This window comes from Peromyscus leucopus, chromosome 1 (assembly GCF_004664715.2).
Source record: "Peromyscus leucopus breed LL Stock chromosome 1, UCI_PerLeu_2.1, whole genome shotgun sequence".
Taxonomy (NCBI): Eukaryota; Metazoa; Chordata; class Mammalia; order Rodentia; family Cricetidae; genus Peromyscus; species Peromyscus leucopus.
Genome location: NC_051063.1, coordinates 114,402,661 through 114,532,200, shown reverse-complemented (window position 1 = coordinate 114,532,200; position 129,540 = coordinate 114,402,661). Strand labels below are relative to the sequence as shown.

At 42.5% G+C, this 129,540-nt stretch overlaps 1 protein-coding gene across 10 annotated transcripts; it reads left to right on the top strand.

Moving 5' to 3' along the window:
- Positions 1–21,764: 21,764 nt before the first annotated feature.
- Positions 21,765–127,700, top strand: Sytl2 (synaptotagmin like 2). Of its 10 annotated transcripts, none has more exons than XM_037197463.1 (21): positions 21,766–22,166; positions 63,487–63,517; positions 65,354–65,836; positions 76,391–76,542; positions 79,304–79,355; positions 87,342–87,423; positions 88,904–89,018; positions 91,420–92,214; positions 95,555–99,277; positions 101,878–101,979; positions 104,327–104,380; positions 105,583–105,630; positions 109,018–109,112; positions 111,915–112,034; positions 113,295–113,464; positions 117,045–117,147; positions 118,955–119,125; positions 121,456–121,534; positions 124,142–124,241; positions 125,318–125,523; positions 126,699–127,700. In XM_037197463.1, exons 3-21 carry the CDS (start codon positions 65,736–65,738, stop codon positions 126,842–126,844), a joined length of 6,414 nt encoding a protein of 2,137 aa, XP_037053358.1. In that variant the 5' UTR covers positions 21,766–22,166; positions 63,487–63,517; positions 65,354–65,735; the 3' UTR covers positions 126,845–127,700. The 10 variants fall into 10 exon arrangements, with proteins under 10 accessions (XP_037053361.1, XP_037053358.1, XP_037053351.1 ...); XM_037197456.1 differs by having other exon boundaries at positions 79,223–79,355; XM_037197474.1 differs by having other exon boundaries at positions 21,776–22,166; positions 95,555–95,626.
- Positions 127,701–129,540: the final 1,840 nt, after the last annotated feature.

Below are 129,540 nucleotides of genomic sequence, written 5' to 3'. Positions count from 1 at the left end.
CGAGAATGCTGAGCCTCTAGTGAAACTAAAGGCATTCACTTTGGTGAGATAAGAGGATTCCAGAGACTGGTGAGGAGTGAGATGGGATGGCGGAGAGGCAAGCAGAGACACATCACCCCAGGTCCTGTCAGTCATGCAGAGCTCGCTGTGATGACAGAACCCTGGCTGGTGTAGAGGAGGGTGGGAAGGTCAGGATGAGGCTGGATTCCTGGACGAACTGCACTAACCACAGTTCCGATCTTCATTTGCCAAAGGGACTCTCATTTGGACCCAATTTCTGGTCCACGGAGTATGCCTCACTCAGACTCTGCTCCTTGAGAGGTTGCAGTGCCTGGCAAAACCATGACTTCATCTCTCGGGCTCCACCTGTGAGCTTGTCTCATGTCTTAAGGCTTCTGTGGCTCAGGTGAGATGCCCACCCCCACACTGGGAAGTAGTCTGTGAAACTGCTCTCATCCCACACAGCATCAGCACACATATTAAAAGAATTAGGACGTACTAATAGCGCTACCTCACATCTGGAGAATGAGGCAGGAGCAATTATAACTCTTATCTTCTAAGCACTGAATTTGTTTGCAGACAGAAACATAAAAAGGCATTTTTAGGAAGGTCTGCCAGGATTAGCAAACCCAGTGTGGTGCACTGCATTTTGAAATAAGAGGAAAAGGGGGGTTGTGGATTGCTCCTTCCAGTTTGTGTGGGTTTGAGTACATATTTTACCTTTTACCCAACATTCTAGCTGAGAAGACCACAGCCAAAGAGCCATATTATATGTGATTCCATTGAAATGGGATGCCCAGCTGGGCAGTGGTGGCGCACGCCGCCTTTAATCCCAGGACTGGGGAGGCAGAGGCAGGCAGATCTCTGTGAGTTCGAGGCCAACCTGAGCTACAGAGAGAGTTCCAGGAAAGGCGCAAAGCTACAGAGAGAAACCCTGTCCTGAAAAACCAAAAAAAAAAAAAAAAAAAAAAAAAAAAAAAAAAAAGAAAGAAAGAAAGAAAAGAAAAGAAAAGAAAAGAAAAAAAGAAAGAAAAAAGGATGCCCAGAAAAGACAACTCTATGCAGACTTCAGCTGTGGGGCCTCCAGCAGGGCAGCTACATGGAGAGAAGCCACCCAGGCAAATCCAAGAGCTGCTGAATGGTAAGGAAGAACAAATAATTTGTATCCTGGGGTTGGAAGGTCCTTCCATGGCCCAGCTCCTCTATCAGTGGGGGATGGCCTTTATCGTTAAGCAGCTGTGTTGAGGAGATCCCCCATAGTAGCATGGTCCACAGTGCAAAGAACAGTTCATCTTCATGTATAAAATGAGCTCACCCAGGGGTGGCTTACAGAGTGGTGGGTGACTATTGGCAGGCTGAGTTTCTCTGAAGCTGCTGCTCTCCCTGCCCCATCTCACCAAGTTCCTGTTTTACACAGCTCCAAGTCTTAGAAGTTGTGATGTAAACCTGAGTCTGGGTCACTACCTAGCACCAAAATAGTAACAGTAGCTACAGACAGAGATGGTGTAAGCTACAGACAAAACCAGACTCTGGGAAAGCTATGCACACTCCATCCTGGCCCTGTGCTAGGAGTCCGCTGGCCTTGCCAAACCTGAGAGGCGTGGGCTATTTTATTGCATGTGTTAAACAACAGCTAACTGGTGGCTGGCTGGAAGCTGGAGATACTCTGACTGGAATATGGAGAACAGGCCTTATTAGCGAGCCTTTGCCTTTATTGCCTCCTCCTTAGGACAGGTCCCAACCTCTGACTTGACTGACCAGAGATATGACTTCATTTCACACTTAGTTTTCTTGAATTCAGTTCTTTCTCCATGTTGCTCCAGAGACTCCATCTTTTCTTAAGATCTTACATGGCTTCTCACCGAGCCTGTAGCAAAGGGTTCCTGATGTGACTGGTCAACTCTCAGGCATCAGGCCCACTCAGGGCCATGGAAACTCACCCTGGTTGGGGCTGTGGTTACTGACTGGCTTCCCCTAGAGATGTATCTTCAAGTTGGGGTTTGTGTGCAGGTAGGTTTTCTGGGATGCACTCTCAAAAAGCCAGGAGGATAGGGAAGTGAGAAAGATAGAGACTTGAGAATTTGTGGATGAACAAGTTATCTAGAGATGGAATAAGAGGGTTGGTTTCCCTGGGACTCTGGGACACAGCTTAGTACTCAGCTCCTACTCATCATTGGCTGGAGGCTGCGCCTCAGGGCTCTAACAGTGCGATACTTAGAGCTTGCAGGGGTCAACATGCTCTTGTTACTTCGTGGGCCAGGGAGGTCTGAATCCGGGACTGTCATAAGTAGTTGCTAGAAGCAGCCCTTGGCTTTCGTAGTGAATGCTGAGAAAATACGTGTGAGGCACGAGGGAGCCCACCACAGTTCTCAGAATGTACCTCCCCTCCCCTCCCCTCTGCAGATTTCCTTGCCTAAAAAAAAAAGACATTTATGTATAAAGTTAGTTCATTTTTAGTTAGCATGTTAAAATAATGAGTTTCTTTATGACGTTTTGTACACACACACACACACACACACACACACACACACACACACTGTATATACATACACACTGTACCTTCCTCATATCTACAGCCCTCACTGTCCCTCCTTGTCCCTCCTCTTCCCAGCTCTCACTGGTCCCCTTTCTCCCTTCATTTATCTATCCATCTATCCATCCATCCATCCATCCATCCATCCATCCATCCATCCATCTATCTAAACAAGGTCTCAAGTAACACAGGCTGTCCTCGAACTTATTATGGAGCTAGGGGTGACGTTGAACTCTAGTCCTTCTGCCTCTGCCTCCCAGGTGCTGAGATTATAGGAGAACGAGTGTGCTACCGTGCCCAGCCCAGCACCGCCTATGGGTCGCACCATGTCTGGTCCCACTATCAACCCAAACCCAGCCCAGAAGTAGACTGGCAAAGACCTCCACCCAGCTGCTGAGCAGACCACTGCATCCTGAGGAGCAGTGGGCAACCCAGCTGGCCTATTACATCCCGAGATGAACCCCGAGTCATCCTAGCAGCAGCCGTTGGGTTGTGGGAGAGATCAGAGAGTCACCTGCCTGGTGGCTGAGAGAGGCGCTGAGCAGTTTGAGAGTGGCCCGGGCAGAGAGGATAGTGAGATTACAGGGCCATCACAGGTAAAGGATATAATAATATCACAATAAAGGAGAACTGATAAAAGGCTATAAGGTGCTAGAGAAGGGAACGTGAAAATTTCCACAGGTGCCTCTCAAGTCTTCCAGACACAGGGATCCTGAGAACTGAGCCAGTTCAGAGAGTAACGTCAGAGGGCGCCACTCTCCACTGCTCCCCACAGCCTGCTGCCGCTGCCGCCGCTCACTGCCGTCAAATTCTCAAGTAAACAAAAGCTTTTGGAGAAAAGCATTTGGAGTCTCCTGCCTGCAGGTGATTTCTATCAACCAAACACAACATAGCAACCCCCTCCCAGCTAGCCCTTTGCCTGTGCTACTGAGAGCAGTCAAGGAAGACCACACAAGGTTAAGTTCTTTGGGTCTAATGTAGAACAGAAGAGAGAGCCAAGGACAGCTGCCTGAATGAGCCCCAGCAGCCTGCTTAATACTTTTTTTCCCTAGTCCAAGAACAATCACCATGTTGTGCTTGAGTTAGAGACAATGAAATCTGTAACAGCGAGCAGGCTCGGCTCAGTGCCGTTAGAGATGGCTTTCAGCTGTCTCTCTGTACAGCCATGAACAGGTGGAGCGCATGTCATGGAGATGAGACCTTGTTCTGTGAGCACCAGGCGTTTCCCAGCATGCCCAAAGCAAGAGCAAAAAAGATGAATGAAGCCAGACTGGGTTGGGAGGGGTGGGTACTAGAGGCTGGGAGGCAAGATGGGAGGAGAGTCCAGAGACAATGGGGCTAACACACTTCTGACTTGGGTGGCAGTTTTGATATGGGGTCACTGGACTGGTCAGGGGGCAGGACCCACTTTGGTGAATGAATTTAAAAAAAATTAACTTTTTTTTTTTTTGAGATGGGGATCTCTCTCTGTAGCCCTGGCAGTCCTAGAAAGCCCTATGTAGGCCAGGATGGCCTCATCCTCACAAAGATTCAGCTGCCTCTGCCTCCAGAGTGCAGTTATTAAAGGTGAGCACCACCACACCCCACAAACTTATTATGTTATTAACTGTGTGTTAATGAGATGCTACATGAATGACTCCTATGTCCATCACATGGCCTTCTCTGAAGTTAGCAATGGTTTATGCTTCCTTTAAAACTACATTAAAATGCCTCCTTTCAAATATTTTATCTTTTAAAATCGCATCTTTAATTGTGTGTGTGTGTGTGTGTGTGTGTGTGTGTGTGTGTGTGTTGGCTGTGCCTGTGGAGGTCAGAGGACAACTTTTGGTCATTGGTTCTCCTGGGGATTGAATTCAGGCCACTAGGCTTGGAGGTTAGTGCATTACCTGCTGAACCATTCTTACCAGTCCACAGATATTCTAGATCTTTATTGTGGTATTTCATGGTGTTTACATGTGTCAAAACTCATATGATTATTCTATGTGTGAAGGAAACTGTTGTGGGATATTTGTACACTCTTTGAAGATGTATTGCTGTGATGGGTGCCATAAAGAGTTGAATGGCCAATAGCTGTGCAGGATTTCTGACACAGAGAGAGAGGAAGTCAAAGGGATGAATCTAGGCACTCGGGAGATAACAAAAGGACACAGAGTAAGTCGGACATATAGGACAGAAGAAAGGTAACTGACCCACATGGAAGAACATAGCTGAATAGAAACAGGTTAGTTAAGTTATAAGAGCTAGTTAGAAAAAAGCCTAAGCTAAGGTCAAGCATTCATAATTAATAAGACATTTCTTGGTTATCCGGGGGCTGGTGATCCAAAGATAGCCCGACAAGAAAGCTTGCTACAGAAAACTTTATGATATATCTTCCGGAGGAAATAGTTTTGTACACGATAGCATCTGGGTGCTCATGTCTCCCCCAAACAGTATCTTTCTTCCTAGCAGGTCTTCCAGGTCTGCCTTTCTTCACAAATTCTGTGCACTTGAGAGGAAATGCACCATCACTTTTCATCATCTGTTTTTTTTCTGCTCCAGATGGTTGTTAGAGGTTGACTGGCTTCTGTAAATGTGGGGCACGATCTCTGAAGGCTTAAATCAATGCTTCTCAATTAGGGTGACTTTTGTCCCCTTGTGCCTGTTTGGCAATATCTGCAGACATTGAAAACTGGCAGTGGTAGGTACTGCATAGAAACCAGAGATTCTGTTAAGTAATCCACAATGCACAGGGCAGTTTCCCCCAGCTGCTGCTCTAGACTTAAAGTGTGCTGAGAGGAAGAACAGACCAGTTACACAAACGCCTCAATTGTGATGAGCTAGCAGAGAATGAAGAAAAAAATGCTCCACACCATTTACCCTTCCCCCACCTGGTCATGCAAATCACCAGGGCTTTGCTCTGAGGGAGGGTTGGCCATTGGAATGTGTGTTCCACCAACGTGGGAACTTGGCTTGGAACCATTTTGGTAGCCAGAGGCCCTGGCATCACCAGAGCTTAATGTAATTGCCAGCAAGGTCAGGAATAGTTCCATCATATGATTTATCTGCTCCACCATCTTTTTTTTACATAAAGGGTTGAACTAAGGAAAATGGGAGAAGTGTATTAGTGTGTTAGTATTACCATGACAAAACGACACAGACAGGACCATTTAAACAATAGAAAGGTAAAGTTTCACAGTGCTGGAGGCTGGGGTTTGGGTGCACTCAGGCTCATGCTTGCTGAGGGCTCTCTCCCTGGAGAGAAGATGATGGGTTCACCCTGTGTCCTCACAGGGACTTCCTTCTATGCAAACAGAGAGAGAGACTACTACACATCCCGTGTGGGCAGGAGTGGGCACACAGGAGTATTGCAAATAATTATGGGACATAATAATGACTAACTTTAGTGCCTGTTTCTATAAATGGAAAGATAGAAAAATTGTTGATTGAACGCTTGAGAAGACCTAATTTCTAATTTACCATCAGTCATTTTTGTTGATAATTACAACAAAGAAAAAACAGGAAAAACCAGAGCATAAAATTTTTTTTTTACGATAGTGAATCTGTGGAATGGGTGGAGGGAAGTCAGTTCTGGGAGTTAAAGTGCCAGGAACTGTTGTGGAATATTAGTTTAAGATGTGTTACATTTGTTTATGCTGTGGAATATTTGTTTAATGATGCAAATATGTGTTGTATTCTTTCATATTGTGTCTGTTTAACTCTGTAAAGCTGTATTACTTTGCTGCCTAAAATACCTGATTGGTCCAATAAAGAGCTGAACAGCCAATAGCTAGGCAGGAGAGAGAAATAGGCAGAACTGGTAGGCAGAGAAAATAAATAGGAGGAGAAATCTACTACAGAAGAGAAGAGGAGAGAGGAAAGGAGAGGAGGATGCCAGGTTCCAGGCACCCCCCAGCCACCCAGCCACCCAGCCACCCAGCCACCCAGTCACCCAGCCAGCCACAGAATAAGAAGGAAAGATATATAGAATAAAGAAACATAAAAAGCACAGAGTCAAAACACAGTTAAAGAGAAACGGGATAATTTAAGTTAGAAAAACTTGTTAGAAACAAGCCAAGCTAAGGCCGGGCATTCATAAGTAAGAATAAGTCTCCGTGAATTTATTTGGGAGCTAGATAGGGGGCCTCTAAAGAGTTTTAAAAAAAACTACAAGAAACATCCACCATCTAAGAATATGCTATACATGCACTTCCAAAGGGGTCTAAAGTCACTCCATCACTTTGAAGACGAAAACAAAACAAATTAAAACAAAAAACTCTAAAACTGGGTTTGCCTTAAACCTAGTATGTAATGTGTACTGTATTTATTAGCTATGTGTTTTTGGTCTGAAGATTTTTTTAAATTTTATGTGTTTCACCTGTGTGTATGTGTGTGCATTTAAGCGGTGCCCTTGGATGCTAGAAGAGGGAGTCGGAGACCCTGGGAATGGAGTTAGACAGTTGAGAGCTGCTATGTGGCTCCAGGGAATCAAACCTGGTCCTCTGCAAGAGCATTGGCTGCTCGGAATCACTAAGCCCTCTCTCTCCAGCCCCTGTCAATGTTTTCCTTTTCCCTTTTAAGAAATTGCTAATATATGTTTTTATTGCTCACACAGCCCCTGCATTTTTTTAGAGCATATGTATGAAGGTCATGATGCACATGCACCCAGGGAAAATTGATGCATTAGAGACTTATTTGATTAATTTGTCATTTAAAAATATAATATTTTTATTAATTCTTTGAGAACCTTTGTGCATTCAATATATTTTGATTATATTCACCCCATCTCCTCCCTCTAACTCCTCCTAGAGCTGCCCTAGAAGCTTACTTGTAGGGGGCCTGGGGTGAAATTGGGGGTAAATAGGACAAAGCTGGCCTATTAAATTGAAATTAGATGTCAAATAAGGGCAATGCAACCAGGAAGGGTGAGGAACTGGCTTGGAATATAGAGTCTGGATGCGGTCCCTTACCTGGACACGCTGAGGAAATTAGTTTCTGTGTATTCTCAGGAGCAAGGTTGTCCTGCCTCTGCATAGTCCCTTGCAGGCTTGGGGGCACAGGTGTTGGTCTCCCTGTGCACAGTCCCTCATGGGGATGGCTGCAATGTCCAGCTTACCTTTGCAGTTCCTTTCAGTGGCATGGGTTCTGGGCTTGCCTCTGTGCCTGCCCTTGCACAGGTGGCTGGGTACCAGGTCTGTCTCTGTGATGTCTACTCCAGAGGGTGGCTCAGATCAGATTTCTACTCACAGAACACTGCGCAGTTCTGAGTCAAAGTTTCTCATCTGTGTAAAGGTATTCTGTGGGCCAGCTCTCAGAGTGGTCCAGGTGCCTCAGTCAGAGAGCCACCTAAGTGCTGACTCAGCAGGGGTCTTCTGAAAATGGTTTCTTGCCTCCTTCAAGAAGAGGGGCTATCTCCACCCACTCCCTGCAGGATAGCTACCCATGAGGTTTTCTCTCTCCCCATCTCTCTTTCTCTCTCCTTTAAATTATTTGTTGCAGTACAAATTTTCTGAGGCTCTTATTTTCACCATGGATCTGTCCCTCCACAGATGTACTTGAACAAGGAGGTGAGCATTCCTCAGCCGGGTCTGAGTCCTCAAAATGGAGTCTCCACTCATCCTTCTGTCCTGTTTCCTCAAATTTCCTTTCTTTCTTTGTAACTAAAACCAGTGTTTTTTCTGCTAATACCATCCCGCTGGTGGTTGCTGCCCAGCTGTCCTGTTTATTCCCTGGAGATTTTATCAGCCTGTGCCCGGCTGTCACCTGCCACCTCCCCCCACCTTTTTTTAAATGACGTTCTTGAAAAGATTAAGCCACCAAAAACTGTCTAGTGTGATACATGGATTATTCTTTAAACATTTATTTTCCTTAGTTGGCTTCATCGTGAGGACTGGTTTCTCAGTCCTTTTCCTCCCCCCTTGGAGTTTTGTACGGTAGTGTGACAAATGTGTGACAAATATTGATGCTGTCATTGCTGAAAACTCCACTCCTCCAATCCAAATATTTGCAGAGCTTATCTACATCTCAAAACTGACAGCTGTCTTCTATAGCAGTGCCCGGGAATACATACATACTGGAAGGTTTCGTTTTCTTTCTTTCTTTTTTCTTAAGGTGACATCCCTCATAGATCTTATATTGGTGAGCTTAGGCCTTTGTCTCGAGTGCCTAAGCACATGGTGAGTGAGTCACGTGTTCATGCATGATTCAACAGTCTGTAGCTCTGTGCTGCGAAGGCCCCAACAGTCTGCACTGTTTAGTGACTTACGGATGCTCGTCACCTGTGAATGAGACTCAGGGACACAGAACTGAAAACTGAGCAACCGGTCCCGAATCCCTGAGTTTGGAGAAGAGCTCTGAGGAAGACCATCTGCATCTTATTTCCCCTAAAAGCTGATCCAAGACTTGGTATAAAGGCAGCTTATGTGGGATGTGATCCCAGGAAGCCCGAATGATAAAGTGGACAGGAACAGGTGTGCTGGTGAGTGTGGACAGCTTCAGAAAACGAGAATTCCGTCTCATTGCTGACATTCCGAGGGGTCATTTGGACAAACTTCAGGATTGCCCCATTGTGGGATAAGGAAGTTGGAGGAGCCTCAGATTCCTGTCTTCATAGTTTTGAACGATGCTTCTGAGAAATTTGGCTTCCCCTAAAGTTTGTGGCCTGAAGAAAGTCGCTCACAGACACACAAAGAGATGCCCGCCATTGAGACACTTACATGAGGACTGCTCACTGCAGACAGAGACCAACTCAAAGTTGGACAAGGTGACCTGTCTAGGGCATCAACATCATCTACCAATAGAGTGTGAAGGATCTTTGACAAGACAGTTGGGTATTGATGATGTAGTGATACAGTAAAGTAACGGGTTACAAATTCTGAAGGAAAGATGTCCCTTTATTATTAACTCCAAATGAAATAAATCAGTGAAATGCACAACTCTCTGGTCAATTCAGTTTGATTGCTTGATATTCCATAGACAACCAGTATTCAGAGTATAGTCTTTAACTCTCAAAATCACCATCACCAGAAACTAGTTAGGAAAGCAAATTCTTGGTCTCCCACTAGTCATCACTCTGAGGGTAAGACTTAGAAATCCATGACAAGCCCTCCTGATAATCCTGATATGAGTTCAAGTTTGAGCACTGTGGATATACATAAAATATTGTACTGAGAAATATAACTTTCATGCTAATTTAGGGGCAGAAACAGACTGGGTATGGAGAGGACGTTCAAGTCTCTGTCCTAGTTGGGTATGAACATTTCAAATTATTTATCTCTAATCTGTAAAATGAGAGGCTTGAACTAATAATATAGTGATGTTTAAAATTAAAGATAAATAAATAAATAAATAAAAGCAACAGAACACTTTAAAGAAAAAACAAACACGTGCTGGACACTCAGTATGTTAAAAGACACACACTCGGTGTGTTAGTGAATGCACACCCAGCACAGGGAAACATAAAGTCCTTATCTGGAGATGGTAGCTAACCCCCCATCCTTTTACCTTGCCCACTGTAGCTTACCGTACACGCTGTGGCTCTTCATAATTTTAAGCTGTTTAGTTTGAGAAATACTGTTGCAGAGGACCAGGATCCCTCTGTGATATGATTTAAGACATCAGACAGACTTCATCATGACTTACCTGATGATGATGACCCCGAGGCTGACCTGAGGGTAGAAAATATCATCGTGTGTCCATGGCCTCTGCATCACCATTCATGAATTTACATTAACTCCAATTCTTTTTTTTTTTTTTTTTAACATTGAGGGTTTAAAAAAAGATTTATTTATTTATTTTACTTTATGAGTGTTTGCCTGTATACCATGTGCATGCCTGGTGCCCATGGAGGTCAGAAGAGGGCATTGGGCATTGGATCCACTGAAACTGGAGTTGCAGACAGTTGTGAGCTGCCATGTGGGTGCTGGGAATCAAACCCAGCCTCTCCGGAAGAGCAGCCAGTGCTCTTAAACACCAAGACATCTCTCCAGACCCAACTCTAATTCTTGTCATACTCATCTGCAGAGGTCATTTAGAGGGCCACATGAAAGTCCATAGACAAACATACAAAAATTACCAAGTCCTATTTAACTGAAAGGGATTATTGTGGGAGAAATTGTTCTTCCAGGTAGAATCCCTTTGTCAGTGGTGCCATCGATAGGTAGAGAGAAAGAATGTAGATAGTTAAATGCTTCCTGGTTTCTCCCTTTCTTAGAGGCATGAGGATGTACATTTCCTTCTTCATTAAAAGCCTGTTTACCAAGATGACTCATGTTAAATAAAATGATGCTTAAACAGAGGTGAGTTAGCTGGCTGAGTCATTCTGAACAGCCTGTAAAAGAAGTGCCTGGGTAGTTCTCTCGAAGGAGATAATTAGTTTCTCTTAACAATTTACTGCCAACAAAATAATAATGAGAGCCAATTTTGGAATATGTTGATTTAACATTTTTAACCAATTACATATTCAGAAATTTGTAGTGTAACATTAACACATGTTTATGTGTTTTTTTTCATCTCTGATGAGGCTTCTGAGAGAGATTTATCTACCACAAACTTGCTAGAGAAGTACCCAACAGAATGTTTCATGACTGCGGTTTCCTATCATGGATGTGGTGAATAACTCCTTGTGGAATGTTTGAAAGATTATCTATTGTGAATGTCGAATATGGCTACTGGAGTTAGACAGTGGTCAGATTCAACCCCTACTTATTTCCAAAGGCTGGTAGGAGGTCAGATGATGCCTGAAACCTGTCATCCTAAGGATAGATATTTGTAGATAAGTCTCAATGTCCACATTGAAGGTGGCTATCTGCAGTCTCCAACATTTCTGCCACTTGGTATTTCCTGAGAGCATTCTTCCCATTATCTGAATTCTTCAACCTGACATGATGAGGTTCCATCAGAACTCTCTTAGGAGCAATCAACAGAGACCTGACTCATATTTGAAGAAGGGGCATCAACATTTCTGAGCCCCAGGGGTTGGCAAGGCAGCTGTGGGGCAAACTCCTATAAGCATTATTCACCCATATGAGAAAGAGCTGGGTACCCACCACTTACTCCTTACCTATCACTGTGGCATGTAGTGAGCAAAGTAGGCCTCTGGGAAGCTGTGGAAGAGTCAGGCAGTCGGGAACGGGTGTGCAAAGATCAAGAGGTATGGAGGGCAGAGCTCCAAGCAGACAGACCCACACATACAATGGCTTGTTCTGAAGAATGAAGAAGCCTGCGTTAGCTGAAGAGTACAAGTCCCGCTGAGGGGTGAGACAAGCTGGTGCCAGGACTTGGAAGACATTGTCAGCATGGGCCTCCTTTTCCTCACTCGTATAAAGATGGGACCAATGTAAGCCATATTTTTCAAACAGCGTCATGGAATACCGGGTAGAGTGGAAGTGGTGGATTCCAGAGGGCTTTGGGGAGTAGAGGGTGGGAGAGAAAACTTCTGGACTTCAACTTCCACCCTGTTAGGAACAGCTTTGCTTGTATCTAGTTTAAATACTGAGGGTGTAAGTAAAATAGTGTTAGAAGATAGGGCTTTCGGCTTAGAAAATGATTGAAAACTACCAAGGTTTGGGGTAGGTGTGTCCCACCTGTCAACACTGTGAATGATATTGCCATAAAAAACGTCCACACTCGAGAACCAACTCAAGAACTGAACTGCAAAAAGTAATCATGCATACACACACACCACACACACACACCCTCCCTCATGATGTTTTATGCTGAGGCTCACTTACAGCTATACTTGGCTTCATGTGGCCGTCGGGGCTGTAGGCTGGACACCCTTCTGGGGTAACCAGAAGTTTGGGGAGATTCCTGAGGAACCACCTAGGATGGATACAGATGGCAGCTGTGTTGCCCTGACCCTTAGACTCCACAAAGTGCCTGCTTCCTTCCCAGTAAGCGGAGAGCTCACGCCCCTTCATCTCATTCACCCCTATCAATTCTCCAGGAGACAAGAGAAGGGCTGAGACAGGCGGTGGTGGCGCACGCCTTTAATCCCAGCCCTCGGGAGTCAGAGACAGGCGGATCTCTGTGAGTTCAAGGCCAGCCTGGGCTACAGAGTGAGTTCCAGGACAGTCAGAACTGTTACACAGAGAAACCCTGTCTTGAAAACAAAGACCAAAAAACCAAACCAAACAAACAAACAAAAAACAAGAGAACGGCCGAAAATCTGCTGCTTTATCCTAAGCGGAAAGATTTAGAAATAGCTAAAATGCACCATTGACAGTCCTCACCAGCTACCAAGTGGCGTTGGAGTTGTTAGTCAGTGCGAACCTTTGCAGCCCACAGCTACTAATTGTGTCAGGAAAGTTCTGTAACTGTTCTCTGTCCTCAGGGAGGCACTCTCCAGTGTCACCCTCTCTCAAAAAGATGACCAGAAAGCAGACTTTAGGCAGCCCTTTCTGGACCATGTGTCACTTTCAATGATATCTGCAACTTTTACTGGGTCTCTCTTCTCCTCTCCTCACCTCTGCTCCCTTCCTCTTCCCTCCCCCACTCCAGTTTGACCTACACGCAGAGCCTCTACCCGAGTGTCATTTTGACCCCATTCATACGATGTCCACCTGTGTTAGTGAGGTCCCAGGATGTCCTGTTCAGAGGCCACTGGAGCGATGACACTATTAGTTTTTTTTAAGCTACATTAGGAACGCCATGACTGTCAGCTCTCAGCCACTGAGACTCCGTTTGCACACACCCTCACTTAGACAACTATAAATGTGTTCTTGGTTAGCGGCACGGCAGCATGTGGTTTCCTTTCATTCGAAGTCAGAGGCCTCCTCAGGGTTTCCCATGGTTCCTTCGCAAGTTCCAGAGTTGTTTGTTTACTCTGAATGCGGCTGATGGAGCTTCCACCCGACTGACCACAGCATCCTGCAGCCACCGTGTAGATGGCTTGGGGGTTATGTAGAACTTGCCCATATCTTGAATACTTCTGAGTGTTACTTGAGTCCGTGCCCTAAGACACAGACTGGAGTAAAACCTCAAAGTTTGGCATCAGTATTTTCTTTTGGGCACTTCACTCAAGTCACAGTTATAAAACTCTACCACTTTAACAAAAGAGACAACTCCACAATTTTGGCGACTTCTAGACATTTTTTGTTGTTGTTGCAAATTAGTTTTACCCCAGTGACAAACGTTTAGTGGTACTGATATTGCCCACAAGAAAAGTAGGGAAACATAGAACAAGACCAACAATAATAAAATAAGGAGTAAAAGAGGGGAAAAAGTAAATATAATTTGTAGTTTTAAAGACCAAAGTGCACTTTTATCTTGTCTCAAGACTACGTACTATGTCTTATCTTGGGAAATTGCAGATGTTATTAATGAAGAAGATTGAAACTAACAGCAGCTACTTGATTTAGACTCTAATTCTATTGTTGAATAACATTGTGTAACATGTTTGAAGATCTCTAGTCCCTCTTCAATGGGTGTGGCTTCGGCATATATGAGACCTCAAAGCCTGCCTTCACAGTGACACGATTTCTCCAACAAGGCCACACCTCCCAGTAGTGCCACTCCCTTTGGGGGGCCTTCTCTTCCAACCCACCACAGTAGTACAGCACCATATATTGTGTATAATGAATATACACAATAAAAAATTTTAAAGTGAAACATTCCTCCTCCAAATAAAAAATAGCTCTCCTCTTTGAGTTGGAGTTTAAAAATGTAAAGGACAAAACAGTCAAACACCTGAAGCAGTGTTTTTTCTGCAAACAAGGAAGGGTGATTTCCAGGAAGCATTGAGTGTTTCACACATATAAATCCTCTAAAGCCCATGACAAAAGCATTGTTACAATAAGTATGATGTCAGCGAACTTAAATACTGATCTTCAGGGAAAGGCCACCTTAAAACCACAAATTCTCCAACTCTGGGATTTTGAGCTTTAAGAGGTCACAAGTATTTGTAGCCTTACTTCTTAATTTTGGAGATAAGGACATGGAGGCCTGAGAGGTTAAATCACTTCTCAACACCATCACCCACCACCACCCGCCACCACCTACCACCATTTTTAGCAGAGAAACCAAATTTCCCAACTCCAAGCTAGTCTCTTTTAGCAAATAAGAAACAAGCCTCCATAAATCATCATTTTCATTATCTTATTTTCACAATAGGCAAACAATGTTTTCATCCTTTCCAATTTTATAGATGAGAAAAATCTGAGATTTGGAGAAGAGACATTTTCATTTCACACAGTATCAGGACTAGATCTTTAGCATTTTAATCCTTAGTCCAGGACTTTCTCAGTATTTATGTTGCCTGAGATCATTGGTATAGAAAACAAGGCAACAAACAGATATGTTTTTGAAAGGATATCAAGAGCAGATACAAATCTTGTTTGTACTTGAAGTCTTCATAGTGATACAACATATACATAAGGTCACTCAGTCAATGTTTGTAAGGTGAAATGGCTACATGAGAACAGATGAGTAACTCTATAAACAAAGGACAGGACAGAATGGAATTGTGCTCCATCCTCAGCTGGTGACCCATTCTGGAAGTGTATGGTTACTCAAGATTGCTCTGTACTGGGGGTTGGGGAGTTGACAAAGTGCAAAGAATATCAGGGTAAGCCTGTCACTCCAGCTCTAAGGAATTCTTCTGGCCTCCACAGGCACTGTGTATGTGTGTGTGTGTGTGTGTGTGTGTGTGTGTGTGTGTGTGTGTGTGTGAGAGAGAGAGAGAGAGAGAGAGAGAGAGAGAGAGAGAGAGAGAGAGAGAGAGAATTTTAATAAAATGACAAACAGTAAATCTAGAGGCTTAAAAACATGTAATTAATGTTAGAAGGAAGTTGACATGCACAGATGAAGATCACTGGAGTCATAAATAATGATTATTGTACATACATACCTCCAGAGATAATAATTATGAAGGTGTGAAAAGTATATATGTGAATATAAACTGATACACATCTGCATATGCTCATTGCTCACAAAGATGATAAATAGTGATGCCACAATCTTCATGGATATCAGAAGCATGTCCTGAGTTGTAGGTCCCTGGGAGTTAGTGTCTTCTTTGCATTTGGCTGAGGCCAAGAGGCCTGGTCCTTTCACATCCCTCCTATCATTATCTGTCAAATGCAGAGAGCAGTATCTTACCTTAGCACTTCTCAGGGTTGATGTGAAGACCAAACATCATAAAAAAAAAAAAGTGAAAGGCCTTTGAAAAATACAAGGGCCCATAGCAATGGATGCCAGGCATTATTAGAAGCTGCAGAGAGATTATTACCACAGTGTGATTCAAGGACAAAGGTTTGTATTTCAAAAGCTTAAAAAGTCGTGCAGCATTTACACATTATTTAGAAAACAAATTCTTGCTTTGGTGACCCAGAACCATGACTAAATTGTCTTCTAAATGCTGTACATTCGATATCCCCTGCTATAAGTAATCATACCACATTCCACACCAGATGTAATTATGCAGCATTTCCGCAGCATCTAAAGTTTTTAGTGGGTAAGAAGTTATAACTCCACATAGCACAAAGGCAAAATCCCATCTCCTATAAGCAGGCTCTTTTACTTTTCCACAGTGGCAAAAGTGCTGCCTTCTGAAAGGCATCTTCTATGAGAACCCTGCCTGCCAATGCAATTTAATAAGCACTTATTGAGTGCTTATGGTATACAGTGAGGTTTGCTAGAGATGGGATAACAGAAGGGGTAGTAGTAGTGGTTAAAAAAGTAAGAGAGAGATGGTTCCTAAAGTGGTTGAGCTTAAAAAAAATCTTTGTGTATATGTGTACAATGTGCACGTGCGTGTGTGTATGTGTGTGTGTGTGTGTGTGTGTGTGTGTGTGTGTGTGTGTGTGCCACAGCATGTGAGTGAAGCTGGAGTGAACGTCAGATATCAGCCCTCATCTTCTACCTTGTTTGAAGCAGGACTTTGGTTGTTTCTCTGCTGCACGTGGTAGATTGGTTGGCCAAGAGGTTCTGGGGATTGTCTGTGTCTCTGTCTCTCCTCTCCACAGAGCACTAGGATTGCAGACAGGAGCTCTACTGTGTCTGCCTTCACAGGGTCCTGGGGATTTGAACCCAGGGACTCACACCTGTGTAGCAGATGTTTTACCCACTGAGCGATCTCTCTTCCCAGCCCAGAAGCGAGAAATCGTCAAAACTGAAGGGAAGTGGCAGGTCCTATGACAGCTACTTACACAAACAAAGGAAACCAACGCCAGGAAAATGACTGGGGAATATGCCTTGGAGCTGGAGAAGTTGCAAGAACGAAACTCATTCCACGTAAGAGAGCAAAATCTGGTGACATTTCTCCCTGGCCTTGGAGATTCCTTGTGTTGGAATTAGAGGGAAGCCTAAGTCTGAAGGAACTTAGTCCATCCCACCAATAAGTGTTTACCTACTCTAGCTGATGAAAACCCAGCAGTTCAGCAATGTGCCCGCGGATCTGCAGTCACAGCTGAGTGATGTTAGGGGCTAAATTCCAGCCTCTCGCTGTAAGCAGCACCCTGCTAGGAAGGCGGCTGTGAGAGCCGCGCAAGATCCTGAAATCAATGCTTCATTTTGCTTCAGTTCCATAGAGATACCATATTTTATCCTTGTTCAGGTAACACACACTCAGATAGAGAAATCCCCCAGACTCATGCTCTGCCTACAGTTTCTAAGTCCACTTGTACTATGCTCCTCTCCATTTCGTCGAGCAACACCAACCTTTACCCTTAGTTTTAGTTTTTTTCTAGAGTCATATGTAGCACAAATCTTAAAAGGTCTTATTAATAAAATCAAACCTGAAGCCTGGTATTGGAGTGAATGCTGGAAGATCAGAAAAGCAGAACAAGCCCCAGCTACCTCACCTTGCCAACTCCTCAGCTGATCCTGTTTCCTCAGACTGGAAGCCTCTGAGTTCTCATCCAAATGGATCTCAGCTGAGCTGCTGCTAAAAGCCTAAAAGCTTAACCAGTCTAGTTCCTGGTTTTCACGCCTTATATACCTTTCTGCTTTCTGCCATTACTTCCTGGGATTAAAGGCTCTTGCTACCATGCCTGGCTGTTTCCAGTGTGGCCTTGAACTCACAGAGATCCAAATGGATCTCTGCCTCTGGAATGCTAGGATTAAAGGTATGTGTGCTACCATTTTCTGGCCTCTATATTTAGTGGCTGTTCTGTTCTCTGACCCCAGATAAATTTATTAGGGTGCACAATAATTTGGGGAACACAATATCACCACAGTCATACTTTCTTCTTCCTATGTATTACTGTTGAATTAGGCTCCAGGAACTTCAAGAACTCCCTCTCAATCACTATCATGCTATTAATTAGTGTTGACCAAGAGTGTACTGTACTGTCTCTTTTGCACAGTACAAGTAATGTTATCATTTTCATTTTATAGAAGAGAAGACCTTGACAGAGGTTTAATGACTGGTCCAATGTCATCTGATTAGTTCCATCGAGGAACCTAAACCAAAGTCTGTACATTTAGCCCTGCTCTGTAGTACGCCTATTCTCTTGCCTTTCTCTTCTCATCTGTATTTAATTCTATAGAATTTGTGTTAATTAAATTATTTCACGTGGATGGATATTTTACTTACATGTATCTATTTGCACTGATCTTTTGCCTGGTGCCCATGGAGACCAGAAAAGGGCATCCTATCCCATGGAACTGGAGTTACAGATGGTTGTGAGTTGCCATGTTGGTGCTGGGAATCAAACCCGAGTCTTTCCTTAGAGCAGTCAGTGTTATTAATCACTGAGTCATCTTTCCAGCCCCTCTGTAAACTGTTTTGGGGCCAGTGTCCTACAGGTTAATCAGGCCATTGTTGTATAATTATGATATAATTGTGTTAATAAAGCTTATTCTACACTTGTCATATACAAGGCACTGAAATAAGCTCATGTATTTTTCCATTTTAACCCTCATAGAGAAGATAATTATTGTTTTTGCTTGTTTGTTTGTTTAGGTATTAGAGATTGAAGCCAGGGCATTGTTCATGCTGGGCAAGTGCTTTACCACCAACCTGTATTCTTAGCCTTATTTCTTTTTTAATGCTGAGAGAGAGCCTTACTAAGTTGCCTAGGATGTACCTGACTGAACTCATTCTTCAGGCAGCTGTTGAACTTGTGATCCTTCTGTCTCAGGCTCCCAGGTAGCTGGGATTGCAGGCCTATGCCACCAGGCCTGGTTTATTATCATTTTAACAAATGAGCAAACTAAGGCTCAGAGGGCTTGAGTAATTGGTGTAAAGTTTTATTAGAAACCGAGGGGATGAGTATTTGCACCTCAGTCATTTGACACTGAGTAAGGAGTCTTTTTCTGTCCTGCCAGCCAGCTCCCAAATAATGTCACAGAGACTTCTTATTAATTATGAAAGCTTGGCCTATAGCTTAGGCTTGTTCCTAACTAGCTCATATAACTTAAATTAACCCATTTATATTCATCTATGTTCTAACACATGACATTACCTTTCTTTCATCCTTGCACCTCCTGTTTCCTCTCTCCTCCAGGACTTGATTCTCTCCTCTGACTTCCTTTCTCTCCTCGGAAATCCCGCCTCTTGCCTAGCTATTGGCCAGTTAGCTTTTTATTACACCAATCACAGCAATGCACCTTCACACAGTGTACAAATATCCCACAACAACACCTGATCTCTGGCTTTAATTTCTGAACTATACAAGATGTAGAATAAGTTGGGGAAACGTAAGAAGATTTTACCTCAAAATTTCTCCCCCACCTGCCTTCCCCAGATCCTGAAATGGGGATCCTGATCCCCCTCTAGTGGTTAGGTATCCCTGTTTATTTCTAGGGTAGATGTGACATTGGGAATAGCAGGGGTCGACTTTCTTCAGTGCCCTGTGCAAGATGCTGCAAGGTTTCTACAGGTGAGCAGCACCATGTGCCTGCCCTCCAGGGCTGGAGATGGGAAGGAAGACTCTAACCAAGGCAGATGTAATCAACCACGAAAATGAGACCCTGAAAACATCCTGCCACACCCGCCACTCAAATCATCCACAGCAGCTATCACCAACAGGACAGAGCCTGCTTTCCTCGAGAGAGCAGGCATGGCTGCCCTTCCAATCTCCTCAGTTTTTTCTCTGCCCTGCTGCCACTGCGATAATATGACAAGCACTGCCATGTTCACCAGTGTTTTTCATCCCTTCTAGCTGACCTAACTGTGGGCCCTCTTTTAAGAACCACCTTGGTCACATGTGTATTTAAGCTTTTGTTATGACAATCCTCGTGTGTGGGGGTGGTACTTGTGCACACCCAGTAGTACATCGCTTATCCAAAAATGAAATTATTTGCAAAGTAGCCTCTTTAAAAGTGAAGTGAGTAGTTTAGTCAGTCCTCTTTTGTAACCTAAGTGCTCTCTCACAGGACCCATGAAACGCCTCAGTATTAAGAAAAAGCCAGAATAAGTTCCTTAAAACCTATAGTTGAAGGACTCCCAGGCCTGTTTGTGGCCTACAGCAGAACTGAGGCAGGACAGAAATACAGGGAAAGTTATGGGGACATGGAAGGGAGAGGAGACCCTACCCTTGTTTTGGTGCACAAGTCTTTCCAGCTGAGACTCAGGATTGCTTTGGGCCATTCTCCTTTCCCAACTGTGAACCTGCAGTTTTCTAGGACTCTTTCCAGAAGCCCCTTGTGAAACCCTAGTGGCTCCTGGTTTCATCAGGTTTCATTGCAAGCCCATCCCAGGTGCCTCCAGAGCCACACTATAATCTCATTTGTTTTTTTTTTTCCAGAGTTGAGGACTGAACCCAGGGCCTTGTGCTTGTTAAGCAAGCACTCTACCACTGAGCTAAATCCCCAACCCCTATAATCTCATTTATAGAAGGAGAATACAGAGAGAGCCGGAGAGGGTCCCTTGGAGACCGGTTAGGCAGTGAAATTCCAAAGGCTTCCACCATCCTGTATAGTCACCATTAAGACTTAACCACGACTCCTCTATGAGAAGCCCACACCTTGTGGTCTCTGTCAGGCGTGCTTTATTCTTGTGTGCATTTGTTTCCATTTTTTAATAAACTCGCACTGTGCTTCTCATTATGGCTCACCATGAAATTCTTTCCTGCACAGAAGCCAAGGATCTGGTTTTATCTGAGTCTGGGTCTCTAAGAGGTTAAGGGAACTTCTCAGGCTGCATGGAACTGTGCCTTTCTGACAGAACGAAGCTGTTGGAGGCAGATGGTTTTGTGAGTCCTGGAGAAGAGTTTTAAAAGAACCAGAAGCAGACTGGATCCAACCTTAGCTGGCTGGACAACGCTAATCCCGAACATGAAGAGGAAGGAGAAGGCCTCATGTGCAGGAGTTTGCTTGGGTTGGCCATGTTCTCTGATGTTCAAAACCTGGACGGGATACACTTCTGCCTTTAAAGGTGTGCCTGCGGCCGGGCGGTGGTGGCGCACGCCTTTAATCCCAGCACTCGGGAGGTAGAGGCAGAGGCAGGCGGATCTCTGTGAGTTCGAGGCCAGCCTGGACTACCAAGTGAATCCCAGGAAAGGTGCAAAGCTACACAGAGAAACCCTGTCTCGAAAAACAAAAAAACAAAACAACAACAACAACAAAAAAAGGTGTGCCTGCCTTGGCCAGAGCCTTGAGGATCACTGACCCTTAAGAGAGAGAGAGAAGAGAGAGAAGAAACTATTTCCTCTTTCAAGGAAAAAGGTGTGCCTGCCTTGGCCAGAGCCTTGAGGATCACTGACCCTTAAGAGAGAGAGAGAAGAGAGAGAAGAAACTATTTCCTCTTTCAAGGAGGGATGAGGAATCACACTCAGGGGTTTTGGATTGTCCGAAAACTGCTTTTACCAGTGAGCCATCTCACTGGCCCTGTATTAGCAGATATTTTTAATATCCTTTTTTTTTTCTTTTTTTTAAGAGTCTCATTCTCTAATAGAGGCTAGCCTCGAACTCAAGGCAATCCTCCTGACCCTGGTCTCCCAACTGCTACTTTTAAATTATCACATCATTTAATTCTAACTATCCCCATAAAGAAACTGATGCCTGATTGTGAGGTACCTCTTCTCCCCGAGCAGTGGTGATCGTCCCTACTTTTCAGATGGAGGGTCCAGGGGCTTCTTAAGCATTGGGATTTTTTTTTTTTTTTTTTTTTTTTTTTTTTTTGTCTGTGTGTTTGTTTTTTAAAGTACCGCTTTCTTTATTTGAATAAAAGCCCGATGGCTTCCCGGATAAGTAGAAAAGGAGGCTTGGGAGGAAGCTTGAAGAAGCTCAGGGACTCGCGCTCAGGAGGCGGCGCGGCGGGCGGGGTGGGTGGGGCGGGCGGGGCGGGCCCTGTGCTCCGGGAGGGTCAGGCGCTGCCCTCCCACTCCCGCCGCCCGGGACAGCAGCGGGCGACACCTGGGCGGTGCAAGCGGCTGCCAGCCCCGGTGGCAGAGAGAAGCTCCGGGGAGGTACCGCGGGCAGCCGGGCGCAGACTCCAAGCAGCGGCCGGGGAGGTTGGGGCGGAGATCCGGCGCGCGCTCTGGGTCTGGCTTTTCTGCCCACTGGCCGTGCCACCTGGACTGCTTTTTGGGTCCTGCCCTGGGTCTCAGTGTAGCGGGAGGGAATTGGTGTAGAGAGATTTTTGTTGCCCTTGCTATTCTGACCGCTAAAACGTGAACGGTGTCGGCAACCGACAAGCTTCATTCCTCAGTTTCTCCTTTAGCAAGACTCACTCCTGCTGCCCTCGCCGCGTCCGTGAAGCTGGGGAGTCCAGGTAAGCAGGACTATGCTGGACGGTCGCGATGGGCGGGGGGTGGCTTTGAAGGACTGATCCCAGACCTGGGGCTGGAGACCAGCAGAACCTGGCTGCAGAGCAGTGGCCCCCAGGGCGCTCAAATAAGGACCGGCAGAGGGTAGAGCTTTGCTCAGGTGCTTCGAAGGGAAGGGCAGCTAAGGGACCCGCGAACTCTAGTTTCAAAATGAGCAGAATTGTTTTGGGACAGTTTTCCCTACATCCAGCCAGACCTCTTTTCTTAGCGAGCTAAGTTACAGGGGTGGGATTTGCCCGCTTCAAACTGCAAAAGCTAGTGTTTCAGGGTGTAAGACTCCAGCAGCCGGTAGGAAGTGGGGTAGGAAGTGGGTCTCTGCCCTCATCGTGCCTCCTCCCTTTTCCCTTTCCCCTTTCCTCCCTTTATAAGTCGCCTTTGGCTATGAGGGGCTCCATTTCCTGCGTCATTGAAAAGTTCTTATTTTTACCAAGGACTAGTATGTGACCAGCAGCCTCCGGAACTCCAGGCTGTGGGCTCCCGATTCTGAGGGGATTCTAGACACATACTTGGAATCACAGCTCTCTGACCCTACAGCCTGGGAGCAGTGTGCAGAGGAAGCCTGATGGGATTCAGGCAGACGCTGGCGGGTAGGATGAGCTCAAACTGCTGCCCAGCCTTCTCTTTCCCTTTTGACAACCCTTCGGGGATAGTTTACTGGTCCCTGCTGTCTGCAGGATGGAGCAACCCGACAGAGCAGGCTAGCTGAAAGTAGCTGAGGTCTTGAACCAGTTTCTGTAGCTCTCCAGCACCTGTCGCCCCGAACAACTTCCTGGACCTCCGCAGCTCTGCCCTTCATCACTCCTGGAGTGGCATCCATTTGAAAGCAGATTCTAGGACCCACTAACTGTGTCCAGGAAGAAGAGAAGGCCAGGGAAAGAGGGAGGGGCGATGCCGAGTGCTCTTTACAGGACGTTTATTATGGGCCAGACACACTGTTCTCTGTATAAGGTGTTCCTAAATTCTCACAAAGTCTCTCCAGGTTGATACACTACACCTCATTTTACAATTGAGATACTGAGGCTCAAAAAGACTGTTTCTCTTATTCTACCATAGCTCATCTTTGGCCCAGCTGGGATTCCAATCTAGTTTCTACTTCAAAAACCTTTCTACTTTGTACTCTTCTGTAAAGATAAGCTGGAGCAGGTAAAAACCAAGCAAGCAAGCACCAACTAACCCAACCACCCACCCACCCACCCACCCACCCCATTATCGAGCTCTCGCTTAGTGCTGGGCACTGTTAAAGCATCTCAGAGGTCCTATTGGCATCTATGGTCAGGACCACCCATCGTTCTGGGGGAACCAGACACTGACATTGCCTCTCTCACAGCAGCCCTGTTCCAGAAGGCAGGTCACATCTACTTAGCTGCTACTGCTTGGGTGGGGCAGGAATTCTGTTTGCTTTATCCTGGAAGTGGTTCGGGGTCTAAAGAAGGATTGATTGTCTGAATCTGATCCGTTAGACCTGACCGTTGGCTTGTGAATGATCCCTCTGTCCCCTAAGAGGCTCATTCCAGGCTTTGCTCAATAAACACTTGTGGAATGAATGAATGAATGAATTAGCACCTTGTAGAGAGTGATCTGCTACCCCAAAGACAGCAAAGCAGTGTGTGGGCAGCCTGGGCCTTATCCTCCAAACCCATGATGCCAGCCAGAGGGTGTTGGGCAAGGGAGGTAGGGTAACCTGTGCCTTTGTGGACTTCCAAAATTCCTTTGCTAAAAAGTTTATACCCGTTTTTATAGAACTAAAAAAATAGCTCAAAAAGAAAAAATTGACTTTTAAAAAAACTTACCCGAGAAGTGATTTGGTATTAATGAGGTTGTCAATGCTCTCGAAAAGGGGCCTATAAGATGGTTCTGTTTGCTTTAAAGCTTACAAAATCTCTCCTAGAAGGATCCCTAATGGGGGAAGAAGAAGAAGTGCTCTTGGGAGAAGGGCACAGGTCAGCTCCAGCAAGCTTGGTTATCGCCTTGATGACATAGGATGTTTTCATGATCTATGAATCCCAGCTTAACTGCTGGGATTTTTTTTCTGGGCCAGTGAGATGACTTAGCAGGTAAAGGTGCTTGCCATCAAGTGTGACTACCTGAGCTTGAGACCTGGAACCCACATGCATGCCATGGCACACACACACACACACACACACACACACACACACACACACACACACACCTTCGTTTTGGTTGAATTCCTATCAGAGTTAAGAGCCATCTGACTGCTTTTAAAGAAGACAGAGGATGAATAATAAATACTTAAAGAATCATAAAGCTTAATTGCAGTGTGAGCCCCAGTGTGTATCACCGTACCCTGTAATTCTCCTTTATCATTCAGTCTCTAGCAGAGAGATGTCAGGTGGTTGGGCTGCCCTGAAGTTACAGGGTCATCTGCGCTCCGCCTTGCTGAATGTCTCACAGGAAGGCTTGCTCTTCTCTGTGTTGCTGTGCAAGATTAGAGCAGAAAATTCCAAAGCTCATTTGTAAAGCAAGAAGGAAGCCCCTCCCACCACCAAAGGTCCCTGCTGACCACTGCATTTTATTACCCGCGTGATCTCAGGCAAAGCTGGTAGCTTCCTTGAGTTCTCCCTTTTGTGAATGGAGATAATGAACCCCCTTATGTTCATCAGGCACTCTTACTGATCTTTTTTTTTTTTAATTAATTTAATGTGTATGTTTTGCATGAAGTATGCCCACGCACCACATGAGTGCCTGGTGCCCCTGAAGTTCACAAGAGGGTGTCACATCCCCTGGAGTTACAGATGGTTATGAACTGTCATATGAGTTCTGGGAATCTGACCTGGGTGCTCTGGAAGAGCAGCCAGTGCTCTTAACCACTGAGCCATCTTTATAATCCCCTTATCCTTCTTCTTAAAGGTTCCAGTATGTCCCAGGGGTGTCACCAAACATTTAACACCTTCAGGGGACCACTCCTCTGCTTTCCCCTGTCTGTCGCATGAGAACCAAGTGTTAGGAGTTATTATTTATTACTTGAGTTGCACACAAGTGTGCATGCTATTAACACGTTTAAATATAGAAAGTTTGGAAGCTTTGTCAGACTTAATGAAGTGGTGGGATCCAACTTTTGACTCAAAAGGACTTAATTATAATATGCTTTCTGGAACTCGAACCCAAGTTTCATTTTGTTTCTTCTTTCTCTCTCTCTCTCCCTTTTTGATTTAAAATTAAGATTCCAGAAGTATTTGGTGGCTAATAGTTCTCTATCTTAATCACAGTCCTGAGTAGAAGAGGTGAGCAGACACTTCTGTTTTACAGTGTGATGGCAGCGTTGACCTTGTGCAGACAATTCTGAGGCAGAGTTGTACAGGCCGAGTTGTGTTTGTGCAGGCAATTCTGAGAGCTATCCAAGCTAGGCAGAGGCATGCTAGGTGGAAACAGTAAGAGCAGCTTGAAAGGCAGGGGCCCATTGGTGAAGACTGGGAGCCATGAGCCATGGCTCCAACAAGGCTTCTCAGGCATGCACCGTACTCTTTGAACCCTGGGAAGACGGACAAATGGGTCCTACTGTGGGAAGTAGGTGACTTGGCTATCACCTCTGCACCCACAAAAGACAAATTGTACAAATTGGCCTTCCCCCTTCCTTCTGAACCCAGGTTTCTTTACTTACACAGTTAGGGAGCTGGATTGGATGAGATTTTTTGCAATCTTAAAAAATCTGACTCTGGATGATTTTCTACTCAGGTCTCAAATGACTCAAGTAGTCAGACAATGTTCCCACAACTCTCTGTTGCTTTGAGCTTTTGGTGACCCCGTTGGGATAGTCCTCACCTGACTGCCCTTCACACACTGTCTAGAGGGCAGTTGTCGTTAGTCATTCAATTGTAAGCTGTTAATCTAGAACCTCCTACAATGGTGGGAGGAGAAAACAGTTTGGGGGATAATTTTTGGATTGGCAGGATATGGAAATATAATAAAAACAGGTTTTAAAAAAATCATAATAAAGTCATGCGGTTCATCATGTACTTGCCACTTAAGTTACTAAGGACAGTGCTTTTCTGCAGTGCGCCCTTGGGCACTTGGCCATGTGCTAGAACTTTTCCAGAAGATGGGAGAAGCACATGACCCCACTTGACTAGCACAGCACCAGAGGCAGTGAAGTAGAGGATCCAGAAGACAGGAGAGGGAACCCAGCGGTGGCCAGAACAAGAATGTAATGAAAAGATCCACGTAGGAAAAGACTGAGACCCTGAGGGCTCGGACTGTGCTGTTCAATGCTGCACCCTGAGGCTGGCGCCCCATAGAAGTTTAGTGAGGTATTTTAAACTGTAAATGAACAAATGAAAGAATGAATGAATCAGTCTGTTGAAGTCTGCTGAGACATGGTACTATGCCGCTCTGACGGTTACAATGGCTTCTTTATGAATGTAAACCTCCAAAACCACATTCATAAGTATTATAGGGCTGGGTCCTGGAGGTGAAGTGCTTGCTTAGCATGCACAAGACCCTGGGGTTGATCCCCAGCATGTACAGAATACAAGAGTGTGGGCCCACATGCATACACAGAAAGACCTTGTAACCAATTCCACACACATCTGAGCTAGAGGAGAAAGAAAGGCATCACATGGCCTCTGGGTGAACAGCCTCTTCTTTTTTCCCCTGTGCAAGCATTGTTTTACTGTGAGGTTTTCACAGTACGGAACTGACACCGTCGGCTTCTGATCAGACAGATGTGTTTTATGCTGCCATTACTCACGGCCACAGGCGCCCAAGCTTTCCTGCCACTGGCTGAGTCACTTGGTTAAAACACAGGCCTGTGAGGCTGAGGGCATGAGCTGGAGCCCAGACCAGAAGAAGCTGTTCAGTCAGATCTGTGCTCTGACCGCTCTGCGTCTCTCTGCCAGGGATCTTCATGGGGAAGAAGGTAGATGTGGCAAGCTGGATTCTTTAAGGCAGATTCATTACCACTGTTGGTTTGAGACTAGTCATTTGAATTTTGGAAGTAAAGGGTTTGGATTTTCAGTTTGATGTTTTCCAAATGTAGGCTAAGGTTGTTTAGTTTCGTCATTGTGGAAATGTTCAGGGAATGCATCTTGAGAACTCTGTTGTCCCCAAATCCTAACTTGTTACCGTATCCTATAGTCTTTATGTGTCCCTAAGATGTCTTTGGTCCTATCTTCCTCAACATATCGCAAAGAGACTTGGACAAACTTGTATATTTAAAGAAAATCAGCCAGAGCAGACGCTATTGTCGAGTGGCTGGTCAAGAGTCATCATTTAAAGACTTGCTGCTTCTTCATACCCATCTGAGGCCATTCTGATTTAACTAGTTTCCATGTGTCATGTTTAAGGCGACTCACGAGTAGTTAAAACCACAGACATTCAATCCGTGAATGCAAGAAGTCTTTTGCATCAGTGTTGGCAAGGTTATATAGGATTCATCTTCCTCAGTCCCTTTGAAAGCATTTCACCTGAACTGGGTGTGTTCGGCTGCTAACGCAGCATAGTACATTATCTCTAATCACTTCAAAATGCCCCTTTCAACCCCATGATGCAAGCAAGTGATGACAGTGGTATCTGACATTGAGTTAGCACTTATTATGTATCAGGTATTATTCTAAACACTGTACCTAGGTACGTTTGTTAATTATCGAAAGTTTATTACTGATACTGGTTTTGGTTCCACTCATTGAAAATTGAGGCACAGTTAAGTTATAGAAGGTCACATAGCCAGCAAGAGATGTGCACTATGGCATCCTGACCTCAGAGCCTGTGGTTCAGACATAGAACATTCAAGTATGGTACTGCTGTATCATGACTGACCTCAGAGCCTGTGGCTCAGACCATCAGAAGACAATTCCAAGTACCTGGTACCTGCCTGTACCCCACTGGCATCCTGACCTCAGAGCCCGTGGCTCAGACCATCAGAAGACAATTCCAAGTACCTGGTACCTGCCTGTACCCCACTGGCATCCTGACCTCAGAGCCCGTGGCTCAGACCATCAGAAGACAATTCCAAGTACCTGGTACCTGCCTGTACCCCACTGGCATCCTGTCCTCTTGCTCATGAACGCAGGATACAAGCTGTAACTCAGGTTACAAATTGACCTCTAGGTGCAGAAGGAGGACGCATAGTTTATACAGTGTTGAGACTACACAAAAGAATATTTGAAAACGGGTGTGTTGTAAAAATTTGGGAAATTTTCCTATAGAAGATAATAATAATGGGGATTAAGTAGTTCAGGGACTATCTAGGGTGACAATAAATTACAAAGTGATGGGTCAGTGGCCTGTCAATACTGGGCCTAGTGAGATGGCTCAGCAGGTAAAGTCTGATGACCTGGGTTCAAGCCTAGGGACCCATACCATGGAAGGAGGGAACTGACCCCTGATAATTGTCCCCTGACCTCCATATTTGTTCTGCAGCACATGCCCCATCTCAAATCAAACAGGTACACGTTAAGAAAGGATCAGTACTGCTCTAGAGGAAGGTAACTAATGTGTTATCCTCAGAGCATTAAGCACTAGTGCTGCACACATTAAATGAATCATATATTTTATGGTCTTTAGAAGAGAAAACATTGTTTCTCCCCCCCATTCATTTTGGTGATGCTACAAATAATAACAAGAACATGGTGATAAGCAGAACATCCATTTAATATTTATTTATTTTTATTTTATTTATGAGTGTTTTGTTTGTATGTATGTCTGTACCACATGTGTGCCTGGTACCCGTGGTGGTCAGAAGAGGGCCTCAGATCCCCTGGCACTGGAGTTACAGATAGTTCTAACCCACCATGTGGGTGCTGGGACTAAAACTTGGGTTCTCTGCAAGAGCACAAGTACTCTTAACTGCTTACACTCTAGTCCCAAGAAGAGCTATTACCTAGTACAGTATTTTCTCATCAGTCTTTTGCTTATCTAGTTGGAAGGAGAGCTCTCAGAAATAATACACACTGCCTTCACAAAAATGTAACCATTGTGGTCTTGCTAAACTCCTGGGACACTTTGCTAACTGATGGTTAATAATGGATATTTCTTGAAGCACACCCATAGATAGTCAGAAGCTGGGACTCTCATCTAGCCACATGAAAGAAGAAGGGTTATAGTAAAGAAGGTATTTCTGGTTAGTGTTCATGGTCAAATATGGGTCTGGAAGCCCATGTTTCCCACAAAACCAACTGGCAGAAGAATAAATCTGGCTTTGGAGTCAGGTCACCTTTTGGATTCATTCACCAGTTGCTCAAATTGAGCAGTAACCTAGTCTCTCCAAGTCTGTTTCCTTCTCTGAAAAACTGCTTCATAACCTCTTAGGGTGTGATAAGATACATTAAAGTAAAGCTGTACCTCCTGTGTACAGAGTACCGAGGGTTTTACTTCCCTGTCGCCATCCCCAAAAGCCAAAGGAAGCCAAGGGAAAGGGAAGAAGACCAGACAGAACAGAAAAAAGGACCAGGAGAGGGGTGGAAAGGCAGCAGTGTTGGCGAGTGTCGGTTCCCTTCTGTGTGCTCATGTGTGCGTATGTTCATATGTGTACACACACAGATGCACGTGCAGATGTGAGGCTGGAGGCCAACCTCGTGGACCTTCCTCTGCCGTTCCCCACTTTATTTTTTGAGACAGGCTCTCTCATTGACCCTGGAGCTCATGGACGGGGGAGACTGGCTGACCAGGAAGCACCTGGACCCTCCTGCCTCCCCATCCTCAGCTGGGATTAGAGGTGTGTGTTGTCACTCCCAGCTTTTTAAGTGGGTGCCCGAATCTGAACTCAGGTCTCCATGTTTGGGTGGCACTCTACTGATTGCCATCTCCTTGTCCTTACTCCGTCCATCTCGGTCCTCTTCATTTCTCTTGGCCTCTTCTTTCGGTTCTTTTGGACAACAACAGTTAAGGAATAATCATGGTACAAGGTGGTGAGTGTTTTGGTAAAATAAATACACAGCTTACTGTGAGATCGCCGAGAAAGCAGCTACCTAGAAAAGTTGGAATGTGACAGATGACGTAGATCGGGCTGAGTGGCATTTTGCTAAGTTGGGAAGGGGACAAAGTGGAGACGACAGATACAGAGACACGCATCTTTCAAAAGCACGGACAGGAGGGACCCGAGACAGGAGCATGGAGAGACCACCGAGTTGTCACACGAGGCAGTTCAGTTATGGCTGGAGGTTCTGCCAGTGTGGTAAATTGACAGCCAGAAGTCAAATCAGGCTTAAAAACCTACCCTTTATCTTCAAGAATTCAAGACATTAACGGAAGTTTCTCAATATTGTGAATGAAATGGCTAAGTGTCTTTTTAGGACAGTCACATCCTGAAGGATAGAAAATGCACCTGAGGTTGATTGGTATAATTGGTATAATTGTAGGTACAGATGAGGCACCAGGTTTTAAAGATTTTTTTTTTTTGGTTAACATTCTTTGTAGATGTGGTACCGCTATTTAATCCAAAGTTGCTTCAAGAAGGTACATGGTATATTGAAAAATGATGATCCCTATATTTCAATTTATATGAATCACATAGAAGCCATTTTATTTGAAAAAAAAAAGGCAAATATGTCCTGCTTTGGGGCTAAGCTTATTCTCTATTTTATTTATTTATTCATCATTTGATTGGTTGAATGTGTATATGCATATGTATGAAATGTATTTATTTATTTATTTGAAATAGACATTGAACTCAGGGACACTGACATGCTAGACCAGAACTCTACCATTGAAACTGCAGCTCCAGCCCTTATTTGCTATTTCAAATAAAAAGCAAGGTGTCCTTTTGGCAAAATGATTGAGGCTAAAATCCAGAAAGAGTATCTAAGGACCCTTGCCATATCTCCAGAATAGAGTTCAAGATTCTAGGATTAGACACCCACTGTGTGCTGAATTTGGTCAATGCACTGTACCGTTTTCTTGTGCTTAGTAGGCACTATTGTGGCTAGCAACTTCTGAGCTTCCTGGCAGGAACTTCTCCACAAGCAGTTAGGACCAGACACAAGGACATACAAGTGTGTGTTTGTGTGTTCCTAGGACTCTGTTTATGTTTTCCAGAGTGCTATCTGCTTTATTCAGACCACAGGGAAAACCTGACCTATACCTGGAGTTCCTTAGGGAAAGCAACTGGGGAGTTATCCTTGGTTACTTGAGTTCAGTGTAAAGACAATCACTTGCCTCCCTCCAGGAACCAAAGTATGGCCAGGAGCCAAGGGTGTGGAGGAAGTGTAACTGCACCTGTCAGATCCTGCCAGACAGATGCCCTGCCGTGGAACGGAGCACAGCTGTTTGCTTGGGGCGTGAGGAAATAAGGAGTGGGTGGATCTGTTTGCTTTTTTCCTTTTCTTTCAGACTTTCCCCAAGATCGCTCTCTGAGCAGCCAGAAACTAAAAGCAAGCTGATATTTAGTGCAAGGGTACAAGGCATATACTTTAAGCTTCTACAGGTATTCCACATTGAACTGTTGGAATACTAAACCTTTGAACCTGACCTCTTTCTTGGGCCCATGTTCTAATGGTGTTAATCAAGCATAGGATTGGTCCTGTGATAGATTCTGCATTGATCTCTTTCCTTTAAGACCAAGGCATTATGATTGATAAAATTCCAGTATGAATGCTCAGGTCCTTGAGGGTGTGCGATAATCATGCATACAATTCTAGTTTTACATGCATTGGTAGAATTGGCTGTTCTTCATTGAAAAAAAAAGTGGCAGTTCATTGAAACTGTTATTAAGCTATAAATATTTGTTGATAAAAGGAACAATATGCCCTGGCCTAGTGGGATAAATATCAGGTTAAAGGATGTATTAGCTCATTCAACAAATACTGTTTTCTACATACCAGAAATTGTTTGAGGCTCAGAGTCCCGTGGGGAAGACAGGTGTCCATCATTATTGTGCAGTATGATGTTAATAGTCAGAAGTGAGCAGAGTTAGGCAGCCAGATGGGAGAGGAAACCAGTGGTATAGTAAGGCTTCCTGGAAGAGAAGACACCTGAGGAAGAGACTTGGATGAATAGTACACAGAGAATTCAAAACAGTAGAGAAATAACACGGTGGCTAATGGAGTCTAGCCAAAGCAAGGCTGACAGGACTTGGAAACTGGCTGAAGCCAGGGAGACTGGAGTGGGCTGATTGACCATGGACAGCCTTACACCATTGAGACCGGATGTTTATTTCAATGGAGTTGTGGAGTTGTGTAGTCTTTTGTCAAGCTCTCCCTAGCCCCATCACTCCCACATTCTGCTGTCCTTAAACCCCCAGGGCTAGGGGGTTCTTCTCCAGCTCTTCCTGGTCCACTGCTGTGGGGGTCTTGTCCTTCTCTGACTGGCCCAGGGTTTGCCTCATACCTCCTTTCCAGGGTTATCACCCACCACTGATTCACCCATTTGTACGCACTCCCTTTATCGTCCTTCTTGGTTGGACTGCCTTTAGAGGCAGGGACTCAGGGAGCTTACTAGTCCCTGGATTCCCAGCACTGGGAGACCAGCAGTGGGAAAGTACATAGAATAAATATTTTGAAGCACCGAGTCACGCTTCTTATAAGAATTTAGAGGCTAATAAACAATTCTTTTAAAAATATTTATTTTGTTTTTCATTGGGTATGTGTATGGGGGGCATTGTGCCTGCAGAGGATAGAGATGTCAGATCCCTGAAGATGACATCTTAGCTGGTTCTGAGCCATATGATATGGATACTGAGAACAGAACTTGGGTCCATCACCCAGTCTTCTGTAAGAGCAGTATGCACTCTTAACTGCCAGGCCATCTCTCCAGCCCACCAACAAACTATTCTTAACTACAAACCTACAAATTCGAGTTTTTGTTCCCATGGAAGCTGAAAGGAATTAATTTAGCAGGCCTAAAATTGCTTATCTGTGTCAGGTCTACTGGCAATGTTGGCCCTGGGCTGCCATCTGGGCATCAGGAGGGTTCCCAGCACTCTAAATGATAGGAGCAGCTCACTGTATCTAGGCTGCAAAAATAGCTTATGCTGGATACCTACTTTCCTTTGGGGAGTTCTGAAAGTGGGTACATGCCTATGTGACCATCTCCCCAGATAACCCTGCACCAAATCTCTGAGGAACTCTTAGTTGGAGACATTTCACACACATTGTCACCATTTGCTTTGTTCCCTCGGTAACTCCCTGTGAGGACCTTGGAAGCTCAGACCCGTTTGTTCCCCCAACGTTACAGCATGTGCTTTGTCTTTTGCTGACTCAGCTTGGTATCTGTTCACTGTGATAAATTCATAGCGGTGAGCGTGACTTAATCTTGAAACCCGAGACTACACTTGGCCATTCCTTCAAAATAACATGAATTGCCACAAAGTGCAGAGCCAAACTATTTATTTGTTTTCCATTTTATTGTTTATTTATTATTTATTTTCCAGTCAGGGCTTCGTGGATACAAAATCTCAGAGAGGTTACCGGTCCTTCTATAGAGATGAACCTGTTTCTTAACTCGTATGTATATAGTACTATATATGTATGTACATAGTACTTTGAAGAAGTGCTTTCAAAGCTTTCATGGGGTTTTGTCATTTCACAAGCCAAATCAGATTTCATCCTTTGAAAATAAATGTCAGGCTTTGAAATACCAAACTTTGAGAATGTTGGGGTCTCTGGTTTGTTTGTTTTTTTTTTTTTTTTGGTTTGGAAGCAGGTCGAACGAAGATGGGAATGTTCACAAACATGACACCCACACCAAACCTGAACTGGAATCAGTGTGGATAGATTATGGTATGAGGTGGGGGCCTGCACAAGTACAAAGTAGCCACCTGGGGAGAGTTACACATCAGCACAGGAGCCTTAGCTTTTGGGGGAACCAACAAAAGACTAACATCTTCTAACATAATATTTGTATGGAGATATACAGTTTTCAAAATGCTTTCACAAATTCTATCCTCTGATGCCAAAATACCTCCATTGGGTAGGTAACATTATCAGTTCAAAAGTGAGGAGACTGATTCAGAAAAAAAGAGTCTTGACTTGGTTAATTTCAGATAGAACCATCCAGCTTTTCTCATTTTAAATTTAGATCCAGAGAAGCTTCAGCTCCATGAAGTCTACTAGAATCCACATGGATTCTGGCTCTAATGTGTGTATCAGTCAAGCTTCAAAAATGAAGAGTATCAGTGAGTCAGTGAAAGCTTTGAGTCTGTCTCCACTCTTGCTGGGTGCCATCTTGGGTGCAGTTTACTTACAGGGAGAGAGTGCAGGTGGCCTTTCTGTTTTAGTACCTAGGTTGAGAATTGGACAGAAAGAGAAAGGGACAGAGGACCTGGGAGGATGTGAGCCACAGTTCTGTGCTCATGGTAAGTTGTAGGACAAGGCAGAAGCCTTACTGCTGGCCCCCTACAGGATCTAGATGAGAAGGAACTAGGGAGAAGGTTTGGTTGTCCATTTCACAGCACCTCAGATGCTATCAGAGTTAAAAAATATATCAGCAGAATTAAGGTAGTAGACAAATTAGGGCCAATAATTGTTTTCAGTTCCTTCTTCTTATTTCTGTATTTCCACAGTGAACCCGTTGAGGACAGTCATCAATTATATTGAGTTTCTACTGGGTGTCAGGTGTCTAACATAAAATATTTCTTTAATTCTCACAAAGATTCTCAAAAGTAGGAAGTTTAAGTCATCTAAGAGATAACAAGATGAGACTCAGAAAAGTTTAAATATTTGCCCGGGATCACACAGCAAATTCATGGCAGCCCAGGATTCAAACCTTGATCTCAGACCTAAGTCAGGGCTTTTTCTTTACTCTGTTGCCTGAGAACAGTAGTGTGACTTCATGAAATAAAAGCCATTCTTTCATATTGTTTACAAGTAGCTAAATCTTGTGCTGTTTTGATTTTTGGAGATAGCCTTTCTGGTATGTAGTCTAGGCTGGCCTGAAATTTTTAATTCTCTTGCCTCAGCTACTTCTCCTATTCTCCTTCATCTTCTCTTCCTTCCCCACTCAGTGTGTGTGTGTGTGTGTGTGTGTGTGTGTGTGTGTGTGTGTGTGTATGCATGTATGTGTGCAGGTGCACTCACTCATATGTGAAAAGCCTGAGGTCAATGTGGGGTGTCTCTCTTTTTTGAATAGGGTCTCTGACTCACTGAGACCTCATGGTTTTGGTTAAATGGACCAGTGAGCTTTGGGGAATCCTCCTGTCTCTGTGTGCACACACACCACCACCACCACCACCACCACCACCACCACCACCACCACCACCACCACAATATTGTGGTTACACATAGGTGCCACCATGTTTGGCTTTTTGTGGGTGCTGGGGACCCAAACTCAGGTCCCCATGCTTCTGCAATAAGCGCTTTATCCACTGAGTCATCTTCCCAGGCCTGCCTCAGCTTCTTGAGAACTGGAGTTGCAGGCAGGTACCTGGGCCTCAGTAAGTAGTAAGGTTCTTCTAGTGAGAAGGTTAAAGCTAACGGCCACTTACAGGGGAGACATTCTTAGTGAAGACAGCACATGCTTTGTGCGTGGATGTGTTTCCATTCCTGGACTCAAGGGTGGCAAACTTTCTTACTCTTCTTGGATAAAAGGGGCAGTAATAGTCTCTTCTGTTCGTTGGCTTCAGAGCCAGCTTATCTAAAGCCATCCCTTCTTGGTAAAATTTCATCACCTGGGAAAAATCTGCCTTATTAGGTAAAGATTTTTATATTATAGAACTATAAGAAAGAGGAACACAGATCATTTGAAGCATTATTTCTTTTAAATAGTCAGCACATTGCACTTAAGAGATGTTGTATCTTGAGATACAGTGGAAGAGCTGACCATGGGCAATTAATAGATTCCAGGATGATATACTGCTACACACAGACTGGGGACACTGTAGTAAATGCCTGCAACCAAGACTCCTGGGCACGAGCATCTGTCTCAAGAGCAGGGGAGCTCGGGGCCTGTGAGCGTGCTCTGGCTGCAGGTGGCAAGGTTCAGCTTTTCTAGATTAGATGGTGAACCAGGGGCCAGGTCACCACCACTTCAGGGAATGGAAATGCAAACATTCTTTTAGAGGGTGGGGCATGATTTTATTTGGGATGCTGAGAACAGAGCACTGTGAGTAGCTGTATCAGCTAATAATGACTAAGTTCTTTATACATATGAACTCATCTGATTTTCACATCATGCAAACGTTTAGGTAGGTATTTTACCAATGAAAATGCTGTCCTGAGGTTTCTGTTGCTGTGATAAAACACCATGGCCAAACCAGCTTGGGGAGGAAAGGGTTTATTTCAGCTTACAGTTCCACATCGCAACCTATCACTGAGGGAAGTAAGGGCGGGAACTCAAACAGGGCAGGAACCTGGAGGCAGGAGCTGATGTAGACAGAGGCCACGAGAGTGTGCCTTATTGGCTTGCTCATCCTGCCTCCTTATAGAACCCAGGACCCAAAGCCCAGGGCTGCTAACCCCATACACACAATGGCCTAGGCCTTCCCACACCAATCATCAATCAAGAAAATGTACCACAGGCTTGCCCATGGGCCAATCTGGGGTGGGGCATTTCTTCAAGTGAGGTTGCTTTTTCCAAAATGACTCTAGCTGGTGTCAAGCTGAACTAAAACTAGTCATCACAGATGTGAAGTAATTTACCTAGAGTCATTCAGAAAGTTCCGAGATGTACTTGTTAGGTCCACAGTGCAGCTGGTTCCCGTTTTAGCGACACTGCTAAGGAGTTAGGACCTGGACATTTAAAAACCACAGCTATTTCTTGTGCTGTTGTTACTAGAAGAAGCAGTGTGAAATGGCTCCACTTTCCATCAATTCATGGAGCAATCCTGGAAACCCAGCTTTTCTTTGATCTCCATGCAAACCAATGAGAATGTTTGAGCTGATTAATTAATGATGGATGTTCTTATACATCATCCTCAATCAACTGATACATTCCTAACCATGAAGATATCAAGCAAATAGCAGAAATCAACCCAAACAAGCAGGAAGACTTTGAAAACCATAAATCCTGTCAGTAGAGGACTAGTTCACAGAGAGACATGATGCTTATCTGGAACTTTGGATACTTCTCAGTTTTGTGTTATGGAGGCATACTCTATGATCCTGAGGAAATAGGTTTTGTCACTTCTTTTGTCCTTTATTTTATTTTGTGTATGTATGGTGTGTGTGTGTGTGTGTGTGTGTGTGTGTGTGTGTGTGTGTGTGTGTGTGTGTGATACATATGGAGGTCAGAGGACAGCGTCAAGTTGTTGTCTTCTGCTTTGTTTGAGACAGGGTCCTCCTGTTGTTTTATGGCTTCATACACTGGATAAACTGACCCCTGAACTTCTGGGATTCTCTTGGCTCCACCTCCCATCTTCCCTTTGAAGCACCGGGATTACAGGCGTTTGCACTGTGTCTGGCTTTTATACGGGTTCTGGGGATTCAAACTCACATCCTCACGCTTTCACAGCAAGCACTTCGACCTACTGAGATATCTCCATAGTCCTCTTTGGTCCTTTAAAATTCACATTTGCTCTTTTGAGTCTTTGGGAAACAGGGATGGAAGAACTGAGATTTTTTCCCCCCTCTAATGAATTGCAAAATTAATTAATGATAAAAAGCATTAGCTTCTAATTTTGTCATGTTTGCAGTTACATTGGACTTCTTTTACAAACCACATAGTTATTGCTAATGAAATGGTTTGTAAGGATCGTATTTGCATGGAGGGAGGATCCCGAGGCTAACAGCACAGACAGGCATGCTCCCCAGATTCCTGTCGCAGATCCTCTAACCTTTCCTTTGGTAATAGAGGTTGTCACTTTTGCGGAACTAAGTTGTGTGACAGCTGGGAGACCTTCATCGTGGAAAAACCAATTTCTCTGCCTGTTGAAGCAATTTCCACGACAGGAAGTGTTGGGACCGTGGCCTTGATTTCTAAGGACAGATGTATAAAAAATTGGTATGAGATCTAGCAGCTTAAATTTCATGGATGTGAGGAAAGTTTGAGATGGCTGAAATTTTTCTTTGTACATGTCTCTGAGAAATTTTGTGACTCAAAGTCCCCAAGGAAGAAGAAAACTGTTTGACTTTGTAACACAGAAATTGGCAGTAAGAACGCTTAATTCTTTTCCTTGTGGTTATTTGTGTTTTGTAATGAAGGAGGCATAATGAAATACAAAACTAGGATTCTTGGGGCAGGGGAATCATTAGTAAGTAGTTTGTTTCTGTGATTTCTCTTATGAACTCCCTTTTAGCTTTTGGTTTATTATTTCTAGAACGTTGCTTGTTTGAAGAAGGCAAAAAGATCTTCTAGGAGACTGCAAGGCCCTTAACATGACACATTCGGCAGGAGCCCCATTTAGAGACATTTTGCGTTAAACAGGCTGAAAAGGTTACAGGTTGAGAGACACATGATTGGCCCTGACATGAAATGGAGCATGGAAAGATTAGTGAGGTGTGCCTCTCATTGCCGCCACCACTTTGTCTGCTGGCCTGTCCTGAACTGCTCCTGTCACGTAGGTTTGAGGAAGCTAGATTCTTTGAGCCCAGACTTACCCCTAACTTGAAGATCCGTTGCTTCCTCCTAGAGGCTACATTGGTATCATGGCTTCCCTGGTGAGTTACATTATGTTGAATAATTCCAAGTCTAACCTTCTAGAGAGCAGCAGGCATTCTCTGGGCCAGACTATATTCATCATCTAACCTTTCTACCTGATCTCCTATGACTCATATTGGGTACACATTGTAAATTTAACACACAACAATAACCTGTCTTGCAGAACTCACCAGTTATATATGTGTTTAGTTTTAATTTTTTTCACTGTCAACATATCAAGGTTATCAATTCCTCTCTCTTCCAGCTCTTGTATCCTCAGAGCAGCTGGTAGAATCTCCAGAGAGCAGGGTTGAGAACCATGTGTGATTTTCAATTGCAAGAAGCTGAGAGGCTTGAGGGTAGTTCGGCAGCAAAGCATTTTTCTCTCTTGTGGGCCTGGGTTGGATCCCCAGCCTTTCTCCCACCCCAAAGAAAAGAGTTTGAGAAAGCAAATGGCTCTTTACTATGTGCATTCCCTTACTCATGATCTCAAAGTTTAGACATGAGTCCACAGGAATTGTTTTGGATATCTTGCTAAGCTCACGACTCTATTCAGCACTTGGATTTCGGCTAGAGCAGAGAGAGTGAGGTGGCCATGTGGAAGGGTCTCCCAGTATGTGTCTGAAGAGCTATTGTTGGCCATTGGAAAGCAGCTCTTAGCTGTGTCCACAATGGACAGAACAGCAGGGAACCACAGAAGGCAAATTCAACAGTAAAAATGCAGACATCAGAGGACTGGCCTTTCTTTTGATCAGGAAAAGGTACTGAGAGATCACCTTTCCCAAGAGGGTGAGTCCCGGTTCCCAAGGCTAGTGTTTGCATGTCTGCCTGTTGAGCTGGGGGCTTGGGGCTTGCGCTTTGGTGTTTTCTGGTATTCCTTGGTCCCAAGTCCTTAATCATCAGCCCCCAGTACATGGTAAAGTGTTCCACCAAGGAGAGTTTGAAGGCTATTTCTTTCTGGAATTTGTGTTACAAGTCTAGATAATTTTCCTACTGGGGAAGTATAAGTAAAGAAGAATATTCTGGAACTCATCACAAGAATATTTACAGAAACGTCTTTTGTTGGAAGACACACATTTGTTCTTTTGCGCATTTTCTCTGCTGGATGTTGTCTTTTCATGTGAAAGTGATTTCTAGGTACCTTGGTCCTTTTCAGCTGTAGGATTGTGAACTGATAGGGATGCCAGAATCCTTGGGTGCATCTCAAATTCCCTAAACTGGTGGGAGGGGGGTTGTCTTTAAAATTTGTTCTTTATCTTGCGGCATATGAGAGTGCAGAGATCACAGGGAGCTCCTGGGAGCAGATGGAAATAAATGCAGATGCGCTTAGCATGGCAGAGAAGGCCCAGGTTTTAGTGGGCCTGGTTCCTTAACAAAGGGTTGAAGAAATGGACCAGGGCTCCCGTGTTGTTATCGAGCTGGAAGGGAGCCTAAAGACAAATTCTACTCAACCCTTTCATTTGACGAAGTACTACGCAAGACTGAAATGCTAAGTGGCCTGCCGAAATGGCACAGTTATTCAGGAGTGGTGCTGGGTTCTGTGGCCTATAAGACTGAACCAAGGAAAATGGCCAGTTTGGTGGATAAAAGCCATTTACATTGACAACTTCTATAATGGTGCAGCCTCATTCAGCATAGTATGTTTTAAAGATCTATACTATGTATATTTTAATATTAGGAATGCCAATAATAACATTGTCTTTCTTCCATAATCAAGTAAGAGGATAGTAATGTAGGACTGATTTTGGAACACTAATTCTGAATCAGTAGCTCCTTGGTTTTTCTAAGCTGAGATTATATTGAGTAAAGACTATAATTACTAATATATGCATCACTCTTATTTTTTTCAATTTCATTGCTGTGTGTATATGTATGTCTGTATGATATGTGTGTACATGTGTGTTGGGTATGCAAATGCGATGGTGCACGTGTGAATGTCAGAGGACCACCTTCTGGAGGCCAGTTCTCCCCTTCTGCTTTCATGAGGGTTCCTGGTTCTGAGCTTCGGCTGTCAGGCCTGCATTGCTGGTGCCTCTTCCTGCTCAGGCGGCTTTTTGATCCTATAAATTTGGTCCTATAACCCTATCACTTTGAGTTTTTTTTTAATTAAGTGATATGATTCTTTGAAGGGCTTAGTATAGGTAGGGTCGGGCACACATTGAGTATTAATAATATTATTCAGTTTCTAATTGTACTAAAGAGGAAGAGAGCAAACTCATCAGGTACTACAAATTTATAAGATTTCTAAAAAGCACATTTACCTTTCTTGATATCTGGAGCACGTACCACACCTACATGGACAGCAGGGATGCGTCCTTACATGATTTCCTATGCTAATCCTACATGTAGGGAATATACTTGGAGTGGTGTTCTGAATTTCGAGTCTGTTGCTTTTATGCACATCTGTGTGCCGTGCAAGATCACGCAGCAGGAGCAAAGCAAACAAATGGGAATGTGCAGAAGAAAGCCACAAGCTCCTCAAGGGAGGGGCCTGTGTGTGGCAGTCACGGATGGCTCATTTTCCATTATGAGCAAAGGCCAGGTGCATAGCTGTGGCCCAGATGCTGTTGCTTGGCCACATGACTGACAATATGCCTTAAACACTGGACACGGGACCATGTCCCATGTTTGTCTGTTCCTGCCTATGGATCAGCTAATATCTCCACTGCTTGGGCTCAGAGATACCCTTGTGTAAAGTGTTTGTCAGAGAATCCCTCATGACCCATGACACATCAAGAGCAAATATTCTGTCAGGCAGCTTGGGGGAAGAGTTACCACCCTGGGGTAAGAATAGGTTGAGGCACTCCCAGTTCTGAGGACAAACAACTTCCCTAGCAGCGAACTTAAGAGGTTCCTTCTCCTCCCTTTCAGGACCTCCAGTCTGCCATCCTTTCTCCTTGGTAGGTGTTTTTAATTTTTTTTTATTCTCTGCTGCCAATGGCCACTGCATGAATCCGTGGAGGAGATGAGCAAGTCCCAGACAAGGTCTCTTGGGGCGTGGCTTGTGGTGAGAGGGATTTTCACAGCGTCATCCTAAATGTCCCTAGTATCTTCATGTTGAACCAGCCCCTCCCATTTATTTCATCATCTTTCTTTGACGTTCTGATTGTGAGCCTAGACTTCACTGACAGCCACCTCTCCAGCGCTTCATCATCTTTATGCCTTTAATTTATCCACATGACTTTTGCTGTTACGGATGGAAGCAAATTTTAATCTTTAGAAGAGAGTACTAGCTTGTTTTTAACTATGATGTGGACATTAGTGCCTTGGGGTATCTGTGGGAGGGTAAAAACATTCACTGAGAATGAGATGAAGTTGGCTTCAGTCACAGCCTTGCAGGAGCCCAATACCATAACCGTCACATAGCAACTTTGCGAAGTATTGCCTTCCATTTAATGGAAACTCAGAGATTCAAAGATATTAGTCAGCACATGTTCACACAGCAATGATTAGCACAGCTCTCTGACCTTTACTAAAGTGATATACACTTTTGCTACTGGACAGGCTCAGCTGAGATGGCATTCCGTTCTTCGGAGGCCTGTGAGAAAGATGGGCACAGCTATGTCAGCCTTGTGAAGTACAGAGAAGTAGCACAGAGCATTGTGACTTTATAGTTGATCAAGTTTGTGACTGCGGAGTGCATTGACCCATCCCTTCAGAACACTTGCTCTGAGTTTTGGCTCAAGGCTCAGCTGTAGTATCCTGGGAAAGAACATGGAGGAGCTTTACCCTGGATTGGGGCTTCTTATAGATTTTCCACTCATCGCCTATTTTTACCAGCAAAATTCTATGAGACCATGCATAGACAGGCTATATAAAGTAGGTACAAAATCAAACACTTACTGATAATAAATTATAAGGAAATTTGTGAGGCAATTCTTTGGTACCCATATAATCTTATTGTTTATTAAAGATGAACACAAACACATACACGTGAGATGGATATGACTGCTTATTTTTTTATAGAAGATTAAATCTTGGCTGAATATTTGATACTAAAGGCTGTAAAGCATCTTCAACACTATTCAGGATTGATTAGCATTTTAATTTTGTAAGAATTGATGTTGACAATGCTTCTTTGCATACACACATGCTAGAAAATGCAGAAGTCTGTCTTAGGACCACCTCAGAAAGAGCAGGAAATTCTGTTGTAATCCCAGACCAAAGTTCACTGAATGATATTTTGAAATAAAACTTAAGACAGTAACTGAAATATCAAATATGCTAACACTATACAATCCTGAGACATACTAATGCATACTTACATGTAGAGAAGTGATGGTATGAAAACGCTGGAAATCTTTGTGTTCTGTAAATTATGACATTAACATTAGTGCCTGGGAGCAAACCAGTATGCTTCTATAAGAGCGGGAAGTCGGATTATAGTAAAAACACTGTGGTTGCTAACATACAGTCTTGAGTCTGCGTGGTAGTGTTCCAGACTACATGTTGGCCTTTGGTGGCATGAGAAGATGAGCAATGCAAACTGTGCATATTAGGCGTCCAGCTGCGGTGACGTCATCTAGTGCTATGTAAGTAAGCACTCCCGGAAACCCATGGATTCCGGACATGTGGAATTTCTGGTTGTTGTGTGTTTAAACATCTTTACAGTAGCTGAATTTTTTGAAACCCCCACATCCACCCAGTTGCATCACCCTACATGGGTCACAACGCACAGTCTAAGAAGCTTTGTTCTGAATAAGGACAGGCGAGTCCCACAGTACTTTGTGTGTGTGTGTGTGTGTGTGTGTGTGTGTGTGTGTGTGTGGAGACAGGAGAGGTTTTGTGTGTGCTAAACACTCCTTTCTTCCCCCTCCATGAAATGAGGCCCCAGCAGTGGCATGGAATTGTTTTAGGAGGTTGTAAAGTTAAGTTTTCCATTTTGGCCAACTATAGATTTGCACAAGATTAAAGGAAACAACACAGAGAAATCCACGTACCTTTAATTAGCTGTGGTGTGAAGGGCTAGAGATTCCCAGGGCTGATCTAAACTGGTCTATAAACCTGGATAAAAGAGACACGTTTTCTTCACCAGCTCTGTGGATCTGTGGAATTATGGAAAATAAGATTCAAGGTGCTATTTAAATGTTATTGCTTCTCTGCCTCCTCTTCTTCCTTCTTTCTCTCTCTTCTCCCTCCTTTATTTTTCTGTCTCTCTTGTGACTTAGCAATTATCCAACCTAGTCTCTCTCTCTCTCCCATCTTTCTGTTAATTTTTAAAGTTACATACAAAGTGATAGATTTCACTATGGCATTTTTAACGTGTGTATCATTTATTATACTTTGTTCTAATCCTTCCTCTTCTCTTTTACTGTCCCCCTAATCCCCCCCACACTAGTCTTTCTGCCCCCAAACATTTCTAATTCTGGCTTACCTGTCACGTGTATTCTCCTCTCTCTTTCCTCTTCCCCCTCTCCTGTAAGGTATCTTCCTTCCCCTCCTGGACTGCTTTCTCTGTTAGGATGGTACACACACACACACACACACACACACACACACACACACACACACACATGCAGAGGAGGGTACCACTAGTCAAATAGAAGCTCTATTTTCAGTTGGTTGAGAAATCTCCACACTGGTTTCTAAGGTGGCTGTACCAGCATACAGTCCTCCCAGCAGCGGATAAGTCCCCTTCCCCACATCCTCGCCAGCATTTGCTGTCATCTGTTTTATTGATAATAGCTACTGTGACTGGGTGCCATGAAATCTCAAGACAGTTTTAATATGCATCTCCCATGTAGCTAAAAATATTGAACACTTTAACGTATTCACTGGCTGTCTGAGAACTGTTCACTCAGCTCACTATTTATTGATTTGATGTAGGGCTTTGTATTGATTGATTTCATGCATTTATTGATTGGATATAGGGCTTTGTTTTTGTTTTGTGGGTGTGTGTATTGTGTTAAGTATTTGGAATTTATTCCATTTCCTACACATTAATCTCCGGTCTGATGTGCAGTTGGAAGCATTTTCTCCCATCCTGCAACTTGTCTCTTCACTCTGCTGATTGCGTCCTCCTCTGTGCTGAAGGCTTTTACCTCATAACATCCCATTTATCAGCATTTGAGGTGATTTCTACCAGAGACCTTTTCAGAAAGACTCTGCCTATGTCCATATCTTGAAATATTTTCCTTAATTTTTTTTCTCTTGCAGTTCAAAAACGCTGAGGTATTTGATTTATTTTCAATGATTTTTTTGTATAGGATCAGATATACAGCCTTAGTTTCATTCTTCTACCTGTGACTGTCCAGTTTGGCCAGCAGCATCTGTTGAAGAAGCTGCCTTTTTATCCAAATGTATATTTTTGAAAACTTTGTTGAAAATTGGATGGCTGTACCTGTAGGGTATATTTCTGGGTCTTGGTCTGCATGCCTGTCTTTTGTGCTGGTTGTCACCGTCTTGGTCAGGGCTATTATTGCTGTGACGACATACCTTGATGAAAGCAACTTGGGGAGGAAAAGATTTATTAGATCATAGTTCACTGTCAAGGGAAGTCAGGACAGGAACTCAAGCAGGGCAGGAACCTGGAGGCAGGAGCTGTTGCAGAGGTCATGGAGGGGTGCCTTGTTCATCATGGCTTGCTCAGCCTGCTTTCTTCTAGAACCCAGGACCACCATCTCAGGGATGGCACTACCCACAATGGGCTGGGCCCTTCCCCATTAATCACCAATTAAGAAAATGCCCTATGGCTGGATTTATGGAGGCATTTTTTTTTCTATAGACGTTCCCTCCTCTCAAATAACTCTGGCTTGTGTCAAGTTGTCATAAAACTAGCCAGTACAGTCACTATGTAGACAGGGAACATAAATGAGACCAGACACTCTGATTCCCAGCATAGCTCTTTCTGCTTAGTGTTGATTTGACTATTTGTGGTTTTGTTGTTGTTGTTTGTTTTTGTCTGTGTATGTGTGTGTGTATTTTTTCCATATGAACCTTAGAATTTTTTTCTAGCTCTGCTGTAGCAGGAATCTTAAAAGGTCTTATTAATAAAATCAAACCCGAGGCCAGTTATTGGGGTGAACACTGGAAGATCAGAGAGACAGAACAAGCCACAGTTAACCTCACCTGGCCGACTTCTCAGCTTGGTCTTGTTTCCTCAGACTGGAAGCTTCTGTGTCCTTATATCTGAATGACTCTCAGGTGAACTGTACTCCAAAGCCTGAAAGCTTAACCAGCCAAACGCTTAACCAGGCCAAATGCTTCTTGTTCCTGGTCCTCAAGCCTTATATATCTTTCTGCCTTCTACCGTCACTCCCTGGGATTAAAGGTGTGTGTCACCATGCTTGGCTGTTTCCAATGTGGCCTTGAACTCACAGAGATCCAGAGAGATTTCTACCTCTGGAATGCTAGGATTAAAGGCGTGTGCTATCACTGCTTAACTAGTGGCTTTTCTGTTCTCTGACCCCAGATAAGTTTATTAAAGTACACAATATTTTGGGGAACACAATACCACCACATTTCCTCTCTTTTTGTCTAAAATTAAAACTAATACAAGAAAAACTATCTCCAATAAGTATATACAATATATACAGTCAAGATTACATTAACAATGTCCAGTCCATTAACATTTGACAGATTCAGATAAAAACTCCATTATATATATTAACAATGTCCAGTCCAGTAACATCTGATAAACTCAGACCAAAAAATTTTCATTACTTATCTTATTTAAAACAAGTAGTTCCTTTTTAAAAGTAGATTCCATAATCTCCCTTTTTATCTTATCATATCCATATTCTCTCTTTTTTCTTTTCATAATACATTCATTAGTCTATCTTTTGTCATTTTTATATCTTTCCCTTTTTCTTCAGTGTAGATTCAATGATCTACCTATTTATCCTATTATTTCTTTATCATTTTTCTCAGAGTAGATTCAATGATCTATCTCACTCTGCAAAGAATATTATTGAGATTTAGATGGGGTTTGCATTGAATTGGAAGACTGCTCTTAGGTAATACAGCCATTTTTACAGTATTAATTTTGGCAATCCATGCTCGTGGGAATTCTTTCCATTTTCTAGTATATGTTCCAATTTCTTTTCTCAACATCTTAAAGTTTTCATTACAGAGGTCTTTTGCCTCTTCCGTTAGGTTTGAGTACCAGATGTGTTATCTGTTTCAAAGCTCTAGTGATCGGGATTGCTTTCCTGACTTCTTTCTGAGCAAGTTATTGTATAGAGAAGCTGCTGCTCTTGACATGTCGAGTTTACATCCTGTTACGTCATCAACTTTGTCTCTCACATCACAAATCTTCTGGTAGAGTCTTTAACATTTTTGAAGTACAGTATCATTATGGGCAAATTTGGATCATTTGACTTATTTTTTCCCTATTTGTATACCTTACATTTTTCTCCTGCTTTTTTGCTCTAAGACTTGGAGTACCATATTGACCGTATAATAAGACACTTGTCCTAGCTCTGATTTTAAAGGACATATATAGGTGTGTCATGTTAAGGTATGTTCCTTTTACTCCTAGTTTTTTTTCAGGTTTTTATCATGAAGGTCTGTTGATCTTTGTCAAAGGTCTGTTCTGTATTATCAAGATGACTCTATGTGACTTCTGTTCTTGGGCTGTTCATGTGCTGAATTATATTTATTGAGTTACATATTTCTATGCTTCTAATGTATGTAATCTAATAAATAAACATACAGTATTATTTAACCCATGATGATATATTTCCCTTCTCTTTAGTGGCATTTGCCAGCCAATATTTAGAGATGATTGTAATTATGGTCCCTAAATTTGAGATGAAAAAGCAGTATAGTCTCAATAGTTTTTCTTGATTTCTTTTGGTCATCTACTTTTTATTTTCTTAAATATAAGACAAAAAAGTCAGTGGAACATAGAATTCATGTCTTTAGACAAGACTTCTCTCCAAATCTCTCTCAATTTACTTGCTCCTTTGTGTAAGATGGTCATGGGCTTTCTTTCCTCTTGGTGGCTTTGGCTCCCTAACAGGAGAATCAGGCTGGAGGAATCTGAGGCATTCCGTGGTTCAGCAGCCCTGAACACTCAAGCTCTATTTTCATACCATTGTATTGCTCCATCTCCACCATTAAACTTTTGCAAACTGCTGTCCCTATTTACGAGTTCATCAAGCACTTTCACTGGGGAAGTGTCCTCTCTTCCAGAGTTGGTCTCTGAACAAAGGTGAGAATTCTCCTGGGGTTTGTGAAGGGAATTTCCAACTTGGAGTGGTGCTGCACTCTTATAACCCCAGCATTTTGAGTTAGAGGCAGGGGGATTTTGAAATCAGAGTTAGCTTTGGCTACATAGTAACACTCTGTCTCAAAAAAAAGGGCAGTTACCTTGTGAAGGTATCTACAATTAACACATAGACCTTGTGGTTAAGCAGTGTCCATCATGTGGTTGGGGAAAGGCTCCTGGGGACTCCATTCCTTGGGATTTTTGAGAATTTCAGTTAAGTTTGGGAATAGACTCTGAGCTAGACGTTAGAAAAATGAGTCAAAGTATGGAGTTCATAAAGGTCATCAATAAGAGATGAAGAGCCAAGGACTAACAAAGATACAACCCATCCCATCTGTACACTGGGACACTTCCACTGAAGAAGGCAGGGTGGTTTGGAGGTCAAGAGTGTGCACACTGAAGCTGGACTTCCTGTTCTTTTTAAAATACTACTGTGTCACATTGTGAGCAATCCAAGTGGTAATGACGTCAAGTGCTTAAAACAATGACTGGCATATTCTAAACGCTACACAAGCCTTATTGTTATTAATTAATATTGTTATTAATATTAACGGCTTATTCATCATCAAGAACACCTAGTCTCATCTCACCACAACACAAAACAGTTTTGTGACCCTAGATTATGTGTTTGCCACATAGAAGCTGAGCAATCAATTCTCTCAGACATTATCTGGGTATGCTCTCACTCAGTGCTTTATCTACATGGAGACAGCACCGGATACCACAGCTTAAGGGGCTCGGTTCCACAAGACTGCCTTTGCTTCAGATGATACTTGTAAATAATAGGTTGTCACTTCCACTTCTGACTGACTACAAAATGGAGTTCCTGCTGTTTTCTACCACTTGGTCTTGACTGAGTACAAGACCTCACAGAACTCCAACAGGCCTGTATGTTAAGGAACAGTGATCACTCAAGATCAATTAATTTAGTGAAAAATAATCCCACTCTTTGGAAGATTAAGCACTATCAAAAGAATGACTATGTAATTTCCTACCAACTGTGGGGTAGCTTTCCTCTGGCGTTTGAAATGAAACAAGTGTTAAGCTTGTAAGTTACTGTGGTATGGTTTGTTGTATCCCAGTTCTGCTGTGGCTCGAACTGTGTTCTTTCTTCACTCCATGTCACAGTGCCTATTGCTGGAAGGTCGCTATGGGAGAGGTCATCTTTTCAATGGCTTCTTTGTGAATGAGGAGATAGAGACTTCAGGAGGTTAAAATTGACTTTGGTTTTGCATTATGCCCCAGTCTTCTGTGATCAGACCCCTCTCAGCAGGGAAATGTACCCAGTGAGTCTCACATAGTATGCCCTTAGGATGGACTCATCCATTGTCCCCCATTGACTGAAAAACTAAAAATGAGTACTTGTTTACCTTCTCAAAGTTATAGGTAACGTTGTCTTAGTGAAATCTTTTTAGTTTGCTGTTCTTGCTTGGGCTTTCATTTAAGATTTGCCTCCACTGGGGTAAAAACAGAGGTTTTTTTAGGTGTTCACTCATGTTTGGAATTTTTCAAATGAAAAATACATACATACTATACACACACAAAAATACATACACACACACACACACACACACACACACACACACACACACACTGAAATGGCCATAAGCAGGGATTATACTCTTCAGTAAAATGAGCATGGTGAAAACACTCTCCTTTTGGTGTTGACCATAGCCTGGTTGAACTATCTCTATAAGTATGGTGTATCTTCATCAAAATAACAATGACCACACATGTAATCCTGATACCACCCTCCCAATATTCATCTACCTCTTAACCCAAATAAGCCTTGTTAGAACATTCTTCTGTAGGGGAGTGGGTGCCTGATTTTTACTCCCTGGTACCAGTTTGATGATTTTATAGACACTTAGCAATCACCCTGATAGCTTTCTCTGTATTACAGGATGATTTAAAAATTGTATGCAAATGATTCAGAATTAAGGAGGGGGGAGGGGAGGGAGAGGGGAGGAGGAAGAGGAGAAGGAGAAAGACAGAATTATCCCACTCTTAGAGAAGCTTAGAGAAAGATTGGTTGAAAATTGTCACACTCTTTAGAGAAACCTAAGTACTACTGAAAGAATGCACACATAATATACACACACTATACATACACACACTACACATACATACTACACAATACAATACACACACACAATAACACACCACACACATACATACATACACACACACAGAGTATAGTTAGTACAGTATAGTACCATGTGTACATCTCACTTCTTCTCACTAAGTAGCATTATTATTAGGTTTTTACTTAGACAACTCTTCATGTCTCCACAAAGCTTGATACCTTCAGTTGAGCTCAAGATGCCGCAAACCCTGGAAAATCTGCTGAAGAGCCTCCACTCTAGCTCAAGAGCTCCCTTTGCTCATTGCATTTGCTTCCCTGTTGGCATCACAGCTGATGTGGGGGAGGAGAAATTTCATTGTCAGAGCTGCTTTCCAAGGTTAGGTTTTGACTAACACAGTCACACAGCACCTGTCCCCACACTAGTCACACTGCTTGCTAGTTGCTTAGGGATGGAAATGAATCTTTTAAAAATTTCATTGTACCCTATATTGTATGAATTACTGTGAATTTCACCTAATGACTCCTGATGAAATAGATATTATATGTGGGTTTCCACATGTAATAAAATTATTAGAATTCTGTAGGGTTGACTCAACACTCACTGGAAGTTAGACCTATAGTTCTGAGAAGAGTAAATTGTCTTCTAGGGCAGTCGGGTGGTAGTGGGCGGCACACGCCTTTAATCCCAGCACTTGGGAGGCAGAGCCAGGTGGATCTCTGTGAGTTCGAGGCCAGCCTGGTCTACAGAGTGAGATCCAGGACAGGCACCAAAACCACACAGAGAAACCCTGTCTTGAAAAACAAACAAACAAAAAAAATTGTCATCTAGGTTCCCTTCCAAACACAGTTCTGCAGGTAACCTAGATCTTGCTCTCCTTTGTGTGTGAGGCCTTTTCCTTAAGTGTCTTCTGCTATTTGCAATCTCCCCACTGGCAGTTTGGCTGATACGCAGAACACTGGCTGTTTTTCGGAGCCAGGCCTGCTAGATTAAACCTCTCTGTGATCCTGAGGCTCTATCATCGCCTTGAAATCTTTCCAGCCATTCTCCTCCTCTCCCTTCCAGCATCAGGAACAGGTCCAGGTTGCTCATTAATTACATTCTTGAGGCTTGGTAGCAGCAAATGTGGTCCGGGAAGGCGGGCTTGCTGTGCAGGCATGTGACTGGTCACATCCACAGTTGGGAGCACCTTGCCGGGCAGGGTCAGCTACCTCGGATAGTTACGCAACAGTCAGCAATGCCAAGGTCAGATGATTTCATCCTCTCTCAGTGCTGTAGACCCCATTCCCTTTGCCCTACACGAGACCCCTCACAATACCCCCATTTTCCTAACTATTCCCCTCTCCTTCGCTATCACTATACCATATGGAAGGTGCTTAGATTTTTTGCATGATACAGCAGGATGACTTTTTTTTTTTCCTTGAGTAGTTTAAATAGTCTGCCTCTGTGTTTCTTTCTTCTCTCAGCTAGCTCAGTGGGGAAGCTGGCATTTACTTTGTCATTTGATTTTATGTGTGTGGGGAAAAATAATATTGATGGGTACACCTCATTTCGCAAGAGTGGTCGGCCAGCCAAGTGAGTAAGGTCAGGGCCATTAGTAGTCGGCCAAGGATGAGAACCCAGATTTTTGTTCCTCTAGGCAGGGCATAGCAAACCCTATAGACACAGGGTTAATGATCATTTACTCTTTCCTGCCTCTTGGGCTGCTTTAAGATTTGACTAATACCATCAAGTTCTTTCCTAGACCAGTGCAAAGGGATTTTTTTTTTTTAAATAAAGATTTAGGAAAAGTGCTGATGTGGCAACATCGTAACTCCTACCTGGACCCTAGACTCGGAGGTTCTTCACAGACATTGCTACATTGGAGCCACACGCAGAATGAAACTGTTGGCCTCACATGGCAAGTTTAACAAGTGAGTGTCCTAGGCATTCAGAGGGCCTGGGAGTGAAAGTCCAGCCCTGTTTGCATCCTGCAGGGTTCTAGGGGAGTTCCTGTGCAGAGCGCCACACACCTGGTCCTTCCTGCTGTCCGTATTTCTTCTCTCCCTGACGTGTCGTATAGAACTTAGGAGCTCCAGCTATCTTGGGGCAAGTTCTGACTCAACTGCTTAGAAGTGTTATGGACGCAAGTTAAGTCCCTTATTCTCTCTAACCTTCAGTGACTTTCCTGGAATGTGAATGATAGTGACTTTGATGAGCTTATACACTATAAGACTGGGGGAAGGGAGTGGAAGAAGATAAAATGTCTGTTTCTTTTCAGACTCTTCCACCAAGTGCACATCCAGCTAATGGACTGTATTAATTAAGTTTCTTTTATCTTCTGTCGCACATACATACTTTAGTGTTATTAGTGGTTAATAAGGCACTTTGATTTTCCTGTAGAAGACTACATTCTTCCTTGCTATTTGTTATTTAAGTTTCCAGCATTTGGTTGAGAAATCTTTGGAAAAGGAAGTGTATAATTATTCCTTTGGGCTCAGCAAAAGAAAAAGAAACCACCAAGCTGGACATCATTTATAGCTTTGAGTTGCCTTTTTAAGAACCGTGGTTCAGTTGGTTTCAAACCAATGAAAGTTTCTCGGGGATAAATGTAATGTATATTTTCAATCTTGGCAAAGATTATGTCATAGTTCTGAGCAGCTATATATGTTTTTTCCTAATATGGTAAAAGCTTGGAGAAAAGTTACTGTCTCACTTTTTGAGCAGAGAAAACACTTCTAAAAAAAAAAAAAAAAAAAAAAAACCCCGAAACGAAAAAAGAAGAAAAGAAGAAAGTTCTGATCTTTTGGAATAACAAGAAATGCATGTGGTACTTTGGTGAAATTTGGTACAAGGTCACAAAACATGGAGTGGCAGACATAAATCTGGCACTGGAAAATTCTGGGGAGTCAGACAGGGTATCTCTGCTTCCAGGGGAGCTTAGGTGAGTGGAGACAGGAGAAAAACAGACAGTCACTCTATAACTCAAAGCTAATGTGATTTGTGAGATGGGCTAGCCTCATCTTTCCAAAGAAAGCAGGTATGTGGAAAGATGCGTAGGAGTTTAAGGAGGCCTGGATGGGCCTTGCAGTAGGGGGAGCTGAATATCTCAAAGGAACAGAGGTGTGAGAGGTAGGTGTGAGGCACTTCCAGGAACTGCATAAGGAAAATGGAGAGGAAGGCTGGGGAAGATGTGGGGGCCAGTGTAAAGCTGGGGGCTTGACTGCTGTTTGGAGGCAGTGAGGAGTCATTAAACGTACCTCCTAAAAAGAAGCCTTAGACTGAGCAAAGACCTTAGGTCAGAGCCCACCACTTTATTAGATAAGTGTGGAAACTCTGCCGACAGAGGAGAGGTTTCTCATGGCCACACAGGTCATGAGGGGTTGATGGTATCCACATGTCTTTACATAGGGGTGTCAGGGCTGGATGAAATGAATGCATTTCATCACAATGAAATGTAGCATTGACCTTCTGAAGGCAGATTCTCATAGGAACGTTTGGCCAAAGATTTATCACGGGGGACTGTACTGTTTGGGCTAATGACCCCAGCATGCCTTTTTGCATAGTATTGCCTTTAAAGGAAAGGCCATCACTCCCTAGAAATGCTCTTTGGTTATTTTTAAACCATGTGGTAGGGGGAATTAGTGGAATTCCTAAGGTCATCTCCAGCTGTTTTTCTCCAAAAGACCAGCTGAATATTTCATGAGATTTGCTCATTAGGACTTCTATCCTTCTGTGAGGCATTGTACCAGGTCTGAGTCAGGGAAGTCTGGGAAATAAGAGCAGGGAGGGAGTCTGAGGGAGACTGAGCTGGTGCTGCTGCTTTTGGCATTTAGTATTAACCTTAACTGCAGTTCTGCATAAAGGTGGTCATTTCTCTCACCTTCTCATAGGCAGGGGGCATCTTAGTGGCAAATGACCACTTCCTCGAAGGATGGCTGGAATTTGAAGGGTCAGGGAGGGACCAGTTCACCACGATGCCTGAGCAGAAGTCCTGACCAAATTACCTGATCGTTAACATCATGTTACAGTTCCCATAATGCAATAACACTTCTTAGTCGAGAAGGTTACTCCAGCCAGATATTCCTTAAGACTTCAAGGAGGTTTCCAAGTGGTATTTGATAGCTGTGGCTATAACACGACTTCTTTTATGTCTTAGGGACTAATTGAAGGCAGATGAAGAAGGCATTCTTCACTTCCTCTGCACGGCACTATGAACCCTTCTGTTAGCCAAACTCAAGGGTATCTGCTAGGAGCTCATGCTGTGTTAGAAGATGAATAAGTACATATAATTGTGTAGCATTTTATTTACAAAATGCCTTCGGATATGTGGTCCCACTGGCCCCCTGTAGCACGGCAGCAAGGGAGTTTGGAGGATGTCTCAACTTCAAAGTGGAACAAATGAATGCTTAACTGAATGCTTTATTCTTGGTCAGCAAGCTAGTGAGTGGCCACATTTCCAATAACATGCTGTGGATTTAAATCTCACAATTTTCCCTTGTGACACTGCCAAATAGATTTGGAAAAGGGGGTCCAGTTTCCCCTCTCACAATAGAAATGGTTTAAGGGATACCTTTACAGGAAGGAAATTCTGCTGCACGTATGCCTGAATACTGAAGGAGAAACCATATCATGGGTTTTTAGACACAACAAGTCAAAACAACTTTATCTCACCAGTTCTGGAACAATGGTTGTTGTTTGAGGTAATGCTCAATGATGTCACAATAACAATGCACAATTATGCTAATGAAAACAATACTTATTTATTACTTGTCTGGGATAAATCATGGGTTAGTAGTATCAACCAAAGACAGATTCTGCAAAGTTTCCATCTTAAAATTTCTCTTGGGGATAGGGAGTTAGCTCAGTCGGTAATGTGCTTACCACCCAAGCATGGGATCTAAGTTTGAATCCTCAGCAAAGAGCCAGGTGCAGCGGCCACACCTGTAATTCCAGGGTGGGGAGGGGGAAACGGGCAGATACCTGGAGCTCACTGGCCGGCCAGTCTAACTGAAACAGTAAAATCAGGAGCAGTGAGCACCTCTGTCTCCAAAAAGTAAGGAGGAGAGGGACTGAGGAAGACTCTTGGCATTGATGTCTGGCTTTTATACACACCACTACACATATGTATATCCCCGTACATGCATGTCTGTGCTACGTGCACGCAAAGGAATTCTAACGGTGATGCTGAAAAAAGATCCAGTGTCCTTGTCCTCTGCCTTGAAACATCTGGAGGTGAGGTCATTCTTGTCCAGGTGGGCAGGAAACTTAGAGGAATGCTGCCAACCTTTTAGTACCTTACTCAATACTTAAAAGATTTTTGTCACTACCATGGGCAAGAAGCAGTGGCTTAAAAAGATGAACTGGAGAGAAATCTTCCCTAAAAGAGTGTGTGAGTCAGAACTGCATTTAGAAGTTACAATAATGCTGATGCATTCATTAGCGAGTCACTTGTCTTTTAGACACTGTCTATTTGCTTTATTCTTCTCAGGAACTTAGTAAGACCATTATGATTTTACCCATTTTACAGACACACCTGAAGCTCAGGGAAGCTAGGTAGCTTGTGCTGTGGGAGTACACATGGTTTGTATCAGTCTACCTGACTCCAAAGACTGTGTTCTTTCTTCCTAGGAGAGATGTAGCAGCATTCCAAGGCCTCAGTGAAAGAGTTAATATGGCTGGATTGCGGTAGGGGTATTTGTGACTGGAAGTGGGCTGTAGGAGCAGTTTTATGGGGGAGGTGTCATTCCAGCTGGGGCTTGAGATACAGAGAAGGTTTGACTGTAGAAAGATACTCGAGAAAGGTGTTCTGGATGGAGGAGGAAGCAGCATAAACAACCACCAGGTGATGATGTGTATGGAATGAGGGAGGAGTGGGTTGGCTGGAATTCAAGGGATAGGAAAGAGGCCGACGGGAAGGAAAGTTGACTACCGGCCTCAGACTATGAATGACATTCATACCAGGATAAAGAATCTGGGTTTTGCATCAGGAAAGCTCTGGAAGAAGGGTTTAAGTGGTGGTATAGCATAAGCAGAGTGAATCTATTAGATTACTTAATAATCCAATACCGATGGAGAACGAGGCCGGAAGTAGAACTGGAAGGAGACTGCAGGGGTCCAGTCAGCTGCACCAGGAATGATTGGAGAGAAAAATGTCCAGGTTGCCTATGGTTACTTATAGTCAGCAGGGATGCTGGGGAGGTGACTTAGGTAGAGTGCTTGCCTAGAATGTGTGAGGCTCTGGGTTTTATCCCCACTCCTGCAAAACAAAACAGAACAACTACGAAACACTAAACACACACACACACACACAAAAGCACAGAGGCCTAGCCAGCAAACTGGGAATTCAGAGACAGATGCACATGTATTGCTATTATGCTAAATTTAGTGACATTAAACACCAGCAGATTATGAATGAAAAGAGTCATAGGAGCTAAAATCAAGGGGCCAACAGAGTTGAGTTCCTCCTGAGGATTTGTTTTGTGGAGAATGTTTCCTAGTTTTTCCAGCTTCTAGAGGTGGCATCCCTGACTTCTTCCTCCAGCTTCACAACACACCATTCCAACTGTCTTCTTCCAGGTATCACCGCCTCTCCTCTGGTTGTCCTTCACGTAAAGATCCCACGGTTATGTTGGCTCTACCTAGATAATAGAGCATAGATGTTCTCCCTATGGCAAGACCCTTGATCCTATTTGCAAAGTTCTTTTTACTATATAAGGCAACATATTTACAGTTTCTAGAAAATAGCATGTGGAGATATTTGAAAGATGGCCATTCTGCCTACTGCAGTTACCAAATACACATATGGACAGGAAAAAATTTTATATGCCTCGTGTCATCCATCTTGACGTGTGTGTGTGTGTGTGTGTGTGTGTGTGTGTGTGTGTGTGTGTGAATTGACTTGATTTTCCTCTCTATTCTCTTTTCCTTTGTCCTTCAATTATGCAATAAATGAGGTACCAGCTATGTGTCAAGCCCATGCTAGGCACTGGGGACATGGTGATGCCAAGGACTCTGCACACTACGGAAAAAAATAAAATCAGAGTAGAATCAGAGCGGAGAAGTTAATGTAGAACCAGAGACCAAGATATCACACTTTTGACTTATATTATGCTAGAATGGGGGTCAAAACCTAAACGGGAGGATTGAGAAATTTTGACATTTTAAGAATGGAATCCTCTCACCAACTTCTCTCTTACCCATACTTCAAATTTAGAAGACTTTTTAAAGTTCTCTTCAAAGACCTCAGTGGTGGGGTCTGCATGAGTACGCCCATAGAAACCAGTAATTTTCTCCCCAAAATGGGGTGGGAGGGCAGGGGAGGGGAAGAGAGTCTCTTGAGGTAAGAGGAAAAGCAGTGGCGGTCATGCTCCAGCCTCAAGGCAACATGGGAAGGTGGAGGGCTAGGAAAACGCTGGAGCCTTCTTGTGAAGGGCTGTTTAGGGGCACTCACTATGCCCATTCTGTTTGACTTACACCCAAATGTCAACATCATGATAACCCTGTCCAGCATGTTTGGCTACCCTTGAAATACAGACCAGGAAACTAACCTGGAGTCCTTAAGGGTGTCTTGAAAGACTCATAAGAGATCAGTCGTCTTCCAAGAAGAGCTGGGAATTTTTTTTAAAGTTTTTCAGGTGATGCAGTGGCAAGCTTTGGGAACCCCAAGTGAATACATCTGGAGAGAGTCGTCCCTCCCTCCTCCCCAAGCCTGGCTGGGAATGTGCGTAACTCTACCCAAATGAGGCTTTTAAAGTCTAAGCTAATGGAAGCTCCAGTTGAGTTAACTTTATGTTTCTGGGTTAATTCCAATCTAGTTAATGAATCAGCTGGCTCCTCCACTCCCCCCTTTTAACTGTGAAACCTTGAGAATAATTAAATCTAGAATTTGTCTGTAATTCCTGCTTGCTATCAGTGTGTGGGTTTCAGGAATACTGTGAAATGCAGGCCAACTCATCTAATAATTTGTATTTCCGCTGAAACGGGATATGCCCTGTAGGAGAGAAGTTTTCTTTGAGTGTCCTGGCTCTAATGCCGGGCAGCTGTGCGACCTGAAGCCCTTGCCTAACTCCTGTCTGTCTCAGTTTTCGTGTATGCACAAAGACCTAGTGAGGACTCCGCAGCTGTGACCGTGGGGGTGGGCGTGGGCATTCACTCTTGCCACAGCTGGAAAACAACTGGCTTGTAAAGGAATGTGTTCAACCTTTAGTGATTGCTGAACCAGTCATCAGCCATTTCTGACCTACTGGGGATCTTTTTTTATTTTTTGGTTTTTCGAGACAGGGTTTCTCTGTGTAGCTTTGTGCCTTTCCTGAAACTCACTTGGTAGCCCAGGCTGGCCTCAAACTCACAGAGATCTGTCTGTCTCTGCCTCCGGAGTGCTGGGATTAAAGGTGTGCGCCACCACCACCCGGCTGCTGGGGATCTTTTATAATGGTCAGACAGACACATCATGTGGGGGGACATCTTAGAAAATGCACATTTCTGGACATCGGCACTTGCTGTCGAGTCTGATGATCTGAGCTTGGTCCTTAGGATCCACCTGGTAGAGGGAGAGAAATGACTCCCCCAGGTTGTCTTCTGACCTCTACATGTGTGCCTTGGCATACTCATATCCATCTACACACATCTACACACACATACACACACACACACACACACACACATATATACACACACACACACACACACACACACACACACACGAGGTGGGGAGGTGTGAATCTTAAATGGTCTTATTAATGAAAACAAACCCGGAGCCAGATATTGGGGTGAATGCTGAAAGATCAGAGAAGCAGAACAAGCCACAGCCAACCTCACCTGGCCAACTCCTCAGTTGATCTTGATTCCTTAAACTGAAAGCTTCTGAGTCCTCATCCAAATGGATCTCAGCTGAACTGCTGCTAAAAGCCAAAAGCTTAACAAGACTCTAGTTCCTGGTCCTCATGCTTTATATACCTTTCTGCTTCCTGCCATTACTTCCTGGGATTAAAGGCATGTGTCATCATGCCTGGCTGTTTCCAGTGTGTCTTTGAACTCACAGAGATCCAAATGGATCTCTGCCTCCGGAATGGTAGGATTAAAGGTGTGTGCTATCACTGCCTAAACCTATGTTAAATATAGTGGCTGTTCTGTTCTCTGACCCCCCAGATAAGTTTATTGGGGTGGGTGCGCAATATGTCAACCATAGGGGGGAGGAAGGGAAGGAGGGAGAGTTTAAATAAATAAACCCTGTCAACTGTGTGACTGAACTGGAAGTGTTGAGAAGGGCAGCAGCCGCCGAATCCAAAGGTGAGGCTGAGGATTGAGCTCTAAAGTGTAAACTGCTCACTGGAAAGCTCTCCAGATAAAACCCAAACAAGTACCCCAACCAATGAATGCACAAATCTCAACACAGAACAGAAGAAGGATGAAAAGACAAGCCACGTGGCTCCTCTAAAAGATCATTGCTCCCTCACAACAGAATTTAAAGATACAAAAGAGGGTAAAATGCCAGATACAGAATCTAGAAGTTTATGTATGAAAATGGCCCAGAGGTTACAAACAGATGGATGAATAAGTTAAGGAAATTAATCCAGAAGAAAGAAAGCCAGAGACAGATGAGAAGAGCAGCAGTATGGATGCCAAGGGGACCATGAGATAAATGTGGCTGCAGGGGACCAGGTGAAATGGAGCCGGCGTGTAGAAGTGACCCGCTGGCTGAACCTTGGTGCAATGGTGTTAGCTTTCATGCCTGGTTGCCCGTGCCTGTGGTGGAGGATATTCAGGAGAGGCCTTTCTTCCGGTGAGGGAGACATGGAAGGATCCTGATTGTCCTTCCTCCACCCTCAGCTTCTCCTGCGGCACCCGTGGGTTATTCCATGCACCCTTCAATGCCACTGTGATTAGAAAGGCTATGAGACGTTCAGCTCTGTGTGCAATGGGGCTGGTAAGTATTACTACCAGGAACGAGAGATCACTGGCCAGAGCTTTTCTTATTTTTATTTTATTATATTTTTGGTTAAGTACCATTCTCTCCAACTCAGACATATTTGTTTTGGCTCTTTTTCTATCGTCCAGTGTATTTTCCCCTTCTTTTTAGATTTGATCCTTGATGTCATGGGACTATCAGAACAAGGATGGGTTCTGGCTCCCTTCTTGTGGCAGAGCATGCTGGGAAAGAGATTCTTTAACCTGAGTTTAGTCAGCAAGATGATTGAGGCTGAGGCTGCAAACCCAGATTTCCTCTTTGCTATCAGCAAGAGCAAGTGCTGCTATGGTCTAGTTTTCTCTCTCCGGTTTTGTTTTTAGACACTTGATGGGAGGAGCACTCCCTTTTGTAGCTGAGCCATGACAGGGGTGACACAGCAAATGTCAATCAAGCAGTGCACAGTCAAAGCTCTCCTGTTTCCCTTCTGTGTCGCTGTTCCTAGGACTTCACAGGTGCCCTAGTTTGGTTTCTGCCGCTGTGAACAAAAGCAACTTGAGGAAGAAAAGATTTATTTGGTTTAGACATCCTGATCATAATTCATCATCGAGGGAAGTCAGAGCGGGAACTGAAGCAGGGCAGAAACCTAGAGGTAGAAGTTGATGCTGAGACCATGGAGGAGGGCTGCATATTGGCTTGCTTCACATGGGTTGCCCAATCTCTCTCTCTCTCTCTCTCCATCTCTCTCTCTCTCTCTCTCTCTCTCTCTCTCTCTCTCTCTCTCTGATATGGCATGGTTCATAATGGCCTGGGCCTTCCCACATAAATAATTCATTAAGGAAATGACCCTGTAGACATGCCCACACGTCAATCTAATGGAGGCAAGTTGTCAGTTGAGGTTTCTTCAGTTTGTGTCAAGTTGACAAAACCAACCACCACACTATGTGTCATCTGTATGGTCCTATGTTCTCACCAGCACTTTTTAATAATGTCCCTAAAGAAAAGAATGCACTCACTCATCCTCATGGGATTCTTAGATTCTTCTCTAAGACAAGAGTCTAAGAGAAGCCATGTGATGGTCAAACCCGGTACAAGATCTGGAGCTAGAACCCAGTGGGTAACGTGGATTTGAGTTCTTGCTCCTGGTCCTAAAGCTGGGTTTATGGGAAGTAGATGCTCTATCCCCCCCCGCCCCGCCCCCTTCTTTAATTTCTACCAATATTTTCATTCCTATTTGAGTGGCAGTTGCTGCGGACACAAAACTCTCAGAAACCCAAACCATACCTCTAAATCAGTGGGTGGCAATGAGTGGACCTGAGTTTGAGACGGGCTGATGTCTATTGTGATAGTCTGAGTCAGCTGCTAATAGAACACGGCAGAGGGACTCCAACCTGGCCTAGAGCCATTAGAGAAGGAGACAGGTACAGTAAGTAGCATGTAAATTAGGAACCAGAAGGCAAGACTAGCCTATGCAAAGACCCAGTGACCAAAGGAACTGTAGGTGTTCAGCATGGCTGGTTCTGAAGGGAAAGAACTTGAGGAAGAAAGAGGTGTGAGTTCCCAGGCCATGTTAAGGACTTTTAGCTTCAGTTATTGGAACATGAAAAGACAGCAAAGGGTTTTCAGCTTAGCATATGTTTTGTTTGGAGCTGAGATATAGAACGATCACTTGGCAGCATGCCAAAGATGGGTGGGAGACTGAGCACACAGGAAACTTTCTACTCACCGCTGTGATACTTCTGTGACTCATGTGAATCAGTGATGCCTGTGAATACAGGAATGTTCTTTTTTTGGATTCCCCTCCTTATAGATATTATTATCCCCTTCTAGAGGGAGGGGATGGTAAGAGTGCCAGGCACTTCAGGGGATATAACATCTTCTTATAGCCATGAGGCAGCGATTCCTTTATGCTTTAAGAAGAGACTGATGGTCTACAAACAGAAGAACTTTATTTTGCCACCTCATTTTAAGGAGTCTGTGTCGAAGTGGGCACCGAATAAGATGCCAACAACAGGTTGGGCTATCATGTCAAAACAATTGGTAAATGCCAATCTCACTTGATGGCAAAAGCCTTCTTTGGGCTCAGCCTCTTTGTCAAAACACAGAACCCACCTCAGCATTTTTCTGTGGAGGAGCAGAATGAGTACCAGGCATGTTGGGGGCACTTAGGAAACATTCACTCCCTTCTCTCTTTACCTGCCTCTCCTCAACGCTGCTCCATCTCAGACTGAGAGCCAGAACCTTACAGTCCTTCCAATACCCAGTGCAGTCTGGACCCCTTCCTCTCTCACCTGCTCTTCCTGTTATCCTGGCTCACTCTGTGGTACCCAGCCCTAGACAATTTGTGGTTTTCACTCCCACCTCAGGGTACTCTGATATCAGCATGGCACATCTCTTCATCTTTCTCAAGTTTTTGTTCAAATGTCATGTCAGTGGGGCCTACCCTAACCAAATCCCCCTTCTCTCACATGGTTACTCGACTTCCTCTTCTGCTTTTTTCTTCCGTAGCGCTTGCCACCTTCCAACACGATACATAGTTTGATTATTTAGACTGTGAAGTTTAGAAAGAATTGGTTGTATTATTTAATGTGGCCAGTCTCTTGCTGGTCGCACGTGAGGTCTACACAGCAGGAAACACTTCTCCTTGCCCTTTGCTGCCCCTCTAGTGTGTGGAAGTATACAGGGCTCTCTATTGGCTGAGTGAAGGAATGAAAGAAACACTCATTTAGCTCCTAGCTAAACGCCATCTGAAGTAGTGGGAACAGGTAAGGATGTGGTTCTGAAGAGTCTCAGCCGCCCTGGGGCAGCCTCTTACAGTCTGCTGGGCAGAGACCCCTGGCTACCCACCTACGAGGAGAGGGTTCCAGCCCTGCACCACATTGGAAAATGAGAAAATTACCCTCTGCCTTGCTGACAGCCTGCCATAAGAGGAGCTTTTATTTTTGTTTTTGCTTTGACCCTTAGACATCAGTACACACAAGTACCGGTTAGCTTGCCTTATTTTCCTTGGAGGTGTGGAAGCCAACATTGTGCCTTCGGCAGCCCTTCCCATTACTACTGTGAGACGACTGGAAGTGTTTTTTCTCCTCCTGTCCCAACTCCTTGATCACAGAAGCAATCTCTTACTCAACCACACGGCAGTGCAGGGAAGGTCTCACTGTGGGTGCAGTTCTAAGTATGTGGCTTAGATCCATCTCCTTGCCAACCTTGGGGACCTGAGGAAGTTGCTCTGTGTAAAAGAGGAGAACAGAGATGACTGTGTCTTGGTAATGGTGTGCGTTGAAACTGATTGACTGATTTGTTCATGTATTTATTCACATCCAGAGATTCAGTAAAATAGAGGGGTCTGAGAGCAATTATAGTAGGGAATCTCTCTTTCAATAACATATAACACTCACTATTGTAGTTATAAACAGATAAAGGAAATAAATATCCATATGTATTCATGAAATATATATTCACATATGTATATATACACATATTCATATATATATATGTACACACACACACACACACACACACACATATGGCAAAGGAGGAGGCTTTGTATCAGCTAGGCTTCTGCTGCAAATGTGAAACTTTAGTGGTTTCTAACAATAAGCATTTGTTTCTTTCTTTTGTAGCTGTGGGTCAGCCAGAGTGATCCTGAATCAGGTGGGTAAGATTCAAGTCTGTTACAGGGAGGGCATGAAAAGTTAGGAACAACAATTTAATGTATTCTAGGTTTTACTGCTGGCTATAGAAGTTAGTAAAGGCTTCATGGAGGTGGTAATTTTGATCTGCCTTGAAGAATGAGCAGATTCCAAGGCAGACAGGCAGGGTATAGCTTATGCCAGTACATGAAGTTTTTAAAAAGAGACTATTGAAATGATGTATTCATATAGATAGATAGATAGATAGATAGATAGATAGATAGATAGATAGATACAGATGTGTGTGTGTGTGTGTGTGTGTGTGTGTGTGTGTGTGTGTAGTTATTGTGGCAAGATAAAAGAGCTACAGGAAAATGAAACAAAGTCATCAGTTTCTGTTTATGAAGCTAAAATTTCTTATCACAAAGACAAATGGAAAACAGACAACCAAGCAAAATCTTTGGGTGTGTGAGTGAACATTTATTTTTCTCCTTTAAAAATGTTGATCAAAATTGTTTTCATACAATATATTTTTATCATAGTCTTCTCCTCTCCTTACACCTCACAGTTTCTCCCAACCTCCCTTACCACCCAACTGCATGTTCTCTCTCTTTATCAAAAAAAAACAAAAAAAACAAAAACAAAAAATGAAAATCAAAACAAATTACAAAAAGAAAATCAATAAGAAAAAAAACCAAAAAAGTTGGAGTCAGTTTTGACCAAGCACAGTCTCATTTGGCAACAAAAGTCTGGGCTCCAAAGCGAGGCCAGGATGTATTTTCAGTGGCTGGTTTTGGTACAGGGTGCAAGATACATTCTTTTTATAGTCACTGCTTTACTTAATCATTACAGCCTGTGAAGGACATCCTAATGCTGAGTATAAAGGGCAGGTAAGACCTCGGGTGGAGTAACTTGATTAATGGCTTATAGCTAGCAAGCCAGTGGCCTATGGTAGCTGCCCAGTAGTTCTGTTTTGCAAGGTATCTATAAACTCCACTCACTTGTGTACACATTTTTTTTTCTTCTTAAATGGGGCTGCTTTAAGAATTGCTTAAGCACATGGCTTTGAGAGTCTGTTCCACATAGGCAGCTCTAGACTTGTTAAAAGGACCCATAATCGAGTAAATCATCTCTAAGGTTTTGCCTCATGGCATTCTTCAAATTTCACCCTCTTATTTCACCCATTTTTAGGATACTTCTAGTAAAATAGGATTCTTACCTGTCTTGTGACTCAAAAGTGCTGACTTGGCATGGGGGTGTTTTGGAACCCTCTCTCTTTCTTCCTTTCCCCCAATTTATATGTGCATATCATTAAGTGTTAAGAAATGAAGAAAGACAAGCTTGGCAGGTTCCTCCAGGCCTAGTGAAGGTTGGAGGTGCAGCTGAGCCAACAGTAACTACAGCATGTGCTAGATCTGCCCAGGGTGAGTTCTGCTGCATTACAGAATACAGATTGACGCCAGCAAAATGCTCCCACCTGCAAAAGCGGCAATCACTTAGAATCTCTATTTTCTGTTTTTGTTTTTTTCCCATAATTCCTTGACACCTGCAGTTGCCTCTTCCTGGGCCTGCTGAACTCCAGCATCACTTTTTAGTCAGGGATTTCTAGGGAGAGAACCTCCACTGCTCAGGTGGGTTGTTAAACACTGACTGGCATCGTTGTGTGTTCCACCTCTGTGATCTAGAACTGGGTGGAAGCATGTTTTTGACACATTGACCTTGAGCTCAGGAAGCTGGCAGAACTGGTTTCCTCCGCTCAAAAACCATCACCTCTGGTCATTTTAAAATATACCGCTGAGCAGTGCTTACAGACAGGGACTTCTCATTGATTGGTGTTTATTGTCTCCTGATCCTCCAGGTCAGGGATGCACCAAGGTGGCTGTCTCTCAAGATGGTGGTGATCGTGGAGAGTCTGTGTCTAAGGCTGGTCCAGAGAGGGCACACTCAAGGAATGTTGCTGAAGGCACACAAAAGGAATGAAGCATCTTCCTGAGACCTGTTCATCATCCCACAGACTGCTACTACCTCGAGGGACCTTACTTTTAGGATTTTGATGTCAGCTGCCTCAAACTTTTGTGGCGCCCAGACAAGACTTTTTCCTACCAAATAAGATATTTCATTTTTGTATCCTGTAATCATCCTGGTTATCATTTTAGCTGTTTTCCCCTGAGAATCCCAGGCCTCGTTTGTTACTATTTTTTTTTTTGTGTGTGTGTGTGTGTGTGTGTGTACACTTCAAAATGATTGACTTAAGCTTCCTGACAGAGGAGGAACAAGATGCCATTTTAAAGGTTCTGCAGCGGGATGCAGCCCTGAAGAGGGCTGAAGAGGAGAGAGTCAGGTAAGAGGCCCGAAGAGTACTTGGGTATGAGGGAAGGAAGAGGCGGTCCACAGAAAATAGGGCTGTTTTCTTTTCAGTCGTAACTGGTAGTTTGTCTTGCAGCCTAAACTTACGCATTCCAATTTTAGATTAACTTCCTGGACAGAACTTTTCCCTCCTGATGCTACTTTCTCTCTTTCTTTCCTTTTGTTTGTTTGGTTTCGTTTGGTTTGGTTTTTGGTTTCCGAGACAGGGTTTCTCTGTGCAGCTTTGGTGCCTGTCCTGGAACATGCTCTGTAGACCAGGCTGGCCTTGAACTCACAGAGATACGCCTGCCTCTGCCTCCCGAGTGCTGGGGTTGAAGGCATGAGCCGCTCCCCCAGCTCCTGATGTTTGTTAATTTTACCTACTATACTCTTGCCAGAAATAGGGTCTCAATTTAAACTTTAGCCAGGCATGTGGCATGGACCTGTAGCTCAAGCTGCTCAGGAGAGTGAGATGGGACCACTTAAGCTCACTGTTTGTGATCAGTGTGGGCAAGACAATGACATCCTACCTCCTCAAACAGAAACATACTCATAGATGCTTTTGACTCAGTTTAAAACGAGGCAGCCTTTGGCTCAGTTTAAAATGAGGCACAGAACCAGGCATGATGGCTTATGTCTGTTCTGTAGTCCTAGAATTTGGGAGTCTGAGTCAGGAGGATTGCCTGGAGTTCAATGCTAGCCTAGGTTATTATATAAAACCCTATCTCTTAAAAACAAACAAACAAAACAAGACCAAAAAGCAACTAACCAACAGAAAAAGGCACTGGAGGGATAGTTCAGTCATTCAGGTGTTTGCCACCTAAGCATAATGACCTGCCAGGGATGGCCACATGTGTTTATAGTTCCATTGCTGGGAAGACAGGAACTGAGGACCTCTGAGGCTTACTGGCTAGCCCGTATAGCTGAATGAGTGGGTTCCAGCTTCAGTGAGAGACTCTGTATAAAAAAATGTAAGATGAAGAGCAATTGAGGATGAATATGTATTGTCAATCTCTGGTCTCCACATGTTCCTGTGCGAACACGCTTGAGCACATGCACACCAGCATGTGTGCAGAGGGGGGGGGACGGACACATTCAATACTGCACATGAAAAATGAAAAATTTAAAATACAGAAAAGGAAAAGAAATGTAGCTGGTAGTTGTGTGTGTGTGTGTGTGTGTGTGTGTGTGTGTGTGAGAGAGAGAGAGAGAGAGAGAGAGAGAGAGAGAGAGAGAGAGAGAGAGATTTGAGATTGAGACAGTGTTGCTGTATAATCCAATATGGCCTCAGACTCAGGATCTTTCTCTCTCAGACTCATAAATAAGGGATTTATGAGCATATGTTACTATGTTCAGCTAACTTTGTATGTAGTTTTATATCCATTGACTTTTTTTTGATAAAGAATTGTGACCTAAGTTAAATTTTAATTTTGTTTTTTTGTTTTTTGTTTTTCGAGACAGGGTTTCTCTGTGTAGCTTTGCACCTTTCCTGGATCTCGCTCTGTAGACCAGGCTGGCCTCGAACTCACAAAGATCCACCTGCCTCTGTCTCCCAAGTGCTGGGATTAAAGGCGTGCACCATAAGAGATGGCTCAGCCGTTAAAGGCTAGGCTCACAACCAAAAATAAATTTTAATTTTTAAAGTTTAAAAAATAAGAGAAGTAGTTCATATTTCTAAATACTTTCAGAATTGCTACAGTTGGTTTTAAGAGCAAAATTAAAAGTGCTCTTCAAACAGGTCAACTTTCCATTTGACTTGGGTCCTTCAAAGAAAAGTGCCCACTTGACCTACGATCCCTTTTGAATATAACCCAAATGTTCCCTGTCACTTTCACTCATCTGCACAGTAGAAAGAACACAGAGCATGCTGCTGAGTGGCTGGGCTTAATTATTCACTGTCCCTTCTAGGGTCTGGGTCCTGCCACCTACTTACTGTCTCTGTGATCATGGGCTTTGAAAGCAGCAAAAGAGTTCCTGAATGTAAATTAGCGGTATTGGCTTAATGGTCCCAATCCCAGATTTCCAGAAGGAAAAATAAGCCATGCTCTTATTTCCTGGAATACCCGGGCTACAAATGATGGATTTGTTTGTATTGACTCTCACTGAACAGGAATGCTTTATTAAAAAAGCTCAATTCAAGCACTACAGCGTGTCCAATCATTGCTACCAAGGACAGTAAATGAACGGTGCTTGGCAAGTCACAAAGGGATTAAGATGCTCATTATTTCTCTTGACCTTGCTCTCTTTTGTGCAGTTGAGCAATGGAGCAGGATATGATGACCCCAGTTGATTACATGTGGAAATTTACTATGTGAGAGGTGGGTGATTTGCCCAACTAGTAGGTGTCACAAGTGAAAGTCAAATCCTGATCTCTACTGACGTTTTCTCTCTCTGAGACATGCCAGTGGAGGAGGGGCTGTCAGTCATGATACCAGGCTGACATGGAGCTGTGATCATGAGAATGGGACCATGCTTTCTCCCATGTCACCTGCAAATGTAGAGGACTGATACCAATTCAGCCGCCAGAACTTTGCAGCAGCATTAATGCTCCACCCACTTACAGTTTACAAACCTCTTGCTAAACTTTATCCTCTTGTGCTTCTCGTAACAGCCCTGAGCCTTGGCAAGGCTAGGGCTGTACCGTCCACTTAGGGGCAAGGAACCACTGGGCCACAGCCTCTGCGGTAGTGCCCTGTGTCCTTCGGGAGATTCTCCTTGAGTCTGTTGTTCTGGGAGGACCTGGCAGGATTCTGAGGGTTCCTGGCACTGCTGTTTTATTGCTGTTGCAAATACATGATAGGAAGAAGCCTAGAGGTGGCAAAAAGTCTTGTGTCAGGCCTAGCTACTAACACTTCTTGGGCATCTTTCTAAGTAGGCACCAAGAATTTTGTGTGGACTTGACCACAGGTGGGGCCAGGCCCTTAGGACTCCTGCCAATGTGCACTGGAAAGGGCAGACGGTCACAGAACTGAGGATCCTGCTAAAAGAGCCTCATTTGAAGTGTCCCAAGAATGTGGCCCTGCAACCAAGTTGCTTTGGGGCCAAAGGGATTTGTAGGGGGGGTTCTCAGTCTCTTCTGGGTCTGGGCCAGGACAGGGTCTCTGGTTTCTGAAAACGGTCTTCCTGGGGCTTTGGCTCAGCAGCTCCTCTGTAGTCCTTCACAGTTTGTCTTCCTTCTTTGGTCAGTTATGGCTTGATAGCTCTGGCAAGACATGCTGTTGTTAATCTGCCTCAGTCATTTTACGGACAGGCAGGATGGCAAAGCAGGGAGAGGGGAAATGTATTACCCAGGATCACACAGCTGGTCACTGACAAAGCCATGATCTTGGTCCAGCACTTTATGTCTGTCTCATGCTGCTCATTGAAAGTTTTCTTTCAGAACCGAACAACGAGAGTTCAGTCATTGACACAGGGACCCCGGAGTCAAATCCCATCACCAGTAGTTGATCAGCTGTGGCTCATTAGGGCAAGTCACTTAACTTCCTTTCTGAACTTGGACTCAGAGACCAAGAATGACCAGGTCCTAACCAAGTCAGATTATAAAAATGCTTCTTAATCTTCCTGGCATGCAAAAGGCGATGGGTACATTTGAATCCTCCTTCCTACCTAACTCGCTTGTGCCTCTCAAAAGGCACAGAGAGCGCCGCCTAATAGTTTGGTTCCTTATCAAGGAATTACTCCCCAGAGTCTCAACTATTTTTCATGCAATAACATATAGTTGCATATCTTGTAAATGAAGAAACTGCCCTGGAGGATAATGCGATTGGTATCTAAAGATGATTGAAGACATGGTCCCAATCCTTAAGGAATTTACTATCCCATGGCCTTTATCCATTTAAAGGACTGTCAATTGGAAATTTAAAAATCTAAATTTTGTTCTAACACAGTTTTACAGCTTCACTTGTCCTTCTTGTCTAAGCCAATCTAGGGGTGTGTTAATTATAGTGAGCATCATTTGAAAAGTAAACCTGCCACTACTATCTACTCTGTATGTGTGGAGGATGTGTGTGTGTGTGTGTGTGTGTGTGTGTGTGTGTGTGTGTGTGTGTGAATGCAGGCATGTATATGTGTGTCATGGAATGCATGTATAGGTCAGAATAAAAGCTTGGGTACTGGCCCTCCATTTCCACAGTTGTTGAGACACAGCCTCTTTTATTGTTCACCACTACAGGCATCAGGCTATGCGGGCTGTGAGTCGTTCTCCCATCTCTGCCTCCCATTTTGCTGTAGAAGTGCAGGGCTTATAGATGTTGCTGTACCTGGCTTCATGTTGGTTCTGAGGACTGAAGTCAGATCCTCATGCTGGTGTCGACAGCACTTTTTCTCACTGAGCCATCTCTCTAGCCCCTTTCCCATCTTCATTGTGTGGCCCAGGCTAGCTTCACAATGTGGTGCTCCTTCTGCCTCAGTATCTCATGCACTAGGATTTCAGTTGCTAACGACTCTCATTTGTTAATTGTTTTGGGCGTTAGGAATACAGCCATCCCATAGCTTGAGGATGCCCATGGAGGACTCTTGTACTGTTTTCTACAAAGCCAGCCACTGATTCTGAATCCTTGTCAGTGAGGCTGTGGATAAGGTTTATACTCTCATGGAAGCTGGTCTGCCACTTTCCACACATCTAATGCTTCCAATTGCTCATGTCCAAATCCATGCAAGACTCTTTGGGGATGGTGTAGGTTGTAGGCTGCCTTCCACCCTGATTTCATGGATGACAAAAATGAACATCATGCAGGAAACACGTTCACTTCCTAAACCACCCAAGCTGTCAGTGTAACATATGGACTTGGACCCAGGGGAAATCCTCACAAGGATTGCTGGAGGGATTTTGTACTCTTTTTTGCAGGGGCGGGGGGTCCTGCCACTCAGATCCCAAATAAATCACACATGGAGATTTAATCATATTCTTAATTATGAATGCCTGCCCTTAGCTTGGCTTGCTTCTTGTCAACTTTTCTTAACCCAAATTAGCCCATCTACCTTTTGCCTCCGGGCTTTTCCTATTCTCTTACTTCTGTAAATCTTACACTTACTCTGTGACTTGCTGTGTAGCTGGGTGGCTAGCCCCCAGGTCCCTCTGCTTCTCTGGCTACTTCTCCTTTTATATATTCTCACTGCCTGCCAGCCCCACCTATCCTTTCTCCTGATTTGTTATTGGCTGTTCAGTTCTTTATTAGCCCATCAGGTGTTCTAGATAGGCACAGTAACACAACTTCATAGAGTTCAACAAATGCAACATAAACAAAAGTAACACGCCTTAAAATAATATTCTATGCCGGGCGGTGGTGGCGCACGCCTTTAATCCCAGCACTTGGGAGGCAGAGCCAGGCGGATCTCTGTGAGTTCGAGGCCAGCCTGGGCTACCAAGTGAGTTCCAGGAAAGGCGCAAAACTACATAGAGAAACCCTGTCTCGAAAAAAACAAAAACAAAAACAAAAAATATTCTACAACACAAGGGTCTCTAGCATGCACATGGGAAGGCAACAGCCCCAGGTTACTCTTAATGCCACATCTGACTTGTGTGCTGTTTCGACTTCAGTCACAAGCATTGGGCTCAAGTTGCTATCATCTTGTGCCCCCATCTCCTGAGTGGAGATGTTTAATAGGTCAACAGAGAAGCAGACATCAAGATAGATGTTTTCCTCTCTTCCACCCTGGCCCTCTGTCTGACTCTTCCACCCTTGAGGGAAACATTACTACACACATGTGTGTGTAATTTTAGACTTTTATGGTTTGAAAATGACATACTGCTGAGGTGGCGTTTCCTGTGCTTTGCGTCACCCTGCCAGCAGGAAACTGATGCACATAATGTCTGTATACCACACCAGCACCACGTCCCAACCCCCATATGCATACAACCACATCTACAGTGATGGGCGTTTTTTGCAGTAGATATCATCTCAACCGCTACCACATCTTATGATTCTCAGCTGCCTCTTTAGGACGTTGCTTCTTTTTTAAATGAAGGCAGTTTTCAATGAAGAACTGTGTTTCCAGGATCTCTGATGGTGTTTTCCATGAAAGCAAAGCAAAAAAGAAATCAGTGTTTATCCCCGGGCTGCAGCATTGAGGGGGCTTCACATGCATTTTTCTTTTGTTCTCAGAACAGTGTAGCTCAACTACCTCCAGTGGATGGGGAGATAGAGTGGAAGAGGGTAAGCAGCCTGTGAGACGACAGTCCTGCCGATCCAACTAAAAAAAAACGCCTTGGGCTTTCACACTCTGTGCTGCTACTCAGCAGCTTGTGGGGATCTGTGGCCTGCCTGCATCTCAAAAATGCATTTTTCATGATTGTAAGGGATATTTCAACTCATTTTCTTTCCAGGTCTGTTGGTTTCCAGATTCTTCGTCAATGCTTGATAGAAAGAATGAAGAGTGAGAACTACCTTAAAAACCAAAATCTTGTTAGGTTTTACCCAGTGGGGCGGGATTGCTGAGAATCAAGCTAACTTCTGGGTCCAGCTCTGTGTTACCCTGAGCAAGTCTCTTAAGTTCTCTGGGCCTGAATCATTTAGTTTAGACATTGAGGCCATTTTTAAGTCATACAATCTTATCATCTTTCCTGGAATATATTGCGGGGCTTGTGGGGTAGGGGAGGGACTGACTCAGGAGAATGAGTATGAGCATCTCTTTGACCGGTCTGCTGAGCTTTCCTACCCACATCTGAGTAGGTAGTATTGATCAGGTCTTGCCTATGACGTCAGGCCTTTGTCAATCATGTCAAGGAGCTGGAAGTTAGAGTGCATGTATGTACACAGTGAGAAGGAGGTGGGCTGGGGACAACTTAAATCCAGTCTGGAAAACGCCATTGTTCTTGTTTTCCTCTGTAAGTCTGCACACTCCCCATGCACTGAAAAGAATGGCCACTGGCCATCATGGCTGTAGACTGAGTTTTATGCCCAATGCCTCGTATATGTTAAGAAATTAATGAATGACCAAGTGACCAAATGACCAGAAAAGGTTTAAATGTGGCATTTAGCATACAGAGCAGACAAACAGCCATCTTTTGCTCTTGACTAAGTTCTTTGTAGTGAAATCAGAAGGATGAAATGCCATGCAGGGGCTAAGTGTGAACTTGCTCAAACAGAGCTTGTGCAGATGTTAATGGGCAGATGGGGTTCTGTGCAGAAGACCCACTGGACGACTGGTCTGGAAGGCTGACAGGACAGTGGCATTTTTGGACTGAATGATGTCCTGCTGTCCACCAGTGTTTACCGGGCATTTTCTTTATGCTAAGTTAAACATAACGTGCATGTGTAGAAAGGGTGATGAAGCATGAACAGTGTCAGTTCCAAGAAATTTACCCTTTCCCACTTCAGCTAGACAGTGCAGCAATTAGAAAATCCAATGCTAATATGGCTCATTCAACCTTAAATCAGAAGAAAGGAGAGATAACGGAGCAATTGGAAGAGAAGGTTTTAGCACCACCGCAGGGGGGGTATTCAAATGATTGACATCTTTACAAACTTGGTATTTGATGTCACACATATGGAGTCATCTGCAGAATAAAACAAGTGACCAAGATAGAAAAAAAAACCCAAAAAACAGAGGTTATTAAACCCAGCAGAAATAATCCTATTAGGAAATACCCAAATGGCCCTCATTAAATTTGAAACATTCTCCTTCTTTTGCCACTTTCAAACAAAAGAGCCAGAAACCTTGTCCTTACCACGACGCTTACCAGTCTCTTCCGGGGCTGTGTGTCTCCATAGGCATAACTCACATAGCCTGGGCTATTTGTGTGTCCTCCAGGGCCTTGCAGGCCGTTATTAAGATGAGAGAGGTTCCAGCACTCGGGAGGCAGAGGCAGGCGGATCTTTGTGAGTTCAAGGCCAGCCTGATCCAGGAAAGACACAAAGCTACACAGAGAAACTCTGTCTGGGGGGGGGGGGAGATGAGAGAGGCCAAGAGCGGCAAAGACCTCCACAGGATCCATTGCAAAGTACTTTCCAGTTACCAAAACCAATCTCATGAAGAGAAACTGGGAGTTGCTCTGCTGTGAGGGTTTGTGGTATGCTGACAGGTAACCATATTTCATGATCTGTTTTCTCCTGTTCTGATGAGAGATGAGCAGTCCTCCCTCATCAGAAAACCCTGTCACTATGGTGGAGTCTGGTCCCCTGAAACTTGGCAGTGACGGGATCTTCGTTATTTCGTTTGCTCAGACTTGGGTGGCTGTTGAGCACATAACTGCTCCAAGACTTACTCACTCAACAAACAGTTACTGGGTATCAACCCTGTGCCAGTCTCTCTGCTTCATGGGAAGACTATAAACGGTGATAAGGATGTAATCCTTGTATTCGAGGTGTTTGTAGAGTCCACAGTTGACTGGGTGAAACAGACGTGCAAACAGAGTCTTGGGATACTGTGTAAGTGCTGAAGGGAGGCATTGTGGGAACGAGGAAAAAGGAAGCATGTCTTTGTGATGCTCAGGCTAGGCCTGCAGCGGCAGGAGGGGGACTATGCTGAGAGAGGTCATTGACCTCTTTATAAAAAGATGGGCAATGCTACGTGCTTCCAGGCAAAACACTTCAGTGAATTATCTCAGAAGTCTTCAAGGGTAGGTCTTATTTCCCCCATCTTCACAAGCAAGGAACACTAACCTGTCCATCGTCATGTTTAGATAGAATTCAAACTAGGCTTTGGTCCTATTTGGAAGAGTCTCCAGAGCCCAGCTGTACTTTTCTACCTCTAATACCTACAGATGACAAAAGAGCAGTTTTGAGGGCAATAAGAACTTGAGGAGTGTGCTGGCAAGTGGGGTTTAGGAGTGTCTGCTGGGAAACAAACCCAAAAAGTCAGCCTGAAGCCAGGTGAACAGTTCTTCACAAAGCATTCCTTTACTCTTCATGCACATTGCTTTTTAAGGTACAAGACAAATGTATATGAAACAAAGACCCTCCTTCCAGGAGACCCATCTGATCAAGGAGAGGTGGAATTTTTTTTCTTCTTCTAGAATTTGGCAGAATCTTGCGCCTGTTGGAAGAAGAAAAAATAAGAACTACAGCCAGTTGCCCAGTCAAGATTGTCTGCTTGGTCAAAAACCTTAGGCAATGAGCAACTCACTATTAGAAGCATTTAGGAAGAACCACAGGCCTTTGCTGACTCAGGGCTGTGAACTAATCATGCTGTCCCTGCCAGGATATGAACACAGGCTGTATGACTAAGAACTATGAGGAGCACGTTTGGAGAAGAATCACTTCTTCCCAGGTGTTTGGGAGAGGGGGAGAGATTGTAGTAGAGAGTTTATATGTGATAGGCAAAGAAGCTGTTTCCTCAAGCATACTTAGGAGCCTATCGTTGCTGAGCCTGAGTAGCTGCCCCTCCAGCTCCTTCTCCATTTCCAGATGTGCCTGTGTGCAGTCCTCATCCCCTGCCTGGCCACTACAATGGCCCATTCACATTCTCTGGCTAATACAGACTTGCCACACAGACAAGGAGCATCTAAACTTGAGTAAAAATCATACACCCACTTGGATTTGTGCAACACATTATTTTTCAAGAGTTCAAAGTTTCCCAAAGGCTTTCTGTTGGATTTTACCCTGAGTGCATCTCTATGAGTAAGAAAAGTTAATTTGGGATTCTCATTTTATTGACTAGAAGGATGTAGAGGTTAAAAGACTCATTGATTAGAACACCATTTTTTTCCCAACTGATATAAATTAGGGATGCTTTAGGAGGGCATCGGTTGGTTTGCTCTTTAGGTTTTAGTAATTCATTGAGCATGAATGATTATGGAACCCTTAAGAGCAACCTTGGCACTGATGGAACTTGCCTGTACCTCCTCATTTTAGCCTGCCTCAGCGCACAAAGCATCATGCCCCCTTCCTTCACAGACTTCCAGGAAAATCTCTGATAAACTCATTTCACTATAAAGGGAAGAACCAAGGAACTGCTTATCACACACTTGTTGTCCAGTAAATGCCTAATAGGCCCTTGGCAGGTGCAGAGGGTGGTTTAAGTGTTTTAATTTAATCTCAGAGAACCCCCATGAGATGGGACATTTAACCCCATTTTAAAGATGAGGAAATGGCCAGAGATGCTTTCTCCATCACTGCTCTCTGGTGGTGCCCATTTGAATGGAAGACATAAAAGACTACAACTAAGAAGTGAATCTGCTCTTGAGAAGTTTCAGGTAGAATGGTTAAGAGCACTTGCTGCTCTTGTGGAGGACCTGAGTTCAAATCCCAGCACTTACAATTCACAACTATCTATAACTCTAGTTCTTGGGGGGTATCTGACACCCTCTTCTGGCTTCTGTGGGTAATGCATGCCCATTATGCATTTACACGCAAAACATTCATACACATAAAATAAAAATAAATAAAACCCTTTAAAAATCATGCTTGGCATCTCTGATTAGGTTTTATTTTATTTTATTTTTTTAGTAAAAGCAGAACATTTGTTAGCCATCTGGGAGGTTTGTGGCACATAATTTATTAAGAGCTTCATTTTGCCTCATATTTACAAATTTCTTCATACAGTGTCAGAATGAACTTGTTTATTTACTGTGGGTCCTCAGCAAAGTAAAGTTCTTTTCCTTTTGTAGACATTTGCCTGAAAAAATTAAGGATGACCGACAACTAAAGAATATGAGTGGCCAATGGTTTTATGAAGCTAAGGCCAAAAGGCACAGGGACAAAATTCATGGTGCTGACATCATCAGAGCATCCATGAGAAAGAAGAGGCTCCCAGTGGCAGGTGAGGTCACAGCCAATGTTTGTTTAGGAAGGAGGGTGGGGAAGGGTATGAGACCCTTCACTGAAATTTGCTGAAGGAAATCATTTGGTGGTGTGCTTTGCATAAGTGTATGTCCTCACTTTAAATCCTCTTGCCTTGGATTTGGATGGTTGAGGATAGGGCTAAGTTACTGGCTATAGAGGAAGACCACTCTTCAGGCACCATGTTTAAATGTAATAATAGTCTTAGTGCCTGGGTCTTATGAGAAATATTCATGCCTTTCATTGACCTTTTTTGATGTGTGTATCTATGCACATGGTTATGTATGGATACACATACAAGTATATGCATGTGTGTGGAGGCCAGAAGTCATCCTCAGGTAGCTCTTTTAGTATAGGTGCTGGGTATCAAACTCAGGTCCTGATGTTTGCATGGCAAATGCTTTATCTACGGAATCATTCCTTTGGCTTTTAGCTCTGGAAAGTCAGAGCCTTCTGAATAGCACAATAAAAAAAAATTAAGGCAGAAATCAGATTTCATGTTCAATGATCTTGACATGTGGTACTTCTTTAATCAGCCCAGCACTTTACCTAATAGACTATAAGAGTTTATTTAGAATTCTTCCTTTTCTTCTTTCTTTTACAAAGTAATTACTCAATTCTTTCTTTTTTATTTTATTTTTTGTGTCTTTCTTTTTTAACTTATTTAATGTGCATTGGTGTGAAGGTGTCAGAACCCCTGGAACTGGAGTTACAGACAGTTGTGAGGTGTCATGTGGGTGCTGGGAATTGAATCCTGGTCCTCTAGAAGAGTAGCCTGTGCTCTTAACCACTGAGCAATCTCTCCAGCCCCTAGAATTCTTTTTATTTCACTACTTCATTTTTGCCTGCATGCTTACAAATTTCTATCTAACTCATTTCTATTTAACTCAAGATTAGTCATTGTAAACCTCTAGATCTAGCTTGTTAAAGTAGCAATTAATGAGGCAATTCCACATAGTTTATCTTGTAGTTAAAAGAGGTTTAATTTGGGGTGACTTCCAACCAGTAAAGGGGTTTGGTTATAGGATCTGGGAGAGGTGAGGTACAGTCCAACATGGTTCTCTGGAGAACTCTGACTTGGTCTGCAATCCAGCATCTAGGATCATGAGGAGCCAAGAGAGGCCAGCATGTATGCATCCCAGGTCTTAAGGGCCCCAAAAGACCATGCCCCAGGGGCAGGTCATAGGCAGGTGTAGCAGTTACCTGCTGCCTCACTAGGGGCAGCACTTCAAGGTCAAAGCTGGAACAGCTACCCGCTACAGCTTGTGGACAAAGAAAAATACTATTTTTAAAGCATTTAAGATACAGTAAATGTTAATTATCTATTTTTTTAACTGTAACAGCAATTTTGTAAGGTAAGTATACTTTGCCTATAAACTTTATTGGGCAACTTAGGTTAACTTGCCCAATATTGCTAAATGGCACATGTGGGATTTCAAGTCTTTTGACTGTATCACACTTATTGCAGATAAAGATGGAATTCTAAGCATGCACAATGCATTGCTTGAAACTCTCTTGGTTTTCAAGCATACCCAGGCCTTAAGAAATCTTGGGTTTGGGCCGGGCGGTGGTGGCGCACGCCTTTAATCCCAGCACTCGGGAGGCAGAGCCAGGCGGATCTCTGTGAGTTCGAGGCCAGCCTGGGCTACCAAGTGAGTTCCAGGAAAAGGCGCAAAGCTACACAGAGAAACCCTGTCTCGAAAAACCAAAAAAAAAAAAAAAAGAAATCTTGGGTGGTACTGGTGGTAATGGTGGACTCCATTTGCAATCGAAGATGCTAAACTGATGTGTGCCAAGAGCAGTAGGGGATAGATTCCACCTTGGAATATATTTAGAAATTGGAAGCCCCAACATTGCCTCATCTTAACACTGATGAAATTATTCTTGACCCTTATAATGTGACCTTAGGCAATTTTCTTGAACTTTTTGGTTTTTAATTTCCAAGTTTATGAATTTAGAAAATACCTCACCACATAGGATAACGTCCACAAAGAACTCAGCATAATTCTTGCTCATTAGTCACCACTCAGTTGATGCTAATAGTTTCAAAGATTTAGGTAAGGAGAATGCTGAGTATTGAGAGGCAAGAGAGACTCCTGAAGACACAGCACAGAGATTTTATGGGGGCAAAAGAGCAGTGTGTTGTAGTGAATTTAGAATTTGGATTTGTGGGGAGACCCATGGGATAGGAGAGGCACTGGAGGGGGACATTCTCAGTTAGGATCATTCCTTTTCCTTTGCACCCCAGAGTCGAACATTTTGTTTGGCCCATTGTAGGCATTTAGTAAATGCTTAGTAAGGAGCTCAATGATTACTACCACTCTGAGAATCTCTTGGCTAAGTATATCCAATCCTGACTCCAACTCAGATTCTGTTAACCTATAGGCAGTTAGAGCCTTGCTTCAGTGGTCTCCAGGGTTACCTATATCTTTAAAGGCACACCTATCCTTTCAGGAGCCTGTTTGGGAGGCAGGGACCTGAGTCATGCAAATCTACTGGCTTCTCTAACAGCTATAATTTTGGTCCTCAGACACAGTGCTCATCTTGGTACTTATAAGGCCCAAGGTTCTGATCTAAGCCCTTACTAATAGGAGCCAATGAGAAGGCTGTAGATTGTAGAAGTGAGAGATAACCTTTCTGTCTATCATTTCCTGTTTCAGCTGAGCAGAGTAAGGACACAGCAATGAGGGCAAAAGAAAGCTGGGTGAATAATGTCAACAAAGATGCTTTCCTTCCCCCAGAGCTAGCTGTTGTGGAAGAGCCAGAAGACGACACAGCTCCAGCAGGCCCAAGGTAAGACAGAACTTGTGGGTTTCACGGTTGGGATATGTAGACAAATGTGGGCTTGGAGTACAAATGAAGGACTGGAGTCATAGGTGTGGGGATGGGTAATGTTTGGGGGAATTCTGGGCTCCAGTGGGATGAAGCCTGGACAAGACTCTTCCCTAATTTTCAGAATTTCCAACAGATCTCAACCATGGAGTCAAAATGTCAAGTGTGTTTCTTCCAGTGTCAGGAGCGGTAGGTTTTCACTCTTATTTAAGATTTTCCTAGAGTAGGCTAAAGAGGTCTCTGAGTGCTACAGTTCATTCCAGGGGGCAGATGAATTGCAATCACACTGTTCTGTCTAGTGTGATGGAAGAAGCTCAAGGACAGGAGCCAGGCAGGACAGACAGGAATGATAAAGACTGATCAGAACTGGTTCTAATGTATGCAGGGCAGTAGACACATAGGAGGGAGCAAATGTCTCTTTAAAATGCAGAGAATTCTCTCTATTCTAGTTTTTCACTTTTTGATGCGTTTTATCGGACATTTGGATGTTCTTTCCAAGAAGTAACCAACTGTGGGGGTATGTTATTCCATAAACTTTTGAGGCATAATCAGTTGTTTTTACATATTTAAAGATACTCTCATTGACGCCCTTCTCTTGAGGGTACAGTTACTGCCTTTGGTGGGAAGAACAGTTGCATTTTACCTATAGTGTCTCAGTGGAGACAGCTCACTTCAGAACCTCATTCTGGCACAAAGTCAATGTCTTTTATAGCAGGACACATTGAGTCTAGGTCCAAGACCAAGGCGACGTGGGAACAGAGATATTTCCAACAGTTACAGGCAAGTAAGGGTGTGTGTGTAATACAGCTACCAATAAGCATCTCAGAGTCAGTTATGAGTAAAGTTATGCCACACAGGTAGTGGAATACTGGCTCTAATAAGGTGTCTGCTAATCACCTACTTGCCATAAGTGCTGGGGGTCAGTTTTCCTCCAGGACCATTTGTAATGTTCTATTTCATCTGCATTGGTGTGCCATGTTGGCGAGAGGTCGAGGCACCTTGTTAGTAACTACTGGTTGATAGTGTGACCTTATAGTAGTCACACTTCTTTAGCCTTTACTTCCACAGCTATACAATGAGACTGATAATCTGCTAAAAGAGTTCATAGGAAGCCGAATAGCTAGTAAATACAGAATCCTTAACATAGCCCATAGCATGTACTGTGTATGCACTAGTAAGTAGAGATGTGGGCTCTTGAATGTAGCATTTCAAGAAACTCAGGACACTCTACTCATTCCTCTTGGTGTCCCACCCCACCCCCACTGCCTGCTCTACCCCGATGGATGGCGTCCTTACTGTCATAAAAAAAAAGAAAATGAAGATGAGGCCTAAAATCTTAGAAACCCTGGCAGAAAAGTCCTAGTCATTTGGAGATATGACCAAGAAGCTTGGAGCAGATCTTAGAATCTGGGCATGATAGGGGCGGGGAGCGTGGGACATTAGCCAGCAGGGGGAACAAGCACCGCTGTAGAAGAGGCAAGAAGATACCTTGGGGCCTCAGAGGCAAACAGCTCATTCCACAGTTGGATCAAGCCCAGGCTTCCCATCCTCTCTCCAGGCTCTCATTCCATCTCAAAGGACTTGAGGGGCGAGGGCACCCAACTCAATTTCCTCGTGCCCCCCAGGCTGGTGAGCATTCCTCAGTCTTCCTTACTTCCAGGCTAATATAATGTCTGTGATTTGAGCATGCATTGCCTTCTGTGTGGCCTCAGGAAGGTCTTTTGGGTCGTATCTGTAAACTGGAACAGGCTTGCCTTCCTAGGATGTTGTGAGGTTAGCTGAAATTAAGGATGGGGCCTGGTTAGCATTTCTCAGGAAGAACAGACATGGGTAACTTCCAGGTGGCATTACAATTACACTATTATATTACCTGGATTAAGTGTGGTTGAGAAAGGCCAGCACACAGCTGCCAGGCGTATCAAGCATGCTCTGCTCGGGAAAGGCCAGTTCTGTGAGACGTGGCATGGGTGGCAATCAGTCAGTGGGACCAGGAGCAACTCTTGACTTCCTCCTTTCCCTGTAAGCAGCCACCATTTTCCTTGGTATCAATCTCCAGCAATGCTTCTCACTTATGCTTTCTTAACCTTTGTGAACTGGGTGTGTTAAGTGTGTTTTGGGGCCTGTACTTCTAGACGCAGTGGTTTGTAATAGAATGACTCAACGCTTGTCAATATTTTCTCAGCCAGGAGTGAAAAACTGGGGGGAATGTGAGGCTGGACAGTGCGGTTTCTTAAGTAGGCATGGTGGCAAGATCTTTTATTGTGCTGTAGCCCGGAGACGTTGGAGGGGGGGCTCACCTATAAATTAAAATGCTGTGGGCGATCAGCAAGCAGTCAGACGCAGGCAGCCACCTGCATTCTCTATGAACTCACCTATGCTTATAGCTGTAGCACTGGGAAGTTCAGAAAAGTCTGTAACAGAGAAAGAACTCTATTCCCTGAGGGCAGCAGACGGAAATCTGGTCACCAGCAGCTACGGCCCTGGTCACTAACTTAGCTGGATGGTGTTTGCTGAACTTCATAAACTATGTTGGAGGACCTGCTTCATTTTGTTTTTAATCTTTGATTTCTAAATGTCTCAGGCTGATGCCTTCTGTAAAACACAGAAATGAAATACAAAAGGGAAAAACCACATAGATCACTGTCTACTGAACATTTTGACAAATTACTATAAATGGTCCTTAACACATACTCTCAGTCCCTGTACTTACATCAGGAGTCAGTGATAAACAGTTTATGAATTGCCATTGGCCCATGACCCCCACATTGGTAGCCTATCATATCCCCTCCTAAAATCGTCATTGAGCATGTGCACAAAAAGCCACAGGATATGGCTTACTCAAAGTGGGGCATACAGACTGAAGACCAGAGAAGCTCTTCTCTCTGTGTGTCAAAGTGCTACCCACAAGTGAAGTGTAACATGTCCTGTGTGGCATGGGAAACCATACTTTGTTATCTGAGATAATAATGTGTTCCATGAAACAAGTATGGGGCCCTGGGTACCATGGAGAGTCTAACAGGCAGCTACTGACCAGGGCCTTTGATGTCTCTGCTACAGACACTTCTTTGGATTGAATAAACCTAAAAAGGGTGGACTTGTTAATTTATCTCTGTGTGTCTGTTCCTTTGAGACCACCTTTGGAGACTTCCCCTCTGATAGCACATATTGTTTTATCTCTACAGTTGCAGAGAGGCTAGCAGAAACTTCTAGAACACCAATCCTCACTTAGGTGCATTGTAAGCTTCCAGTTCTTTCTCCCGTTTGTCCCTTGTCCTCTTCTCTGTCACACACCCCTCAGATGCCTAACAGTGTCATGTGTTCTCTTGGAAGGATGTAACATGAATTAGATAATAGAGAATAATTAACTGATCCCCGAGTACTTAGCCTATGTACTTGGAAGCTTCCATCTCTTTTCCTTTTCTTAATGGTCACCTTCCTGAAATGGGGACCCAAACATGTTTGTGCCATGCTGGCAGGTAGACCAGGTGGTCTTCAGCTGCTGTGTAGCATAAAGAAGATCTAGCCAGGCAGGGATCAAATATCTGAGGGGTCCCTGCCCTTCTACTGTGAAAGTTTTATTAGAAAACTTATTAGGATTGATGACTTCTAAAAGTTGTGAGTTATTTTCTTATAAGCATCCTCATAAAGCTCAGAGTCTTCAACCAAACAAGTCAAATTCATAGGAGGGCCTTTGGGGGTACTGGTTACCTCAGTACCTTGATACTGTTTAAGAAAGGGGCCTAAACAGGGGGGTAAGGTCATGACAGGGGAACCCACAGAGACAGCTGACCTGAGCTCGTGGGAGTACATGGTCTCTAGACCAACGGCTAGGGAGTCTGTATGTGTGTGACCATTGTGTAGCTTTGTCTGTTTGTGGGGCTCCTAGCAGTCCCTGGTACTTGAGTTGACTTTTGGGAACCTGTTCCCCATGCTGGGTTGCCTCGCCCAGCCTTGATGCAGGGGGAGGAGCTTGGTCCTGCCTCAACTTGATGGGCCATGCTTTGTTGACTCCCAGGGGAGAGGGGGAGAGGTAGATGGGAGGTGTAGGGGGGGGGGTAACGGGAGGAGAGGGGGGAAGGGAAACTGTGATTGGTATATAAAATAAATGAAAAAAACTTAATTAAAAAAAAGGGAACAATCAGACCACAACCCATAGAACCATAGAGGCTATATATATAGCATGGAGGTCCCTAGGATGACTGTGGCATATAATAAATTTCAGTTTTACTCAATTATTGAAAAAAAAATAGCCAAATGAATGGAAACACCTGAACTATGAACCAAAGGCTGAGGGGCTCCCAGCTGGATCAGGCCCTCTGAATAGGTGAGACAGTTGATTGGTTTGATCAGTTTGGGAGGCATCTAGGCAGTGGGACCAAGTCCTGTGCTCATTGCATGAGTTGGCTGTTTGAAACCTGGGGCTTATGCAGGGACACTTGGCTCAGTCTGGGAGCAAGGGACTGGACCTCCCTGGACTCAGTCTACCAAGTTGATCACAGTCCTTGGGGGAGGACTTGTCCTGGAGGAGGTGGGAATGGAGGGTGGGCTGGGGGTAAGGGGAGGGTGTGGGAGGGGGGAGAATAGGGGAACCCATGGCTGATATGTAGAACTGAATGATATTGTAAAATAAAAAATATATATCACAAAAAAAGGGTCCTAAAAATTAAATGTTATCAATAGAAGTCAATATAATATTTTCACTTTAGCACTTTGACAAACCTGAGTCATAAGTAAAAAAGAGTTAGAATGTATAAGTGGACGCTGTCTCAAAACAAACAAACAAACAAAAAACAAAAAAAACTTGTCATGTCTAATGTATTGAATATCTTTTCATAACATAGTCCACCTCTCTCTGGGAGGAGTAGGATTCTTAGGTATAAAACATACGGTATCTGGCAATAAAGGGACTATATTATTTTAGGAAAGATAATGCTTCCAAGTAAAGATCTAATGTCATGATAGCAAGCAATACCAAGCAGGGAGCAAATTCTAAGTCCAAAGTGCCAATAAAAAGTGTCATAATGAAGCTGGGTGGCAGTGGCACACACCTTTAATCCCAGCACTCGGGAAGCAGGGGCAGGCGATCTCTGTGGGTTCGAGGCCAGCCTGGTCTACAGAGCGAGATCCAGGACAGGAACCAAAACTACACAGAGAAACTCTGTCTCAAAAAACCAAAAAAAAAAAAAAAAAAAAAAAAAAAAGGTGTCATAATGAGACAAATGATGCTATAGGAGGTGAGATTTGGATTGGACTTGGAAGTGATAGGGCTGATTTCAACAGACAATGAAGTGGGGAGTTGAGTGGAAGCAGTCAAGAATCACGTGATTAGGCCAACTGCTTTGTTTGACTAGAGAACTCTGGGACAGACTTCAGTAAGGGAGAGACTGGTTTCATCTCGAGTGAGGAGAATCCTCATGATGTGCAATTTGGAGGCTGGGGGCACAGGAGTTGAATTTCCAGGATGCAGAGGAAACATAGGATCAAGGTGCTGCTTATCTTCTGGGACTAGGGAGTGGGAAGGAGCAAGTCGGCAGGAAAACATGGCTGTCCCTTAGGGACCCCCAGCCTCTGTGTTGGCTCTGATTATTCAGCTGCTTTACTTACTAAGGGAGATCGTTTATACTGAACCAGGCATTTGCTGTATATTGGTCATCATATGACCTACCAGCTCTTTTTATAAATAAATTTAAAATATTTTTGAGACAATATAATTACATTTACTTCCCCCTTCCTCCCTCAAAACCCCCCGATGTACTCCCCTTTGCTCTTTCTCAAATTCATGACCTCTTTTTAAATTGTTGTTACATATGTGCGTATGTTCCTAAACACATAAATATAACCTGCTCAGACTGTTTAATGTTACGTGTATGGATATGTTTTCAGGCCTAACCATTCCATATTGGGTAACTAATTGGTATACTCTTCCATACTCTTCCCTGGAGAAGACTATCTCTCTTGCTTTCAACACCCCTTAGTTGCCTATAGTTCTTTGTGCAGGGTGGGCTTTGTATAGATGGGCTTTCCCTCGTCCATGTTAGCATGTCTGTTGGGGCTGTTCTTGTTCAGCTCATGTTTAGGCGGCAATGTTGGTGAGACTTCATGGATGTAGTATCTGACTACATTTGTAGGAGACAGGATCTCATAGTAAACTCCCTCTCTGGCTCCTACAGCCTTTCTGTCCCCTCTTTTACAATGATCCCTGCGGCTTAGGTGTAGGAGCTGTGTTGTAGGTCTATCAGTTGGGATTGGGCTCCACACTTTTGCATTTTGGCCTGTTATGGTTTTCTGTAACGGTCACTGTCTGGTGCAAAGAACTTTGCTTGATGATGGATGAAGAATGCACTTACTTCTGGGTATAAGGACAGATATTTAGAACATAGTTAGGGATTATGCTAGTTAATATAGTGGCAGTTGTAGGTTCTCCTCCAAGATCCATGACTTCACTCATGCCAGCTAGTTGGCTCCATTGCCCTACTGGCCTCTTAAAATGGCACTGAATAGCAATTGCTTCCCAGTTCTGAGCTGTCGGCCTTTCATTGTGTGGACACCGAGTTCCATCAATGGCCATCCTTCTTTTTGATACTTTGCTGTTACAAAACTTCCTTTGACTTTGTGTTCATCTAGTGCAGGAATAGATTTCCCGTCAGGTCCCTTTCTGTCCAAATGGCGGTTCCATTATAAGTTCTTCCTGTGTTTTCCATTTCACACACCCTTCCTTCCCCCTTTTCCCCTTCATGCAATCAAGCTGTCAATGGCACCTCATTTGCTATACTTTGCTTTGAGATCAATAAAGAGGGTGATGGAAGGAAGAATGGCTTTCTTAATGGTTTCCGGGGACTAACGGTGAAAAAAAAAATTAGCAGTTCAAGTACAGAAATAAGAAAAGGAAACCACAAAATATCTAGCCCTGGGGTTGAGTGGCAGTAATCTTGGGCAAGGTTCCATGGCCCCAGGGTGAATTGTTTCCTTGCCTGGGGTTTCTGTTCCTTTGCCATGTGGGGAGAAACCATCACTTTCAGAGGATTTTTCCAAGCTCTTAAGTCTGATGTCACTAAGAGCTGGTGGAGATTAACAGGGAACAGTGGCTCCAGCCAATAGTGACTTCATCTTTTATGTCTACAGCAAGGCTACTGGAACAGGCCTTCTCAGCAAGCCAGTTTTCTTCCTCTCCTGGGATCCTGTGACCCACTTTTCATCTTACTCATAGTCAAGGGAGTGACCTGCTCAACTCACCATTCTCTGTGAACTCCTGCTCTACGCTTACCTCGGGGCTGCCTTGCCTCTGCATGGTGCCCCATGGTTTAGAGAATCCTCTGCACTTCTTCAAGTCAGCTGCAGCCATCTACCCACCCAGCACCTTCTCAATGCCCCGTGGTGCTTGTCTCTTTGTACTTGAGTAAGAATTCATCTATTAATGTGTTGGATTACAAGGCCATAGGAAATTGCCCCAACACATCAGCCTCTGTGTACAGCTGACTCGGTCATACTATCTCTTTGCCAGGTCACTTGTTTTCCTGAGCCTTTATTTCGGTTATGTCCCAGATGCATTAGGGGAAACTCTGCTCTGAAATCAAGATTGTGTGACTTTATTTCATCCATAAAATCCATTGCTCACATTTGTCTCTGACCTCAGATTTAAGTTCGAAATGAGTTCATTTCTGCAAGTTTAAATGGTGAACCTCTTGCGAACCTGTACGCTGAACATCTTTAAAGGTCCTAATAGACGCCTTTACCTTTCTTACGCTGCACACACACTCTTTGCCCCACCGCTTGGCTTTTGTTTTTGTGCCTGAGCATGGCTGGACCCCGGTTTCTTCTCCCTTCCTGGCAGTTTGATCTTACAAACTTCCTTCCCTCTCCTGCCTTCAAAGCTCTCGACTGTGGAGCCATGATTTATGCTTCCTACGGGGTGAGATTTTGCTCTCTGAATGATGGTTTCTTTTGCAGTTCCAATGTGGTGGATCCAGCTTCCAGGGTGATTGATATGTCCCAGGAAAATACAAGGAATCCAGCTGTGTCTCTGCCCAAGGTAGACTGAGCCCAGACGTTGAAAAATCTCATTATTAGCAGGAATGCCATTTTCCTCATCATTACCAAAGCAAAACAAATGCAGAGAAATCTTGTAGTTCATTTTGTATCCCATATGTGAATAATTTGGGTATATAGTTTAAGAAGTCACTCCTGTGGTGGATAAAGTTGATAATTATATTTGTGTTGCTAAAGACACAGAATTCTTTCTGTCCTTGAGAGTTAAAATGTCTAGGACTAGAGAGATGTCCTCAGTGGTTAAAAGAGTTTACTGCTCTTCCGGGAACATGAGTTTCTTAACTGCCTGCAACTCCAGCTCCACAGAGATCCAGTGCCTCTAGCCTCTGTGACCACTCACAAGCTCACTGTACCCCCAAGTACATATACATAATTAAAACTTAAAGTTATTTTAAAAAGAGCCAGGTGGTGGCCCATCATTTAATCCCAGGCCTTGGGATAGGGGAGAGCAAAGACATGGGATCTCTGTGAGTTCCAGGCCAGCTTAGTCTAAATAGCTAGTTCTAGGCCGGGCATTGCTAGGTAGTGAGAGCCTGTCTGAGAAAGTAAAAATGTAAAAAGCCTATATGGTACTGCCATTCTTAGGCTATTCAGTATGGCCTGTTAGTTCTACCATAGTCCTTATTTTAGGCATAGCTTCTTACATCTCTGTTACAGGTCTGTTTCCAGGAAGGAACTGTCAATTTATAAAACTACAAACAGTAATCATTCACAGTCAGTCTTATATTAATATGAATAATCAGAGGCAGGAATATTGTGAGCCCTAAGCCACTCCATATACTGGGTAGGTAGGCCTTGTCTCAAAACAACAACAAACCCAGCCGATATGTACTTATACCTTTGCTGTCATTAGAACTGGCCATAACAACTGTGAAGGCTTCAAGATGCCTGAGGTCACTTCAAACAGCTGTAATTAGTACAGTAACTAATGCGGTAGGAAAAGCCCTGATGGGAATCTGATCCGTTTAAAAAACCTAGGATTGCCTTACCCTTGACCAGTCTTTGCTATGATTCAGGGTCATTCTTTTTTTTTTTTTTTTTTTTTTTTTTTTTGAGACAGGGTTTCTCTGTGTAGCTTTGCGCCTTTCCTGGGACTCACTTGGTAGCCCAGGCTGGCCTCAAACTCACAGAGATCCGCCTGGCTCTGCCTCCCGAGTGCTGGGATTAAAGGCGTGCGCCACCACCGCCCGGCCAGGGTCATTCTTACCAATAAACTGTGCTTCTGATCTAATTTCAAAGGACTTTGGCAATGTGTATACTTTATATAATTGTACCTATGTTTTTGCATGATGTATAGTGATTTTATGCTAACCAAATTAAACAGTTTCCCTAGCCCCAAACATGTCAGATAGTAGATTGGACTGTTTAAAACTATCAAATATGTGAGATCAGAAGCATTTGCTAATGCTGAGTCGCTGTTATGACATTTAAACCAAGTTTAATAAACATTATTTTTTCCCCAGCAAAGGAAGAATCCATTTAACAACTCCAAGCTGCCAGAAGATCACTCACCACAACAAACCAAAAATGAGCAGTCAAAAACTGGAAAAGCTGGTTTATTTCAGATTTCAAAAGAGGGTAAATATTATTTTTCTGGACTGGCTATTTTTATCTTTGTTATCCGTGGACTGGGGGAAATGCTCAGAGTTCCTTTCACTGAAATAACTCCCTAGAGAAAGTGAGAGGTCCTGACGGTCTTCTTTCTCTGCTGTGTCCATGCTCTAGAAATTAGGAACTGAATGTCTGTGCATTCCAGCCCTGGGGCTGCCAATTGTTATGTGACCTCCGTGGTTTGCGTTCCCTCATTAGTGACGCAGGAAATTTTTGGACCAAAGGCATTTAGTTTTTCACATAACAGTATTTCTTGCAAGCCTACCATGTGCTGACACAGTTGTCTGTTTAAAATGAAAAGAGATTGAAAAACAATTTAGTTACCCCAGGAGGAAATGATAGGGCTTGCTGCTCAGAAGTATTTGAGCAAGTGTGTGCTTTGATTGATTGAAGTTTGTCGCTTATAGAATTTTACACGCCAAGAAGAGGAAATGTCAGATAATTCTGTCTCTCCAAAAGCAACTGTAAGGAGAGGTCACTCACTAAAAATTAGTCTAAGATGAGAAACGGTTGGACAGTGATCCAGGGCCCTCAATTAGCCTCTCTTAATAGGTTCCCTCTTGGGTACACTTTATAATACACAAAAATGTTGGAAAAAGTTATTGGGAAATATTATCATTTACTTTTTAAGCTTTTTTTGAGAAGACATTAGTTTTAGATATTGGGATTTTGATTTTAAACATTCAGTTACTTTTTATCATTTTAATATATGATTTTTAAAGGTGGTACTTGTGTTTTGTCTTCAGCCTCCTTTGAAAAATCTAAAAAATCTACTTTTAGAATATTTTTATGCATGCTTAGTGCCCTCGGAGTTCAGAAGAAGGTATCACATTCCCTGGGTACTGGAGGTAGAGATGGTTGTGAGCCACTATGTGGGTGCTGGTGATTGAACCCAGATCTTCTGTAAGAACAGCAAGGATTCTTAACTGCTGAGCCATCTTTCTGGCCTCTAAAAACTCTATTTTAAAAGCTTTTGTAATCAGTATAAAAATCTCAAAGCAAATAAAGTACAGCAATATTTGCAATAATTTCTTTGCATCCAAAATGACGGGTCTTGTTATGACATTTTATACACGTATATCATTGTGTCTTGTTGTATTCTTTCCCACTACCTTCTTCTATCCCTCCCACTCCTGGTTAGCCCTCCTACTTGCTGTAAATAAATGCCCTTCAGATTTCTCACACACTTACACACACGCACGCACGCACGCACGCACGCACGTGCGCACGCCTAGATTTCACATAAGAAAAAAAATATGATACTTTTTACTTTTCTTCGTATTTCTATGTTTTCTTTCCTTGTCTGCTTTCTCTTTAAACCTCTCCCTATCTGCTCTCAGATAGTGCCTCTTCTCTATTCACATCCTGTGTGTGTGTGTGTGTGTGTGTGTGTGTGTGTGTGTGTGTGTGTGTGTGAATGAGCGCCATGGCATGCACATGGAGGTCGATGACAACATTGTGGACTCTGTTCTCTCTTTTTGTGGGTTTCATGGGATTGAACTCAGTTTGGAAAACTTGAGTGGAAGATGCCTTTACCCTCTGAACCACCCTCCCAGCTTTTGTGCATCAATTTTAAAAGGACTTTTTTTCTCAACACTACCAAACAGAAAAGTATATACTATATGTACATACACCCTATGCCCACATCTGCAGAGCCTGTCATGGTTAGCATCTGCCACCAGAGTGGTATGTTTTTTATAACTATCAAAGTATGGTTGCTTTTCTATTGCTGTGAAGAGACACCATGACTGAGGCAACTTATACAAAACTCTAATTTGGGAGCTTGCTTACAGTTTCAGAGGGTGAGTCCGTGACCCTCGTGGTGGGAACGTGGCAGCAGGCGTGGTGCTGGACCGGTAGCTGAGAGCTTATATCTTAGTAGAAAGAGCAAAGAGAGAGAAAGCTAATGGGGAATGGGTATGCTTTGAAACCTCAAAGCCTGCTCTGTGTGACACACCTCCTCCAATAAGGCCACACCTCCTAATCCCTCCCAAACAGTTACACCAAGTGAGAACCAAACCTTCAAACTACCACACAGATGAACTACTTTGAGACATCTTTGTCATCCACAGTCAATAGTTTACATCAAGGGTTCACTCTTGATGTTCTACAGTTCAAGTCTTCGGACAAATGTATAATGCCATGTGTTCACCATTGTAGTATCATAAAATAATGTTACTGCTGTAAAAATCACCTGGGTACCAAGGCATGAGCCTGTAAGTGCTTTCCCTCTTAAGTCTACACTTATGCAGCTTATTATCTTTAATGTTTCCATAGTGCTTACTAAATCCAGACTAAACTTAGAGGTGCTTTAAGGTGCAGAGTTGCTTTCTACTTAAAATATCACTTAATGTGTTTTAATTTTCAGGTGAATTATCAGAATCAAAAGAAAAGACAGATATTTCAAGTCAGAAGTTAGAGACACCAAAGCAACCCATGCCCATGGCATCTGAAAAAGGGTCTCAAATCAAAGCTCCAATCCCCAAGGCCAGAAAATTGATCCACAAACCCAATGACTTAAAGACAGAGGATAACCAGTCTTTTCCTAGACAAAGGAGGGACTCCCTGAACGCGAGAGGGGCGCCAAGAGGGATCCTAAAGCGCAACTCCAGTTCCAGTAGCACAGACTCAGAAACTCTCCGTTTACATTACAATTTTGATCCAAAAAGCAAAATCCTATCACCTGGCCTAACCATCCACGAGAGAATTTCTGAGAAGGAGCACTCTTTAGAGGATGACTCTTCCACAAACTCACTGGAGCCATTAAAGCATGTGAGATTCTCTTCAGTGAAGGACGAACTTCCTCAGAGTCCTAGACCTGCTCTTGGCCAGGAAGTAGGAGAATTTACTGTTTTAGAAAGTGACAGGCTGCAAAATGGTACAGAAGATGTAGGGGATGTAGACGTGTTTCAGGATCGCCAAAAGCCCGCCCACAAAAAGCCGTTGTCTCTCTATCAGCCAATGTCAAGCCCAAGTGTTTCAGAAAGGGAGACACACCAGCCAATGTCTTCTGGGTCTGTTCCAAGTGATGGGCTCCCTTGTCACTCAGACATTCTACCCGCAGGACCACAGCCTGTTGAGAATTCACCCATCATCACTGAATGCCAAGATAAATCACCACATCCAACAAGACTTGAATCAGGGTTGTCTGGAAGCCCTGCGGGTAAGAGTTCTCATCGCAGGTTACAAAAGCTAGCTGACCTCATAGCTTGAGACGACCAGGCCAGTTATCGCCGTAGAAGACCAAGGTTTTCTTTAAGCATCCCAGCTCAAATTCAGATAGCTGCTGCAGAGCATGGACTTGGTGTCTTTCATAAACCATCACCGTTACCAAAGAAATCAGAATAGCACAGTGTCTAGCTTGTGTTTAATATGAGTTCCCTTACATTTGATGCAATAATAATAATAATAATAATAATAATAATAATAATTAAATCAGCCAGGTGTGATGGCTCAGACCTTTGGTCCCAGTACTCAGGAGACTGAGGCAGGAGGATCTTTGTGAGCCTGAGGCCAGCCTGGTCTACATAGAGCTGTAGAATAGAGAGACCCTGTCTCAAAAAGACCAAAACAAACCAATCACTTGTACAAATGACAATGCTTTGGGTTAAATAAAAGTGTGTATAGAGGTAAGAACTACATAAATTCTAATATGTTTGTATAGAGTAAATATATCATTATTCATCTGTCATAAGGCTAAGAAACCAGACTTTGAGTACTTATGAGGGGGTATCCCTCAAACTACCTTTTCTTGTCCCTTCCGGGTGACTATATCGTTCTTGGACCTTGAAAAACATAAATTGGAAATATAATGTTGTGTACTTTCTCCCATTTTAAATAAATATTCATCCAATCCTAAGATAATTTTTTAAAGCCATAAAATTTGAAAATAGCAATAATCAAGTTTCTAATTCAATTACCTCTTTTTTGGCGTTAGATTAACTCTGAAGTACTTTAGCTTAGCCCACAACTCGGTACTCTTTAGGGGACAAGGCTCCCTTGCTCTTTGCACATTTAAATTATTTCAATATAATGGGAACTTTTTAAAAAAAATAATAAATGCTTCTTCAAGCAATGAGAGAATTCATGTGACAAGAAATTACTAATGATGGACCAAACATTAGCAAATAATCATGGCATTTACTTAGACCAGTGGTTCTCAACCTTCCTAATGCTGCGACCCTTTAATACAGTTCCTCATGTTGTAGTGACCCCCAACCATAAAGTTATTTCATTGCTACTTCGTAACTTTAATTTTGCTACTGTTATTAATCGTAATGTAAATATCTGATACGCAAGATATCTGATATGCAACTCCCATGGAGGCTGTGACCCAAAGGTTGAGAACCACTGACTTAAATGTTCATCTTAAGGATGAAAAAAATTGCAGGATAATATTTCCCTTTATTATAATTTATAAGAAGAAAGAAGGCTTTTCTTGTTTTCAGACTACATCTGCTTCCTCAAGACTATCTTTATAATTTTGTATTTAGGTATTTGTCCTGTCAGACTTTAAAATCATGATTGATTATTTACATTTTTGGAAGAAAATACTGTCAGCAAAGTTCTTTCTCATTGGCTAATAGCCTTCCTAGTCTCAGAGAGTGCTTACAAACAAAGGTCTGCCCATTCACCAAGAGCTCTTTTCTGTTCGATTACTGAAATAACATACAAGAAGGTACTGGGTCATTCAAAGAGCCCCTCTAAACATGTGACTCCTAAGGGCTTGGCTTTAGATGTGAGCTTCAGTGTAACCAACTCAACTTCCTTTCACAATGAAAAACAGCGCAAAGGAATTCTCCAGAGAGAAGGAAATATTACTTGCTATTTTTAAAGGACTATTCTTAATTCTTAATGTAACAAATTTATATGTAAAATACTTAAGAATCAAATCACACACAGAATTTTAAAGGTTCTCATCTATGAAATTGCTGCTCAACATTAACTTTTGCTAACTTGTAGTTATACAGATTGCCTAGGTTTTTAGGCATGAATATAATTCAGAAATTATATTTATAATACCCTGACTTTTTTAAGATTTACTTTTAATTTTTTAATGGATATGAGTGTTTTGCCTGTTTCTATGTCTGTGTACCAATCTGTGCAGGCCATAAGAGGGTGTCAGATCCCTGAACTGGCGTTGCAGATGGTTTTAAGCCACCATGTGGTTGCTGGGAATTGAACTCAAGACCCCCTGGAAGAGCAGCCAGTGCTCTTAACCGCTGAACCATCTCTAACCCCCTACACCCAATACTTTCTTTTTTTAACCAAGAGTTTATCACAAACATTTTCCTCATTATTAAATGATCTGTAAATAGACACATAATTTTTAAGACTTTCACAATTACTGACAAATATTTACTGATATGACATGTACTTAAGTTAGGAAGCTGATCTCTAGTGTGTATCAGTATTATGCAAATCTCTTACATTTTCACATTTAGTCAGAGTAGGTTAAAATTAAAGATTGAATTTTATAGACTGATATGGTTTTACTGGTTTGAAAATGTGGCTGACTTCATAAAAATCCAGGGCTTCTTGTATTAGGAACACCCCTCTCCACATACTGTGTAGCCTAACATTAGAACAAAAATATCAAAGCATCCGAGTTTTCACTGCTATCTTAAGTAAATGCCTGATGAGTTCTTATAAAATGCCTGGGTTCCTTTAGATGAACATACCGTGTACTTTGTGATTCAGGCTCACAAAGAAGTAGACACCCTTCTTTAGACCCCTAGCCATTGGTTATCTAACAGCAAGGAACCAGTTCGACTGGCTTGACTTACAGGAAATAGTTCTGACTTATAAATAGTAAAAAGAAAATGGGAAATAATGGAGGAGGCTGTTCTGATTAGAGTTCTGAAACGCCGGCATGCAGACCAATCACCAGGACAGCTGTTTGTCAAGATTCCTGGGCCCTGGCTCCCGAGATTCTGATTTAATACATCAGGAGTCAAGCCCAGGAATGCAAATATTCTCATTTTCTTATCCAAGTGTTCTGGAAAGAATTCATTGTTTAGTCTTACTTGAAAGTTGTTTTTCTAACTCCTGAATTACTTCAATTTGTGCTTCTTAAAGCCTTCTCCATGGTTAATGACAATCTCCCACTGGATAAAAAAAGCCTTAAAACCAATATGACATATCTTTCTTGATTTTCAGTTCTATGCAAATATTTGAAAGTTGAAGAAGACTAATACTTAAAACGTAACGTGAAGCAGAATGTAAAACTCACATGATTTTAAAAACATAAACCATGAATTCCAAAGAAATTTCCCAAGTACTTCTCCACACTACTTTGAGGGGTCCTACATCTGCTTTCCTTTTCTGTTTCAAGGCACTTCTGACAGAATAGTCAATTAGAATATCTTACACCAAACTCCCTGAAAGTTGCTGGTATTAGCAGCTAATATTGTAGAAAGTGCCCATTTTAGATGATGGTATAAATGATTGAATAATGGGTCTATAAGCATTATCTTATTGAGAACAGCATTTCTATGTTGCAGATGAAGTGACGCCTTGTGTTGAGCCTGAGTCATCTCAGACATCAGATCATAGTTTTAGAGATCATCAGCAAGGTAAGGCCCTTCTCATGGCTCTCAATGCTCAGACATCCTCGTACTTGGGTCCATGCGCTACTGAGATAATGAAGACAACTGATGATTCCATATCTAAAGTCCTAGACTGGTTTAACCGGAGTTCTCATACAGAGGACAGCATGTCACCCCTCCAACGTCTCCAGGGAATAGATTTCAGACAGCAAACAAACTCAAAACCACAGGTTACTATTGCCTCGATGACAGACAATACCTGTGCAAAAGATGACTCAAAGGTCCTACCAGCAACTAAAATTAAATTGAAGCCTGTGGGGTCTGATTTGACATTCCAAGAAGAGGGAGATGTGCCAGAGTCTGAAACTTGCCGAGACAGCGATATACTTCTCAAATCTAACTTTGCAAATCTGTCCCAACAAGGTACCCCAAAGGAGGGTCCGAATACACTGCAACCATCTGAGAGCTACAGAACCCCAAGTCAAAGGGATGAAAGTATGGATTGTAGCCAAGGTTCAGAGAGTACAGGAGAGGGATGTGGGGCAGTTCCTCCAAACAGTAATGACCTCCTCAGTGATCTGAAGAGATCTGTAGCAGAACCCCAAGTTCCAAAGAACACTAAGCACACTGACAGCTTAGGTAAAGAAGAACCCGAAGTTCATGTGCCCTGGAAAAGCAAAGGGAACACACATTTGAGCGCTGACTCTTCAGTAATTGTTCTAGAACATAATTCAAAAGATGATGTAGAGGGAAAGAGCAAAACCAGAAATGTATCTATCCTAAAACCATCCCCAGAGCCAGAGAATAGTGAGTTGCCACTTGGTGCTGCCGACAGTGGATCTTCTTGGAAGAAGCCTGAGGGCCAAGAAGAAGCCAATTTGGGTCCCCAAAGCCAAGTGCTGAGAGAGAAATATAAGAGAGTGAGTGACAGAATATCCTTTTGGGAAGGAGAAAAGGCTGGTGCTAAGATAAAGGCAAAAGAACTCACATCTTGCAGCCAGGAGCCATCTTCTGCCAAAGCATACAAGCCTGTGAAGTCACAGGTCATGTTTACAGGCAATTTATCTCCAGGCCAGAGTGACTGTAGTCAAGTAACTGCTAAGAAAGTGGTCCTTAAAGAGGATGACCAAACACCCCATCTCTCCAGTTTTTATTCCTCAAATAAACCTAAAACAACCAAACCCACAATATCAGGTCCATCCAATAACTATTCTTCAGCCAAACAATCAGATACAGTGTCTCCACTTCAAACTACTGGTCATGAAATACACCCTTCCTTGGAAAAAGACAGATTTGTAATTGATAAATCAAATGCCAACTTTAAAGTTCTGTCCCTAAGAGAAAGAATGGATGAACCCAATACAGAACAAGTCTATAATCATTCTCAGTTTGAGAATTTGAGAAAGTTTTGGGGCCTGGGAGCTAATCTAAATAATAAAGATAGTGATGAGAATAACACTGCAACAAACAAACAAAATTCTGCGCCACTTAATAGCCCCAAATCCAAGGACTTTGAGAGCATGAAATCATCAAGAGAAAATACCCGTGAAGTAGGGGAAGGAAGACATTTAAGACGGGGAAATATTATGGCAGTGGAAGAGATGGGGAAATTAAGTTCAAAGTGCACCTTCCAAGCACCAGCAGATGAAGCCATAGCGTCACAAAAACCACCCAGAAAGTTCACTTACCATTTGGTAGGAAGTGAGCCTTCAAAGGAAAATGTGGGGGAAAATATGGAATGTTTTGTGACTCCAGTGATTAAGGAGGGAAAGGATTGCTCCGATCCAGAAATTCAAGAATCCATAGTGAAAACAAGCGTTTGGCCTAAAGTCTCCAAAGACACGTTCCATGACAGGTTACAGAAGAGGCGGGCAGAAGGCCCATTGCCAGCAATCCAGACTTCTGGCAAGAAAGTTCATGAAGAGCATGCACTCAAAGTGGGTGTTTCTGGAAACAGATCTCAAAAGAAAAGTTTTGCTGAGGATGAGGAAGATGTCACAGGGCCCAAGAAGAGCCCTAATGAGCATCTAGGTGAAGTAGCAGCACTCCCAAAGGCTCAGCAGAACTTCAGAGTAGATAAACTGAAGGAAGCAACTAGAACTTCGTCGGCTGCCTTCCAATCCCCATTGGCGCCTGTAACTCCTAGACCCAACTCCCCATCTAATGATGGCAGATCATTTGAAAAGTGGATGAAACAGAAGCATGGTCCTTCAGCAGATCAGAGAGAGATAATAGCTTCCTTTCCACAGGGTGTTGAAACTTCGGGAGATATGACTCTCACCCAGAAGGCTGAACGTCGTAACACAGAAGGTGTACCCCAGTCAGCTGCAGAAGGGTCTCCTCCATTGACCCAGTCTTCCTATTCTTTTGAGGGACTTCCCAGTTTTCCAGCAGATATGTCTTTATCTTGGGATACTCATCTTGGATCCCAGGATGGCACATTGCCTTCTCAGAGGGAAATCTCAGAGGTTATAGAGAAAGTGGCTCTTCCTTCCAAACCGACAATGACTGACATAAATGCTGTTTTACAGAGGCTACTTAGAGAAGCTGGAGAAATGAAAGCCAAACTTCCTGAGAGAGTGCCAGCGGCAGGTGTTAGACCCTCAAGTCCTCAGAGAGTGAGCCCTGCTATGGATGCTGTTCTTCCAAATAAGAAAGACTGCCATTCCTTTTACATAGTGCCTGATACAGCTCATGAAGGTGGATCTTATTTATCTGCCAGAATGTCACCATCAGAACATCTCCTTAGGTCAACTGATTCTACTGTAACTCAGCATTGTCAGGAGCTCCTTCAGGAAGTGGCAGAGACAGTGAGGGAAACGGTTATTCAGCCCAAGTTAGAGTCCCTTGAATTTAGGGCTGGCTTGGAAAAACTATGGAAGGAAACACTAGAAACTTCCCCGTCAAAAGATGAAAAAAATACAGAGACTATTTCTCCATCAGCTGTAACAGGTAGTTGTGAGATGCCCCAGCAACTTGCTTCTGAATTCCATCCTAAAGAAGTACAAGAAACTGTAGAGAAGGCTGAGGCTCCATCAGTGACTCAGAGTACCTTTGATGCTGGTTTTGAGAAACTTCTTAAAGAGATGTCTGAAGGACTTTGTCAGCTCCAACTGTCACCTAAAGATGATACTATGAAGAAGCAGCCTTCACAGGCAGAGCAGGCCAGGTTCTTGGAGGCAATACCCCATCCTGATTGGGATGCCTCGGGAACCTCTAAAATAAAGGCTGAGTGTAATGGTTTGGAATCCCAAGTCAACCGGTGTGATCAACTATTAGGAGATGAAGCTGTGATTGGTCCATCAACAGATGTACAGGGTTACACAAGTGGGTTTGGGGTCCCTGACCACTCACAACTTTGTGAAGACTATGAAATAGAGACTACAGTACAATCTATAGAGGACGGAGGCAGAGAAAGAGCTGCTGCAGGAGAACCAGGGCCTCCCCAGGAACCGGGCTTTGAAGAGGCGCCTAAAGAAGTTAGTGTGTCCAGAAATAAGCAGTCTTTTGCTCTCCTGGAAACAAAAGGAAGACCTACAAAAATGAGCAAAGTTGAATCAATACTAGCAACACCATATAAGAGACAAGAGAAAGAGAGAAAACTGGAAGCAAGCTCTGAATCTGAGTTTTCAGATGGGAACACCAGTTCTAATGGGGAGAGCTGGAGAAATACCTCCAGTGAGTGTTTGGGAATTTTCACTCCATAGAGTCTGCTTTATGGGATACATGTGTAAAGGATGACTTTTTAAAGACTGGGGTCAATTTGGTATTCCCCCATAAAGATATTCTTTTGTTTGTTTGTTTGTTTTAGTTCTCCTAAACCTTTCTTAATTGGAAAAAGCCATTTTATCTGTATTCTTTATTTGGATAATTTGTATAAAAACAGCTTTCTTACAAGGCTGTGTTTCAGAATCATCTCATCAAATCTATACAATTTCTAGATTCCAACAGTATTTTAAATAACTTTTTGGGGGATTAGAAGAGCCTTTAAAACACATATGCCAGTTGTTGTTGTTGGTTTTTTTTTTTTATTGGAAATAATTAGAATTTCTCAACTGACACTCCACACAGAAGTTTTTAGTTTAAAGAATCACCGAGAGAAAGCACCAGAAATGGACACAAACTTACCATTTAGGACCAGGGCTTTAGCACAGATGCAGCTACCGCTGAGGGCCAAAGACAAGGCAGCAACTTCCCTTCCCTCAGATAGTTTGTGCTACGGGTCCCCCACCCCATGTTCTCCCCTTTCTCTTTCCATTAATCTGCAGAATCAGCTTCCCCTTCTCAAATATGTTTTCAGTCAGATGAGCTCGCCTGATCCTAAGGGCATTGCCTGGCCCTGCTGCCTTGGCAAAACTGTGAAGGCTTTTTCTCAATGGCTATGTTCATCTGAGTACACCGAGGGTTCTGCTTTCAGCCAGGCCATGAAACATCCGGCTTGTCTTGGTTTGATGCTAATCAACTCTTGAGCATTTTGGCAGAAGAACCCCAGAGCAAATTGGAATGAGAAGTTACCTGATTAGACCAATGGGGCAGTGGAGGGCGCTCTCTGGCTGGTGGATTTTAACCAGAGCTGCTTAACCATAGTTGATCATCTTTCTGGTTTGACAGTATCAGTGGAGGTAGATGAGCTTTACTAAGTGGTTGGCTTGTGAGATCTGAGTTCCTTGGCAAGGAACCTAAGGATCCATATGGGATCCCAATCAAGCTTAAGCTCTTTTAACAAATGTTGCTGATTAAAAAATAAACAAAATATTTTCTGAAAGCAAACATATACAAGAATAAAACCAAAAAAAAAAAAAAAGAAGAAGAAAAAAGAAGAAAACCTTCCCTCTAACTCCATTGAGGTATTCCCTTACTAAACTGCCCTTTGAGTGAGGAGGGTAAACTGGCCTGTAGGGGATTTGTGAATTTGCACTTAGTAGAGAAATTTTATGTCATGTGTGTAACCACTCCTGTAGTACACTAGCATCTTACTGACTGAACAACAATAACGATGATCACTCATCTAAGTAAGAAACAGTATTAATCACAGGCAGAATCCAAGAGGATATTTTTTAAAATTATGAGTCACTCATGGTTTTTATGGCCTTTAAAACTAACAGGCAGGAAGTAGTAGAATGCATTGGGGAAGAAACTTACTTCGGGCTACCCTAGCTTTGATGAGCAGCTTAACATGCTGGACTATGACTAAGTTCTTAACCAACTACTACTTTAATATGTTCCTGGAGTGGTAGGAATGCTGTTCCATGGTCAAAAACTTTTAGAAATATGGGGTAATTATGTACAAAATGCATCCTGGATTTAATTTGTCTTAGAACCCATTTGCTGAACAATGCATAGTAGACACATTGGGCAGATCTGGAATGGATTTCAGAAAATTAGTGCCTAGAGAAGTGGCTCATTGATTCATTGATTGATTGATTGATTGATTGAATCGTTTGCTCATATTTTTGAAGTCTGTATGACTGTGGTTCTTCTAGTCATGAATGTTAACACTCAGGACTTATCCATGATGGAGTTTTCAGTGTTTAAATGAAAACATTAAGAACAGTTTAGAAAATTTGTAAACTTAGATGTATTTGACTGTTCTTATTATATGATGCCCTCTTTCTTTTTTCTCTTAGTTATAAATGTACATATAATAATACATAAATATAATACATAATGCATTATATATACCAAATATATATGTATATATATAGGCATTAGTAAATGATGAAATCCCCCCTACCCTTTAAAATGCTTCAGTTAATTAAAAAGTTGATTACTTTTCTTTTTTTTACCATTTTGTTGGTAATTTTCCTGAATCTTGAAATCTAGAAAGCCTACTCCTATTGGTCTAGAGCATTCACCCGTCTGAGTGCTCAACCATACACAGATGTTAAACATCTGAATCCTGCCTTCTGTGGTTTTTTGCTAACATTTTTTAATAGCCCTAAATCATTTCATGTCTGTCTTCAAAAACTAGAATGTCAAGTGTGAAAATTCAAACTGTGGTTTAATAAATTATGTGCCCAAAATAGAGGTGTGAATACTCAGAGAGCATTTTTGTATTAACGTGGTAACCTCAGTTCTATTAGTTTATGCTCTCAAATAATAGGAAAATTATTTCTGAGGAGCATATTGGTAGTAGAGATTTTTAACGTCTTTTGTGAAGAACTTAGAGTGAGGTAAGGGAGGCTTGATGTATAATCTCTCTTTTCAGCCTACAGTTTGAGTGTCCTCTGGTTCTGCTTTTGTGGTGTGCAGTATTCATAAGTTTTGTCTTGTAACAGGCTCAGAAGAAGAACACAGTCCTGTTTTGAAAACTTTGGAAAGGAGTGCTGCTAGGAAAATGCCTTCCAAAAGTCTAGAAGACATTTCATCAGATTCATCAAGTGAGGATAAAGTTTGCCCCGCTGTTCATGCTTCACCTAAGCTTCCAAACGCTCGTGTGCTCTCTGTGGCCTCACTGCACGCTGGCATGCACCGAAGCCCCCAGTGCGGGTGTTACCACAGCCAACTAGACTATGCTTTCCCAAGTGTGCTCAGGCAGCTTGCCCTTAAGTGTCTGAAACTTTGCTTTTAAAATAACTCACGACATTTAATTATGAGAAAACTAGATGTCCTTGAGTTATGACATCCCAGTGTGAGTGTTTAAAAATACCCAGGAGATGGCATGGTTGAAAAAGTACTTGAGATGCAAGCGTGAGTGCTGTAGTTCATATTTCCAGGACCTATGTAAGAGCGGGGTGGGAATGGCAGCAGGTCTGTAATCCCAGCAATGGATAGGGAGAGACAGAGCATCCCTAGGGCAAGCGCACTGTTAATATTCTTCTTAGCTAGACTAGCCAAATCAGTGAGCTCCAAGTTCAGTGAAACATCACACCTCAATGCATAAAGTGGAGACTGACCAAGGAAGAAACCCATCTCAACCTCTGGCCTCCACAAGCATGTGCACACCTTAGGTACAAACCTACACACATATGCATATGTGAATATGCACACACACACACACACACAATTTTCAATAAAAATACAAGTACAGTGAGTTTTAAAGAATTGTGGTAGCTAATAATGCTAGTGAAATTTGTATTAGTTGTTAGCATCTATTGAATATCCAAAAGCTGTCTAAGAATTTTTCACGAGCACCTGCCCATGAGAGGCGAATTGCATCTTCATATAATAGCTGAGGAAAATGGAATTGAAGAGGTAAAATACCTTGCTTAGTATTACATAGTAGACCTGAGGCTCAAAATAGACGATTGTCCACAGTATTTACAAAGTGTCCATATTATACACGACAGTGTTGGGTACCTAATACATTTTCCCATAGTGTGAATTTGAATTAATCCTTGACTTCAAGAACTTTTCTTTCTCTTTTAATCACTTCTTTCCTACTCACGCACTTCTTTTGGCACTGGCCACAGACTAACATGAAGTGATACATCAGGTACTGTTTTCGCACAGGCCGCTGCTTACCTGAAGAGGGCATGGCTTCAGATGTGGCAGAAGGTACATTGGGACCCATGTGCCAGACTAGTGGATTTACAAGCCATGGCCTCTGGAGTTTTGCTCCTACTCTTTTGAAGCAATGATCTGTCCTGGGATTGCAGATGGCCATGAGAAAATTTATTAAATAGAAGTTAACCACTGCCAAACTCAAACAATTGCGGGCATTGTCAGACTTAGAATAAGTTTTAGGTAGTCACAATGTAAGATTTTAAACAAAAATCGGGGTTTAAATAGAAAGAAGGGGAAAAGAGCTCCTTCCCCAAAGCAATTCACAAACTTCAGAGATTCCCAAGGCATGGAAGACAATATTCCCAATTCAGATTGCAGCTGTAACCCTTCCAAAGATCTTGGAATTTCAGGCTTGGAAGGGACCCTGAAGGTCACTCATTTCAACCTCTCTCAGTAGCAGAATTCCCTCTAAAGCCTCCTCAACAGGTGGCCAACCCCATATCCGCCTGAATGCTTCCAGAAAAGGCTAGTCTAGTCCTTTGTTGGGCAGCTCTGATTGTCCTTCCTTATGTTGGTGATGGGCACTGAGGGAAAAAGAAGAAAAAGGCAACAATTGTCCTATTTAATAACAAAACAAAACAAAACAAAACCCCTCTTGTCTGAGAAGTATAGGGTTATTTCCATGGCGCAGCTTTAAAGTCCTCAGGAATGTGTAGGGTTAAAAAAAAAAAAAAGTCAGCTGACGGTATTCCTGCACTCTCTCTTCCAAATACCGATACCCACTCTCACACTAGCCTGCCAAGATTCCACTTAGCAGCTGGTCCCCAGTTCCATCTCTTCAGTTGGCTTCCCAGGCAAGCCTCCCAGAGGCATATGCAAACGATGATGCACATACACAAATATTTGTTAATGACCATAGGTTTGGGAAGGTGTTAGCCTGGCCAGAGTCTCACCCTCTGCAGAAGGCTAGAGAGGCTGCGTCCCCCTGCTGTCAGCGGATTGCTTGCTCTGAGCTAACCCTCTAACCCATGGGAGTCAGTGCATAGCCGTTTGCTGATGTGAGCCGCGTCGGGCTGGAATGGAAGCGCCTGCTAAGACGCTGGCTCAAGTAGCCAATGTAAAGACAAAGTATTTGGGGGAAGACATCTTGGTTGCACCTCTCACTGCATCTTGACTAATTGCTTCCAACTCCCAACTCCGGGAGCTCCCAGGGACAATCTCATTGTTCTCTTCTCGTCAAGGGCCAGTCACATTAACCATTTGTTAATTTTTCCTGAACAGATCAAGCAAAAGTAGATAAGCTGCCGGAAGAATTAGTACGTAGTGCTGAAGATGGTAAATATCTTTATGTATTTGCATGCCTGCTTGGGTATTGAGTTCTGGGGTGATTTGGGCAGTCACCGGGATGCAGCTGTTGGATAAATAGAAGAACGTCATTTTCCAGTATGTATCGGATAGTGTCTAAGTTATAAAAGCATTCTGACTTGGTACATTTAATACTGCCTATATTCTTAAGGTTTCTGCTGGTGATAACATGAGGATCTCATCAAAGACACTAGGAAAGCAAGGGTTTCTATAAATAGGAAATTATATTTCTGTGAGTATGAGCTAATTTGTGTTACTCTGACTTGTAGAAGAACTCTCTGAAGGCAGAAAAGAGTAGAGCGAGATCCTGTGTTAAATTGTTCTTGCATTTGATTCTCAAATCTCAGCAGTTAGATCTTTCTGGGTACAACTTATAGTCTTAATCAAAGGAAAGGGTCTCAGGACTAAAGTAGGAAAACCTGCCAATGATTATATAAACGAATATAGAATGAGGGTGAGATGAATTGATTTCAAATATTACAGAGCCAGAAGGTCTTGAAGCATGTCAATGGGTTATGTATTACTTTTTTTTTTTTTTTAAATAAAATTAACTATGTAATAGAGCCTTGGTGAGGGAAAGGTAGAACCAAATCTGATTTTTGCAGTTCAGCACTTGGGCAAATGAATGATTTATATTTGCTGACGGTTGTTAATTTTTGTAAGCTGCTTTTGCTATAATCATAAAAATGTGTACTTAAATTATGCAAAATGCACCACTTTGCTTCTTGGAGGTAATCTTTTTTTACATTCGTGTATAGTTTCCTTGGTTTGTACTTACAACCACCTTGTTGAAGCAAATAAGAAAATGATTTTAGTCTTTATTTTGAAGATTTAAGAAAAGAACTCAGAGAAATAAGGTGACCTTTCTACAGCCGTGGAGCACGTCAGTCAGTGAGAGAGCAGGGTGCGTCAACTCAGATGCTCCTGGTTTGTGTTCCTTCCATGTCCATGCTGTGGTTCAGTGTCTTATGGGAAAGAGAACTCAGGTCTCCCTCCTCCCTCTGCTGCAGCTTAGAGGTTTAATTGAACAGGAGACTGGGTCACGACAAACTGAGAACCTGCTGATGAATTCGACAATTTCAGTTGTGAAACTAGCATTGGAATTTTACTTTCCTGTCTGTTTAATACCTAATTGAAATGGTATTTATTCTCAATGTTACTCTTCTGGGTAGATCAAAAAGCAGACCAGGAGCCAGATACAAATGAATGTGTACCAGGAAGTGAGTAGCAGGACATTTCTCATAAATGACTAAATGTTTCATTCTAAATAACATTGAATGTGCTAATGAACTAATCCATTAATACCACAGCACTTATTATTACTGTATTTCTGAAGCTTGCAAAAAAAAAAAAAAGAAGGAAAAAAACTATTTCATTCTGATGAGGGCTTATTAAGCACAGTTTACTACTGACTATACCAAAGGAATATATTTTCATCAAGGGAGAGTTATATAACTTGTTTACATACATTGTTATTGATGTTATTGACTTCTCTTCTCTGTTCTTTGAATTTTTGCTAAAAATCAAATAGGCACATTTTTATTGCAGTTCACTTGTATGTTGCATTATGGTTATGCATATCAGTTCTCTGTAAATTTTTAACAGCAATTTATCACTTACTAGGATCCCCCAAAAGAACTGTGCTTTGACAATTCATAGATAGTATAGTCGGATATATCTTCCTACATATCTATATAAGTAAAATTTCTTGTGTTCAGCATTTAAATTATGAGATTCAAAACTGGCTTCCAATAGTAAATATTCTCCCTAAAAACAATGAACATTTGAATCTAGACAAAATAAATGTATACTTTTGCTACTCATACCCATCAGCTAATTTATGTCCACTAGAAGACAAAGGTAATGTTTGTTCCCAGTTTTCAGTATCAAGATTATCTACACAGATATGACCACCGTCTTAAGGGTATAATCTGTATTTAAAGTGGTTCTCTGGGGCCTGATAAAGCATGACTGTTAGCTCCCCTCTTTCACAAATGCAGACACTAGAGGTCTGAAGCCAGTGCTACCCAGGGCTGCTCTCAGGTCCACAGCGTTCAGTATAATAACCCCCCAACAGCCTTTGCATAAGCTAATGGGCCTCCCGAGGAGAGCAGCTTAGTGAAGGAGCCAGGGTGATGGAGAAACAAAGTGCTGATGCTGGGAGCCACTCACATCAGCTTGAAATCCGAGACTGCTCAGGAGGTCTTCCTGCCAAGGATGAAGGCACTGAGCTTTGGCACATGACTTGACAAATTCTTAAGAGCTACCTAGGAAAGAAGGCAGTTCAGGCCTGGCTCTGTGAGTATGCTGCTCTGTCTGTCTGCTGCCCAAAGATGTTTATGGATAAAGAGACTTTTCCTGTTGCTTTTGAACTGGGATGTACTCAAGTTTGGGCATCTGATTTTACCTTGCTATGTTTGTTTAACATTTTGTTTGAGGCATGAAAACAAAACGTAGACAGACATATGCATCTATAGCTCTGATTTCATTCATAGCCTAATAGACCGATTATGTGCTGTTACTATAGATAAATTAATTTTTTTAGCAATTTAAAAAAATTGGTTCTGTCTTTTCATTAGTAAATAATATATTCTTATCATAAGACAAAATGAAATGTACGATTAAAAATAAATAACTGAAGTTCATGAATATGAAACTGATTACATTTGGGTGATGGGTGTCATTGAATTTGACCTATTTACGTCATCCAACAACATACTTTGTTGCAATGATGCAACAAAAAGGCTTTTAAAACTTTATTGAACCATAGGACATGACCTAATCTTGAGTTGTTTCCACTGTAACTCACTCAAAAGTACACACACACACACACACACACACACACACACAAACTCATGTATACACACATACACAGATACGCAAATACAGATGTGCATATACAAACACACACATTTGCACATTCACCCACATACTTCTATAATTCCCTGGGTGATGATAAAGTAGGTATTCTAATTAGACACAGTGAATGGATTTGGTGTATGTATTTACCTTTGTGAGCCTCAGACTAGGTGAGAACTGATATAGAATAAGCATAAATTTAATATATGTGGTTCAATTTTGTTTTTCCTTCATTAGATTTGTTTCAACTAAAGATGAGATTAGCTAATTTGTTTAAGGCTGAATTTGTGCCTTTTGAGTTATGAAGAGAAATGCAATTTGATTTGTATCTATTTCCTAATAACAATTTTAATAATAAAGCCAAATTAATATATTTGTATTGTGTTCAAGACATAATTTGAAGTGATGTATCAGAAATACTGGTGTTTTAAAAAATACTTATACAGCACTTAATGTACACCAGGCAGTATAAAATGCCTTGAAATATAAACTCTCTCATTGTAAGAGCTATTACTCGCCATAATAAAAGTTTACACATTGTGATTCATATACAAAAGAAGAAAATAGTTTTCTATCTAGAGATATGCAAATTAGGATTCAAGCTTACCCTCTGATTGGGCCTTCTTTACATATATTTATCATATCAGAAAGAAGTCATGGGCTATATTTTCTTAGTCAGTTACAGTGTATTAACTTGAACTATTTAAACCAGGCCTTGGTATATAATGAAAATTCTTTGAGCCAAATGGTATCTAAACATATTTTTAATGACTTTTTTTTTCTTTGAGACAGTGTCTCTCTTTATGTAGCCCTGGCTAGCCTGAAACTTGCCATGTAGGTCATGCTGGCATTGAATTCACAGAAATCTGCCTGCTGCTGAATCCAAAGAACTGAGATTAAAGGCATGAGTTTACCACACTTGGCTAAAATAATTCATTTTAAAATTGTAGTCTCTCATAATTCTGAGTGAGGACCACCATTAGGTCCATGGTATCACATGTGTATCAAACACACACACACACACACACACACACACACACACACACACACACACACACACCAGATCAGGAATTTTTATGAACACTAAATAAACAAACAATGATTTTAGACGTTCCATAGCCAAGGATCCTTACTGTTGAATTGTGAACAAAAATCCTTACTGTCCAAATGAAATAGTTTTTCAGCCTGCAGCATGTTATAAATGTCATGGATCTGGTTGGTGCGGAGCGGGGAGATGAACCAATACATGACAGCACTTAGAATTCAAAGCTCTGATGTGGAAAAAAAAAAGCAAAACCAATTTGCATTGACAGGGAGGGGTCTTTTTGAGACCATGGTCTTTCTCATTTTGTATCTCAGACTGGCCTGCACCTCACTATGTAGCCCAGGATGGCTTCAAACCTACAACAGTCCTCTTGCCTCAGCCTTTCCTGTTGCTGGGGATATAGGCCTGAGCTACCATGTCTGATAAATAATATAATTCAAGACCAACACGAGTTGAATAAGAACTAGTGGGCGCCCCCCCATTAGTTTTCATTTGGTATTTGGTTCAACTCCCTTTTAGTTCTCTCCGTATGTGACTTATACAAACTGCATGTCACTTACCTCATGACCCTATGCATGCAAACTACTATATCTTTAACATTTATACAAAACAGCATTCATAAATGAAAGCAAAGTGTGTTTGCGACTTGTGCCTAATGTCTGGTGGTTGTGAAGAGTTTTGAAATCCAAATGCTGCTCTTTAGTTTCCACAGCACCTTCACTACCCGATAATCGGCTTTCCCACCCTGACCAACTCAAAAGGATGAGCAAGTCTGTGCCAGCATTTCTTCAAGATGAGGCAAGTTCATGTCTAGACCTTTGGGGAAACGGATGCCAATAGGTGATTCCTCTCTGCCACCCTTGGGCTGTCTGGACCCGACTGTGGCCTAGACCAAAGAAGTCAGTGGGGCTGGCCCTTGCCTCCCTAGTCAATGGAAGCAGTGTTGCTGATCCAGGAACAGTGCAAGGCATGTCTCCTTTCACTCCAACAGTAGTTATTTTGGCCAGTGAAGTCAGATTGTATAGATTTGGGAATGTGAAACTTTCGTTTCAGAGTAGGTACAAAATAAGAAATCTGGGGAGAAATGTGTTACATAATTTAATTATTCATCTGTAGCTAAGAGTTGGTTTGTAAAAGCTTGGCCTAGGATGTATGACTACTTCCAAAGCACTTGTTAAGATAATAAGGTAATAATGATACAAACTTTCAAGAGGATCTTACAGGCTCCATGAACTTTTCACTTATTATTTTATCTAATTCTTCAATGACCATGGTAAGCGTCATCATTATCCCCAAATATTACCGTGAAAAAATAAAGCCTATGCAGTTAAAGTCTAATCACACAGCCAGACTGTGGACTGGAATCCAGATCTGACGCCCATGCGGGTAACCACTCTGCCTGACCATGTAAGGGTATGGCTGTGCACTTCAGTTCAAGTCAGAGTATGCACCAGGCACTTAATGCTCCAGTTTGGTTCCCAACACCCAGTTCCTACTACACAGTAGATCTGAGACTTTGCCTGAGGTCTTTTGACTCAGTAAGATTCCAGTTTCTTGCTGTCACATGATTAGGGGCCTGTGGTCTGTGGTAAGATATTTCCAGTTCTGGCTATGAAGCTAAATTATTGTATTATTACCAGGAACAAAAAAAATTCTTTGGTTTCAGTGAGTCTGGTTTTTGAGTATCTACTCTATGAGCTTATTCAGACTGAGTGAGCTAATGCAGAGAAAATACATAACATGATGCCTGGAACACAGTGACCACGTCGTAAAGGTTAGCATCTGTGATTCAGGTTTTGCCCTGGTTTCTGAAGGGGAAATGAAAGGCTTCATACTCAAGCCAATTCTCTTAGAACACCAGATGTGAGCAAAATTCTGAGTGAGATGTAAGTAACACCCTACTTCCATCCTGTATGTCCTTCTGTCCATTAGGAACTTTGAGTGAACTGCACCTGCAAATATTTGGTCCCTGTAGATGTTTAAGAGCCCCATACTACAGTTTGGAATAAAAATTACTCATCGGGGGAGGGGGCACTCAACCATTATCTGGAAGCCTGCCAGCATAAACTCCACACAATTTCTGTGGTTTTATACTTTTGGAGATCTGCTCTGGTCTTGGGGGTGGGGGTAGGTCATAGGAATGAAACATATAATTTGAGAGGTGAATTATGCCAGTTTTTTTTTTTTTTTAAAGTTTCTCCTTCAGTTTTAACCTGCTGTCTCAGCCCTTAACAAGGACAGTTGGTTTTGTGTATCAAAGATGCTGGAATTAAACTGTATCACTTTACCTTTCAAAGCACGTAGGGTTGAACTGGATATTAAAGGATTCAGAGATGAAATCAGCCCTTGCTCCTTTCTCAGCTGTCCCTTTGAAACTTAGTCACATCTGCTGAGTGCTAGCTATGTGAAAAATGCTGTTTCAGGTCTACATCTTCCAGCCCATCCTCCCAATAACTTACTAATGATCTGACGTGCTAGGTAGAATATACAATGTGTTCTAAGAGAGTGGACTGGATTGTTTAGTGTGCGGGATGGGAATGTAACATTAGAGATATTTAAAAGGTATGGAATTTTTAAATCCTTAAGACAAGGTTGTTTTCTTTTCCATGAAAGTCATTAATTTTTTTCCTTAACCCCCTCATTAATCTGCATTATAATTGGTACCCATGATGTTGATGTGTAATTGCATGGTCCTGGAATATGCTGGCATGAACTAACTACTCTTCCATAACTTAGGAGCCACTGCGCTGCTCCACATAGCCTATAACTCCCAAATAAAATTGTTATGAATAATGAACTTTATTAGAAAACATCTAACAAACTTTAAGTATAAACACAGTTGAATTTGTTGTTGCTGGTTTTCTTCCTTGTCCCAGGTAGATGTTCCTTGGGACATATTTAAAATAAGTATCATATCGCTCTTTAACTTTGAAAGAAACATGTTGAAATCTAGTGAATGGGTAATTTACCATACTTTCCTAAAGCAACAGGAGGTTAAGTACAACAGCACTATAGGGTCACGTCAGGGGTGCTTGACATTAAAAAAATATAAACTTTAATTGAAACAGGTCAGACTAGTTTTTATTGTTCCTAGTTTAGTAGTATCTTAAGTAAAACATTCTGATTTTTAAGAAGTCCAAAGATTAAAATAATAACAGTGGAAAGAATTAAGTATGGTACTTTGTGCTTTAATAGGATTTCATCTATGTTTCATTTTATGATACATATATATACATATATATGCACACATATATATATTCTCTAAGAAATGTATTTTAAGAGTGACAAGAAAGCTCACTGTAGTGCTGTTTTCTGTAGCTCCTGAGGGTCACACTGTGGCAAAAAGATCATTACATCATTCTCTTAGCTAAGCACTGCCCCCCTTGTGTGAGGTCCACGGTAGACTACCACTCCATTCTGAATCCCCAGCAATTAGCCCTAGCATCCGTTGCCTTTGGGAAAAGCCATAGATCAGTGTGTAACACGATATCATCCTTGCCTGAACATAGATGCTAACTTCGACTCATTCCGAACTTAAAATATGCTGCCCTCGACTCGCTCCGGATTTGAACACTGTGTATGTGATGTGATGTTTTGTAGAGTGACGGCAGAGAAACAGATACAGCATCAGAGAGCAGTTACCAGCTCAGGAGATGCAAGAAGAGCCCGAGCTCATTAACCAATCTTAGCAGCTCCTCTGGCATGACGTCCTTGTCCTCTGTATGTAAATGACGGCTCCGTGTTAATCTCTCTGCTGCTCTAAACCTTGCTCTTGTGCCCCTGCTCACTGTAAAGTCATCTCCTGTCTCAGCTCTAAAACTCAAAGTTGGTTTTTTATAATTTGCCATTAGCTTCTGGCTAGCTATATCTTCCTTTTCTCATAGCATAAGGGGTTTCGTGTACATTATAAACTGAAAAAAAAAAACCTTTTTGATATGCTTTAAAATTCTAAATTGGCAACAAGGTAAACCACTCAATTTTCTGTGCAACAAACGGAGTAACTGTAGATTCTGCTTGTCTCAGATCAGACATGACTTTACACACTGCTTACAAGCATAGAGTTGTGCCTATCCTTTAAATAAGCCTATTGAAGCGTACACTGAGTCACCTGAAGAATGGGAGAGTAATTCTTTGCCTTCTGGAAGGATCTGGAACAGGGTGTTAAATGGAAATCTCCTGAAGCACAGTTGTTCAGATTTGATGAAAGTGACCGTGATTATATGGAACTTTCCCCGTAACTTGAGGTAGCTCTGTGTGCATGTAGTATATGCATGGAAATACACATATGAAATGGCATTGCCAAATATTAAGTATTTTCTACTAGCCATACACATTCATATAGCTTAGCAGATATACTAGACAAAAGACACAGTGCTGACATTCTTACTAGTCTTGTATTTCTGGAGCCCTTAAAAATCTGTTTAAATTGATTTTTTTTTCCTGATAATCTATGTATACCTTTGGGAAGGCTTTAAATTCCCCTCATCAGTCATCCATAGTCTCCTACCCTTCCTGAAGTCTAAAAGTGCATGGCTCAGCAAGCAGTTGCCTAGATTCAGAGGACGAGAGACATGGTAAACTTCCTTTTTATAGTGCCATCGAATTTTAAACAATGTGTCGCTGTGGTTTGTGTGCCTGGATTCCCTCACATCCTTTTTCCTTAGCACTTTAAAACACTAAGCATGGCTAACAGTGAATGCCACCTAGCATAAAACCACCCTGTTTTGAAATGAACTAGCATCTGAAAAACTGCGTTGCACTATTGTCTGCCATTGAGGAACAAGTTAGAAAATATCTTAGTCATAGATATCATGTCCAATTGTCTGTGTTGGCATTACCTTATGCCATATTAAATTAACTGCTTTTATGTGCAAGCTAGAAAAGCAATGCTAAGCAGGGGCTTGACTATGTCTGAGATTCTTGCGCTGGGGTGTCAGGAATGGGACGCGGGCAAACACTGCCTGTTTCTGATGCACCCAGGTGAGCGGCAGTGTGATGAGCGTTTACAGTGGAGACTTCGGCAACCTAGAAGTGAAAGGAAGTGTTCAGTTTGCAATCGACTACGTGGAGTCCCTTAAAGAGCTGCATGTTTTTGTGGCCCAGTGTAAGGACCTAGCAGCAGCAGATGTTAAAAAACAGCGTTCAGACCCGTAAGTACAGACCTGGGAGGGCTCACCCATTTTCTCTTAGTTCTCAGTTAATCTGTGGGAATCAAGGAGTCAAGCAATCACAGGGCAGGTCTGTGTGGGATTGTGTTTAAAGGGGTGTTTGGAAAGTTGGAGTAGGGGATGCTATTGCACTTACTTTATAAATCCATATGCCAAACATTAAGTTATTAAAAAAAAAATACAGAGAAGCACCAAATGTTTCAGTTTGGGTGCTTTGAAGGGGGATCACCTTGTCCTGTTTATTCATTTTCCAGACAAGGAGACAAGGATTAGAGACAAGTAGTCCACAGACATGGATTCAGAAAGCAGCAAAATCTAGAACAAAACCAGAACCCTGCTCCCTCTAACAGACTTTCAAAACTTTTCTAAAATTAGAGGCACAAGGAACAGACTTCATAATGTTCCTTGTTGTGAAAACACTCAAGACTTACTAATAAGGTAGTTTCCATATTTAAATGATGTCCTACAAAGCCAGGTGTGGTGGTGCACATCTGTAATCCCAACACTCGGGAGGCTGAAGCTAGAGGATGGCGAACTGGAAGCAAGCTTCGGCTAGATAGGGAGATCTCTGTCTCAAAGTGAAGGAACAATAAATGAAGTTAAGTCTTACGTAGGAACCTCATGAAGAATTGCTAAGTCACCTTTTAAATCATGTGTATGGTTGTACTTTAGTTTACTTGAGGGTTAGTTTTACATTTTTCACTTAGCCTTTGAAGAAGTCTGATTTGTGACCATTGCTCTGGGTCAATCTGGGTTTCTTTTTTATTAATTTTTATTTTATTTTTTTAAAGAGCAATGTACTATTATATTAAAAAATACAGTGGATAATCATAAGCATTCCAAATACAACTTACTAAAAGTTAGAAGGTGTTTGTAGACATCAAATTGTTAAGCATTCCTTTTTTTAAGTTTATTTTTACTTTTAACTTTTTGTTTCTGAGTGTTTTGCTTGTATGTATATGTGTGTACCAAATGAGTGCCTTGATGCCTGCCAAGGCCAAAAGAGGGTATCTGATCCACTAAAGTTAAAAACGGTTGTGAACTGCCATGGGGGCACTGGGAACCAACCCAAATCCTCTGTGAGAACGCAAGTGCTCTTTACCACTGGGCCATTTCTCCAGCCTGTTTCTTCTTTTTAAAAATAATTTTGATTTATTCTTTGACAATTTCCTATAATGTATTTTTATCTCATTCTCCCTTCCCATCCCCCACCCCTTGTTCCTTCCCCACTCTCCCTGGAACCTTAGTTTATTCCAACACGCTCCTTTCACTTACATGTATTTCTTAAAAAAAAACAAAAACAAAAACAAAAACCAACCCATGACTTCAATTAGGGTTGCTCACATGTTTATGAATGTAAGGTTATTTACTCGATCATGGATAACTGACCAGCAGCTATACCCTTGAGAAAAACAACTCCTTCTTCCCCTGTCAATCATCACTGGCCAATAGCTCCTCAGCTAGGCGTAGGGCCCGTTGTGTTCCTTCCCCATACATTCTGGAATGTTCATGGTCTCCATCTTGTGCAGGAACCCACAGCTGCTGGGAGTTCGTGAATATAATTCCACGTCATGTCTAGAAGTTTGACAGTGCTCTTCTTCATCCTCCAACTCATACTCCAACTTCCCTTTCTTTCCGCACTGTCCCCTGAGCTCAGGGATGAAGATGTTAATACAGATGACCCCTTTAGGGCTGAGTACTCAGAAGTCACTTGTTCTCAGTACTTTGACCAGTGATGAGTTTCTGCACTAATGACTTCTCATGGCAAAGAGACTCTTCTCTGACCAAGGCTGAGTGTAGCACTGGTCTATGGTTATAATCACAAATATTTAGAAGGCAGTTTGATAACATGTTCATTTAACAAAATAACAAGAGTAGCTGCTCCCATAACTGCCCTCATGGGCTTCTGACCAAGTTTATAGTACCCAGGCATGAGTTATGTCCTGTGGGAACAGACCTCAATTCCTATCGAAAGTGATTGGTTACCCTATAACATCTATGCCACTGTTGCATCAGTGGGAATATCTTGCCTGGTAGATCAGTATTGTAGCCTGCAGGGTACACTACTGGTGGGACGGCTGATTATTTTTCTCTCCTGTTGGCTTACATAGCACCTTGCAACACTGTGAAAGCTAGGCAGCAAAGCAAATTTCCAGGTCAGTTTCAGCTTGATTGCTCTATGCCCTGCCACCAAAGTGTGTGGTAGCCTATATTATTCACATCTGGCAATGGGATTTTCACTTAATAACTTGTGGCTTCTGGGGGAGGGTATTATTAACCCAGGGTACCTTCATTGAGACTTCCTTTAAAAGTTTTTTAAAAAATAATTTTACAAAGTAGCAGATACCCATAAGGGTTTCCATATCCATAAGACTTTCCATACATCCCTAGTTTTGGTTAACTCATGTCCAACTCTGTCCTCTCATTTTTCCATTCTTTTTTTTCATTCGTGTGTTTGTGTGTGTACATGCATGCATGCATGCGAGCGTGTGTATGTGTGTGTGTGTGTGTGTGTGTGTGTGTGTGTGTGTGTGTTGCATATTGATGTGTGTTAATGATGTGTATGTGGGTAGAGGCACACTAATGCCATGGCATATACATGGTGGTCAGAAGGTAAACTTAATAACTTTCAGGGACCAGTTCTCTCCTTCCATATTATTTTGAGGCAGGGTTTCTCTTGGTTCTGCTGCTTCACCATGTACTCCAGGGAAAGTGGCCCAGGAGCTCCAAGGGGACTCTTCTGTGTCTCCCTTCCACATCATTGTGGAAGTGCTGGGATTACAGATGCACACAACCCTATCCAGCTTTTATGTAGGTTCTGGGAAGCCAAATTAAGGCCATCAGATTTATGCAGCAAGCCTCTCCCTCCCACTGAACAATTTTCCTTGTCTTTTTTTTTTTAACTTACTGAAACAAACAAACAAACAAACAAGAAACTCAGCATAGCTTCATTCATTGGCATCCTTCATTGATTTTTATACTAAATATGGACCAAGCAGATGTGTATTAAGATTAATTTGTTCATGAGACAATAACAAAACTGTTAAAACAATAGCATACAAATCCCATAAGCACCAAAGCCTTTTCCCAATAGGAAACAAAACAAAAGAATTAAGCGCTATATTGAAAGTCTGTTTCTGGCTTCCCCTCCCACACCACATAAACATTAGGAAAGCCAATGGAAAATAATAGAGACTAGATGTGATGGCTCACACCTACAATTCAAGCACTTAAGAGGTGGATACAAGAGAATCATGAGTTTGAGGCCTGCTCAGCTATGCTAAGGAGCCCTGACTTAAAAAAATTAAAAGGAAATTTTCTTTTAAAAATTTTTTTAAAAATATTTTAAAAAAACATTAAATAATCTATTCTTCTAAAATTTCTTAATCCATTTAAACATTTAAAAATATGTGTGTGGACAAAAACATTCCTTTGTTTCTGCTTCTATCAGTATTAGGAGATCATTTATGCTGCCGATTTTCAAGGTGCTTTAAAAGATAGGTGTGAAAAACATCACTTTTGTCTTCTCTAACTTTCATGTCTACCCACTTTTCTTTTTTAGCTACGTAAAGACCTATCTGTTACCAGACAAAGGCAAAATGGGCAAGAAGAAAACACTCGTAGTGAAGAAGACCTTGAATCCTGTGTACAACGAGATATTGCGGGTATTTCTCAACTCTAAATCTCACATAAAGCTTTGGTGGTGACCTGGGCATTGAAATAGCCATGGCTGCTTGGGTAGTGTCTGTATTGAAAATGTCAGCACTCCATCCTCAACTTTCCTAATCTTTGTTCCAGTCACCGTGTGTGCCTTTCTGTAATTCAGTGGAAGTTCATCTTCTTACACGCCTACATTTTCTGTAATAGACTTCCTCTCAATCCTTCCTTGACTGTGTCTTAAGTTACTCTTAAACGCTTCTTCCTTAGCAACCGGAATTCCTCTGATGTCCACTAACTCCTATGATAGACTATGCCAACACTCAGTACCTTGACACTAAATGTTAAGTTCCATGAGGGCAAGGACTAATCCTGTGATGTGTATAGACTGTGTGTCTTTGGGCAAATAACACCACTGCACCCCAGATCTGAGAAATGAGGTTAATGATGATTTTGTATTTGTGAAAAGGAAATAATGATACTCATATACCCCCTTTGAGAATCACAGACTAGACATTAAATGCCTCACATTAGACATTTAATATTGATTTGCAGCACAGTGTTTAGGGTAGGCAACACCACCAAAAAAAATGTTTATTGGAAAGATGGGTGGATGGACTGATGAGTGGAAATTTGCCTAGCTCATACACCTACATTCTTTCTCTTTCTACATGTCACGTTGTGTGATAACTATCATGATTAACAAGCCCTTTAAAGTTGCAAGTAAGAGATGTGTTTCTTCTCTGTTTCTGAAAACTATGATATTTGGTAATCCTCCAGGAAGAGGGGAAGAAGCAGTTAAGTGACACTGAATTAGCCATCTGTAGATTCATACAAGTTTGTAATTACATTTGGCTGTGACATGTCCCTGGACCCCTAGCTAGTTCTGGGTCAACTGCTTCAACCCTATAGTCAGGAAAAGCCAGCTAACTTAAATGGTAAATTCAGAGAATGGTAGGTCTGATATAACCAAAATGGACCTTCAAGTGATATGTCACAAAGCCATTATTTTTAGATTGAAGTACTATTATTCCTTCCGTGATTATATATAATCAAGAGTTGACTTAATTTGAGATGAAAAACTGGTAGGTCACTAAATCCTTTCTACTTAACCATGTGAGGTTGGAAAAAACAAATTTACTTTTTAAGAAAAAAAAATCTTTCCTTTTTTTTTTTTGTCTAATAATGAGGGACGTGTGTTTGTAGGGCAGATGGTATATGGGGGCTGTACCTTGTGCTTAATTCTTCTGTGAACCTGAAACTGTTTTCAGTAGTGAAGTGTAGCAGGGCATGGTGGTCCACACCTACAATCTGAGTACTTGGAGAGGAAGTAAGAGGAATGCAAGGTTATGCTTAGCTACGTAGGAAGTTCCCGCCAGCCTTAGCTAAATGAGACTCTCTCTCAAAATAACAAAAGGAAAAAAATTCAGTCCTTGTCCTTAGGTAGAAAAATAGAAGTAGATTCGGTTTGAGTTGTATTTTTAGAATGAACCTGATTTGTGATATATCTAGTGTAAAAGCATCCAACAAAGGTTGAATAATTGACTTTTGTTTTTAGAAAGCTATTTCTAGCTATGATATTTGAGCCCTGGTTTGCCTTTTCCAGCAGAGGGGAGAACATCCGCTTTTGTGAAAGATGGGAGTTTTAGCTCTTTGAAATCAGACACTGAGAGTAAAATGCCTTTGTAAGCTTTGAGACCTGAAACCAAACAGATGAGGAATTTGGATCCTCACAGATGACTTCTCATCTCTGTGTCATAACTTTGGCATAAGGCAATGCTAGTCACCATTTTAATTTTCTTTTCTCCACTGCAGTATAAAATTGAAAGGCAAGTTTTAAAGACACAGAAGTTGAACCTGTCCGTTTGGCATCGGGATACGTTTAAGCGCAACAGCTTCCTGGGGGAGGTGGAACTTGACTTGGAAACATGGGATTGGGACAGCAAACAGAACAAGCAGCTCAAGTGGTACCCTCTCAAGAGGAAGGTGGGTTCCGAGTTCCTTCTTGGTGGGCTGGGTCGCTGTGGGATCTGGTCTACAGGCAAGAGCCAGGTTGCATTTACCTCACAGTGCCAGTGTGGAGCTTGGGATCATTTGAAGTGAGGATTGAATTTTCTTTGTATATTTGGTAAAGGAAGAGATTTTTAAATTATATGGAGAACTTAAATCGTTCAATGCAAATGTTTGACTTCAGTCTTCAAGGCCATTTAAATGCTCCAGTCCTTTGACATCTGACACAGACTTTTAGCCTAACATATGATGAGATTGTCTCTTGAGAAGAAGGTGCCTTGTTTTGTTTAGAGACAGGGTCTTATTATATAGCCCAGGCTAGCCTGGAACTTGCCCTTTAGCCTAACATAGCCTCCAGTTGCCATCATTATAGGCATGCTCCATCATATTCAACTTCCAATATTTCTTCTAACTGAATTATTTAATTTATTTGTACTTAATATAATTATGAATGTGTTAGGATAGAAATCTAATGTCTTTTTTTTGGTTTTTCAAGGCATGGTTTCTCTGTATAGCTTTGCGCCTTTCCCAGAACTCACTTGGTAGCCCAGGCTGGCCTCGAACTCACAGAGATCCACCTGGCTCTGCCTCCCGAGTGCTGGGATTAAAGGCGTGGGCCACCACCACCCGGCGAAATCTAATGTCTTAATATTTGTGTTATTTTTATTTTTATAATTGCTTCTATGAAGATTAATCAATTATCTCATAATTTTCTTTTCCCTCCATCAATACAGAAGCCATAGTTTCTTTTTCTCATTAACAGCATTTATCCTTGAATTAAAAATGCCTACTCTAGGGCTGGAGATACAGCTCAGGGGGTATAGCACTTGCCTATCATACACAAGGCCCTGGGTTTGATCCCCAGCACAGGAAAGAAGATGTGTCTAATACAGTTTAGGACTTCTACCATGTCCAGACCAATGAGAAGAATCAAAGTATTTTACTCCGTTTACTCATGCCCCCATCTTTTCTGATATCTTCAGTCACATTTTAATGATGTTTGTATTTAATCTTCCGCATGGTAACTCTTTAGTACAGAAACACTCATTTAGGTTTGACCAGGTTTACTTCCTATTTCTTCTTATCCTTTCGTTATCTCCCACCCAAGTCCTTACAAGGCCCAATTCTAATTAGCTTCTGAAATCAGAGGTTATTGACGGTCAGGATAGGATGGTCACCTGATGACCATCCTGTGTGACCTGACGGTCCCTGCCTGTACCTTTCTGTGGAGTTACATTTTGTGCCAGGGATTTCTGTTACTTTTACCTTTCTGGCTTTCTTTGCTTCATGACATCCTCTTCACATTTCTCTCTGAAGGACATTTTTGTTCATTTGTGAGGCTGAAAAATGGTCTGTGAGCACTTTTACAATGTCATTCCATATTCCGACTTCTGTAATTATATCGGAAAGTTGCCTATTAATCTTTTTCTTCTTTTAACTTGTTAGAAGGTTATGTCTTAGCTTTTTCTTTCAGATTTTAGGCCCTTTTTTGTCTTTTGACTTTTGGAAATTTTATTATAATGAGCTTCAGTGTAATTTTCTCTCATCTCGCTGAGGCTCACTTGAGCTTCCTGCAGGAGCTTGAACAGAGCAGGAACCTGAATCAGAAACCATGGAAGAATGTTGCTTACATATGGGCTTGCTCCTCCAGCACCATGATTAGCAAGCCTAGGCCCACCTACGTGATACCATCCATGATGGCTGGGCCTTCTTACATCCATCTTCAATCAAGAACACCCCTCACAGACATGGACATAGGACAATCCATTTGAGGCCATTCTTAAGTTGAGGGTCCCTCTTCGCCGGTTGCTCTAGGTCTGTGTCCAGGTGAAAATAAAGGCTAAGCAGCAGACACCCATGGTTTCTATTTCAAGTTCCCTCTGCAGAAGTTCCTGGCTTGCTGCATTTCCTGCCTTGACTTCCCTCAATGATGGAATGGACTGAAACCTGTGAAATGAAATAACCCCCTCCTCCCCAAGCTGCTTTTGGCCAGAATGCTTTATGAGAGCAGAGGAAAAGCACACTAAAGCAGAGTCCATGAAATGTTTTCTGAGTATGTTGCAAGGTTGTCAAAGATAGGTAACAACTTTTCTTAGCTATAAAAATAATTGTGCAGAGGATGCAGGGGAAAAACTGAATTCGGAGCACACGAGTGATTCATAGTCCCAGAAATGAGATGGGTTCAGTCCTGTAACAGAGTATTCACCACCAGGCTAGAAAAACAAAACAAAACAAAACAAAACAAAACAAACAAACAAACAAAAAAACCTGTTTCTTATACCTGCTAACATCCCTTTATTTTTCAGACAGCACCAGTTGCCCTGGAGACAGAAAACAGAGGTGAAATGAAGCTAGCTCTCCAATATGTTCCAGAGCCAAGCCCAGGTATGAGATGACTTTACAGCCGAACCCTCTACTTATCCCTCTGCTCTCTAGAGATGGCTTTGGTTCTCTTACATTTTCAAAGATGAATTCCTGAGCAAACATGCTAAGTTAATAATTGTACGGACCCGGACCAAAGGACTCAACCATAGTTTCAAACTAGAAAAATCTCATTATTTCTCTTATAGTAAGAAATGCATAATCCTTACTGTCTTAACCATTTAAGTCTATAACTCAGTAATAGGAACTATACTTACACAGCTGTGCAGCAGAGTCCCAGAACTTTTTCATCTTTAAACAACACTGTATCCTTTAAATTGCAGCAAACCCTTTCCCCACCCCAGAGCTTAGGAAATATCAATTTACTTTCCATTTCTGTGAGGAAATTTTTTGTTCCGTCTTTTCCAGTTTCTAGCCCTTGCTTTGACTTCCCCTTGTCCTGGGGAAAATGTTGGTGTTTGTACCATGTGAATGGGCTTTGCTGGAGTGAGAATTTGGGCCTGTTGACAGTGTCGTGATAAGGAAGGAACTCAAGTTCCTTTCCCAGGTGGGAATTAAAAGGATTCATAGAAAGTTCCTAGGAAATCAGAGCTCCCTGATCTTCCCTTCTTAGTTTCATTAGGAGATAAAGCTTTGTGTCTTGATTACTGATTGCAGCCTGGGCACTGGGGCCTTAGGTCTCCAGCCAGTTCAACAAGCCCCCCTCCCCCAAATGGCAGGAAATGAGTGTTAGACCTTGCCAACAACTCATTTCCCAGGCAAATTGTCCTCAAGAAGCTGTAGGAAGACTGTAGTTAAAGTCAGGGGCTGCAAACTCACGTGTTCGATAATCAAGCCTAAGGAAAGCTACTAAGGAAAGGAATAACGGCTGGTACAGGCATAGGTTGAACTAGACAAAGGCAGTCTATACTTAAAAAAAAAACAAAAAACAAAAAAAGATGAAGGCCAGGCAAAGCATATCTTTAGGCCAAGTTGCTGCCCAACCATAATTCTATTACTTCTAGATCTTTTCAAAGGGCATTTTTTTTACATATAACTTTGTATCTTGTCACGAGGTCAACACGCATGGAAATGCCGTTTCTAACTTTCCTCACTGTGACTTGGTGGTGAGGGCTGAGGGAATTATGTGTTGTGATACACTTTCTCTTGTCTGAGTTTTTACTCCCTAGGAGCTTTCCCCTACATTTCCCTTCCCTTCCTCAATCTGAGTCTTAGATGGAGTCTGAGCCCCACAAAGCTTTTCCTGACTGAGTTAGCACTCATTAAGCACGTTGTTTTCTAGAGCAGTGTGGTAATAGCTTGACATTTTACACCATGTTTCATTTTTATTAATTAATAATTTATAAATTAATTTCTATTGGTTTTTTTATCGTTTGTTGAAAGATAAAACTCAGGGATAAATATTAGGGAATAAACCTGAGAAATCCACAGAGGGACCTAGACACAATATTCCCTTTCTACTTCCTCAATCTAAAAGAGTGTGCAACCCCTTGACCCCTCCTCTTCCTGCCCTGTGTGCCTTTCTTTCTCCTCTTAGCCAGAGAACTCGATGGTCCACTTGGTCAGCTGAATGTGGACTTCACCCTCTGAACTGAGGTCAGCTTCATTGGTGGTCTTGGAGCAACCAACATGAACAAATCTCCCCCAACACATTTCTCCTGTATAGATATAATTTTCCACGGGACATAAATTATTTATCATATTCCTTGTGTGTGTGTGTGTGTGTGTGTGTGTGTCACACACACACACACACACACACACACACACACACACTCCTAAGTATGAGCACTTTATGGATGTGGTTATAGCTCAGGGAGTATGGTTTAGTTGACTGAACTAAACCACCCAGGGAAATCCAATAGTGCTCCTCTGTTTATGTGCAAGCAGTCTAGCAGCACCTTCAGACTAAGCCAACATCTTAGTAGTTGTCTATGACACTAACAGTTGTGCATGTGTGTTCATTAGCCCCATTACATATGTAAGGACTTCTAACATGACAGGGAGAAAGCTATCCTTTAGCCGGTGTCTAGTTCAGTCACTTTACACTCAATCTGCGCTGGCAATGGTATTGGAAGGGCTAGGCATTGTCTTGAGATGTTTTGAGTGTAACTGTGAACAGATGACCCACACCCCTGAGGTCTGATGTTGAAACAACCGAAACCCCAAAAGAATGACAAACGCTCTGTACTTGGAAGCAACGTGAATGTTTTCACTCTCCAGAATGGCTCTTCTCATTTTTTATTAGTTCTCAGAATTTTACTCAGTGTATTTGGATCACATTCACCTCTCTCCCAACTCCTCCCAGATGACATTCTTCTTGACTGTGTGACCTTTTAACCTCTAGAGTGTGTCAACCAACCAGAGCCACATCCTTAAACAAAATTGACTCTCCCTCTCTCAGCACCTGTCTGTTGCCAGCAGCTCCTGTTTTTATAGAGCTGTCTGACCTCAGGACAGTCAGGCTAAGAAGCATACAGTTGAATGTCTATAACCTTAATCAACTCAATACCATCAAGCGTTAGCTTGTTTCCTTGTGCTATTCCATATGCAAGGTGACATCTTTTCCAAAAAGAAATGGCAGCACATTTTGTTTACCTTGTTCAATTGTAGGCAAAAAGCTTCCTACAACTGGAGAAGTCCACATCTGGGTGAAGGAATGCTTTGATTTGCCTCTGCTGAGGGGGAGCCACCTAAGTTCTTTCGTTAAATGGTAAGAACATTCATGACGTGATTTTCTTTAGTTCTCCTCTTGTCTTGTCTTTGCTGGCTGGTATCAATTCTCAGTGTCAACGATGCTAACACTCACCAGCCATAGATTATTAGAGATATCAAACTCAGGAGTCTATGCTATCAACTCCCGAGGCTTTATTTGGTTTTCAAATCAAATTGAGATCACGCCTACAAAATGAAGCTAGATTTTTCAGACTCGTATGTGCAATATCTTCTGGGGTACGTCTGTTGCTAGGGGGAGTTCTTAGTACAAAATAGCTTACCAATTTTTTTTTCTTCTCCTTTTCGAGACAGGGTTTCTCTGTGTTGTTTTGGTGCTTGCCCTGGATCTCGCTCTGTAGACCAGGCTGGCCTTGAACTCACAGAGATCCGCCTGTCTCTGCCTCCCAAGTGCTGGGATTAAAGGTGTGTGCCACCACCACCTGGCTTGCTTACCAAAATTTTAATGTTGGATGTCATACTACTTATTTCCTTAGTGAACAAGAGAGGATTTCTTATTTCCTATGTTTTTGATTTGTTTGCCAAGGGTTTGTTTTGGTTTTCTCTTTTTTTTCTCCTCTCTCTCTCTCTCTCTCTCTCTCTCTCTCTCTCTCTCTCTCTCTCTCTCTCCCTCTGAAAGCCAGAGGAGAACTTGGGTATCATTCTCATGAACACAGTCCACTTCAAGACAGGATCTCTCATCTGCCTGGTACTCACCAACGAGGCTGTGTGGCTACAGAGACTATTTAATTCCTAGAACTGGGATTGATGGTGCATACCACCCTGCTCTGCTTTTTGGTGCAGGTTCTAGTGATAGAACTCAGGCCCTCACCCTTGCCAGGCAAGCACTTCATTGACAGTGGCTATCTCCCTACCAGTCCTTAAAAAAAAGACTCAGTTCAATCTTCCTGCTTCAGCTTGATGCATGCTGGGATTATAATGTGAGCCACCACAGTCGGCTTCCATACCTTTTTTCCTTCATCGCCTATCCCATAGCTGTGCTGAGCATAAATGTTGCCAGCATAAATGCTCACTTTATTAACTAAAATGCCCTCGCATTACTTTCTCTTTTTGTAGTACCATCCTTCCAGATACCAGCAGGAAAAGTCGCCAGAAGACAAGAGCTGTAGGAAAAACCAACAACCCTGTCTTCAACCATACCATGGTGTACGATGGGTTCAGGCCTGAAGATCTGAATGAAGCCTGTGTAGAACTCACAGTCTGGGACCATTATAAACTAACCAACCAGTTCCTGGGAGGTCTCCGGATCGGCTTTGGAACAGGTAACATTTGTTATAAGTTTAATTCTCTGTGAGCCAAACTCTCCAGGAGATGCTAAAGTCCTTCATGTAATGAAACCAGTGAGGGAAAGACCATTGGTATTCCAAGGGTTCTGGGTTAAAAGGACCAGCAGTGTCCAGGAGCTGCCCTTGTAGAACTTAAGTTACCATTGGCAGGTTCCAAAATCTGAGCTTGAAAGTTCTGACTTCGTGAACAAATATTCTCCCTCACCTGGTGCTACTAATGAGTCGTAGGCTGAGTGTCCAAGTCAATCCTCATGCATTTATTTCTTTGATTGCATGGCTCAAGAGAGTTAAACAATGACAAGAGGTGTGCTCAACAGAAAGTGTGATGCAACATTCAAGAAGATGGTTGAACAAGCTAGGAAAAATTGTGTCTTCCCACAAATAACATGGCTAAAAGTCTGCTTTGAACAATTATAGTGACTACCTTCTCATTACTGTATTAGACGATTTACTTAGATTATTAGAGTTACTCCTTATAACAGTTCCACAAGGCAGTTAGTAACAATCCCAAAGGAACCAATATCCTCAAGTAATAGCAACAACAATAGTAACAACAATAAATAAATAACAGCTAATGACAGAGGCAAGTTATGAAATTGAGTCTTTCAGGCAAGGAACTTTAGCCAGTATCTGCAGGTAATCATCGTGCACAGTGCTTCTCAACCCATCTGGGTGGGGGGGATATCAAAGGACCCTTTCACAGGGGTTGCATATCAGATATTTATATTCTGATTCCTAACAGTAGCAAAATTACAGTTATGAAGTAGCAATGAAATAATCATATGGTTGGGGCCAGCACAACCTGAGGAACCGTATTTGAAGGGCTGCAGCATTAGGAAGGTTGAAAACCACTGCTCTACTGTCATCTGTAACCCAATACATGATCCTTCCAACTCCTCTATGCCCCTGAAAAAGGCAACATCCAGCCTTTACATACATGTGGAGAGCCACCATCTGGAAACCATGAGAGTTGAAATAATGAAGCCACTTGGTAGTAAAACTAGTTCTTCCTTAATGCCCCAGATCTGCTCTCCAAGTGTGTGCGAACTCTTCCTTGTCTTCCATGGTGGTTATAATTGGGGAATGACTAACTCCCTTTCTCCCCGGCCCACAGTGGGAAACATAATTGCAAACATAAAACTTTCTTTCAGGAAAAAGCTACGGGACTGAAGTGGATTGGATGGATTCTACTTCCGAGGAAGTTGCTCTCTGGGAGAAGATGGTGAATTCTCCCAACACTTGGATTGAAGCAACACTGCCCCTCAGGATGCTTCTGATTGCCAAGATTTCCAAATGATCCTACTCAGCTGATTCCGCCATCAAAAACTACTTCCCAGGTGGAGCTGAGCTTGAGAGTTCCAACCTTGTGGACAAATACCCTCACCCTTTGTCACTAATGATTGCTATGCAAGCATCCCCAAGTCAATTTGCATGCATTGCTTTGATTGCACAGCTCAAGAGAGCTAAACAGTGGCAACGGGATGTGTGATGCCAACATCCAATAGCTGAACAAGCTAGGGAAATTGAACTGTTGCTTCCACACCAAAGAAAAAGTCACCCTTACAGGTTTCACACCACAATGGTGAATTGTGTGGCCTGCAATTTGGTTATTCAAATGCTTGCTGGGCATATAAATAGGAAGATTAATGGCAAAGCCACAGAAAGAGACTCCTGGGATGGGGTGGAGAGAGGGAAAACAGCAGCGATGACAGAGAACTTCATAATAAGACAACTATTTACTTGGTAACCTCCAGTAAGACTTTGAATTCCATCTTAGGGCAGCAAGACTGACTTTACTGCCCATAAATCTTCCTTGAGAAACCCTGCCCCACCCCACCCCGCCTTCTCAATCTCAAATGGACTTTGGTGCCACCTACTGGTTGTATATGGAATTCAGCTCTTGGCTTATTTTGGCTTAATTTGTGCTAAAAGGGATGGCAAGTATTTTATAACAATTTGCTAAAATATTGCATATAATTGAGTGTTTTTTCTTATAATTTTACTATATGGACACAGAGTAAAAGTAGTCACAGATATGCTTTGCTACAAAGTTTTAATTAGAATATAAATCGTCAATTTCATTGTACTTCCTATGTATAATTTTCTTAAGGTATTTTGTAAAAAACCCTTAGAATAAATTATCATGATTTAAATTGTGTTGCTAGTTTATTCTGACTTCTTGTATTAAAAATACTTTGTATTGGGAATCTTAAAATATAAATTCTCTAATATGGCTTATTATTTTTCTAGAGTCTTCAATGCAACTTTAGGCATTGTTTCATCTAAATGAACAGCTGTAGTTATAAAAAGAAAATTTTTTCTTTTAAAAATACTTGTTAAAAGCTTGAAGATAAGTCAGCATTTATTATTCAAGATAAGTTAAAGTTTCTTCCTAATTTTCCCCCAAAGATTTCTTTGGACTATTTTGATGCATGAAACATTACTCCAACTAGTTTTCATTTCTCAAAACAAACCTTGATTTATCGTGAATTTAAGGAAGTCGGGTCAGTGAGTGAGTATGGAATCTTATAAAGATGCCTCATAGATATCATCAAATCCACTAAAGAAATCATGTGGCTTGCGCCTATAATTCCCTATTTAGTAGACTGAGGCAGGAGAATTGCTTTTTTTTTTTTTTTTTTTTTCGAGACAGTTTCTCTGTGTAGCTTTGCGTCTTTCATGGAACTCACTCTTGTAGACCAGGCTGGCCTGGTACTGCAGGGTGAGACTGGTAAATAAATAAATAAATAAATAAATAAATAAATAAATAAATAAATAAAACCGAACCCAAACCAAACAACTCTTTCACACATACAAATAAAAGCCTACTAGATGATTTGCCTCTTTCCCCAAATGCTGTAGCCTTATGCTGTAGCCTTGAATCCACTCATGAGCAACTAATGTAATTGATTCCTCCCTTGTCACCCCGGGTCTGTGATGGAAGTGATTAGCCGTACTCTCTGATGTTGAGGACGGGATGGCGAGTTAATAGAGCCAGCCCTATTGCTCTGTGTTGAGGTGGTACTGGAATGCTGTGTCATTGCCAGCCTGGCTCTGCCTGGTGCCACGGTGACAGTGCAATTGCTTCCCAGCATCCATTCATCTCTGCAGCACTAATGAAATCAGTTGTGCTCCTCCAACCCCGGCCAGCACAACCTGCCTCTTCCCAGCCTCACATCCCTTACCTTCAAGATACCAGTGTGAGCCACAGAGCCCCCCACCCTCACAAGGAAACAAAGGATGACGGGTTTTGTTTGTGCCTTCTAGGCAAAGACCTTTCTGAAGCTTCAAAGCATATTTTCTTAATCTGTTGTGTTGCAAATGCTTGCTGCATATATCAAGGAATTTGTCTTTTTTTTTTTTTTCATCACAGGCAATTTATTTTGTTCTATTCATTCACAGTTAATACAGAAAATACTTGGAAACATTTCCATATAATGTTTGACACAGAAATCATCAAATAGAAGTATACAATGTTGACAGGAGGCAGTACATTTATAATTTATAACCCCAAATGTATTTATAAGTTAGAAATGGAAAGATCTACAAATGAAATTATGAAGGTTCACCAAAGTCATTTAATCTGTCAGTTTCTCATTCATTTTTATGTCTTAATAATATTCCATTGTATGAATAAGCCACATTTTATTTCTCTCCAGTATTTGATAGCTATTTGAGTTGTTTTAACTTTTTTACTATTAGCAACACACTGCTGTAAACCTTCATGTACATGTTTCATAGGTGCACATTTTCAGTAGTTTGAGGATATATTCCTAAGGGTAGAATTGTTGAGTAACAGAGTAACAATGTTTTGCATTTTGACCAACCACCAAACTGTTTTGCCAAAGTGGCACACCATTTTACAATCTCACCAAATCTTTGTTTTTAAGGCTCTGATTTTTGTACAAAAGCATTCAATCATTCTGTCAGACCAAACCAGGAAAAGTAAGCTATAGTTCAGAGCTGTTCTATTCCATTTACTATGCAAAGCCA

Bases quoted from the DNA above. Each gene is read 5' to 3' on its own strand.
- Sytl2 (XM_028873442.2), top strand. From the start codon at position 65,736: ATGATTGACTTAAGCTTCCTGACAGAGGAGGAACAAGATGCCATTTTA. The intron at 113,465-117,044 runs GTAAGTACAGAC...TTTCTTTTTTAG, and splicing joins AAAAAACAGCGTTCAGACCC to CTACGTAAAGACCTATCTGT. The intron at 124,242-125,317 runs GTAAGAACATTC...CTCTTTTTGTAG, and splicing joins CTAAGTTCTTTCGTTAAATG to TACCATCCTTCCAGATACCA.